Below are 104,453 nucleotides of genomic sequence, written 5' to 3' on the forward strand. Positions count from 1 at the left end.
GATTCAGGAGACTGCATGCAGCCTCGGGTTGCTTGTTCTCCAGCCATGAAGGCATGGATGTTGCTGGGTGTTTGCCGTTGTTGTTAGATGCAAAGTTGTTTGACCAATGAAAAGCTGTTTTGGAAAAGGACTGCTGTGGGGACAAGGGTTTAAGAGGGGAGCCTGTCCTCAAGATGAAAAAGGCAACCCGATGAAGTTAGGGCATCAACAGAGAAGTAGCAAGAAGGAATGAAAAGGAACAGGCTAGCGGGACGCACACCAGGATGGGAACAGGCACACTGATCGCCTCATGAAGATGGCTTCGGCCAGACTCAGCAAACAGCTCCGAGAAGCTCGTCCAGAAAGTCGCTGCAAATGGGCGCACCGGAGCTGGGAAGAAGCTCAAGCTGAGAGAAGCGGAGCCGCGCACACAACTGCCCCTCGCTGGTCAGCAGTTGCGCGTTAGGGGGAATCGGACGTCCTTAGGAACAAAGACTGTCCTGGCAACCTTACAGCTTATTCTCCTTCTTACCAATCTGACAGTTTATGAGCCTGAAATATGGGACCAAACTGAGGTCAAGGTGTGGGATTGTGCAACTAAAACCGACAAGGTTGCAGCGGGATTGCTCGGCACCCGGCGAGCAGCCTCTGAGGCCTTCAAGAGCCATGTGGGCCCACAGTCAGACACGTGCGGTTTGCCAGACAGTGAGGGAGCTGCGCGCTCCTTTACTGATCCGGCTGCTACGCCATCGGCCCCAGAAAGAGCGTGCAGCCTCATCCATGGCAGGGCTTGGAGATGGCACGGGATAAAGCCCTCAAACACTGCGTCTGACTCTGCTTTGAGCGGGAGCTTCAAGCAGAAACCTCTGCAGTCACTTCCAACCCAACTACCGTATCCTCCTCCGCATTCACCAGCTCATTGGCTAGAAGCCAATGCCTTGCAAAAGGCACAAACCGCTTTCTTTTTATGGGGAAAACCTCTTTGGAGACAAAGATCTCATCAGCTGTCTGTCTGGGAAATTGCCTGAGCTCCAAGAGTTTGCTTTTCTCAGAGATATCAGCACCTCTACAAGTAGCAGGGGGAAGCACTTCGGTCCGACCACTTCACCTAAACCTTTCCACAAATTTTGTATCTAATACATCACACTCATGTCATGGGTGCTACAAATCACCCAGGGGAGATGGCAATGATTTGGGTGTTCTGGTGTCCCACAGACCTTGCTGAAGCTATTTGAAAATCATTTAAACAGTAAGGTAGGAATTCAAATTATTTCACTTCTTGCAAACACAGAGGAGTGGCTTTTAAAATGGGGGAGAAACTACAGCACAAAGAGCTCAAGGTTGGAGATGAGAATGGTTTAATGAAAGGGAAGGGGAATGGGGAGAAGAAGAAACCAAAGAAACAATAAGGCTGCACGGAAGCACAGAGAGAAGGAAAAAGAAAAATTCTCTACTTCCCATCAACGAGCCATGTTTGGCCACGCATGTCCTGGGAAGCAGGGCCTCAAAACGCGTAGCGGTTGTTCAGGAGGACAGCCCCCTCCCCCACGAGAGCCCCCCTTTCATTGCTGAGTGTGACATCAGGTGCTCTGGAATGTCCCTTGGGTTGGGTTAGGGCAGCTGCCCTGGCGATGGCCCCTCCCCATCACTTGCCCACCCGCAGGCTGCTGGCTCCTGGGGGCTTGGAAGGAGTCCTGATGCTGTGCCAGCACTGGGCAGCAATAGGCACAACACTGCAGTGACAGCAGTGCTGTTCCAGCTACGAGTGCAGAGCACAGCACTCTGTGGGCTGCTGCAGGGAAAGGTGACTCCAGCCCAGACAGACCCAGCACAACCTCCACCCCTTAGTCCAGAACATGCGTGTCACACTCAGGTCCCACATAGATTAGAATACAGATACACTCATCACCAGTGTTCTCTGGCCATTAACGTACGGATACATCTGCACTTCTTTTCATTCCACAGGTCTTTCCCAAAAAGAATCTTCAAAACATGGAAACACGATGGTTTCAGCTTCATCTGTCAAAGTGGTCAAACAGGGCAGGCGAAGTTGGTTTCCTTGACACCAGCCCCAGCTCAGCTCACATCGCTGTTGCACTGCCAGGTTCCTTGCAAAGTTGACCCGTCGCCGCTTCTGCAGTGTCCGACTACACCACATAACTTGGATTACAGATTAATTGTCTCCCAATGCTTAATCTCCTTCGGGCACACACCTCATATCCCCATCTTTCTGCATCACCCACCAGGTACACCCTGGTCGTTGGGAGAAGACAATCCCACGAGTGGGGTTGCCTTTTCCAGGGGAAGGGGCAACGCACACCGCCTTCCCCATCCACTTCCCCACATGCACTACGGGGACTTGAGCTTCTCCCTCAGTGTGCAGGGGTTTTGTTTCGGCAGGACCAGGACGGCTGTCAAACCCCCTGTTGTTAACTAGCCAAGTGGCCTCTGCTGGATTTCTATCCCAAGGTTTCCACGTCCCAGCACCCAATGCTCGCACCATAGTTTTTAACAGTCCATTGTACCTCTCCACGTTCCCAGAGGCTTGTGGGTGATCAGGGATGTGATCCACCCACTCAGTGCCATGCCTCTTGGCCCAGGCGGTGACCAAATTGTTTCGGAAGTGACTCCCATTGTCGGCCTCAATCCTCCCTCGTGTACCATGTCGCCACAGCACTTGCCTTTCCAGGCCCAAGCTAGTGTTTTGGGCCGTGGCATGCTTTACTGGATATGTGTCCAGCCACCCAGTAGTTGCTTCTACCATGGCAAGTACGGACCGTTTGCCTTGGCGGGTTGGTGGGAGTGGTGCGATGTAGTCAATCTGCCAGGCCTCACCACACCAAAATCCAAGACATCTCCCCCTGTTCCAGGGAGACTTTACCCTCATGGCTCGTTTGATTGCAGCACAGATCTCACACTGTTGAGTAACCTCTGTGATGGCCTCAACGGTCAGGTCCACCCCAGCCCTCGATCACGAGCCCATCTGGATGTGGCATCCCTCCCTAGATGTCCTGATGTTTCATGGGCCCATCGAGCTACAAACAGCTCACCCTTACGTCCCCAGTCCAGGTCCACCTGAGCCACTTCAATTTTCAAAGCTCGAGCCACTTCTTCCTTGTTCTGACGTTCTTCAGTGGCACGATTCTTAGGCATGTGGGCATCTACATGACGTACCTTAGCAGCCAGGTGTCCTAGCCAGGCAGCACTATCTTGCCACAGGGTAGCAGCCCAGATAGGTTTACCTCTGCGCTGCCACTTGTTCTGTTTCCATTGCTGCAGCCACCCCCACAGAGCATTTGCCACCATCCAGGAGTCAGTGTACAGATACAGTGCTGGCCAATTTTCTCTTTCAGCAATTTCTAGGGCCAGTTGTAGAGCTTCACTTCTGCATACTGACTCAACTCACCTTCCCCTTCTACTGCCTTCACAACTTGTCGTGTGGGACTCCACACGGCAGCTTCCCACTTCAGACGGCCCCCTACCACACGGCAGGATCCGTCAGTGAACAACACCTACTGCTTCCTGTCTTCTGGCAACTCATTGTACGCTGGTGCTTCTTCAGCACGAGTTACCTCTTCTGTCAGCACTCCGAAATCCCTGCCCTCCGGCCAGTCCATGATCTCTTCCAGGATTCCCGGGCACTTGGGTTTCCCCATCCGAGTCTGCTGTGTAATTAACGCTACCCACATACTCCACGTAGCATCGGTTGCATGGTGTGTAGTGGGGATTTTCCCTTTGAACATCCAATGTAACACAGGTAGCCGTGGGGCCAAGAGGAGTCGTGCTTCTGTACCAACAACTTCTGAAGCGGCTCGTATCCCCTCATATGCTGTTAATATTTCCTTCTCAGTTGGGGTGTAATTGGCTTCTGATCCTTGATAGCCCCGGCTCCAGAACCCCAGAGGTGGACCTCGAGTTTCTCCTGGGGTCTTCTGCCAGAGGCTCCAGGTGAGCCCATGCTCCCCAGCTGCAGTGTAAGGCGTGTTTTGCACAGCTGGCCCAGTACGGACAGGCCCAAGGGCTTATGCACGAGCTGTTTCTTGTTTGACTTGTTCAAAGGCCTCTTGTTGCTCGGGGCCTCCCTCAAAAGCGTTCCTGTCCAAGTCACTTGATCTAGAGGACTCACAAGCTGACGATGAACAGAAATCCGATCATCGTGACTAGTGTATGCTACTTGTAAATACTTCCATCAATTCTACTGTTCTCTCAACCCTCAGGCCCCACGTTGGGTGCCAAAAAGGACTGCGGTGGTTTTTCTCGGGTGGGCAGCCGAGCTCCACCACAAGCGCTCTCTCACTCTCCGTCTCCTCAAAGAGGAAAGGGGAGAAAATACAACACAAAGAGCTCGAGGTTGGAGATGAGAATGGTTTAATGAAAGCGAGGGGGAATGAGGAGAAAAAGAAACCAAAGAAACAATAAGGCTGCGCGGAAGCACAGAGAGAAGGAAAAAGAAATATTCTCTACTTCCCATCAACGAGCCATGTTTGGCCACGCATGTCCTGGGAAGCAGGGCCTCAACAAGTTTGTTCAGCGGTTGTTCAGGAGGACAGCCCCTGAAGGGGAGGAAGGCTTTGCAGAGAGATCTTGACAAATCAGAGAGCTGGGCAATCCCCAAGCAGATGAGGTTTAGCAAGAGCGAGTGAGGCATTCCACGCCTGGCAAGGGGCAACCCTGGCGGTACGGACAGTCGGGGGGACGAGAGGCTGGAGCGCAGCCCTGCAGAGAGCGATCTGGGGGTTTGGGTCGATGGCAAGTTGAACGTGATTCAAGCACGGGCCCTGGCAGCCAGGAGGGGCAACCGCATCCTGGGCTGCCTCCAGCACAGCATCGCCAGCCGGGCGGGGGCAGGGAGTGCTGTGCTCTGCTCTGCGCTCTTTCCGCATCGCCTCGAGTCCTGTCGTGTGTGCACTTTTGGGCAGCACACTAACAGAAGGACATCAAGTTCTTGGCGAGTGTCCAAAGGAGGGCTTCGAAGTGGTGAAGGCTCTGGAGAGTAAGATGGATGAGGAGCACATGAGGTCCCTGTGTTTGTTCAGCTCTGCTCTCTGGGGACACTGACAAAACTCGAGGGAATGGCAAGGAGATGGGCCAGCGGAGGGTCTGGCTGCAGGTGAGGAAAAGATTTTTCACCAACACGGGGCTTGGCCACTGAAACTGGCCTCCCAGTGAAGTGGTCATGGCAGCAAACGTGCTGGAGTTCACAAACTGTCTGGGAAGTGCTTTCAGGCACGTGCTTTGGTTTTGGGGGGTCACCCAGAGCAATGGGCTCTGAGGTCACCCAGAGCGCTGGGCTCTGAGGTCAGCCGGCAACGGGCTCTGAGGTCAGCCGGCAACGGGCTGTGACCTCACGGGCCTCGCTGCTTATCTTGGGGCGCCGTCAGAGCCTGGCCCAGCCTGGCTCGTGCCTGGACTCCCGCTGAGCGTGTGTGCGAGGCTTGGAGTGCCGAGCAAGGATCTCTGGAGAGAATTTGTTGGAGCTGTGCTGTGGGGCCGTCGGCAGCTGCTCTCAGTGCCCGTCCCCGCAGCCAGTGCCTGCGTTTCCCCGGCCCTGCCTGGCTCAGGCAGCCGGGGCTGTGCGCGGAGTGCTCGCAGCGGTGCAGGTGAGCTGTGCGGGGACACGTGCCCCGGGGCTGGCATTGGGGTTTTGTCCTGCTGAGGGGCCGGGGCAGTGCCGCTGCCCGCTCCGGCACAGCCACTGAGCCTGGCCTCTCTCCTTCTTGCAGCACACAGCACCTGTGGCAGCGGCGCCAGCCAGGGGAAGCAGCTCCCCATCTGCAGCTCTCCCCAGCCCGCTGCAGCGAGCCGACGCCATGGCCAGTGAGGCCAAGGACGTCACCTGCCCTGTGTGCCAGGGGGCCCCCAAGGAGCCCAGCTACATCCTCCCCTGTCTGCACCACTTCTGCTTCGGGTGCATCATGCGCTGGGCCAACAGAAGCAGCACCTGCCCCCTCTGCAGGCAGCACATCACCTCCATCCGCTACTCCATCTGGGCGGAAGACGACTTCCTGGAGGTGCAGCTTGCCCCCGACGCAGAGGCCCAAGCTGACAGCCAGCAGGACGAGCAGGGGGCTGCAGAGCCGCTGCCCCAGCCTGCCGTGGGACGCCTCCTGCCCGAGGAATGGGCGGCCCTCTTCAGGGAGCACCTGGAAGTCCTCGGTCCGCTGCGCTCCTGGGTGCGACAGCAAGCCAGGGAGCTGTTCGACGCTGCCTGGTGGGACCAGGACATGCTGGAGGCCACCGTCATCGCTTGGCTGTGCCGCTGCGGGCTGGATGAGCAGGCCTTGGTGCAGGAGCTGCGGCCGTTGCTGCAGGGCCACACGCTGAGCTTTGTGCAGCGGCTCATCCCCATCATGCTGCAGACGTGCAGCGAGGAATACCTGGAGCACGTGGGCTTCCTGGAACCGCGTCCTGCCAGCCAGCTCTACAACGGCCCTGAGCTGGACCTCGAGGGCTCCCAAGACACCTGGGAGCCGGAGCTCCAGGGCTCCCAAGACACCTGGGAGCCAGAAGAGAGCCCTGAGGCCACCCCCAGCCCTGCTGCCTCCCCCCGGGACACTCCTGTCAGCATGCTGCTGTCCTCCAGCAGCCCGGAGGGTTCCGACCTCGAGGAGCTGCCCAGCACCTCCAGTGCTGCCCTGCGTGGGGGTCCTGGCCACCCGCCCACCGCACCCATCCCCGCGGAGCAAGAGGAGCCCTTCTCCGAGCCGCGACAGGCGGCAGAAGAAGATGCCGTGGTGCCGGGCTGCAGCCACGAGCCCTCTCCTCCTGGCCAGGGCAGGGACAGCTCACCTGGGGGGCCCCGGCGGAGGAGGAAGAGGAGGGCCGACAGCAACCCGGACTCTCCCCAGCCCTGCAAGAGGCCCCCGCGCCTTTAGCAGGGCACATCTGGGCTTGTCATACAAATAAAAAGTTGTCACCCTGACACAGACAGTGTCTTGGTCTTCTTCGTAGAATCACGCAATCCTACAGCCATAGAAACGCCGAGTGGCTCAGGTTGGAAGGGACCTTAAGGATCACCTAGTTGCACTCCCCCGGCCATGGCCAGGGATGCCACTGTGATGATATACGGCATAGTAATTCGTGTCAAGAAGATGGTTGATATTAATAAAGAAGGGGGGGATGGGGGAGTGTGGCCATGGGGGTCGGCAAGCCCCATGCTTGGTGGGAACATCCGACTCTTAACGATGAGGCCATCAGGAATGAAAAAGAGGTTAGAGGGGATACGGAAGGGTGATTCAGGAGACTGCATGCAGCCTCGGGTTGCTTGTTCTCCAGCCATGAAGGCATGGATGTTGCTGGGTGTTTGCCGTTGTTGTTAGATGCAAAGTTGTTTGACCAATGAAAAGCTGTTTTGGAAAAGGACTGCTGTGGGGACAAGGGTTTAAGAGGGGAGCCTGTCCTCAAGATGAAAAAGGCAACCCGATGAAGTTAGGGCATCAACAGAGAAGTAGCAAGAAGGAATGAAAAGGAACAGGCTAGCGGGACGCACACCAGGATGGGAACAGGCACACTGATCGCCTCATGAAGATGGCTTCGGCCAGACTCAGCAAACAGCTCCGAGAAGCTCGTCCAGAAAGTCGCTGCAAATGGGCGCACCGGAGCTGGGAAGAAGCTCAAGCTGAGAGAAGCGGAGCCGCGCACACAACTGCCCCTCGCTGGTCAGCAGTTGCGCGTTAGGGGGAATCGGACGTCCTTAGGAACAAAGACTGTCCTGGCAACCTTACAGCTTATTCTCCTTCTTACCAATCTGACAGTTTATGAGCCTGAAATATGGGACCAAACTGAGGTCAAGGTGTGGGATTGTGCAACTAAAACCGACAAGGTTGCAGCGGGATTGCTCGGCACCCGGCGAGCAGCCTCTGAGGCCTTCAAGAGCCATGTGGGCCCACAGTCAGACACGTGCGGTTTGCCAGACAGTGAGGGAGCTGCGCGCTCCTTTACTGATCCGGCTGCTACGCCATCGGCCCCAGAAAGAGCGTGCAGCCTCATCCATGGCAGGGCTTGGAGATGGCACGGGATAAAGCCCTCAAACACTGCGTCTGACTCTGCTTTGAGCGGGAGCTTCAAGCAGAAACCTCTGCAGTCACTTCCAACCCAACTACCGTATCCTCCTCCGCATTCACCAGCTCATTGGCTAGAAGCCAATGCCTTGCAAAAGGCACAAACCGCTTTCTTTTTATGGGGAAAACCTCTTTGGAGACAAAGATCTCATCAGCTGTCTGTCTGGGAAATTGCCTGAGCTCCAAGAGTTTGCTTTTCTCAGAGATATCAGCACCTCTACAAGTAGCAGGGGGAAGCACTTCGGTCCGACCACTTCACCTAAACCTTTCCACAAATTTTGTATCTAATACATCACACTCATGTCATGGGTGCTACAAATCACCCAGGGGAGATGGCAATGATTTGGGTGTTCTGGTGTCCCACAGACCTTGCTGAAGCTATTTGAAAATCATTTAAACAGTAAGGTAGGAATTCAAATTATTTCACTTCTTGCAAACACAGAGGAGTGGCTTTTAAAATGGGGGAGAAACTACAGCACAAAGAGCTCAAGGTTGGAGATGAGAATGGTTTAATGAAAGGGAAGGGGAATGGGGAGAAGAAGAAACCAAAGAAACAATAAGGCTGCACGGAAGCACAGAGAGAAGGAAAAAGAAAAATTCTCTACTTCCCATCAACGAGCCATGTTTGGCCACGCATGTCCTGGGAAGCAGGGCCTCAAAACGCGTAGCGGTTGTTCAGGAGGACAGCCCCCTCTCCCACGAGAGCCCCCCTTTCATTGCTGAGTGTGACTTCAGGTGCTCTGGAATGTCCCTTGGGTTGGGTTAGGGCAGCTGCCCTGGCGATGGCCCCTCCCCATCACTTGCCCACCCGCAGGCTGCTGGCTCCTGGGGGCTTGGAAGGAGTCCTGATGCTGTGCCAGCACTGGGCAGCAATAGGCACAACACTGCAGTGACAGCAGTGCTGTTCCAGCTACGAGTGCAGAGCACAGCACTCTGTGGGCTGCTGCAGGGAAAGGTGACTCCAGCCCAGACAGACCCAGCACAACCTCCACCCCTTAGTCCAGAACATGCGTGTCACACTCAGGTCCCACATAGATTAGAATACAGATACACTCATCACCAGTGTTCTCTGGCCATTAACGTACGGATACATCTGCACTTCTTTTCATTCCACAGGTCTTTCCCAAAAAGAATCTTCAAAACATGGAAACACGATGGTTTCAGCTTCATCTGTCAAAGTGGTCAAACAGGGCAGGCGAAGTTGGTTTCCTTGACACCAGCCCCAGCTCAGCTCACATCGCTGTTGCACTGCCAGGTTCCTTGCAAAGTTGACCCGTCGCCGCTTCTGCAGTGTCCGTCTACACCACATAACTTGGATTACAGATTAATTGTCTCCCAATGCTTAATCTCCTTCGGGCACACACCTCATATCCCCATCTTTCTGCATCACCCACCAGGTACACCCTGGTCGTTGGGAGAAGACAATCCCACGAGTGGGGTTGCCTTTTCCAGGGGAAGGGGCAACGCACACCGCCTTCCCCATCCACTTCCCCACATGCACTACGGGGACTTGAGCTTCTCCCTCAGTGTGCAGGGGTTTTGTTTTGGCAGGACCAGGACGGCTGTCAAACCCGGATGGGGGAGTGTGTCCATGGGGGTCGGCAAGCCCCATGCTTGGTGGGAACATCCAACTCTTAACGATGAGGCCATCAGGAATGTAAAAGGCTTTAGAGGGAATACAGAAGGTTGATTAAGGTGACACCATTCCATCTCAGGTTGCTTGTTTTCCCACTATTAAGGCATGAATGTTGCTGGGGGTTTGCTGGTTGAAACTCTTAAAATTTGCTGTTTAATATTATATGATAATCACATTATTAATGTGGTCCCAAGGGTTCACTAAGCGCGGGAAGAGGTGTCGTTGCATGCACTGGTTTTGATCATTTTTTGTTGTGGTCAGGAACGTTGTGGAGGGCAGAGCATGCACATAAGTAGAGGGAGGCGGTCAGGGCCGCCCTGTGGTCGGGACGAGATCCAGGAACCCGCGGGTGGTCAGGGAGCCTTCATCCCTACAACCCAAAAGACACTATGAAGGCGCCAAAAGGAGGAGTTTGTGAAAATACTAATTGTTATACCAAGCAGGGATGGGTCATACATATGTATAGGCATACTCAGGTTTCTTATGAATATGTAAAAGCAGTGTTACCTATATTTTAGAAAGCTCAATGGTTGAGTGTGTGTGTTGGTAGAGCGTAGGCTCCCTGTGAACCCAGCACAGTTTACTTGCCTTTTATAAACACTGCTAAATTCAGATTGAGTTGTATCTTCATTTATAACACTCAACAAGCCTGGAGAATGGTATCAAAGGTCAGCTTGTTCTCCCATTTTTGGCACCCTCACTTCAGGTGCTGGAAAACTCCGTGGCTTCAGCTTGTCACTTCTGATGCACTTCTGTGAGTTGTAACAGGTCAAACTGGTCTCTGAAATGACATTAAACCACTGGAACAAAAACATATCCAAAACTGCATTTGAATTTAACCAAATGTCTGAAAATTTGGCCTCTGTAAAGCAAGTGATATAGCAAGCCTTACTGCAGCAGTTTACTCATTAAACAGATTGGAATAACAAGTGGGGCTAATTTTTACTGACATTTCCTCTTCTTAGCTTTCAGGTGGCTCTGCAGGATTCACAGTGGGCCTGGTGCATTCACTCAAAACCCTCAAGTTTTCCAGCAGGTTGGCTGTTCCCCGAGGCTTGCATCAGATCCAGACAGGGTTTGTTGTGCACCACCTTCAGAAGGCTGAAAAAGCTTCTGTTTTTGTTAAAAGAAATGAGAGAGGCATAGAGCAGCACAACCAGCACCGACAGTGAGTGAGGGAGAAACATTTATGCTTCATCCAATGAAAGAAAGAAGGATCATGAAGTGGGAGATTTATCTTCTCCTTGTGAAGCAACTGGAAAGTGTTACCTCCTGCTCTGAGCCTAGGGTGATGTGGAAAAAGATGAGGAAATATTGAAATCATGTGTGTTTTTTTTCAGCAGGTTAAAGTTATCAAGCCTATTTCTTAGTTGTCAAGCCCCTGTTCATAAGAGCAAATTCCTAAAACCCTGCTCAGAGTAAACCTTTGGCAATGTATCAGCATGCTGGAATGGCACTGGAGCTGCCAGTGCTTGAGGCTGCTATGGAATCACTAGTTTGCTTTTCAGTTTTGAGATGAAAAATTGTATGTCTTTCAAAGTCAAATACAACAGAATTCTGTTGGCAGATTTTAACTAGAAATCTAACTATCTGATTGATGAGCAAAATCAAATAGAGTTTTCTAAGCAGTTAGTATGAAACTGCTCACATTATGTTTCATTCTGGGGTTTTGATTCATTTGTTTTTGTTAGAACCTCCTCTGGCACTTGTTTTGGGAAACAACAGATGAGGAATTCATAGAAAATGATCTAATTTGGGCCAAGAACACCCTCCAGGAGCAGGAGGTGTCCACCAGCTGTAGTGAACACTCATCTGGCCCCTTCTGGAGCACTCAAGGAGGGTAAAGAGACAAAGAGCTGGTCCTAAATAGAACATGTTTTTATGTGTAGGAAGTAAAGCATTTTCAAAGGCCATGACATAAATTTAAGAAGCCAGAGCTCATTAACTTTGATCTTGTAGCAGTGCTTATTCATTAAAATGACAGGCAGTATAATTATTTCCTGAAAGGTGAAAATAGAAGAGAATCTGTGATCTACGGTTAAGTGAGAAAAGTACGGAATAAGACAATTAGGTTGTTGCTAACCAATTGCAGGAGAGCCAAGAATGAACACGCTGAAATTAAACATGTTTTACATTATATGTGTAATACAGTTATACATGTGTCTCCTTCTCCATAAGGAAGCAAGATGCATACATAACATACACCTGGATGTAACTTCAGTATCCCGTGGTTGATGCTAGAAGATGGCTTAGGCTATATATATAGGCTATATATATATAGCTAACCGAGCTAATGTCGGTTTTGAAAATATTTTTGGACATGCTATGTAAGGGATGATCTAAATCTTCTCTGCTACCTCTAGCAGAGACCTACACCATGCGACTTCTACTTTTGACACCTGGACATTCTGACAGAAAATGAAAGGTACCTCAGAGTGCACGGCGTGGGGCCCAGGCTGCATTTATCGATCTCCCAGCACAGTGACTTGGCTGGCCTCAGTACTCCAGCTGTATTAATGCAGTAATTAGTACATGCTACACATAGAAATGCAATGGTAGGTCTGATGAACTACAACATTGCCTAACACTGTCCCAACCAGTAAGGCCCTGAAGCTGGATGCCTGAGTTTTGCCTCATTTTGTTAGTTCAGCTCTGAGTTCTTAAAAACAGTTGCTTTTGTCTTGCAGCACAAGTTTCCTGGTAGCTCTTGACGTTGACTTGTCAGTCAATCACATGTAGGCTGCGTTGGATGAGAATTCTAATTTTTTCCTGTAACTGTGCTCAATGTCTGCCATTCTGTTTAACTCAAAATTCTTGCAAACAGGTTTGTGAGCTGTCAGTAATCACTATGCAGAGAAATTTCTCCTAAAAGTCTGTTTCCCTCGGAAAGGAGTGTTTCTAGGCAGGGCGATGGCGCTCTAAGATCACAGTTCACTTTATCCAGCTGTGAACTGCCAAAGCTACGGACTGCGACCTGTATGTGCCACACCACAAATGCTGTTCCTTCCAGTCTTTGAATTATTCCATCAACTTTAAAACTCTTTCTTACACTGATAGCGTAATGATGTTTCCAGCCTTTGCTTTTTCCTCCACATTCTTCTGCAAGACCCTTTCCCCGCAGCACTTATTCTTCCATTTACCATTGTAAAAACAGAGTGACTTTTCTTTCTGTAGTCAGCAGAGGGAGCTTTGTCACTTCTGCTTTTGAGGCCGGCTCTGTGCTTGTGTGAAGAACTACAGTTCTGCTAGACTTCTGCTAGACGGCGGGGACTTCGCTCACGTGATAGAGCACCGAAGCCAGGCAAAGAACATAGGGTTTGGTGTTTTGAATGGACTTTTTCGTCATTTTTACGTTGTTTAGTTCACATAAGTTAGATTCTTTTAGTTCACAGGAGTTAGATTCTCATGCCCTACCATTTCTTTAAAAGATTCTGGCACAGTGACAGTCACATAAGAAGTTTGACAGATATTGGTAGATCAAGACCTTTCCTAGGTTTTTAATCTGTTTATAATTAGTCACAACAAATACTACTCGAAGACTGCGCTCTATCTAAACAAAGAACATTGCGTTTTGAAGCAACAGAGTCTTCAATGGGTATGGACAAAGATGTTATAATTGTAAACATGCATTTGTATCAGTTATAACATCCTATAATTATTAAGGTTGGAAAAGACCTCCAAGATCATCTGGTCCAACTGCTCCCCTACCACCAATATCACCCACGAAACCATGACCCTAAGCACGACGTCCAACCTCAGCGAGGAGTTAGAGCGGAGATTTCCATCCTCGCACGCCCACAGGACCCTCTGCATGTGAGTATGTCAGAGGGAGGAACAAGTGTGATGTCTCCAGGACATGCCATCTTCCCCGCCATGTCCCCTGTGGATCCCCTTGAAGTGTTGTAGTTCTCCAAGAAATGCCAACTAACAATATGGAGCAGCAGTCTTGATACCTTTTGGACACAGAAAACTAGGAATACACAGAATCTATGGTTCTGCAGATAACTTCAGACACCCCTCTCTCCTCATAGATGAAAAAATGAGTTTTAACGAAACTCAAAATGTAAACTACAGCTAGTAACAAAATACTACAGTTGATGGAGCTGCTAAACTTCTGTCAGAATTTCCCTTGATGGTGGATAAAAGTCATGTCTAGAAAATTTGGAAGAGGTGTACTTTGGGCCAAGTCATTGACAACTAAACATGGATCTGTGTTTAGTAGTCGTTTTACTAGGACGCACTCACATTTATTTGCAAAATGCATATATATAATGTTTCTACATATGTCCATTTGCACAGCGCACTACCTGTTCAAATACTAGTGGTGTGATGTGCTTTACTGGTGTAGTGTACCTAATACTTATGATATTCTTTTGTGTGATTTTTATCAAGCACAGAATTCCAAAAGGGTAAGTTTTCCAGTTATGCACTGTGTCTAATACTTAGATCCTTTTAGAGCACCTCTGAACTCTCAGTGAACCAGAGGCAGAAACAGCCATAAAGTCCTACAATATTCTATCAATTACTAGGTTGTGTGTTGGTTGGTAGAACACCTCCCCCCAACAAATAACAGCCCTGTTTGCCCGCCTTGTTGGCCCCGCTCCCCAGGGGCTGCCTTTGAACGGCCGGGGAGGGGACTCCCTTGCCTCTGCCCACGCCTCCTCAGCCACCCACAGGAGGGCTGACGGGTCCTGGCGCCTCCCCCGGCTGCTTGGAGCGGCCTCGATGCCGAAAAATAAAAGCCCTGCTAGCTCCGCAGCAGAAGGAGTCTGACCCGGTACTGGTCTTAAATAATGTGTAACAGCATTTTGAAGAAGTGAACGACATCGTTTTATGATCTGTTCCACTGTTTTTAGTCATTTGTTGCAGCAACGCATTTTGTAGCCTGTCAAAGCATCAGCAAATGGAGTTTTTAGAGATCATACATTGGACTAAGCAGTTGTTCTGTTTCCTGGATTACTCCAAAGCGCTTTCCGAAGATTACTTGGAGAAGTACAAGGAAAATGAAGAGGATGCCGAACATAGTCCTGGTAAGAGGGAGATCACAGAACCTAGTAAAACGAAATCCAGTTGCAGAGTGCCACTGTTCTCTTGCTTCAGGGTCAAGCATTCAACATTTTCTGTGAAGTGGAATTCTGTTTATGTAACATGAACTTAATGTTTGCAATTTGTTCTCTTAATATTCTCTCTCTGCATTGTGGTCTCCTCACAAACCAATGGAACAGCTTATACTTTAACACAGTTCAGTCAGGAGTTTGTAGAAAAGGGGTGGCATAAACGTGTATAGGACCTCATCCGTGTCATCAGACAGAACCCTGCTCTCTGATGATGGAGTGATGTGCCCAGTGCTTGAAGTTGGGAGAGAAACAAAAACTCCATCTGCTGTAGGAAACAGCAAAGAACAGAGATTATTGAGCACCACAAGGACAAAGTCTGCCAGGCAACATTTGAAGTACATAGTTTTGGAATACCAGAACATTGTAATGATAAAAAATGGAATTATAAAATACCCCTGAAAGGAGATGCTTTCTGTTAACTGTTTTTTCCAGTATCAGAAGGGGGATGTGGAAGAAAGAGGAATTGTGCTGCATTGAACAGTCCTTGAATGAAGCATATTTAAAACGTGTGCTATTTGTTATAAGCACTGACTGCAGAAAACGGACTCCACAATCAGTAAGATTGTAGAGTCCTAAAAAGAGGCTAGCCAATTGCCTCTATTTGTATTCTGAAGCCAGGTCAAAAATTTTTGTTTTGTTTTGTTTTATTTTCCATTGCATTTCAAAGTTGGTCCAAAAATTCCATACGGGTTTCTTTTGGACCTTGTTGGAACAGATTCTCAATTCCCAATTTAACGAGATTTTGGTATTTACTGTTCATTATTTCCGGGATGATTAGGGTCTCAGTGGGGGGTCAGTCAGAGGAATGCAATCATCCACAGTTCCCTGAGTGGTCCCACTGGCAATCAGCTTACACATGAACTCAGGTTGTTTTAAGAGTTAGCTGCTTTTCTGTTTCCATGACAACTCTCCCGGACCCATCATGGTCCCTCTGCCCCAGACGGCTCACACCCGTGATTTTGAGATCTCAGCCTCGGGTTGAGGTGGAACTATTAACCTTCCTACATCCTCTTTCCCTGCTCATTCAACTTCAGACAGCTCTGTTAAATACTACATGCCACACAACCTTTAACACCTTCAACAACCCTTTTAACGCTTCCTTTATCTTTCTCCAGCCTGCACTTTTCTAATGCCAACACCAAAGGCTCAGTCAGGGACCAGCTTAATTCCATACCTTTTCCTTCCAAGATGCTGAATACAGTATTTCCTTCTATTTTCCTTCTCTCCTCAAAAACAACATTAATTGCAAAATAGTGTTATAGTCGATTGATCCATAAAGTGGCCACCATTTAGTTTATATAGTGGCCACCATTGATTGCAATACTTAATGAAAGTCCTCTTGCTTTCTGTGCCCCCAGCTCTAACAATATCCTTCCAATGTGCCAATATGCACCCAAGGAGGCTTTCTTTAAAACGTCTTTGTTTTGGATATTACCCATTTCCTTGATTTCCCATTCCCTTTTATGTATTTATTACTATTCCTTATTAGTTACTGTCCCTTGTTTCAGTTTCCACGCAAACCTTTTTATTGCAGGTTTTTACTACCTTTCCCTAATGTTCCCAAATGTACCAATTCTCTGGGAATAAACTCTTCTTTCCACATACAAACTTTACTATTTCAGATTCTTAATGAGCTATGTTCCAATCATAAATCCACAGGACTTCGGGTAAACACACCTGAAGCACTCACTTCTGTCTTCTAGACAATACCACCTTTTTCACAGAATTTACATTTGAGCAGGACCAAATTTCAAGCCGAATTCCAATTTTTCTCATGCACTTTGTTAGTAAACTCTCACAAAACAAGGAATCACTCCTGTGTATCCGTCAATATGAGGGTTTAAAAGGTATTGAGGCCTAAATAAATTCACCCTCCCCTTTCTTACCAAGTTCCCAGGGCTCAAGGCCGAAACACCAAAGAAGTGACTCTCTGTTCTACCGCTTTGATAATCAGTCAGCCCCCCTCCCCTGATACTTGGGAAACTGACCAAATACCACCACAAATACAACAAAACTTCTAAACTGTTACTTAGATAATGCTTCCGCCTTCCTCCTTGTCACACTCAAAACATTTAAGAACAAAATAGGATTACAAGATGCACTGCTGGGCCCGTATATTGGACACCACCAATCAACACCTGGATAAACCAGCACAGTCTGTCATGCATTTCATTCATCTCTGGCCACTCCCCTCACAGAGAATACGGAACCACAGATCGAAACTCCGCACTCGCTCTCACAGCACAATCATGCAGTCACACAGATTTTGTATGACTTGCACTTCTCACTCATACCACAACAATATCGCTTAAAACAATAACCAAACTTGTTTGTATCCTCCCCTGCGGTGTTCCCAGCGGAGTAATTCACAACAGTACTTTGTTTTAAACACACACACTTACACAAATGCTTTCAACATGAGATACCCAGACATCCACAAATAAAACAAACAATTGTTAACACTCCAATTAGTATCCCTCCAGCAGTAGCTGCATATATTACCCAGATAACCTTGTCACAATTTTGAGAGGCCCGCTTACCCTTCTCCTGCTTCTTACACAGTCATTAGCAGGTCCATTCTGGCTCCCAGTACTGGGATGCAGTGGTAACCTCGGATTTGCTTGATCTACTCCCAAGATCACTAGTGGCCGCTCTGTTGGTCAGCAAATCCCCCTTGATTCTATCGGTCAGCAAATACTCCTTGACCACTCTATCAGTCACCAAATCTCCCTTGACTGCTCTATTGGTCAGCCTGTAGGATACCCTCCTGCCATATGGAGACTGTGCTGCACACCAGATGTGTCTGTGTGATTTATCAGCTGCCCCCGCCACGTATATGACTTACAGGCCCTTCCTATTCTATAAAACATACCATTAGTCCACGGCTTCAGGAGGTCCTTGTCTGCTCCCACAGTGAGTGGCTGAGAGTGGTGACTCCTCCGAAGAAAATACTCGGGGTGCACCTAGGGGCATCTGCTCCACAGTCAATCCTGCAGCCAAGTAGAGCATCTCCTGCCTGGCTTGCCGAACTGACTTGCAGAAAACAGACTCCACAATCAGTAAGATTGTAAAGTAGGTGTGTTTATTCAGCATGGGGCAGCACAGGGGGTAGTCACTCCAAAGTCGTACACCCCTGATGTGGCAACTTGCCTTGGTTATATGCAGTAAAGAGTTACATATGCATTAAGTTCCACAATACACCTATACATATTCATAACCTGTTGCCACTTTGTTATTAAAATTAGTTCCAATGAATCATTTCCATAAACTCCTCCCATCTGCACTTGCGCAGTGTCTCCTGGTGGTGGTTGTCAGGGGTCGTGGGGATGAAGACTGATGACTCTTCCTCGTCACCACTAGTTGACCTCTTGTCTTTGCGCAGACTCAGCTGCTCCTTAGTTCTTGCCCATCCACAGGACCAGTTTCTACTAGTTTCTTAAGATAGGCTCACACTCTTCTTAGGAGACTGACCTCGGTAAGGGGCCCAAGGCTTCTTGCTTTAGTTAATTTGCAAAATGCACCATAGTTAGCTAAGACATTAAGTAGCATCCCAATTTAATGCTGTCAGCACTCTATTGCTACTTGATAAGATTCTCCTAACTCCCTCTCTAAGCATATTGTATCTGGAAATAAGAAGGTTATGAATAAAAACATAGAGGAGGAAAAATGTTGTATGTGGCTCTCAGATCAGTCATTTCAACTGCACTTGTGGAGGTTACAGAATACCACAATCTAAACCTTCAAAGAGGGGAATTAGAAGGGTTGGCTTCTCTGCAAGAGTGACTGCATTTGATCAGACACTAGTTAAAGCACAACCAGGTAGTTTTAAAAGCACCTCTCGTACTTGGATGTGGGTTTTTTTTGTTTGTTTGTTTTTATTTTATTTTATTTTATTTTATTTTATTTTATTTTATTTTATTTTATTTTATTTTATTTATTTATTTATTTTTATTTCCATTGTGCTCTTTTGACATATGGCAAAGACAAGATTTTAACTTAATATACATTCATTTAGAAACTTCTGCAAGGACACCTGTGTTCCAACTTGATCATGAACAGGATCTGTTAAAGAAGAGTTTGCAGAGCTTGCAGGAGCCTTGTAAGTAGAAGAACATACTGCTTAAGCAGTATGCAACCATCTAGAGCTGCTTAAGTAGTAGTAAAGTCCAGAAGAAAGAGCCTGGCTGGGCACACATATCAGGCAGTTGCTCACCTTAAATTACATCCTGTGCTGCATTCATTACCAATACAACTGTTCTAAGAACCAGATAAATTGCTGAGAAATTATGACAAGAAATCCAAAGTTAGTCCCAAATTCTAAACAAAATTACAGAACAATAGGTGAGATAGAAGCATGAATGACCTGCTCACTTCCTGCCTTTCAATAAAATAAATTTATAGACATAATTTGACTTGTGGTGATAAATCAGATCCCACAGGTTTCTGTTTCCTTTCACAAGGAAACGTCCTTTATTTCTCCTTCTATATCTACAGATCACCTATTCACCATCTGAAATAATTGTAGAATTAATTGTATAAAAGAAGTAAACCATAGTACCTGCCAACACTCGTCGTATTGTTCACAGAATGCCACGGTCCCTCCAGTTCTGATTGCTTTATTCCTTTAAGATATTTCTGTTACAATTTAACATAACAATCAAGGATGGTGAAAGTGGACCCTAATTCCAATGTACATTTTTTGCTGGGCAAGTAACTGCATTTAGTTGTGGATGCCCCATCTTGACCAGGCTGGATGGAGTTCTCAGCAGCCTGGTCTGGTGGCAGGTGTCCCTGCCCCTGGCAGGGGTGTTGGAACTAGATGATCCTTAAGGTCTCAACCCGAGCCATTCTATGATTCTGTGATACTATTGGAAGTGACATATTGACACTCATCAGTTCTACCAAGAAGCACAAAAGTTGGTCTCATGGGAAAACTGTTACCCTATCCAGCATACCACGGGCAATTACACATTGCCTTACATACAGAATGAGCCATCAAAAAGCAAACATGAAGCTGGAAAACACAAAAATAGCTCTACTTTAAATTCTACACGTAAAGATTGGGATTTCTGTAAATAGTTTGTTTCTATCATGAAGAGATTCATTCTGCTTAACTTATTTGTTATCCACATATCCACACTTACATACCACACCTTTAACACCTTCAGTAACCCTTTTTAACACTTCTTTCTATCTTTAGCCAGCCTGTACTATCACCAAAGGCTCAGTTATTGGCCAACTTAATTCCATACCTTTCTCCCTCCAGGATGCTGAAACAACATATCAGTATAACATATTTCATCCCATTTTCCTTCTCTCCTCTTTCCACTCCAGATATTCCTATTTGAAGTGGCCAGCCTGACCACACTTAAAACATCTTATCAAAGCCTGTCCCTGCTAGGATTCAGGCTGCAACAAAGGCAGCCTTCCTTGCCTGCCATTCCTTCATATCTCTTCCTCTCCTTTCCATCCTGGCCCTGACTCCCCCAGAAGATTTTCTTCCTCTTTCTCCAACCCTCTGCCCCACTACCTGCAGTACTGTCAATACCATTAGTTTCGCTCTCTGCTTTTCCTTCTCTTCTCCCCTCCTGACACACCCCTTCAGGGCCACTCCCACAGGAGGGCCCCCAGTGACTGTTCGCTACATCCCCCCACCTTCTGGAGCATTTTCTGTGTATCTTGCCAGGCTTTAATCACAAAATGAACTTTCAAGAGCCCTTGGGATACCGGCTCCTCGGGACTCATCCCTGAGTGCTTTCTCATTCTGACCCCAAGTCTCTTATATGATTTCTGTGTTACACAGTATTATTATTCCAGCCAGGGTTGGCAAGTGGGTATTCCTGCCCTGCTGGTATTACCCCTGGTCCTGGAGGATGAGCTCTTTCCCGTTCTCATATAGCAGCTCTCCTCCTGATCATTCCCATTTCTTCCCCTGTTGTTTACTTATAGATAAAGTTCCCCCAAGAGTGTAAGTTAGGTCCTAGGGACTGGTCTAATAGTTTAGCTAGACTGTTGGGGTCCTCAATTAACGACTTCATCTTCTTAAAACTCCTAACCTCTCTTCTGGTAAGGAGGTGGTGGGGAGGGAGTTCACCTAAGAGGATACACAGTTAGTGTTAGTACTGTTAGTATCAGGGAAGGCAAAATTCTCAATATCTCTTCTACCTTGTTCTAATTCTTGCCAGAGCCTAGGGAACACTCCTTCTCTAGGGATAGTGTTAATTGCAGTCCCTGTCTCCCTTCCTGGAGTGATTGCTGCTGCCACCAGTGCAAAATTAGGATAAGAGGGAGCATAACTCATCTCCTTCTCCGAAAAAGGAATCTTATTGTTTACATAGAAATTTAAAGCCTGAATTTTCATGATCATGTTGTGACTACCTAATAATTAAGCAAGCAGGCAGATTAATTGGGCATGGCATTATGATATATGGAGTAATAATTCGTGTCAAGAAGATGGTTGATATTAATAAAGAAGGGGGAGATGGGGGAGTGTGGCCATGGGGGTCGGCAAGCCCCATGGTTGGTGGCAACATCAGACTCTTAAGGATGAGGCCATCAGGAATGTAAAGACTTTAGAGGGAACCAAGAAAGGTGATTCAGGAGATCCCATGCCTGTTTCAGGTTGCTTTTTCTCCCGCGTTAAGGCATGGAAGTTGCTGGGTGTTTGCTGGTTGCCAGGCAAAGTTGTTTGACCAATGAAAAGTTGTTTTGGAAAAGGACTGCTGTGGGGCGAAGGGTCTAAGAGGGGAGCCTGTCCTCAAGATGAAAAGGCAACAAGATATAATGAAGTTATATCATCAAAAAAAAAAAAGTAGAAAAAAGGAATGAATAGGGACAGGCTAGCAGAACAGAGACCGGGACAGGAACAGGCACATGGATCGCCTCATGAAGATAGGTTCAGCCAAACTCAGTAAACCGCTCAAAGAAGCTTGTATAGAAAGTTGCTGGAAATGGGCGCACCAGAGCTGGGAAGAAGCTCAAGCTGAGAGAAGTGGAGCCGCACACACAACTGCCCCTCCCTGGTAAGCAGTTGCGCATTATGGGGAATCATACGTCCTTAGGAACAAAGACTGTCCTGGCAACCTTACAGCTTATTCTCCTTATCAGACAGCTTATGAGCCTGAAATATGAGACCAAATTAAGGTCAAGGTGTGGGACTCTGCTACTAAAAATGACAAGGTTGCGGTGGGATTGTTCAGCATCTGGTGAACAGTCTCTGAGGCCTTAAAGAGCCATGTGGGGCTACAATCAGAAACGTCTGGTTTGCCAGACAGTGAGGGAGTTGTGGGCTCGTGCACCAATCCTTCTGCTACACCAGCGGCCCCCATACCACTACTGGCATCGCAGGCCTTTGCTCTTACGCTCCCTGGTGACCTGGACATGCTTTTTGATCCAGGCCCTATTGGCCTTGAAAAGGAGATGGTTCTGTTCCCTTCGATCAGGAAAGAACAGGATACATAAGGCCCAAAGGCCGAGTTGCTTAACAAGTTAAAGCAAGACATATTGCTCCCATGACTAGCCGAATTCTCCAGTGTTTGTAATCAAGAAAAGGAATGGAAAATGGAGACTGTTACATGATTTGAGAGAAATTAATGAAGTCATGGAAGATATGGGAGCAATTCAACTAGGATTACCAACTGCAACTATGCTACCCCAGTCATGGACATTAATAGTAACAGACTTAAAGGACTGTTTGTTAAACACTTGCCAGAATTCAGAAAACTTTGCCATGTTTATGTTTCAATTTATACCTTTTCTGACTGTATATATGTATAGGCATACTCGGGTTTCTTATGAATTTGTAAAGCAATGAAGCAATGTTCTATATATTTTTAAAGTTCGATGGTTGTGTGTGCATGATGATAAGAGCATAGGCTCCCCATGTACCCAGCGCTGTTTACTTGCCTTTTATAAATATTACTAAATTCAGATTGAATTGTATCTTCGTTTATAGCAATTGTAGCAATTGTGTTTCTTCCCTCACCCACTTCTGTTTCCATTTTTTTTTTTTTTCTTCCTGAGGTCATTTTCTAGTGTTAGATTCCCCACCTATGGTAAAATGTTTTTTGGGGTCCTGAGACTTTCCTCATTCACTATATGTACTTCTTTCCCATCCTGATGACTTTTCATTTCTTTCCGTTTGTTTTTTGTCTGCTTTGGCTTCCTGACTACAGCACCGAGTTGGCCTTGGGTGCCAATTCAATCGGAAAAGGTCACTGCAATCCAATAACTTATTAAAGAACAATTGAAATTAAGACATATTACCCTCACTACTAGTACCTGGAACTCACCAGTTTTTGTGATCAAAAAGAAAAGTGGGAAATGGCGACTGCTCCATGACCTACATCAGATAAACAACGTCATAGAAGACATGGGAACTCTACAGCCCAGATTGCCTTCCCCTGCTATGCTCCCTCAAAACTGGAATATACTAATTATTGACTTGAAGGATTGTTTTTTTTTACTATACCACTTCATGGTGAAGATGCTCCCAGATTTGCCTTTTTGGTCTCTAAAATCAACAGGAGTGAACCCATGGACAGTTATCATTGGACTGTACTACCCTAATGGATGAAAAATTCCCCAACTATATGCCAGACATACATTGCAGAAGCTTTGCGCCCTGTGCGAAGGCAATTCCCTCATGTGTACATTGATCACTATATGGACAACATATTGCTCTCCAGCCCATCTGAGAGCTTAGCACAAGAAGTGCTGCCTGTTCTACACCAGGAGTTTCAAAAAAGAGGATTACAAATCACACCAGAAAAAAAAATCCAGATGGAGGAGACTTGGAAATATTTAGGCTGGAAGATAAGTATTGAATATTCAGCCCCAATATGTAGCCATCACAATGGAAATCCGCACACTGAATGATGTCCAGAAGCTTATAGGAAATATAAATTGGATACGAATGCTCTGCAGCATTGATAATCAAACCTTAGCACCATTGTTTGAACTTTTGAAAGGGGACACAGACATTAATGCACCCCGAAAGATGACTAATGTGGCCAGAATGGCTTTAAGCAATGTTGAGGAAAAAATTTCAGCCCAACAATGCCAACAATGCGCAATGCCAACTATGATTTACCCATTTAACTCTATATATGCAACCAGGACCCGCAACCTTTAGAGATCATCGAGATCATTGCACAGTGGGATCCCGCCACAGCAAATCCACTGTTGTTACTAGAATGGATGTTTTTACCTTATTAACCTACTAAGACATTTGCGACCTGCATTTAAATGTTTGTGGCCGTAATTAAGAAAGGCAGAGAACGTATCATAGAGATAGCCTGAGAGGAACCAAAAAGCATTGTTATTCTGAGAGTTAAGGACTACCTTAACTGGTGCCTCCAGAATAGCCTTGAGCTACAAGCAGCCCTGTCAGGCTTTGATGGTCAACTAGATATACACCTCCCACCTTATAAAATGTTCACCTTTTATAATAATGTCCAACTCAAGGTTAAACCCTTATACAGATGGCACCCTGTCCAAGGACAAACTGTATTCACTGATGGGTCGGGGCAAATGGGAAAAGCTGTAGTTACATGGGAACAAGAAGGCCAGTGGCACCATATAATAGAGAGCATTCAAGGCTCCCCCGAAATAGTGGAATTGCATGCAATAATAATGGCATTTAAACAATGGTATCAGGTCCCAGTGAATATTGTGTCAGATTCACAATATGCAGTGGGAGTGGTACAAGAAACGGAATGATCTCAAATCAGGCACATTCAGAATGAGACGCTATTTGCAAAATTCAAGGAATTAATATTCCTTGTTGAGCAACGTACCCATCCATACTGCATAATTCATATTAGGAGTCATACCACCTTATCGTGTTTTTTTATAAAAGGGAATGCCCGAGCCAACCAGCTAGCTAACGTGGCATTGCAAGTCCCGGTACCAAATACACTATCTCAGGCTCATTTGTCACACCAATTCTTTCACCAGGCAGTGAAAGTATTATCCAGAGTATTTCCAGTATCCAGTATCATCCAGTATCCAAAGTATTTGCCATCCCTATAGCAGAGGCAAAACTTATCATTCAAACCTGCCCAGATTGTCAGCAGTAGTCAGGCCCACTGACTACCATCAATCCCAGGGGCCTCTCCTCCCTCCAGATTTGCCAAACTGACATTACTCCCATTCCCAAATTTGGAAGATTAAAATATGTTCACATACCCATAGCTACCTTTTCACATGCAATCTGGGCCACGGCAATGGCAGGTGAGACTAGCCACCACGTCGAAGCACATTTTCATACAGCCTTTGCTGCCCTTGGTATCCCAAAAGAAATAAAAATAGATAATGGCCCTGCATATGTCAGCCACTCTACAACGGCGTTTTTTCACACTTAGGCTTTCACGCACGAGACAGACATCCCACACTCACCCACAGGACAAGCCATAGTAGAATGAGTCCACTGTACAATAAAGAACCTGCTAGCAAAACAGAAACGGGGAGACTCAAGAGACGCCACAGAATAGATTAGCTAAAGTAATCTATGTTATGAATCATTTAACACTACCTTTTCAACACAAAGATATACCACCCATTATTAAGCATTTTAAGATAATGGAATCAGGACTAACGTCAGTTAAAACAGGAAAAGTGATGGTGATGATGCAAAACTTGGATACTGGGGGGTGGGAAGGTCCATACCAGCTGATAACATGGGGGCAAGGGTATGCTTGTATTTCCACAGGACAAGGATCACAATGGGTACCAGCCCATGGTGTGCAGTGTTGGTTAGGACTACTGCCCTCCTCCACCTCTGCAGTTTCGACACCGCATGGGTCTCAGTCCAGCCCAGACAAAACATTTGGGTCACCCTCACCAACATGACTGGACAGGACTACATGTGTCTCTCGATGGCCAGTGCGAACAATCCGTTCATGACCTGCTTGGTCGGGATTCCACTATCGAATAATGAGCTTACAGCTTTTGTCAACAGTACGGGAATGGGGCAGTCCTTACGGTGAGGTGGAATGCCTCTGATATGGGAAATGCCTCTAGGGAGGCAATGAACAACTGGGATGGTTGGGCTGCCAACTTACCAATAGCCCTGTTAGAGCCTCAGGAACTAGACATCTTAGGAAGTGTTAATGCACTTGCCTGCCTAAAATTCAATTATATTGAGAAAAATATCACTGCGGTCAATATAACGGCCAGTCTATCTATATACCAGAGTTAATCTGAATGGTGCAATTACACCACCCCTATTATATTGAGGTCCTCAAATGCACCCTTGGCCTTGCCAACCAGAGTATTCCTTATTTGTCAAGACTGGGCCTGGCAAAGAATTCCCTCTCAAGTTGCAGAAGGACCTTGCACCTTGGGACACTTAAACTTGTTGAGACCCAACACGTCTATGATCTTGAATATCACCAAGATCCATAGATGACCAAAACGATCAGTTAATCATTTCCAGGAAGACTGTAGGGATAATTTGGATTTTTGGGAGGCGGGCAAGATTTTTGCAGCTTCCATCCTTGCACCTGGTGCCTCTGTCTCCCGTGCCTTGGCAATGCTTAATAAGTTAGGGTGTTGGCTTGCCAAACAAAACAACACCACATCTGCTGCCTAAAGTGTTTTGCTGGCAGATACTGATTCCATTAGGCATGACACTCTGAAAAATAGAGCAGCTATTGATTTTTTGCTATTAGCCCAAGGTCATGGGTGTGAAGAATTTGAAGGTATGTGCTGTATGAATCTGAGCAACAATTCCCAGACGGTATTTCAACAGCTTACAAAACTGAATGAGTTGTCTGATAAGCTAACAACAAGCTCACTGGGACTGGAGTCATGGCTAAAAGGATTAGGAATAACTGTGTGGTTGATGGAGTTCATAAAAGGGGAGTTTATTTTGCTTATTGCATTTGTTGCAATTATAACAGTTGTACCATGCCTGTTGCACAGTTTGCAAAAAATGATTAATCGTTCGATGCGTATGACTTGGCCTGTAGAAACAAACAAACAAAAAAAAAAGGGCAATTTAAACTGGGCAATTCTGGTACCCTTTGGCATGAGCATCAGGGGTGAGGGAGTCCATGCCATGGCTTGTATGATCCCTTCATAATGAGCATCAATAACTCCAGGCAGTACAAAAAGTCCTGTTAAGGTGGCACTTGACTGTCCCAACAGGAGTGCACATCCTTTACCTATTGGTCCCTTAAAGTTCAACATTATTTTGCACACCCAAGTGTCCCACAGGGTCCAGTCCTCTACTGCGGAGACATCTAAACCTGTGCTTCCTTGGGTTTTGGCAGTGAGGGAGTCCATGGTGACGTATTCGGGAGGGCCATTAGAGCAGTGCTCTGTTGCGGTTGTGGTCCGGCTGTCATCATTACACAAGGCGGGTCCCATGAGGACAGCCTGCCCACTGCTGAGGACCGGGGCACTTGTGTCATCGCACAACCCCGCCCTGCACTCTGCCTTCTGTTTCCCTGCTGTGGATGCAGGGGTCAACCTTCTGGGTTATACTTTGAACGGCACTGGCTAGCCCAGTGCCACCCTTTTCCACACCAGCGGCAAGCAGATAGGGGAGCAGGGCTACCACAGCCTTCCCTCATGCCCTACTGGGGCCATTCAACAGCAAAATGTCCTGTAGCTTGGCAGCAAAAACGTTTTCATCCAATTTGGAGCACCACTGCAAAGGCTCTGGCTAATGCAGCAGTGTGGTGCTCCACTGATCCAACTCATTTACATGCCTCTATCATCTGCACTAATGTAGTATTAACTGGTAATGCTTGGAGTATCCTTTTACAGCCCATGTTTGCGTTTTCTATAGTTAATTTTAACATCAATGCCTCTGTTGCCTCAAGATTGTCAACCTGTTTATCTACAGCATCCCGCAATCTGTTGATAAATTGCATGTACTGTTCACTTACTTGTTGTCTAATACTCGTAAATGAGGGTTCAACTTTTCCTACTTCAGGTAATTTCAACATTGCCTGGAGAGCCAGAGACGCAGAGTGCCATAGGATGGCATCATTGAGCCTAGCCTGCAATCTCAGGTCCAGGAACGGCTCAGTCCCCATTAGTTGTGAGATCCGAGATCCCATAAGAGGGTCGCCAGGAGGTCTCTCCAGATTTTGTAAGGCGGCTGTTTCGCAGCCCTCTCTCCATTTTTGGTCCCATAGCAACTTCTGTGTTGGGGTTAGAATCATTGCGGCAATCTGGTAACAGTCTTAAGGCACCAACAATAAACCAGTCATGACATTCTCTAACAACGGTGCATGCAACCCATACGTAGTCACCATCTTTCTTAATTCTTTAATGAGATCCCATTGAAAGGTGCTATATTGATTTGGATCACTGGCACGCACTGGTACCGGGAAAACCATACCTATTGTGTTCCTGTCTCTTAATGCTTCCCAGCACACCTGCTCGCATCATTCCCGTGGATCAAAAACTTGAGCTCCCAAGGAGGCGTTGTTAAGGGGCGGTGATGTGGGAGCCGAGGGGGATCGCGGAATAGGGCTTAGTAGTGTGAGTCCACAACCCTCCTCTTGATCGTCCCCCAAATCTATTAAATTGTCCTGCTCTGGTGGCTTATCAGACTCCCATCCCAGAGCTTCTGTCAGGATCGCCCAGGCGGTGGCACTCTGTACCTTCTTTTCCACCTGCCAAGCCCTTAAAGTCTCCGTTACCAGGCGCCAGGTAGTCATAACTTCGGCGGCGGTTGTATCCCCACTTGATGCTGCCTCCCACACTTTCTCCCCAGCTTGTTCCCAAGTCTTTACATCGAATACAGATGAGGCCGTTGAGGGGACCCCTTGTTTTTGCAAAAACTTCAATAGTAGCTTTATCTTAAACAGATCATATTTTACACCCTTTTATTAATAGTTGCATTAATAATTTTACTATAGCCTCTTCTTCTGCTGAAAGATTTGCTCCCATTGTTAATGCCCAGCCACTCACTTGTCCTTCATGCGATGTCCCAGGGTTGAAGTTGCAGTCCAGTTGCGAGCTTGATTAGTTTGGCTGGGTTTCCTCCAGACATTCGTGCAGCATTGCTCTACCCCTTATCACATCGGGGTCACCATTTGAAGGGAATGACGACACAGACTCCAGGATTGTCAAGAACTGGAGAGCCTTTATTTTTCCAATGCAAGACATTATATAGCTTCTGAGCCAGCTACCTGTGCTGCACGTGGCTAGCGGGCATAGTTACAGACTTCTGATTGGTGCATTGCTTTTGATCACATGTAGCTCTCTATAGGCCCATTCAAGCCTAGCAGCTTCTCCTGATTGGTTCCCACTTCCTCCTGCTATAGCCTGGTTACCTTTAGTGCACCGCTGCATCAATCAGCTCTAGCTTATCACTGAAGGAGTCACCCATAGGAATCTGTCTCAAAAAACAGCTGAGACTGACCTTGTGGTTTGGACAAGAGCCAAGGAGCAGCTGAGTCTGTACAAAGGCAGGGGGTAAACTAGTGGTGATGAAGATGAGTTACCAGCCTTCATCCCCATGACCCCCTGACAACCACCACCAGAAGGCACTGAACAGGAGCAGATAGGAGTTTACAGAAATTACTTCTTGCAGCTAATTTAATACAAAGTGGGGATAGGTTATGAATATGTATAGGCATATTGGGAAACTTCATGCATATGTAACTTTTTACTGCATATAACCAAAGCAAGTTGCCACATGAAGGTGCGCATGCCTTTGGGAGCTATCCTGCATATGGCCGGTGCTGAAATAAACTACATAACTACTTTATAACTTAGCTGCTTTGAGTTAAGGAGTTCTTCCACGAATCACCACTCTGAGAGAAAAAGATGAATTCCTAAATACAGAGTGCAGCAGCAGAAAAGAAACACAACTTAGCAAAGAAAACAAGACATAATAGGTGTACTCAACAAGTCTGGAGAATGGTATCAAAGGTCAGCTTGTTCTCCCGTTTTTGGCACCCTCACTTCAGGTGCTGGGAAACTCTGTGGGTTCAGCTTGTCACTTCTGATGCACTTCTGTGAGTTGTAACAGGTCAAACTGGTCTCTGAAATGACATTAAACCACTGGAACAAAAACATATCCAAAACTGCATTTGAATTTAACCAAATGTCTGAAAATTTGGCCTCTGTAAAGCAAGTGATATAGCAAGCCTTACTGCAGCAGTTTACTCATTAAACAGATTGGAATAACAAGTGGGGCTAATTTTTACTGACATTTCCTCTTCTTAGCTTTCAGGTGGCTCTGCAGGATTCACAGTGGGCCTGGTGCATTCACTCAAAACCCTCAAGTTTTCCAGCAGGTTGGCTGTTCCCCGAGGCTTGCATCAGATCCAGACAGGGTTTGTTGTGCACCACCTTCAGAAGGCTGAAAAAGCTTCTGTTTTTGTTAAAAGAAATGAGAGAGGCATAGAGCAGCACAACCAGCACCGACAGTGAGTGAGGGAGAAACATTTATGCTTCATCCAATGAAAGAAAGAAGGATCATGAAGTGGGAGATTTATCTTCTCCTTGTGAAGCAACTGGAAAGTGTTACCTCCTGCTCTGAGCCTAGGGTGATGTGGAAAAAGATGAGGAAATATTGAAATCATGTGTGTTTTTTTTCAGCAGGTTAAAGTTATCAAGCCTATTTCTTAGTTGTCAAGCCCCTGTTCATAAGAGCAAATTCCTAAAACCCTGCTCAGAGTAAACCTTTGGCAATGTATCAGCATGCTGGAATGGCACTGGAGCTGCCAGTGCTTGAGGCTGCTATGGAATCACTAGTTTGCTTTTCAGTTTTGAGATGAAAAATTGTATGTCTTTCAAAGTCAAATACAACAGAATTCTGTTGGCAGATTTTAACTAGAAATCTAACTATCTGATTGATGAGCAAAATCAAATAGAGTTTTCTAAGCAGTTAGTATGAAACTGCTCACATTATGTTTCATTCTGGGGTTTTGATTCATTTGTTTTTGTTAGAACCTCCTCTGGCACTTGTTTTGGGAAACAACAGATGAGGAATTCATAGAAAATGATCTAATTTGGGCCAAGAACACCCTCCAGGAGCAGGAGGTGTCCACCAGCTGTAGTGAACACTCATCTGGCCCCTTCTGGAGCACTCAAGGAGGGTAAAGAGACAAAGAGCTGGTCCTAAATAGAACATGTTTTTATGTGTAGGAAGTAAAGCATTTTCAAAGGCCATGACATAAATTTAAGAAGCCAGAGCTCATTAACTTTGATCTTGTAGCAGTGCTTATTCATTAAAATGACAGGCAGTATAATTATTTCCTGAAAGGTGAAAATAGAAGAGAATCTGTGATCTACGGTTAAGTGAGAAAAGTACGGAATAAGACAATTAGGTTGTTGCTAACCAATTGCAGGAGAGCCAAGAATGAACACGCTGAAATTAAACATGTTTTACATTATATGTGTAATACAGTTATACATGTGTCTCCTTCTCCATAAGGAAGCAAGATGCATACATAACATACACCTGGATGTAACTTCAGTATCCCGTGGTTGATGCTAGAAGATGGCTTAGGCTATATATATAGGCTATATATATATAGCTAACCGAGCTAATGTCGGTTTTGAAAATATTTTTGGACATGCTATGTAAGGGATGATCTAAATCTTCTCTGCTACCTCTAGCAGAGACCTACACCATGCGACTTCTACTTTTGACACCTGGACATTCTGACAGAAAATGAAAGGTACCTCAGAGTGCACGGCGTGGGGCCCAGGCTGCATTTATCGATCTCCCAGCACAGTGACTTGGCTGGCCTCAGTACTCCAGCTGTATTAATGCAGTAATTAGTACATGCTACACATAGAAATGCAATGGTAGGTCTGATGAACTACAACATTGCCTAACACTGTCCCAACCAGTAAGGCCCTGAAGCTGGATGCCTGAGTTTTGCCTCATTTTGTTAGTTCAGCTCTGAGTTCTTAAAAACAGTTGCTTTTGTCTTGCAGCACAAGTTTCCTGGTAGCTCTTGACGTTGACTTGTCAGTCAATCACATGTAGGCTGCGTTGGATGAGAATTCTAATTTTTTCCTGTAACTGTGCTCAATGTCTGCCATTCTGTTTAACTCAAAATTCTTGCAAACAGGTTTGTGAGCTGTCAGTAATCACTATGCAGAGAAATTTCTCCTAAAAGTCTGTTTCCCTCGGAAAGGAGTGTTTCTAGGCAGGGCGATGGCGCTCTAAGATCACAGTTCACTTTATCCAGCTGTGAACTGCCAAAGCTACGGACTGCGACCTGTATGTGCCACACCACAAATGCTGTTCCTTCCAGTCTTTGAATTATTCCATCAACTTTAAAACTCTTTCTTACACTGATAGCGTAATGATGTTTCCAGCCTTTGCTTTTTCCTCCACATTCTTCTGCAAGACCCTTTCCCCGCAGCACTTATTCTTCCATTTACCATTGTAAAAACAGAGTGACTTTTCTTTCTGTAGTCAGCAGAGGGAGCTTTGTCACTTCTGCTTTTGAGGCCGGCTCTGTGCTTGTGTGAAGAACTACAGTTCTGCTAGACTTCTGCTAGACGGCGGGGACTTCGCTCACGTGATAGAGCACCGAAGCCAGGCAAAGAACATAGGGTTTGGTGTTTTGAATGGACTTTTTCGTCATTTTTACGTTGTTTAGTTCACATAAGTTAGATTCTTTTAGTTCACAGGAGTTAGATTCTCATGCCCTACCATTTCTTTAAAAGATTCTGGCACAGTGACAGTCACATAAGAAGTTTGACAGATATTGGTAGATCAAGACCTTTCCTAGGTTTTTAATCTGTTTATAATTAGTCACAACAAATACTACTCGAAGACTGCGCTCTATCTAAACAAAGAACATTGCGTTTTGAAGCAACAGAGTCTTCAATGGGTATGGACAAAGATGTTATAATTGTAAACATGCATTTGTATCAGTTATAACATCCTATAATTATTAAGGTTGGAAAAGACCTCCAAGATCATCTGGTCCAACTGCTCCCCTACCACCAATATCACCCATGAAACCATGACCCTAAGCACGACGTCCAACCTCAGCGAGGAGTTAGAGTGGAGATTTCCATCCTCGCACGCCCACAGGACCCTCTGCACGTGAGTGTGTCAGAGGGAGGAACAAGTGTGATGTCTCCAGGACATGCCATCTTCCCCACCATGTCCCCTGTGGATCCCCTGTCAGGCCAGGCTCTGGGGACAATGGTGACATCACATTCCGGGAGGTGGCCGGGGACAGCAGCCACAGGACCCATAAGAACCCCTGGGAAAGCAGCACTGTTTCTGCTATGAGGGGCACGTTGCTCATCTTTGTACCACTCCTAACCGCAGCAAGGATGACCAGACAATTTACTTTACCTTCTGATGGTATGTACCAATCAAAACCTGTTTCTGGTGAAATGGATTAACTCAGATACCACTGAAGTGATGTGGTTCTCCAAGAAATGCCAACTAACAATATGGAGCAGCAGTCTTGATACCTTTTGGACACAGAAAACTAGGAATACACAGAATCTATGGTTCTGCAGATAACTTCAGACACCCCTCTCTCCTCATAGATGAAAAAATGAGTTTTAATGAAACTCAAAATACAAACCACAGCTAGTAACTCAAAATACTACAGTTGATGGAGCTGCTAAACTTCTGTCAGAGTTTCCCATGATGGTGGATAAAAGTCATGTCTAGAAAATTTGGAAGAGGTGTACTTTGGGCAAAGTCATTGACAACTAAACATGGATCTGTGTTTTTGTAGAGGTAGTCATTTTACTAGGATGCGCACACATTTATTTGCAAAATGCATATGTATAATCTGTTTCTACATATGTCCAATTGCACAGTGCACTACCTGTTCAAATGCTAGTGGTGTGATGTGCTTTACTGTTGTAGTGTCAGAGAACGCTGATTTGCTCCAAAGGAACGCAACCGAACAAACCAGCCAGGAAGACTTTAAAGTGCAAGCAATGCTTATTGCATCATCTACAGCTCTTGTCATCTACATAATATTTATGATATTCTTTTGTGCGATTTTTATCAAGCACAGAATTCCAAAAGGGTAAGTTTTCCAGTCATGTACCGTGTCTGATATTTAGATCCCTTTAGAGCACCTCTGAACTCTCAGCGAACCAGAGGCAGAAACTGCAATATGGTCCTACAATATTCTGTCAATTACTAGATTGTGTGTTGGTTGGTAGAACACTTCCCCTTACAAATAACAGCCATTGACAGGACTGTATGTTTTTGGATAACAAAATTAAGTTCTACTGCAAACATCGCATTACAAAATATGCAAAAATGTGAAGAAAGCTGGGAAAGGCTGCACAGACAAATGAAAAGTAAAAGTAGAAATTATTAAAAATATATATATAAATTATGTTATTTCCAGGAGTCTGTGTACTAAGTATTTCATTATAAGATGAAATGCTCCTCTTTGTCAGTTCAAATCTTGAAAAAATTGAAGTTCAGTAATTTGTTGCCCATCTTCAGTGGTATCTGTTAAGTTTCTGCTGAATTCCTCTAATCAGAATAACATTTTTTTTGTTCTGTGTTGTAGGAATTTTTGTCGTATGTTCAGATGCTCACGTGAACAGAAACCAGCTTCGGAGGCACGGGGTGGGATAAAAGCATTAGATATGCAGAGTGACTCACACAAGACAATCTCAGAAACTGTACCCCTCATGAGTTCAGTAGTTGATATGCCATCTGTTTCTGATGAACCAAATCACAATGATAGTCCTTCATCAGAGGACTAAAATGAAAAGTAATAATCTTAGTGAAATGATATAATCTTAGTGAAAAATGAAAACAAATATATCTAATAAATTATAAAGTTACCGTGACCAATAAGCTCTCAAACTCATCTGCTGGCTTATGTGCAACTATGTTTTGAGAAATCAAGGGGAAGTTCAGGTTGGAAATTAGGAGACATTTCTTTCCAGAGAGAAATCCAGTCAGGCACTGGAACGGGTTGCCCAGGGAGGTGGTGGCATCACCATCCCTGGGGGTGTTTAAGGAAAGGCTGGACATGGTGCTTAGGGACATAGTTTAGTGGGTGATATTGATGGTAGGGGGATGGTTGGACCAGATGATCTTGGAGGTCTTTTCAAACCTTGATTCTATGATTTTATGAAATAGTGCTTGTGATTCACTAAATAGGTAGCTTGAAATCTCATGACAGAATAGAATAAGCTTTATGCTTTGACAGGAGCGGGATATAAATTTCAGTTCTGAACAGAAATGTTTGCAGGCAAGCATTAACTACTTCAGAATAAAGCACCAGGGGGTACAACTATGGCAAGCTCCACATTCAAGTTGAAAAGGAAGAGCTGAAACACTGTCACAATGACTTTCAGAAAGGAATCCAACCAATCCAACATAGGTGGCTCACACTGAGTAGAAATCTTGTGGTGAGATCTCTGAACAGTAATTATTGTCTAAACAAATATTTTCTGAGTGAAAAGTAGCAAGTGGAATTTTGAAATATATCTAGTTGCTTTTGTCTTTGGCATCCAATATAGCAAATTTCCATTTTCCTGCCATGTTACTGGTCAGCAGGAGACAGTTAACATTAGCAGCCCATTTTCAGTTATTTTTTTTCACTCTTTTTTATGGTTATTACTTTCATGTTTTCAGTGTTTTGAAACTGTATTTGATCACCTGAAATTAAAGTGTTGTCTTAAGGATGGTATTGAAGCTCACCCCACTATGTGTGTGTTGACAATATGGATGACACAACCTACAAGAAATAATAGGAAAAGAATGCAGAACAACATATGAAGATGCTATAAAGGAAACAAATAAATTTCTACAAATATATTCTATATTATATACATATATTCTACAAATTCCCAGTTAATTCACACCGTGAATACTGAGAGCAATCCTGGTCCCTTATTCTTGTTTTAGAAAAGGTTGGATGTGGTGCTTAGGGACATGGTTTAGTGTGTCACATTGGTGGTAGGGTGATGGTTGGACCAGATGATCTTGGAGGTCTTTTCCAATGTTAAGGATTGTACGATAGTATATGACAAAAACAGGAAAAAGGTTCATGGCACGGCAGCAGAGACCACCATACATAATGGAAATGCTTCAACAACGCAACCATAAAGCCAGCTAGAAAAGAGCAAGCGTTGGAAGGAGACTGGCTTTAAGAAACTCATGAGTAAAACAGGTAGCAAACAACCACCTGTGCCAGCAAGAGGACCAGTGTGCTCCAAATGGCATAGCTGGGAGCCAGGCTGGAGATACCCTACAGAGGCTGGTGTAGAAGGCCACGGGCAGGCTGGACGAGCCACCACATGCTGGCAGAGAGAGACTTTCACTGAAATCCCTCAGCATAAAGCTCTCAAAGACCCTGAGGGCTCTGTGGCGAAGGTCTCCTCACCCTGCTCACCTCTCAGGGCAAGCCCTCTGCCACCTCCCCTCCGCGGCAGCCCCGCCCGCTTCTCCCATCCCCTCCTCCCCATTCTGCAGGCGGTAGAGACGGGCTGTGGCGGCGCGGTGCCGGGTCGCCCCGCGCCCCCCGACGGCTGTCATGTTTCGCCCCGCCGGCTACTTCTCCGGCTTACCCTGCCCGTTCGACCACGCGGAGGACGGCAGCTGCCGGCGCCCGCACTGCCAGTACCTGCACGAGTCGTCGCGGCAACCAGCGGCCGAGAGGCATCCGTGTGCCGTCGCGGGACCCTCGGAGGGTGAGGATGCCGCGGGGAACAGGGGCAGGAGCAGCGGAGGTGGGGGGGGGGTCTGCGGGTCTCTGCGGGGCAGGTGGTGAGCTCCCCGGCTTGGGAATGTCCCCTTCTCCTTCAGAGGATGTAGCAGCAACTCTGCTAGACGTGGTCCAGGGTGAGCAACCCGTGGAGGGCTTGCTTACGCAGGAGGGAATAAGCAGGGTGTGCTGCCCAGAATCCGGTTTATTATGGCACTGTCATGATCCTCGGGTTTCTTTTGAGGTTTAACAGGCAATAAGACGTGTAAGTTTTCTTCTGTGGTTCTTCCATCAGGTGTTTCTGTGGGGTAGATGTCATTTGGAGATGTAGTAGAGTAATAAAGCTGAATGGGTGAGGTGCAAGGGGGAGGGTGCTAAAATGATCTCCTGTTACAAATTACAAAGCTTAGCGACGATAACAGCCCTTATTAGTGGGAAAAAATATGCTTCTGAATTGGACTTAAAAAGTGTATTACTAAAAACAAGTGGTTCTCAGGTTATTTTGAACGTCGCTGGATCTCTTCCACATCATTTGCTGTGGACTGCACTGATAGTGTACCTGTTACAGCTGCTTGACAAATCAGTAATTATCAAAGTATTTATCATCTGTTATATCTGTGGATTTTAAGTAGGTGTGACTGAGTTTCTGGCTTCATGCTAAGAGTGCCCACACCCCTGTTACAGTACAGGTTTTCACTGGGCATGTAGTGTCTTTCTGTGCATCAGGAGCTTCCTTTTCACAGTAAGTGCCTGGGTTTTCACACTTACCAATAAAGGGTAGCATGTACTAGATGTTTTATTTCTTTCTCCAAGTTTGCTGCACTTGAGCGTAAAGACCTGCAGCCTAGTAGAAGGACTTGGATAATATGATGGTTGCAATGGGCAGTCGGAGTCGGGGTTAAAACAACCTGTGGCATGGAGTCCTTCCCTTCCTGACTTCCACCTGTGCAGTGGGATGTGACTTGCTGAAGGCCGAATCTGTTGGCATCTCCTTTTTAGTGGCCAGAGTGCTTCATTAAATGGCTTCTGCAGTCTCTAGTCAGCTTGAACCCTGAAGGCTTGCTGATTCTCATTTTACTCAAAGAATAACCCTATAGCATGGATTACTGTAAAGTTTAAAGGGTGTCTTCTATAAAATGTCATAGAAATGTTACTAATGTTAGGCTATTTGTATTTCTGTTAAGAACAATTGCCACCTCAGAGTGGCCCAGACGATTTCTTTGAGGTACGTAGTAGTACTGGTTTGGGCAGGAAGGGAGTTAATTGTCTTCATAGCAGTTTGCGTGGGGCTATGTTTTGGATTTTGGGCCAAAACAACCTAGATAACACGTCAGTGTTTTAGTCGTTGCTGAGCTATGTTTGCATAGCATCAAGGCCTTTTCTGTTTCTCGCTCTGCCCCACCTGTGAGCAGGCTGGGGATGCAGAGTAATTTGGCCTGTGATGTTGTGCTCAGCAATGAAATCGGGGGGGGAAAAGAAGGAAGGGGGCTGTGTTTGGAGTTACAGTGTTTGTCTTCCCAGGTACTAGTTGTGTGGTTCATCAGGTGTGATGAAGCCCTGCATCCCTGGAAATGGTTAAGCACCTGCTGGCCAATGGAAAGCAGAGTACACATTCTTTATTTTGCTTTGCTTGTATGTGTAGTTTTTGCTTTTCCTAGGAAATTGTTGTTATTCCAGTCCATGGGTTTTCTTGGTTTTGCTCTTCCAATTCTGTTCCCTGTCCTACTGGGGGAGTGAGATGGGTTAAACCACAGCAACTGGGTGCTGAGGTTTTGTGGTACCTCTCTGTGCTTGCATGTTGTTATGTTAATGCCAAAGCTATGGATTTCTGAGTAGCCTGGAAAGAATGCTGTTCACCAGCAAAATGCAACTTTCTAGTAGGTCCCTGAAATGTTCTGTAATTACGGGTAGAATTGTTTTTGAAGAAAAGTGGTTACATATGGTTTTAAAAGTACAGTTCTATTAAATACTATTGTTAAAAACACTAGATTGATACTAGCAATTCTCTGAGACCCTGTCAGCCAGTGAAACTTTGGGAAATAACCACTACACTGTAATCAGTGAGAAGATGCAGGAGAGGATAGAGACAGTGCCTTGAGAAAATATTAGCTTACCATAACTCAGTCTCTAGTCTGTAAAAGCTGGAAAGATGGAGGTTAGTTTCTCACATGTGCAGTTGGAAAATTCAGCTTTCAAGGCCACTTAAAGTTTGTGCGTGACTGTAAATATGTCTGGCTTGAAATGTTACTGGGGACATTTGGGACAATGAGATTTGTTCATAATTAATAAAGCAGATTACGTATTTTAGCTGAGAAAAAAGAAGTAGATGGTTTGCGACTTAAGGTGATATCATTTCTTTCCTTGACATGGACTGGTGATTTGCAAAAACTTAAAAGGGCTGAAATAGCAGGAGATAAATTCAAGATTGAAACTGAAGAACTGAAAGAACTTTCTCAATACAGTCTTCCAGGTTAAATGATTAAGAATTCTATAACCCTTGAAAATAATCTTAAGATACTTTCTTGTAAGGAAGCCATTGTAGTGCTTTTTTCTAGCACTTTTATCATATGATTTTGTTTTTTTGGTACAAAAATAACATCTCTTCCTTTAATTGGGAAAAATAGAAAGTAATATTTATGAAATTATTTTCAGGGCTGTCTATCTCTTCCATAACAACAGAAGATGAAAATGCTAAGCAGCAGTCGGCTAAGCCAACAGAACTATTTCCATGTGAATATCAAGAGGGGAATTCAGAAGCGTCTCCATTTAGGAGGAAATTCAGAAAGAGGTCAAGAAGCTATTCCCCAGTGGAACCTGAAGAATCTGATGATGAATGTGATCTTGTCATTGATGAGCCACCACTTGTTAATAAAAGACCAAGAAAAAATAGGAACTATAAAAACTTGAATAGAGAAGAAGAACTGGATGCTGTAATACATGCAGAAGAATTGCATGGTAGTGTCATAGCAGATGGTCCTGGGTATACACCAGGAAAATCAGAGAAAAGAGCTGATTTGGAGAAGAGTGGCAAATGTTTAAATGAATCTGAAAAAGCAGGGAGTGTTTCTCTGAAAGCAAATACAATTTATTTGCCTGATGTAAACGCTGAAACACTGAAGATTTCTGAACAGAGAGAGAGGCATGCTTGTAACTCACAGAAACATAAATCTGCTTCTGCTGAGGCAGATGTGCGGAAGAAGATTCCGAAGCAAGAGAAAGCAGAAAACAATATATTGGTCAAAGAATTTGTTCAGAAATATACTGGTAGTGAAAAGGGTGTGGGCAGTGGAGGAGTAACAAAGTCTGTCTTGTGTACTAGTCACTCCTCTGGAAATGAAAGTACAATAAAAAGACCTGGAAAGCAAATAATACTAGATACAAAGAAAAGTTGCAGCACTGATAAAAAATTGGGGAAAAGCCCAAAGGATACGTACTCGTATCCAACTGATTTCTTAAATGTGGGCAAGGAGGCTTGCTCTGGTACAGTTTTACAGACCAAAAACATTGATAAAAGCAGTTCTGTTAAACCTGTGTGCAGAAACAAGAAAGAAGGTGAAAAAATTCTGAGTTCATCTGCTGAAGACATGGAATCCAGTGGGGAGGACACAGAGCTCTCAGAATCAGATGATCCTATAGAGGAGTGTCGGAGGATTTTTGAGGAGTTTGAAAAAGAGGCACAAAAGAAAGACAGTGATAAGCAGGTATTAGGCTTCTCTTTAAGTTCTTGCTTTTTTTTTTTTTTTTTCTTTTTTCCTGAGCATATGGAGGAGGAATGTTATCTGTATAGTCAAGTTCAAATGCTCTTTTATGTATTAATAAAGGTTAAATAGTTGAGCCTTCCGCGCTAATAGATGAACTAATGAGGAACACTTACAACTCTAGTCTTGTTTGACACTGGGTGATCTATATGTTTCCAAAAGAAGAAAATCACCCCAGTGGCTCACTTCCTTGTAGTAGACTTCGTTTTACTGTTCTAAGCAAAGTTTTAGAGGCAATTGTATGTTCAGTAGTCTCCTGCTCATCTTATAAATGAATGTGGGAACTTTGAGTACCACTACCCTGCTTTGAAGCACTGTGGCTGAGCTGTGCTGAATGTAGAGTACCTATTTAGTACTGGTGGAATTGTACTTTCCTGGTGACTTTTTTCGGCTGAATATCCTGAAACATTGGAGTGAGTGGGTCATGAGGGTATTAATGAAGTCTGGAAGTTGGTCTAAGTAGCCTGTTCTTATTTTTAATAGACTCATGAAAAAAATGTGGATGCCAGTTTATTAGAAACCGAAGATAACGTTGCTGGACAAAAGAGAAGAATTACAGACATCCCGAAATTTGATGCGAGTTTTAATCTTGTAATAAAGTGAAGTTTAACATAGCTCCACTTAATCTGAGTAGACTCATTTTGACTTCGGGTTGGCTGAGTCTTGTAATTTTAAAAGTATTTTAAACCAAAATAGAACAAATGCTTCATCATCTCTTTTTCTAAAAATGGAAGCAAATATGTGATCACCTAGAACCTGGAGTTAGTTCCTGACGCAGGTGAAGTAAGTTGCTGCCGAGGGCCGCTGAGGCTAATGAAAAGAGCCTTGAAAAATCAGTTTGTACAGGAGGCTTGTTCTGAGATTATAGATACAGCAGTGGGAAACCAGAAGTGATTTATACTTTCTCTGCTCTTAAAATGCTTTAAGTGGCAATGTTAATAGCAGCAGGTATAATTCTTTAAGCTCTTGCCCCTCAGTTCTCTTCCAGATTGGCCTTTTCATTCTGGGACAACAAGTAGAGAGAGCTCTGAATCTGATAGCAAAATTCAGTGTTAAAAGTTAACACCGTCTTGCTGTGGTTTGGAACTGCTTGACTGCTAACCCATCTCTTTCTGTGTGTATACATAACAGATACATAACAAAAATGAAATGGATCCTTCCAAAAGATCTCCTGTGCAGCAGGGTCTGAAGAATCCAAGAATCCAGACAGCACAGTTGAAAGCAAGGGAATTAATAGCTTCTATTGCTACTGATTCTGGACAGGAGAAGCCTATGTCTAAACAGTCGGCTATTCAAATCCAAAGTAAGAGATCAACTGGTATGAAAACTTGATCTTTAGTTTTGACGAACTAATTTTCATTTGCTTGCTAGCTGTCTTGGAGTACGTTCGCTTTGTGGTGATTGTCAACTGACTGATGGTGGACACTTAGCTTGGGAAATAGATGCCCTGTCCAACTACAAAGTTATTTGAAGTCCTTTAAAGTACTTCAACTGAGCTGAAGTGGTAACAGAAAAGTCTTTCAACATTTACAGTTTTGACCAAAATCCTGAAAATACATTTGTTTCGTTGTATCAATACATGAGTTAAAAGAATGAAAATGTACCGAGTTTGATTTTGGTACTGATTTCAACTGTTAGGGTTCTGAAATAATTTGTTTCTGAAACCCTTAATAATTGCATTGGAAAATTAGGTTAGAATGATGGCTTCCCTGATTTTTATTTTTTTAACTTGTTACCATTTTTTTTGTGGGTTGAGGAGGGAGAGGGGACAGGGAAGGCAGGTAATTATGTGTTTAAAAATCACTATCACTACAACATCTAAATAGCTTTTTAACTTGACTTGCGTGGTTGTTTCTATCTAAGGTCTTCAAAAATACTGGAGGATGCTTTGGATAAAACTTGTTGGCAGAAGTGAGGTCTTAATGTGTTTCCTGAAGCTCCAAGTTCTCTTCTGTTGTTTAGGTTATTTTTACCCTGCTTTATGTTAAAGAAGCAGTGAAATAACAGTATGACAGATTAATGGTAACTGTTATTTAAATTCCATCACAGTTCAGATTCAATCTGTATTTTCTCTGTGTTTCAGCTTCTTCAAATTTGCTTGAAGTTCAGCCTGTTGAAACCATCAGTGGTCAACTGCATAAACCAAGTAAAGGAAATGCTGAAATAGCAATGCCATGCAAACTGTCTGTTCGTTCAATTGAAAAGACTGCTCTCATGCTATTTGAGGTACTGTAGAGTTACAGAGCTTTGGTATATAAAAGGGAACAGAGGTAGAAAAACTGCAATTTCAGACACTATGTTAGAATGTAAACCCAATAACATGATATATCAATTAAGCTTTTAAAAAAAAACACACAACTGATCATTGTATGCATTAAATCATATTTCAAATCAAGATTACATGTATACGCTTGTGGAATGTTCTGCAGTAATGTTTGATGTGATGCATGCTGGTAGAACTTGAGTTAAATGTGTACCTGTTTGTCTTCATAGCTGCTGCTTATTTCCTATGATGTATTTTTCTTAACGAGAAACAATTTTATATATATATATATATTTAATATGATAATGTGTGAGAAATCACACAAGACTCTCCTAATATTGCATTATGCAGCATGTCTCAGTTGTTAAATATAGTGCTTTCACATGCTGTCAGTACCCCTTCTCCCAGGAATCTCTGAAAAAAGCAAGAATTTTTGCTTGCAGCAACTTCTCCAAAAGAAATTGTACCCAGATTCAAACTGCTTCAGACCAATCAGCACATCCACAAGAAAACAGGGAAATGACATGGTCAGCAAGGTGAATTCCTTGCAGTGAGGGTGTACTGAATCCTGTGGTTTTCCAAAGGTGAAAATTCTCTAAATTCTCTTGAGATTGGAGACAATGTGCAACTCCTGTAGTCTTTTAGTGCTTACTTAGAATTACTAAAGAAATAGTGATCATAGTAATGGCAGCTAATAAAAGTGCTGTTTTTCTCCATGGCTAAATCAAGTTGCTATGCAAACTGTGCATAGCAACATTTTCATGTTTGTACTAGCTTGCACTGTACAGATGTAAGCAATTCGTTGTATAAATTGCTAAGTCACCTGGAGAAGGCTCTGGGGAGACTGCCTTGTGGCCTTTCAATTCTTTATGGGGGCTTATGAGAAGAATGGAGAGAAACTGTTTACAAGGACAGGTAGTTTTAGGACAAAGGGAAATAGTTTTAAACTGAAAGAGGGTGGGTTTAGATTAGAATTAGGAAGAAATTCTTCACTCAGAGGGTGGTGAAACAGGTTGTCCAGAGGAGCTGTGGATGCCCCATCCCTGGACGTGTTCAAGGCTAGTCTGGATGGGGCTTTGGGCAGCCTGATCTAGAGATGTTCCTGCTCTACTCAGAACTTCAGACTCTAATCTTGAAATTTCTTTAAAGCAGATGTCACTGAAGATTTTCTGAGGTAAAATTAATTACAAGGTCGGTGCTTCATTTTCTTATCAAAAATGTCAAATCATATAATGGCTTGGGTTGGAGGAGATCTTAAAGATCATCTAGTTCCAACCCCTGCCATTGGGGGATTGCCTTAACCCAGGTGCAGCACCTTGCACTTGGACATGTTGAATCATACGTGGTTCGCATCAGCCCACTTCTCCAGCCTGTCCAGGTCACTTTGAATGGCATCTCTTCCTTCTTTGGTATCAACTGCACCACTCAGCTCTATAACAAACAAATGTTATGGCTTTAGTCAGTTTGGTTATTGATGTTTTTCTAGTATATTAAGTATGGATTACTTCATGCTTTATATCTCTAATATGTAAATTCTTGTTTCCTGAATAGCTTACTCCATGGCTCAGGAAAGGTAAAACTAGCTTGTTACAATAATACGCGTTGCCTTTGCTACTCATATACCAAAACTACTACTTTTCTTGGTAGCAGTATGCAAATATAAATGCCACTCTAAAGTGAGCTTTCCTAGATTACAAAAGGGAAGTACAGAAATACTACTTCTTGCTTGATACGCACCATGTATCTTTTTTAAGTGTCTGGACCTTTTCGGCTGCAACAGTGCCAGAGTTAATCTAACTTACTGTTGAATTTTTAAATGTGATGAGTTTAACTTCTGTGTTTTATTGTAAAATAAGCATTTCAGGGTTAGCAAGACCTTAGCGTTACATTGGCTATGAAAGTTTATAAATTCCATCAAAACAAACTTTTTCAGTCTAGTTCATTTTGTCCTTAGTTTATGCTATGAATGAAATACTACCTGCAATGAACACCAGATGGAAACCCTGACTGTTAAATTGTTGTTGAACTGCCAGTGCTCTCTGAAAGACTGAACTTTTTCTAACAAAAAAGAAGTTAGAAGTTGAAAAGTAGTTTTAATGTCTCACACAACTTACTTTGAGTCAAAAACTACTTTGCTTAGTTCAAGCAGGAAAAATCTCTAGCTAGTATTTCTGATGGCTGTTTCTGGTTCCTTGTGTAACTGTTGTGTAAGTTTTTGTAATGGCTTTTCAGTAATGTATGACTTTATCTAAGGATGGGCAAAAGCATGCCTGGTTTTAGTTCTTTGGACTGTTAATATTGATCAGATTACTGTGTTTTTTTTTGTTTTTTTTTTTTTTTTTTTTTTTGTTTGTTTGTTTGTTTGTTTGTTTTTTTGTTTGTTTGTTTTGTTTGTTTGTTTTTGTTTGTTTGTTTTGTTTTGTTTTATTTCTTTAGGGTTACGTTAAGAAAAAACCTTTCATTCCTGAATCAGCATCTAAAGTACGACGGGAGATAAGGCAGCGATATTTCAAACTTTTTTTTGAACATTACCTCAAAATTTGTAGCACGGTGGATGAAGCTGGTGGCAAGGTTTGTAATGTTTTACAGGTCTTTACAATTCTTCCTCTTAAGTCAGTAGGTTTTAAATTGCACAACATGTTTTGTTTGTTTGTGTTTAGGACCAATATTTCAGCCTTTTCAGGAAGCAAAAGTTAAAATGTACTGGATCTTACACTTTCCTCATGTTATCAATCAGTTGCAGTTTTCCACCAGCAAAACCAGTTTTCTTAGCACTGCTGATTATCTTTTAAAATGATGTATGTTAGTACTAGAAGGGATTTTTTTTTTTTTTTTTACATATGCATTTCTGTGTTTTTTGGTTTTTTTTTTTGTACTTCAGATTTAGGACGCTATTTGAATGTGTGTCTCTACATGCAGGTTCAGAATCTCAGATTCTAAATGGCAGTTTTTCCTGTGTTTGGGGTGGTGGTGGGGGAACCACAGCCAAAAAAAAATAAACACCGACCACATAAAGTACCCCACTAACACTCAGTCTTTCTTTTTTATACAGGCCCGGATAGAAGAGCAATCTATTTATGATCGTTGTGGCAGTAAAAACATGTACTTGAATTTTGCTGTAAAGACAGTGAAAAAACTGAGAGATCATGGTAGTTTTGCTTTCAATTAAGATTATTAAATGGGTTCCATGTACAGAATTTAGGATGGGAGAGGGATTATAAGGATAATTTAGTTTCTCTTTACTGTAGAGATTTCTGATTATTTTCTTCTTCCTTTGTAGAAGTATATCACCAAAATAAAAATTGATATTTTCATTTATAAATACCTGCATAGCACCTTAACAGGAAATCTGAAATTCAGAATTAATGCTAAAAATATCCTTTCCTGAATTCAGGGCAATCTAGTGACATCAAGACTCACAGTGGTGCTGGATCTGTAAAGGCAGACAAAGAGACAGGTAAAGAAAGGAGAATGGAGATGTTGGTTGTGCACTTTAGCATGTAAATGGGCTTATTTCAAAATGAGAATGTTGGAAGTGTGAAAATGTTGTTCTTTTTTTGGTTGAGTTTTATCTGTTAACTACTACAAGGGTTCCGATGCAATTTGCTGTTTTTTTTTAAGGTTCATTCTTTGGGGAAAAATACTGAACTTCTGTTTGAAAAGAGCATGTTTTTTGGTGTTGTTTGCATAGCCTTTCTGGGATATCTAGTAATTTACCATCTCTATTGTTTTGTGCCTTTGTTTTAAGCAATTCTTCACCTCTGATAGCTTCCAATTGCTTTGATGGATAAGCATATAATTTTTGCATGTAAAGCAAGGTGCACATCTTCCAATTTCAGTTTTAATTTATTTTGGAAGTACTGGGATATTCAAGTGCTGCTTATATTTGGTCTAATATTGTTTAAACTCTGGGTTGGTTTATTTATTTTAGGGTGTTGGTGTGTTTGTGTTTGTTTTTTTTTTTTGCTTTTTTTTTTTTTTTTTCCAGAACTCACAGGTGATGTTCTGTATGAACTTTTAAAAGATTACCTTTTAACTGAGCAACAGATGATTGAAAATAACTTCCCTCGACCAAATCCTGAAAAAAATGGTAGTGCTATATTTCATGGAGTTAGAAAAAAAGTTGTTTCAGATAGTAAGTATAAAAAAAATTGACTTTGAGTCATTGTTACACAGGAAACTAAAATATGCATGAGTACAAAATACAAAGTAGTTTCATACTTAGTTCCTGGACCTCAAATAACTTCACAAGCTTTTATAACTAAACCGTGATTCTTCATCAGCATAGCAGCTGATCTTGTACGTAAACCTGACACTGAAAGTGCTAGAGAGGAGCTTTATTTATCTTAAACTCATGGCAAGTCTTGGGAGACTCTGCTTATGTATTGATTTGCTGGTCTTGCAGTTACTGTTCATGTAACTTTCATACTTCAATGCAGTATTTTTCATCTTTTTTCAACTTGCTGACAAGCTGGTGAGGAAATACTTTTTTTTTTTTTTTTTTTTTCCAGAGTTCCAAAGAACATGCTGTAGGTGTGGTGAAGTATTTACTGTTAGTTCAGGAAAACATAGACTTAAAGAATGCAATTACCATTCTGGTAGGCTATTGGAACAAAGAGGTAAGTACTCTTTGGTATTCAGTCTTTGTGGAAGCTGTTACAAGTCATGACGTCTCATCTCAAAACTGAATAAAATCAGAGTAAACTCTCTTGCACACGGTTCAGATGAGGTACATTCTGCTGTTCTCTAAGTAACGTGTCTAGTTACTGGAGCTTGTTTTCTCTGTATATGCCATAACTTCAGGAAAGTTGATGTTGATAAAACCCCATGTGAAGAAAGGAGAAAAATACTCCTTGTGTGGCCCAGTATTGACTGCTAAATGAACCTTGTCATCTCTGCTAAGACTCCTTAAGTACTCAAAGCTATACGCACAGTGAGAACCTCACGGGGAATATTACAACTTTCTTCCATTTGTTAGCATTTTCTTTGATTTACAACCTTTTATTGAGGTACAAGTGACATAGCACCGTCTTGATGGTACTGAGCAGTACTCAGGCTTACCTCTTTCCATAGTGCAGTCTCAAGAGAAAGTGGAAAAGGAGTAAAGGTGCTGATTTTTGTTTTTCCTTGCCAGTGCCATTTGCTGCAAAACTGCTTCACTTTCAACTTCTTTTTGGCAGTTCCTGGTGGCTTGGAAAAACACTATAGCTGTTGTGAAGGAATAGTTGGGTCTCCTGGGTGCCAGATTGCAAAGGTAAGATTGATGTTATTTAATGCAGTATCTCAGATTTCCTTAACATCCTTTTGACTTGAAGCTGGGTTGTGTCTTTTTGCAAGCTACCTGGTATAAGATTTTTGGGTTTCCTTGCCTAAGGCTTAATAAATTTGTTGACACCTACTGACAGGAAATATATGTGCTCCTTAATCTATTAGAGAAACAGATTGGCAATTTGCTTAAGATAAGTTTAGCAAGCCTGCATGTAAACACTAATGGAAATTTTGCAGCTTCACGTTCATGATGGGAGAAAGGAGACATTGGATGGCTTTGTGAAGACATTAATTAAATCACCGCCTTCTGATAAAAAACATGGTGTATATGCCCTGGACTGCGACATGGTATGAACAACCTAAAAATCTGGTTCAGTTACAAGTGTACTGCTACTTACGAGGCAATTTCCTGGATATAGTAGTTTGGCCCTCATAGCCCTGAGAGGCCTGCACAACTCTGACTGGTTACTGTAAGTGAATGGACCTTCTGTGTTAAATACGCAGCGAGCAAAGCTGTTTGGATTTCTTGATGCTGTAGCTGGTTCTACGTTTTGTATAGCCATATACTATAAGGAAACACTGGTGCTCAATAAATGCTCATTAATTTTTATTTTTTTTCTTCAGTGTTATACAAGCCAAGGCCTGGAACTTACTAGAGTCACAGTGGTTGATGATAAGCTACAGGTTGTCTATGATACGTTTGTTAAACCCCATAATGAAGTTATAGACTACAATACAAGGTATGCTATTCTGTCTATACTACTTGAGGATTAGGCTCCCTAAATTGGCAGATGTAAACTTCAGATGTAAGCAGAAACCTGCATCTATTAAATGCCTATTACTAGTTACACAACTTGAAGACTTTCAGTCAGGAATGAGGCTTTCATTCTTGCAGACTTAATTAAGAAAGACATTTCTCTTTGAACAATTTGTTTGTTTTTAGACTGAAGACTCCCTACCTTCCTTCAAAAAAACAAACAACAACAACAACAACAAAACACAACACAACAACACAATAGGTTTAACCTCGCAGGACTTACTGCATTCCCTAAGAATTAAAGCAATTTCAAATTTTCAAATTTCATCTGTAAATGTCTCACTGAAAAGCAGTATAGTCATAAATCATCTAATAAACCTGTAAGAATGTTGTCCTGGTTTTAGCTAGGATAGAGTTAATTTTCCTCCTAGTAGCTGGTAGGGTGCTATACTTTGGATTAAGTTGAGAAGAGTGTTGATGACATACTGATGTTTTAATTGTTGCAGAGCAGTGCTTACACTAAGCCAATGACTTCAGCTCCTCTCTCTGTCCAGCGGGCAGGCAGGGGGTGCATCAGGACCTGGGAGGGGACAGACCCAGAACAGCTGACCCAAACTGACCAAAGGAGTATTCCATACCATATGGGGTCATATATAGGGGTAGCTAGCTGGGGTGGTGGGGCTGGCTGCTCAGGGATAGTCTGGGTGTTGGTCAGCAGGTGGTGAGTAATTGCATTGTACATTACTTCTTTGTACACAGTACTAGTAGTAGTACTATTATCATTATTATTATTATTATTTTCCTGTCTTAATAAACTGTCTTTATCACAACCCACAGGCTTCACTTTCCTGTTTCTTTCCCCCATCCCAGAGAGGGAGTGGGGAGGGTGAGTGAATGTCTGTGTGGTGCTTAGCTGCCAGCTGGGTTAAACCACAACTGTACAGTTTAATAAGATTTGGCTGTATTTAGCCCACTTGTATTTTGTCCTCCTACTGGGTCTTATTTTTGAGATCTGGAAAAAAATAAGTTTTAGACTCCTGTTAGTTCCTTGAAGTCCTGCAACTGCTCTGAGAACAAACAAGTTTTGAGTCTGCCTGTAAAAAAATATATATATAAAAAATAAAGGAGAACCAGAGTAATGTGTGCCTGCTTCCTTGGCAGCAATAACAGTTTGCTCAGAGACTTGTTTTCAGTCTGTGCCTAAAACATAGACTCAGCTTGTGAAGTTCATACATGTGAAGTTCATACATCGTGATGCTCATACAGTGAAGTTGAACAAAGCTACATGATATTAAATTGCCTCATACAGTCTAAGTGAAAAGGAGTAGAATGGAAAAAATGCCTTGTCAACTAGGGTTAACTTTAGGTGCTTGGGAAACATTTCTTACATGTCTCTGTTAATGATGTTGTTCTAAACCTGTCCTTAGTTTCTCAGGAGTAACAGAAGATAACTTGAAGAATACGAAAACAACTCTTCAGGACGTACAGGCAGTACTGCTGAACTTGTTCAGTGCAGATACAATTTTGATTGGACATAGCTTAGAAAATGATTTCTTCGTTCTCAAGGTAAAATAAGCTGTTTGAAGCAGATTTTAGGAGTTGACTACTTGTCATGTTGTTATAATTACTTTCAAAAAGAATGTTGTGTTTCAGCAGACTAATACATGAAAATGAAATATACTTGATTGTATATGACAATTGTACTGAAGATAAAATTACTTTCATAGAAGGAAGAAACATTAAGATGTGGCATGGTAAACTTTCTGAGACTTGGGCTTTCTACTCTGCTGTTTTGTGCTTCTAACTAGGTAACCATGCATCACTGTAGAAGAATGAAATCCTTATTATTGGGTTGATAGAAACCTGAAATTTATTGCTTTCTGATATTGCTGAACTTGTGACTGCAAAACTGTAGGGGGCACACTCAAGTAATACCAGTGTATTGCTCTTAGAATCTCTGTAAACAACAATGCTGCCTGTCAAGTAATCACCAGTAGCTGCCAGAAATACATGGATTATGCTATTATATATCAAAGACAACAATATTCCATGAAGAACACAACCATTTGCAAACTTTTCTCATCCTAGAGAAGAAAAGGCTTATGGGGAATCTTACCAATGTCTCTAACTAATAGAAGGGAAGGTTTCAAGAAGACAGACAGGCTTTTTCTAGTAGTGCCCAGTGACAGCATAAGAAGCAATGGGCACAAACTGGGATGGGAACACAAGGGATGCCCTAGGGGTTCTGAACATCAAGAAAAACTTCTTTACTATGTGGGTGACCAAACACTGGCATGCCCATATAGGCTGTGAAGTCACAGAATCACAGAATCACAGAATTTCTAGGTTGGAAGAGACCTCAAGATCATCGAGTCCAACCTCTGACCTAACACTAACAGTCCCCACTAAACCATATCCCTAAGCTCTACATCTAAACGTCTTTTGAAGACTTCCAGGGATGGTGACTCCACCACTTCCCTGGGCAGCCTGTTCCAATGCCTAACAACCCTTTCGGTAAAAAAGTTCTTCCTAACATCCAACCTAAAACTCCCCTGGCACAACTTAAGCCCATTCCCCCTCGTCCTGTCACCAGGCACGTAGGAGAATAGACCAACCCCCACTTCGCTACAGCCTCCTTTAAGGTATCTGTAGAGAGCGATAAGGTCGCCCCTGAGCCTCCTTTTCTCCAGGCTGAACAAGCCCAGCTCCCTCAGCCGCTCCTCGTAGGACTTGTTCTCCAGGACCTGCCTGGACATAGTTCTGGGTAAGCTGTTCTAGGTGACCCTGCTTAAACAGACTGGATGAGATGATCCCCAGAGGACCTTAACAACCTCAATTTTTCTGTGATTCTATCATTATTACTAGTGAAGGAATTAAAATTTAGTGTTAATAGAATTTCATGCAAGTGAAACCACAGAATCATGGAATGCCTTGTGTTGGAATGGACATTAAAGATCATCTAGTTCCAGCACTTCTGCCATGGGCAAGGATGCCATCCTCATATATACACAACTAACAAATGTCAATGCACAAACGTACAGCAATCACTGTACAACACTATTTTTCCACAGTTCTTGCACCACAGCTTGCTGTTCTGCAGTGATTAGAGCAACATAAGACAGATGAGATAGTATTAAGAGCTCAAGGATTAGCTTGGATGTATTATTCAGAAAGTAAATGATTTTGATCCTTCATATTATTTCTTTAATAAGTAAAAGGAGGTGCCAGACTGTAACTGGATATGTCATCATTGATGTGGCCTTTGCTTTTTTCCAGCTGATACATGACACAGTAGTGGACATATCAATATTATTTCCTCATCGGTTAGGTCCACCTAACAAAAGAGCACTTCGGAGTCTGATGGCTGACTACCTCATGAGAATTCATCAGGGTGATGGTAAGAGCATGGGTTTTTACTAAGCAATCAGTATGTTGTGTCATGAACTGGTAGACAGGAATAACCCAGGAAAATGTAAGATAAAGTAATACACTTGCTGTAATTTAAAGCTTTGTCTTGGGTATATTCGTTCCAGTACAGTAAATGCAGAGGATGTATAAGGTGATTGACTTGTCAAAGTGATCAGCACATAGAAGTGTTACAGTTGCTCTGTCTTGTCGAAGGGACATTGGAAAAAAATCCTGAAGGTAGTGTGAAGAGGCTAACCTCTATTACAGATTCAGTTGCTTAATCAAGCTGATAGAAGAACTCTTCAATTCAAATACTGTGTTTTTCAGTACTAATATTAGAGTAAACTTCTAGGCTGTAAAAGACAAATGAATAAGCCTATTCTATGCCGTGTGTATAATACTTAGGAAATGGTACATTTGACAGATGTACATTGCATTGACTATGTACAATTGTTTTGAGTCTGATCTTATATACTCAAATTCAGTTTCTTCTAATGAATGGGCAGTTGCCTGTTTGCTCTTACTTGTTCTCCAGGAGGCTTCACTGATGAAGTTCTATTCTGCTAATGTGTCTTCTTTGCCCAGGGAATAGGTAAATAGTAGCAGTGAGCAAAACTAAGAATTTTTGATAGACAGTGGAGGAGCTGGGTTTTGCAACTGAAAGCTTGTAACATCTTCTGACTTCCTTTGCACTAACAGTCTTATGCACAACACTGTGGTGAGAATGAAAGGAATGTCAAAGTTATTTGTACAGAATTTTAGATGGCTATCTCAAATAGTGAAAACTGCCATTTTCCAGACTGCTCTGTTGGAGTCTGGATTTAATCATTCTTTGATCACCAGTGAGCTAAATTTGAAATTTAACCTATAGAGCTGAATAGCTGCCATTTCTAGAAAAAATAATCCTGACACATAACTTCCCCTCCTTGTGTTTATGCTGTGTTTTTTTTTTTGTTTGTTTTGTTTTGTTTTTCTGCTGATCTGTCTCTTACAAGAGGAAAATAACTAAATTGAAATCTGAATTATTTTTTTTGTTGTTGTTATCCCAAGGATTGTTAGAAGAGCTGCCATTGCTGAGGTAGCTTGTATTACAAAATACCAAATACTTGATTTGGCTGGGAAACTATGGCTTTAATAACTGAGTTTTGCTAGACTGCTTGAAACAAAACAAAACAAAAAACTGTCTTGTACATGCTACACTTCCTTGAGTAGTTAAAATAGCATCTGAAAAGTGGAATAGTAAGTCTGGGGTGTGAAGCAGATGCAACTTTCTCTGACAAAAGATAATAGAGGGTCTGGAAAGGTCACAGGATTATGACTCCTCAGTTTGCTTCTATGGCTTTTTTAATATGTCCAGTCTTTATAGAAGCTGTACAAGTATAGAATCTTTTGCAGAGATATTTCTTGTATTTGCAGTGACATTGGTGTGTTACATGAGTGCTTTCACCAGCTTGTCTGTCACAACTGTTTAAATTATGTTTTCGTTGGGAAGGAAGCATAGCCACATACACATCCAAGGAAATACTTCACTGCTGTATGCCAATATATATCTGAATTGCAACTACCAGTCTGAAGATCTTTCCTTTTGAGTCTAGGCTGCTATATATGGAAAATGATCTAAAATCTCTGGCATTTAAGTTTTACAAGAGAAAGCTAGAAAATGGTACCTCTATTAAGTCATCTTTTGTTATGATAGCACTTAAATCCTCTGCTTCTTTGGAAAGTGGAACACTGTAATTAAATCTAAGAATTATTTTGTCCTTACTGTCAATGTATTGTATTGTTTGTTGTTCTCCCCTGCCTGAAGCATGTGGAATCAGTGCATTAATGCAGTGTTATAATGCAAAGAAGCCATACTGTTTGCTTATTGAGCCATTAGCTCAAAATAGAAAGGGGATAGGATTTTTTACCACCTTCAAATTAAAAAGCTGAACTTTATGATGTCAGGGTTTTTTTTCCTCAACTCTTTGGGTTTCTGAATCACCAGCACACATCCCAAACCTGATTAAATGACATCTTCTGTACCTTTATTAAAACTTCTACTCTTGGAATCACAGAATCATAAAATGGTTTGGGTTGGAAGAGACCTTAAAGGTCACCTAGACCAACCCCCCTGCCATAGGCAAGAATACTTCCCACTAGACCAGGTTGCTCAAAGCCCCATCCAGCCTGGCCTTGAACACTTCCAGGAATGGGGCACCCACAGCTTCCCTAGACAACCTGTTCCAGTGCCTCACCACCCCTATGGTGAAGAATTTCTTCCTTATATCTAGTATAAATGTACCCTTTTTTAGTTTAAAGCTGTTACCCCTTGGCCTGGCACCCTGATAGAGTTCTTCCCCAACTTTTTTGTAGGCCCCCTTTAGGTACCAGAAGAATCACAGAATCACAGAATTTCTAGGTTGGAAGAGACCTCAAGATCATCGAGTCCAACCTCTGACCTAACGCTAGCAGTCCCCACTAAACCATATCCCTAAGCTCTACATCTAAACGTCTTTTGAAGACTTCCAGGGATGGTGACTCCACCACTTCCCTGGGCAGCCTGTTCCAATGCCTCACAACCCTTTCAGTGAAGAAGTTCTTCCTAACATCTAACCTAAAACTCCCCTGGCTCAACTTAAGCCCATTCCCCCTCATCCTGTCACCAGGCACATGGGAGAACAGACCAACCCCCACCTCGCTACAGCCTCCCTTGAGGTACCTATAGAGAGCACTAAGGTCGCCCCTGAGCCTCCTCTTCTCCAGGCTGAACAAGCCCAGCTCCCTCAGCCTCTCCTCGTAGGACTTGTTCTCCAGGCCCCTCACCAGCTTCGTTGCCCTTCTCTGGACTCGCTCGAGCACCTCAATGTCCTTCTTGTAGCGAGGGGCCCAAAACTGAACACAGTACTCGAGGTGCGGCCTCACCAGAGCTGAGTACAGGGGGACGATCACTTCCCTAGCCCTGCTGGTCACACTGTTTCTGATACAAGCCAGGATGCTATACAGTCTCCCCAGAGCCTTCTCTTCTCCAGGATTTAATTTGCCTTTGTTTAGCCTGTTTAGGATTTAATGAGGTAAATGAGGTACACAAATTCAAATCTCTCAATTTGAAACCAATTTCTCTGTATGGAGATGGCTGAATACTATACTATAGTCTATACCTATCCTAGACTTGCTAGAGTCTAGTTTCTTCAACACGCAGCTTTGACTTTCAGTGGGGAGTGCTCAGAACTTGCATACTTAATAACATACATAATTACATACTGCTATCCTGACGGCCAATGTTTTCTTTTATATTGACTTAATGTTAGGAAGGGTATTCTGGTGCCTACATAAAGTGACAATTAATGAACATTGTGTGGATAGTTTGTTTGTGTGGCTATCACCACTTTGCAGCCAGAATGCATTGAAACCTTGCTGCTGTACTAATGTAGTTACAGGAATGGTATAAAATATATGTAGACTTGTTACTTTAAATTGTTGACTTTGAATAAACATGTTCTTAAAACGTATATCAATATATAATATAATTCCTTTAACACCATTTAGTTCAGATATTGTGGACTCTTTCAGCAGATCTTTATCTCTGAGGAGAAAATTACCACCTAGTTGTAAATCAGTTTGTCTTCAGTTGCTCTTTCAACTTCTGATTTTGCACAAGATTTGGAGAGGCTGACTGTCCAAAGACAGTTATGTTGGATGCTCTAGTTTACTAACCCAGGCTCAATTGCGTATTGAAGCTAGAGGACTAGAGGATGTGGCAGGAAATGGAATACTACCAGACAATATTGAGCTTCTAGACACAGTTATCTAGACACAGTTATCTTGAGTATAGCAAGAACTTGCACCAAAAACAGTCTGGATGCTAGGTACTCTTTCAACGTTATTCACAGTTGTTCAGCTTCTTAATAAACAAACCTACCATTATTCCTACCATTATTTTATAAAGAAATGTGTAATCTGACACTTCTAATATTTTTTATTCTCCTTTAGTTAATGGCCATAATTCAACTGAAGATGCAATTGCATGTATGGAACTGATTTTCTGGAAGATAAAGGAGGACAGAAAAAGGAGAAAATGGTGATGATTTTGACTTTGAAGGAACTGGATGGTGGGACTAAAATTCTACTTTGGTTTGACTCACTAATGACTGTAATTTGACTCAGCTTCGGTAGCAATTATTTTTCATGTGTAAAAGAATGCAGTGGGAAAAATTAATGTAAAAATCATACTTCATCTGCTTTTGATGCTTAAGATGAACATAAATGCACAAAATAGAAGTAGGATACACTGAGTGAATGCTTTTGTGTTAAATAGCATATCTGTTCTGTTAAAATAATACTTTCTGTAATCATCTATCATTAATCATTAATTAATCATTAATCATTACTATTATACATAGCTGTATATACCAATCACAGTGACTGAAAGCACTTGATTAAAGTTCTGGAGATAATTTGATTCTTTCTTGTTCAGCCTCCGGCAAATAATGCTTAAGTGCTCTAATTACTATTGTGTGATGAAAGGTTGATTTAAGATTTGTTTTTTTTTCCCTCTTTCCCTATCTGCTTCTCTCCATCTCTGTGTGCTTCCTGAGAGAGGGAAAATAAACCTAGCTACTTCAATGAACTACTATGTCAATTGACACAAAAAGGCACAATACTAGAAATTGGATCATTTATGGAGCATAATAAACTGCTCTCTTTAACAAAATAAATAATAAATAAAAAAGACCTTGGAGGAAGCTTTTCAACTGTGAAAATGCAGTGTGCTTTACTGGCTTTATTGGGGTTCCTAAAAGCACAGTTACCTCAAGAAATAAGCATGCTTATTGCTTCAACTAGAATTGGACTACACTATAAGCTGTAATTCCTTGCCTCCCTCTTAAAGCAAAATGCAGCATCTGCTACCTTCACAAAGGGATGTAAGTTCAAGATTTTAAAGTCTTGTTGCCACTTCTGTGTGAAGGAAATCAAAGACAATAAAAAGAAAATGTACAAAACTGTTTTTACAGGATCATAAAGATGAAGATATGCTTTGCATTGATTCCTGAAAAAATATTGTGTGTGTGGGGAAAATGGTCTTGACTGAGGTGTCTGTAAAATGAGTAGCATAGAGAAGATCTTGCAGTTTTCATGGACATGCTGTGCATAATAACAACAAGTAAACTGCATGACTAGATTTATATTGAAGAAAAAAAAATCAATGTGCTTGTTTTTATGCTTTTTCTCTAGGGCATGCCTCATGTTCGGTAATATACTGTGAGGTAGTAGCTCTGGTTAGAAGTGGTGTTGCTTGTTAATTGTCCTTTCTCCAATACTCAGATTGTGGTTTAAATAAAACACCTTACTACAGCTTACAGAATGGCTTTGAAGTTTTTTGTTTTGTTTTGTTTTGTTTTGTTTTGTTTTGTTTTGTTTTGTTTTGTTTTGTTTTTAAGAAGGATATACTTGCTTCTGGATCCTGGAACATCTAACTTTGAAAGTAGGTCTTTTTTGTGAAGATTGCTGTTATTATTTGGCTTTGAGTGAATCTGAGGAATTAGATGAAAGCCTACTCTACAGAATTTGTTACTCGTTGTTGGATGACTAACACAGGTTTCTCTACTAACTGTTAGCACTGACCAAGCTGATAAGTCAGATTTTATAGGCAACCTAAAGAACATCCGTTGTCTGATTTGTCCTCTTCATACCTTTTTAGTGTAGTTGACTATTGATAAAAATACTATGCACAACATGTCAAAGAATTTTAGATTATATTTTTTTTTGAAAAAGTGGCAAAGGTGAGCAATCCTCTGATCCTGGAAGTAATAAAGTTTCACCAAAACTGAAAGGTGTTGTGAATAGAAGAGCAGTTAGGCTTAAGTCATTGCTCCAGGGATTGAGTCATCTTTCTGCTGCTCTAAGCACACTTTTTCCTGTGTATGTTTATGATGAAGACTTTACTGCAAAACATGACACAGAATCTTCAAGAGCCAGAATTTTAGCTCATGTTTGTTAGAAGTGGGAGACTTGGCGTGGTCTGATTGTAACCTGCAGTTTGGAGGGACTTGCTGAAGCTTCTGCCTCCTACTGTGAGGATATCACCTATATTGTATGTTGTGCTGGTAAGGGAATATGTGAAATAGCTCTGAAATGTTATAAGGAAACATAATAGTAAATTTGCTGTATTTGAGGATTTTGATTTAGCAATCCAAACTGCTCCAGGCTGTTTGTTCCAACTGTTGTTTAATCTGAATTCCCCTGTGACCAAGCAGTGGCATTGCAGATGGTAATGGCTGATCAGTATGTGGGTTAGTATCACAGAATGGTTCAGGGAAAGACAAAATGGTGTGTTGGAAGCAGGAATGTCATGTACCAGCACAGGGAGGGAATTAACAGTAAGAGGCAAAACTTGTATTGTTGAACTAGGCCTATGTAATTTAGTTGCTTTATCTGGGCTTCTGTTTATTTTCTGCATTTCCTCCTTCTCCAGTCTTTCAGAGATCACAGAATAGCTGAGACTGGAAGGCATCTTGGGAGATTATCTAGTCTAGCCTTCTGGTCAAAGCAAGGCTGTGTCCAGTTAGGTTTTGAATATCTGCAGGGATGGAGACCACAACCTGTTTGGGCAACCTCTTCTATGGATTGACCACCCTTAATGGAATTTCCTGTATTTCCATTTGTGCCCAATACTTCTTATCCTGTCACTGGATATCACTGAGAAGAGCACATTTCCATCTTCCTAACTTCTTTCTACCAGGTACTTATGCACATTCTGATATCATGGTCAACACTATTTATTTTTTTTTTAAGCAGATGCCCAACCATTATGTTTTGGGCAGTGGAGAAGAGGCCATGTGTGACTTCAAACATAAGTTTAAAGTCAATCTGTTCACAGAGAAGTAGGAATTGAATATACCTATCATTTGAGACAAGATGCATTTTTTCTTTTTTGTTACTGAGGAGTAAGGAGTAGGAGAAGTGCAGCCTTTGAGCACAGTAGTTGGATTCAGCCTCAGGGCAATTATGCTTTACTTTTTGGCCGATCTAATGAGGGTAAAGGTTCTTGTTTGGACACTTATTCCCCCCCCCCCCACACACACACACAATGGTGTCTGGTGAAACTTTGTTATTCTAGTATGTGATGTCTGCTCTCAGATCTCTTCTTAGCTTTCCTGCCAAATATGCTGTGTACTTCTGTAGCTCTTGAGATTTCCTTGGAAGTGTTAAGGACTTGTTTTTTGTCTAACTGCACTCAGTGTTGAACAATCAGAACTGTTGCACTAAACCAAAGTGAGAGATGGGGAGAATTTCTGCAGGAGAAGTTGTATGCAAGTGTTTCTTCTATGCTTTTTTTTTTCTTTAAGGCTCCTCTGTCTCTGAATAGTTGTCTGATAATTTCAAACTATGGATAATGCTTGACTGTAAACAGTTACCTTTCCATTGTATGTCACATACTCCTCAAAACACGTCCAGCTTCACTCGTCTGAAATTCTATTCTTTCCCAAGTATATATTTGTCTTGAGTATGAGCTTATTAACAGTATGTGAGAAAATATGGGAAAACTAAGGAAATACTAGCAAAAAGCAATGTGTAGAAGAGTTGGTAACAGAGTAAGCTTGTGCAAAGAAGTAGGCAGGTGTAAATATGTAGAAGTGTATAAAGGATGTTAGGATGTGAGGTATTTGGACTAGTAACTGTTGGGAGCAGATAGTGTTATGCTCTTAACAGCAGAGAAACAAATAAAGACTTCTTAGGATACAGGGGGGACATGGGATCTGATATAATGTGTTGTGGAAGGCAGAGCATACAACCACTAATGGGTAGGCTGGAAACCTTTTTATGCCACCAACCACCATAAATCAGATTTTCCAGTCCTGGTTAACAGAGTAATATACTGAATGTGGAACGCACAGTGTGTGTTGCAAGTGGAGAAGCAAGCAATCTATTAATAGCTGTAGTTCTGTTATGTGTAGATCTAACAGAGACATTTCAAGCTGTGTATTGAGTTTACTACTTCTGTATATTTTTCAAATGACAATTTAAAAATAATCTTTAAATTTCATTAGAGCAAATCAGAAAGTTTATGTATACCACAATGTTACCACAATGTTAACTGAGGTTCTGAAGAACATTTACAAAGACATTTAAATGACCTTCAGATAAAACTACAGAGGACTTCAACACTTAAAATGCAGACAGCTTTAAGACCTGCTGGGCTGGTGAATGACTGATCTTTCCTTACATGACATTGTTTAAAATAAAAGCTTGCCACAGAAAAATGGGCTTACATCAAGTAGTAGAACAGTCGGTAGTGTCTGCTTCTCAGACGTGTGGGACAACAAGCTGTTTTGGACACATGAAAAATTCTTTACAGAAAGTGGAGAACTTCTACCAGAAGTTATTAGCTAGCATTGCCTGTCAGCCAGGGCATCTATGGAGGTCCCTTCGTGTTCATTTTGCAGACCTATAGAAACCTGGCCAGACAGCCAAATGCAATCCCCATACTTCAAAGGTGCCTTGCCAAGTAATCTTTTATGAAAAATACCTGGAATTTATGGAATTGTTCTTCTCTTCCATTTTTGAAGAGTTCTGCTGAGGTTCCCTTAGTCCAGTGAGTCTGTACAATCTCTGTAAACTCAGCTTGTAGCACTTGTAATTACAGTGCAAGCTCTGCCAATCTCAAGGCAGTGCACCTGATCTCAGTGTCATTGTTTGCTGCTGGACTCCATTTTAATGAGGCTTTTAGTGCTTTGTATATTTGAGTCAGGACTGATACATGCCAGTTACGTAACCCTGTATTCTGCTGTGGTATCCCTGCCTTGTAACCAAGCCACCTACAAAGTAAGCATCAGAAGGAAACCTTTCTATTTTGTTCTCTCTAGCCTCTTCCAGGTACAAGGGAGTGACCAGATCCACTCTAGAAAGAGCTAGAAAGTCACCGTGATCCAACGGGCAGTTACGAGCCAGTGAGTCCCTGGGGGATAAGAGGAACATTTGTGCAAAGCATGAAATTAGCAGATGTGTGAAGTTTGGATGAGATAAGTCTGCAGGATCCCAAGTGACTGACTTCATGCCAGGAGGTAATGCCAATCCTGTCTCTGTTTGTCTCACTTAAGGGCTGGAGGATCTTTCAGGCAGGCCATATACCACTGTTTTGAAGTATTTTTGTAAAGCATTTCTAAGAGGCTATACCATACAACAACCTGTGTAACAGATAAAATAAGAAAAAGTAAGTAAATCCTGCTTGTACATAATGAGTAGTAATTTATAATTATGCAGGGTAATTATCAAATGAAAATCAAATTGAAAAAGCCTCATTTGTATCCAGGCTGATGTATTACATTCTTCAGTCCTGCACTTCATGATAATTGCTATATGGCTGCTTTAGATAGCATCAAACACTTCAAAATATATGCCTGTTTTTAGAAATTAGGCAAATACTGTCAAACTGGACGCTGGAAAAGCAATATTATTCCTTATATCTTACAAGTGTATTCAGCAGAATTCTTGAACAGATTATTTCTACAACCTTACTTTTACTTTCAAATAGGAACCTTAGTATTCTTGGTGACAATACTGGATTGGCATCTGCTTGCAAATACCACTGTCACATAGAACATAACATTCTTGTTTGAATCACAATTAAAATGTATATGAAATACTGCTGTAAGTTACTGACTTTGCTATCAGTAGCTCTTGAAAAGTATCAAACATGTCTAAGATGGCAACATGTAATTCACTACAATAATTGTAATGTATACACTTCACCTACATGACTAGAAAAGAAGACTACCCTGCATATGAAACAGCAGATTTTATGACTTCAGTCTATTCCTACTCAGAGCAGTATGTACACTTCTACAGTCTGTGGAGGCAGGGGTTACTGTGTGATATACACATAGATATTTGTAGTAAAATAGTATAACTGTATTATATACAGTTAGAACTATACACGATTCTACACAGCACATCACATTTTGGGCTCCAGCAGATTGAGTTTTGGTTTTGTTTAATACATCGTTGGTGGATGTAGATTTCTTCTGTCTTAAGCAGCTTCTTCAGCGGAGCAGTCAATGCCTGCATAGGTAAACTTCTCATATAGGGTAGTGTTCACATAGGTCTGGGAAGGAAGCAAGCAAAGAGTGTGATACAAGTTGCATTACCTCAAGAATCCTAAACTGTATTGAAAATATTCATGGCCTAATTCATTCATGTGGATTCATTCTTACCTTTCTTTCTTCTAACATCCTGTTCAGTGACACCAATATCTGAGCAAATGATGGTCTTTCATATGGTTTCTCTCTCCAGCACTGTCTCATTAGGTCATACCTTTAAAAACAAACACCAACACAGGATGTTTTAGACACATAGGTTAGAGCCATTAGTTCTTGTAAATTTATTATTAATAAAATAATTTTATACATTTTATATATAATAAATTTTATATTTATTATTTTTAAAAGGACTTGTATACATATCTGGATCTATATTTTCAACATTTGGTTTCTGTCTGGAAAAAAAAATATTTTTCTATGGAATAATCAAGAACCTCAAGTGAAAGCCCAGCCATATTGCATTGAGAACAGTATATTTGGCAGGAGCGGGAAGCCTCGGAAAGGGCTCATTGCAAATAACAGTGCATGCTGGGCAGAAAGGGCCTGAAATAATTATTTCCACTTGTGCACCCTTCAATTTTTAATGTAATGTTTGTTTTTATAAAAAAAAAAAAATAGTTTATTGTAGACATTTGTTTATTTCCTATAGATTATGCTGTGTTTCGTTTTGTGTTTGCCGAGGCAGTTACTTACACTTCATCATCACAGTTGAGAGGCTTTTCCAGTCTGTACCCTTGAGGCAATTTTTCATAGAGTTCTGCACATGTCATTCCACAATATGGTGTTCCACCTAAAGCAGGGTTTAATCATTGTGATGAACACTATTTTTTTAATTAAAAAATGTAATTTCATAGCAGATAGGAAAAACAATGACTGACTCAGTAACAAGTGGATTAGTCCAACATTAGACAGTATGTTTTTGTACCAGCCCTGTAGGTGATAAAAATTTATACTGGCTTTCATTTTTCTCTTCAAACTGTGCATTATGCATTATGGAAGCAGTAACAACAAAACAGCTTTTCAACTACTCAAGAACAAAACCAAACCAATCAACCAAACAAAAAAACAACAAATCCCTCAAATTTCATTAATGTTCAAAAATTTTCTTTGACAGTACTTGGTGAAGTTTATCAAAAAGAAGTATTTACAATGTAAATGTTGACTTAAAACTGAGGGGGATGATCAAAAACTACCCATCAACATTACAGCATTTTGGATTAAGGCTACAAATAATGTGATATGCTGAATCTTACATTTAGATATGCCCTGGGTTTTACAGTGCCATGAAAATATGGTCATGATGTTTTTCTCATTTAGAATGGTATCTGAACTGAAAATGTGATGATTGTATTTCCAAGAATACTGAAGCTAAATAAGGCTCTGTAAAATCAAACAGGAAAAAAAAAAAAAAAAAAGCAGAGTGATGCAAAGCAAGGAACTGTAGGCAGACTGAATGAGTAGAGGTTGCTTGACCCAGATGAGTTTATTTGTGCAGAACAAAATCCACATACTTACCTAAGCTAACAATTTCCCATAATAGGACACCATATGACCATCTACAAGAGAGGAGTATTATTGAATGCCACCAGAATGCAACAAGATACCATATTTTAAAATGGTAGGTAATTTTGCTAATAATCAGAGAACATAAAGAAATGTGAGTCAATCTCCCTATTTTTTTTTTCTTACCAATTTTTGTGTAATTTTAGGGTTCATAGAACTGGAACGCTTGGAACGAGATCTTTAGCAAAATTAATTCCCTGTAAGTCCATCAGAGTTCTTGACTAGACTTAAGCATTCTCAGCAAAAACAGCATTCTTACTGAATTGCTTTGCTAAATATCAGTTCCAGATTCCTGACTAAAATACTGATTTTCTTTGACTCACCTGAGAATTCAGAAGAATTTTTTATTTCAAGTGAGAAATGTACCTCTATTAGTAACCCAAATCTAATTAGCTTGTGGACACTAGTTCAGACATTTCTGATGAAATAGAAGTAACTATTTTTGTTGTTGATTTCCATTTTTTCTTGCCATTTACTTACTCATACTGACATAGTTTGTGAGTTTTTTTGTGTTCAGTGCATGTCTTTATACTTGCTATCAAACTTTCCTTGATATTGAAAAAAAAAAGATTATTTTAAAAAGACCACCTTAAAACATACTTACACATCACTATTAGTGGTGTAAACGCTGTAATTCAAAGATTCAATTGCCATCCATCTCACTGGAAGCCGTCCCTGGAAATTATTTCATGAAAGTTGGTTTGTTGGTGGTTGGAATAACAATATAGAATCATAGCACGGTTCGGATTGGATTCTTTAAAGAACATATAGTTTACCCCACAACCCTGCCATAGGCTGGAACATCTCCCATTAGACCAGATTGCCCAAAGCCCCACCCAACTTGGCCTTGCACACTTGCAGGGATGGGGCATCTATAACTTATCTGGGCAACCTGTTCCAGTGCCTCACCAAAGTTACAGTGAAGAATTTCTTCCTTATATCTAATATAAACCTCCCTCCTTTAGTTTAAAATCACTACCCCTTGTCCTGCCACTGCACTCCCTGAGTCTCTCTTCATCTTTCCTGTAGGCCGTCCTTCGGAAGGCCGCAATGAGGTCTTCCTGGGGCCTTCTCTTCTCCAGGCTGAGCAGCCCCAGCTCTCTCTACCTGGCTTCACAGGAGAGGTTCTCCAGCCCCTTGATCATCTTCATGATTGTCTTCTGGACCCACTCCAACAGATACCACAATTTAATCCCCAGCAATTGTTCTACATGTTATATTTATGAAAATTGACTGTAAGCAAGCAAACTTTATTAAGTAATTAGACTTATTACTTTAGTTGTGTCGTGACTTGATTTGTATGTTTACATACTGAAGGGACAGTTCAAGCTAAAGCTAACAAAATTTATCCAACCAGCATCTCAAGACAAATTGGAAATAATCCTTGAGTAATGTCATGAGTCTCTAAGCAGTCCCATTCCCTTGATCACCCAGTGTTATTCCTAGACTGTGGTTGTCTGATGTTTATTAGACATCTTTCTCTTCTATGTCTTCCAAAGCATTAGCTCTGGAGAGCTGTTTTGTCAACTCATAGATCCTAGTGTATCTGTTATTACCGTTTTGTTAACTTTGTGCTTGTTCAATAAAATTAAACTAGATTGCCCCAGCCAGATAAACTCTGGCACAAAAATATAATTCTCACAGCTCCAGTACACATCCATCATACATCAAATGTATATTCTATGCATTTCTATATAGAATTGAACTAAATCTCATTACTGATTACAAAATTGGTTATTTTACTGCCATCCATCTTCACAGAAGTAATTGTCAATTATATATATTATAAACTTGTTATTGAGCTGATTTACAGGTAATGCATGTGTATTAATAGTTAATATAAATATTTATACATGTTAGTATATTATAAGTATTCATACATGTATATAATTGGTTCTGTAGTACCTATGAGTTTACATTTTTGTTTATATTACAATACAAAGTAAGAAACAAGAAAACAAAAATGAGAACAGACTATATGGCTTTTGAGTCTTACCATGGTCTTCTTAACATAAACTTCTTGACCTCTGGATAAACCAAAGTCAGCTATTTTTGCAACATAGTTTTCTCCAACCAAGATGTTTCTTGCTGCCAAATCTCGATGAATAAACTAAAATTAAAAAAAAAAACAAAACAAAAAAAAACAAACAAACAAAAAAAAAAAAACAGAAATCACTATGGTATCTGTGAACTTGAAATGTGTTATTTCAATGCTCCACTGAAAATTGGAAGCATTTAGAATAAAAATGAAAACCAAAACAAATGGCTTAGTATGCCATTACCTAGAACATTTTAAACTGTAGCTAAAGATGAGAGCAGTTAGTTACATCATTTGTAAGTTTGAATGCCTCCTCCTTGATTCCCTGTGACATAGTATTTGATAGCTCTGAGTGAACACACCAAAATAATGGTCACTCTGTGTGTGCTATCGAAGCTAAAATTAAAACCTTATATTGATCTCATTTAAAAGCATAGTCCCTGAAAAATGAATACTCTGCCCTTGGTGGGTAGAAAATTTAGGACTGACCTGTTTCTGGCTCAGGTAGTCCATCCCTCTGGCAACATCTGCTGCAAAATGGAGAAGTTGCTGAGAGGAAAGTGTAGATGCAGTACTGTTGGCAATGGCAAATGCTGGATCTGTCTCTAGCACTCTGCTTTTCCGAAGGAAGTCCAGTAAATTTCCATGGGGGGCATATTCAATGGCAAGGTAAAGATATCCTAATGAAAAATCAGATAGTAAGTGTATCACAAAGTAAAAGACATTCAGCAATAGTATTTGGAAACCTACAGTGATGTAAAATAACAATAAAATAAACAAATCAGATTCATGGGGAAATATCAAATGGTGTAATTCCTACGTGTGATAGAGAATTTAGAACTACTGGTGAACATCATTTCTGATGGATTAACATGGACTTGTAGCTTTAATGCCAAGTGTATTTGGCTTTTTAACCTAAGTGTTGCACAGAAAAACCTGTTCATGAGCTGGTGTTTCTATGGACAATATGAATCTATACTGTTTTTGTTGTCGTTGTTTTTAATGATTTTTTGAAGTGCATGTATTCAATAGTGTCTTACCCCGATGTTCACATGCTCCCAGAAGATTTATGATGTTGGGATGATGACCAAGTTTACAAAGGACTTCAAGTTCTCCAGCAAAGTCTCTGTGGTCATCTTTCGAGGCATACTCTGAAAATCAAATCAGTGTTCATTTATGTTTTCCTTTGAACTGAATTTAGGATTATATTGTTAATTGTGAGGACTCTGGGCTGCCTGGGGCACTACAGCTTCATTCCCAATAGAAAGAGGAAATCTCTAAGATACATTACTTGAAAAATTATATTTACTTGAAAAATATGATTTTTCATTCAAAGAGGAGAAAAAAAAAAAAAAGGAGAGAATCTAACGTTTGCAGCAGCCATCTCCAGAGAAAGAAAACATTTTAATATTACACAACTGTCACTTATTTCAAAAGTTAAAAAGTCATAGCAGATCATACTGCAGCTAGCTGCCTAAAAATCTTTCCTTTTGTGTGCTTGTGATTATTTCTGCCTGCATGCAGACCTTGGCTCATTTTTTAATGTTGATTTTATTTGAGTGTCTCCCAATTTGCCTACATAACAATCTAGTGAATCGCAAAAAATACATGCGTTCTTGCAGTATTCCATGCGTTGTAGTTCTCTCTGGAACATGACAGTCAGGCCCAATGAGTACAAAGAAAGCAAGTGACCCTTGATTTAGTGTATGTATGTACAGATGCAGAGATGTAGTTATCTGTGACTGGATGAGGTAAGCGAGATACCTAAATGCTGTGCCCCAAGGCTAGCTCAGTGCACCTGTTTCTATCAAATGCATGTTTTAATGGCTCCTCCTCTGCAAATAAATTCACATGTGAAGTTTGTACTAGTCTGTGAAGTACAAAATTCATAATCCTTAATGATGTTAGCATTTAAAGAGAAATATAGACCAACATGACAGAGCAGAAATGTAGTCTTTGCCAGAACACAAATCTTGGCCTAGTATCAGCCATTATAATGTCACTAGTAATTTTGAATATTTATTTAAACATTAGGAGGGGGCTACTAAGCACTTCTTAAGACAGAGGAACACTTGGAAAAAAAAAAAAAAAACACCAAACAAACAAACAAACAAACAAAAAAACACAAACAAAAACAGCCAAGAGAAGTCTACAGTCTCGGAGTCTGATCTTTACTACCTTTCATCCTTTTAATTGCAGCATCCATGCGTAAGCCATCCTTCTTAATTCGTGCTTTCAAGACTTGTCCAAAGTTACCTTCCCCGATCACATCTTGAAATTTGATGTCATTCCACTCAAGAACTGGATAAATGGTGGGATCTGGGCTGTTTTTGGCTTTCCTGCTCAGAGTGAGAGTACCTGAGTTAAACTGTACAGCTGGCTCTTCCCTCTGTAACAGAGTTAAGCAAATGACATTAAGTATGATTTCTTCTTTACTGAGCAATACCATGCTTACCCTCCCTAAATACATATGTGCTCACTGGTGTACGCATACACACAACCTGAACCATCTCCTGCTTACACACGAGTGAGTACATTAGCAAACTACACCTACTTTAGACACTGGCTGCATCAAGCACTTGTGCCTAGATCTACAAAATTAATCAGACTCCTAATTTATCCATAAGTACCTTTGTACTTGGCATCCTGAACAGTTTTCCAATTAGTGAACGTGAAAGAGATGGGCAAAAATCATTTGAAAAAATTGATCTCAGAACCAGTTTTAAGTCTCAGGGCAAGATTTATCTCTTTGTTTGTCTTGAGTAAATTCTGTGCTAATCAGGCTCAGTAGGAAGACTGAAGAAAGACAATGCAAGGAAAGAAAAGAGACAGGAAATGATTCTCTGCCATACTTGAGACATCTTCACTTCAGCCACACATGCCCAATAAACACTTTTTTGGGGAAAAGTTTCAAGAGAAGGAGCAGGACCTATTCTGTGTGGCCTGGGGACTCTTTTTGTGGCCTGGAGACCATTCATCTTTTTGAATGAGTCCCCTTTTTAAGAAATAACCTGTGGAGATCCAATTGGAGGAGTTCCTTGGCCCAGCTTCATTCTCCTTTGTGGGTTCCCCTTTGAAGTAAGAGATAACACTGGAAAGCTGAGTGAGGCAGAAGCTACAGCAGGATACAAGTATATGCAGAGAGGGAGCTCTACGTGATAGTACAAACTTCAGCAATTTCATCACTGCCAAAGCTATGATGTTGCCATTGACTGATCCCTGCTGTCCTCTCCCCAGGTTAAAAAGATGTGGCAGATCAGTCACTGATGCTCAAAAGCAATGGTTAAAAGTACTGCAGTTTTCAAAATGACATAACTTCACAAAAGGAAAACAAGCTCTTCTATTCTGCATGGCTTGATACTTGTCATACACAGGGACAACAAGACAGAAAAGAGAAGGATGAATTGTGTGTATCTTTTTTCAAGTCAGGTCATCTGTCTCATAGCCTATAGCTATGATTGCTTTAGCTCTGGGTCACTAGCAACAGCACTAATGTCATACATGAAGAGGAGATTGTATTTGGAAAGGCCAAAGAAAAGGAAGTGAAAAAAACAAAAACAAAACCCAACACTGCAAAAGATGGGGCAAAAATGTTTAGCCACACTGCTAGAGGAAAGCTAGAAACCCACCACCACATTTTGGAAAGCCTGAGCCATTCTGCGCTGGAAGTTGGCTCGCTTTAACTGCAGCATGATGAGAAAGGCCAGGAGAATAGTTACACAGGTCATTCCTGCAGAGCCAAGGATAGCAATAAGCAGCATTTTGCCTCCTTTGGATTCATATGGAGCTGTTGAGGAAGCACATAAAGAGTTTGTCATTTCCAGGTAATTCTGAAAAAGCCATGAACAATGCATAGCTAGACACTCCCATCTTATAAACAGTGTAAAGACATGTAGGTATATCCCCTTGTTTTACAAAAATGTCACAGACATTGTATGCTCTGATTTTCAGATTTGTGAGCACCTGCTTATTTCAGGGAGAGCAAAGCTGAGGTCACATTCAGTGATCTAATTAACTCCATTAATTTATGAGCTGTTGGGCGCTTGCTAGTGAATACACACAAATGCTGTATGTTGCCACTTCACTGATGCCATGTAGGGAACTGAGAGTCAAAAAAAAGGATATTGTGACTTTGCTCTATCTAACTGGTTTATACCATCAGCCCTGGTTTGTGCAAGTCCGGCATGCTGGAAAAACTAACCTTTAGTTTCTGGAAGAGTCTTCAGTTCAAAGGATGTGTTTGGATTGCTCAAGCCGATGTTGTTCTGAGCGTTAATCTGAACCTGGTACACAGTGTTTGGCTCGAGGCCCTTGAGATGGTATTGAGTAATGGTGGTATTCTTAATGATAATGTCGATGTGGTTGTACTCAGCCTTGCCATAAATTTTGTAGCTGATGATGATGGAGGAGATGGAGTGACCCTCGGCAGTTGTCCAAGAGATGACCGAAGATGTGTCAGTGGTGTTAGAAAACTTGATGTTGTACGGTGCAGGAGGGATTCCTGAGAACAGATATAAACACACATTAAGTGTTGGAGAGCACATCACCTCTTCTGCCTTCCCTCAGAGGCCAAACACTTTATGCAGTGTTTTTGTTGTGCTAAACAGAAGAATTTTGTTGACAAGCTTTGGTAACTGAGCACAACTGTTTTATGAACCATGTGCAGTCACCCATATTGCAGTACTCCATACTTCCAGTAGAGGTTGGAGTAGTATTCAGTGTAGCCCTGTCCTTGCAAAAAGGATATGAATGCTCTAAGCTGTTCTGCAAGGACAGCATAATTGCTTTAAAGTTAATGACCATAACCCCCATTCCCCCGTGCCGCTCGGGGGGAGGAGGTGGAAGAGGGCTGATGGGGGGAAGGTGCTTTTGGTTTCTTTTCTTTGTTTCTCACTTCTCTAGCTTGTTATTAATAGTCAATTAACCATATTACCTAGTTAAAATGGTAATATGGTTAATTATTTAACCATGGTTGTGACCATAAGGGCACTGTTCGCACTCAGGAATTCAAGCACGGGCACTGATCTTGAGCATAGCTACACTGAAACTACACTTTGCTCACAGGGATGTGTACCTTTCATTGCATCTTCTTTTTGTTCCTTATAAGCTGACTCTTCCTGTATTGACATGGCAGAACTGCAGGGTCTGAGTGTTGTTTTTTTTGGAGTTAAAAAAGAGCTTAGATTATGAAAATCTGTGTGTTCATCACTACAAGGAGAAAAAAATGCTATGTGTGTTAGAAGCACAAATCACACTGATATTAAGACGTGAATTCCCAAGCTTTTCACTTATTTTTCCTTTTTTTTTTTTTTCTTCATAAAACTCATCATCAGTTCCTGACAATTCCCAAGGTAAGAATTCCTTTGAATACAGAGATTTTCTTTATAATAATAGTAATAGCAACCATGACAGGTTGTCATCAGGAACTGAGTGTTACCAAAACAAAGGATTTATTTTAATGTAGTGATTAAGAAACAATCATTCTGACCGCTGGGGGAAAGAGGAAGAATTAAACGGAAGTGAATCAGCTACTTACTGTCACTGAAAGTCCACGCATACAGGTAGTTGCTCCATTCTCCTTGGGACCTGGTGTTCACCCGTACCCTGCACATGTATTGCTGTCTGGGCTCAAGATCTTTAATGATCAGTGTGGACATATTTCCTGGCACTTGAGTAATAACACTGCTCTCGTCACCATTGTCATTCACGCTCTTCCTTTCCACTTCAACACGAATGTCGTCCTCTGTCCTCAGCGTTAAAGGATGCCATGACAAATTCAGTGATGTTGTGCTTTTTGGAAGGAGTGTGAGACCTTCTGGTGGAGGAAGACCTTGGAGAAGCCACAGTGAGACAGGGAACAACACTTCACATCTGGTATGTAAACCAAAGCAGGGGTACCAGTTATTCCCAGCCACTTGCTCTAACTTAAAGTGACAAAGGGCATTTCTCCCCTCCCACACCCCACCCAGTTACCAGAAATTTGCTGTCTTGTTTGGTAATTCCTAGTGGAATCCTCATTTATTTTGTACGTCAGTATTCAGTTTGGGCTGTCTCCTCAAGTGAACTGAAAACTTATCTGCTTGTTCAGACATTTTAATTTTTAAAGTAAATTGATCTAATAGTAAGTGAAAGGACCAATCTGGTGTTAGAAGGAAGGACTAGCATGCAAAAGTGTTTTCTATCTCCAATTCTGCTGCTTAGTCAGGCAAATTATGCATATTTTCCTTTCCCAGATCCTTCACTTCTAAATCAGGGAGCATAATAGAACTGTCTTACATACAGGGTTGTTTTCTTCACCCCTGTTTTTTGTTTTGTTTTGTTTTGCTTTGTTTTTCCCCTTTGCCTGAGATTATTTCAAAAGGCTCTCCATATTTTTCACATCTAGCTGCTGACATTGCTCAAATGAAACTGCTCTGGCCGATCAGGGAGCAGACCACAGACATAACCCTCCGAAATGGCCCTTTTCTGAAAAGCCAAGGTGATGGATGACTTACCAAGTGCAGCTGTTGTGAAGCTAGCCTGTGGTCCGGGATGGCCTTCCCCACCTTCCCCTTGCCGACTCAGCTGAACACAGAACTGATACTCTGTTTTTGGTTCCAGATTGTCCAGTCTTTTGGTTGTGCCTTTTACTGAGATGGAGAAAGAAACAGTAAAGCTGTATACCCCATACTGAAAAATTATAAGAAAGAAAAGGGCAGGAAAATACATGTATTCCTGAATGACTAGACATGGAAGGTAAGATACTCAGGCTCTTCTTTTGTTCCCAATTCCCTAAGATAAGCTATTTGAAGCATATAATATGTGGATTTTTAACATAAGCAACATAAGCCCATAGTAACCGCTGGGTTCTGACCCAGCCCAAGGGATGTTTCCATCAATCCTTCCTTTGGGTCCGAGCAGGACTGGTTACTTCAGCAGTATGTATTTTGTGTGCAGATCTTGGGGTGCCATGGGTTAGAGTAATGATTGTTCACTTGTTTAATTTCCTGTAATGTTTCCTGTAATGTTTCCTGTACTATTTTAGACAAAGTGGTCATCTCACTCACAAGCAGGCTTCACTTTACCCATACCATTCCTAATCATTATTTACGTAAAATATTTGTTGCAGTGAAGGGCACAATAAGCATACAGGAATACAGCAGATGCTTCAGTACCTCTCCATACTTCTCACTGCTTTTGAAAAACTGGAATTTGCACAGGACTTCAACAGCTGGGCCCAGCATTGAGTACTGTTTATCTTAGGGAGGAAGGGGGGAACCTTTTGATTACTGAAAATTGAATAAACACTTCCAACCACTGTCAGTGTACCACATTCACATTAACATTATACAGTACTGTTATGCAGAGCCACGTGGCCAGTCATAAAAGATTTAGCTTTAGGTTACAGAGACTTTTGAATCTGGGTCAAGGGCAGACACCAAATTATGTTTCAGTAAGTAGGTGAAATTTGTGTTTGAGAGAATTAGAGAATCTTACCTTCTACAGACATCCAGGACTGATACCGCTTTGCTGGCTTGTACAGGAGTTTTGTTGACACAACAGGTCCATCTCCAAGATGTAACTCAGCATTGATATCAATAATGAGAAAATTATGTCCACTGTCTGTCAGCCGTGGGGCATATTGTGGCACAGGAGGAACTGAGCAAGAATGCAAGTATTAAACCAGCCTTTTAATTCCCTACATCAGTAAAACTCTGGTATCTTCCTACATCTACAGGAAAATGGGAGATGCTCTTCCAAACTCTTAAAAAGTAGACAGGGGTTTAGACCCTAAAACTCACTGTTTGTATTCTTCAAAAATTTTTTATAAAAAATTGCCTATTCTTTTAATCCTTACCATCACACTTTTATACCCCAATACAGTTAATTAGGGTGCCACTTATAAGAGGCTTATGTTTATATTCTGACTGTACATATTTATTCAGACATCTTTCTACAGCTCAGGAATGGCAAGCCCTGCCATGTTAGACTATAAATCTTCTTTTAAAAATAGAGAGGCAAAGATATTAGAAAAGATTTATGCTCTTACCTTTAACTGTAACTTGAAACGGTTTCTCTGCCATTCCTGCTACCGTCTGCACGCTGCAGACCCAGGTTCCTGTGTCACGGGGCTGGACTCGATTAATTGTAAACATAGCTTCAGAGCGATTACTGGTGACAATTAAGGAAGGCTGAAAAGAAAAAAGACATGGACCTGAAAACTGTGGGCATTACGGATTTTTTCCATTCCACTTTTCTCACAGTCTCGGAATTCATTTAGTGTTTAGTGGTGTCACTAGAGAGGCTCTATAGAAGTCAGTTCCATAGATTCACATATGCTTCAGTCCGTGAATTCTATTTCTACAGTTGAGGAAGCTCACATGGTGACTGCTGTGTTTGATCATGTATCTGATTTCATTCTATTTAAATTCTAATCCATGTATCTGATTTCAATCTGTTTAAATCAAAGGCTGTATATATATTCCTTCTTTTAGTGTTTACATAGTAAACATAACTTCAATACACAACATAGATTCAATAATTGAAAAAATATTTAAAATTATTTAAAAATAATAATTGAAAATTGAAAAATAAATAATCACTAGTATTTCAGAGACTATGATTAATTTCTACCCTATTTAGTAACATATTTTATATTTTTACCAGTTAGTCATAGAGGAAGAGCAGAATTAAAAGTAAGTTACTTATATATATTTCAAAGTATAATTTATAAATTTATCAACAAGTCAAGATTTTTTTCTCATTTTCAGGAATGTCAACATGATCTGATTTGGTTGTTCAACAGGTCCTAGTCTATGTGAGAGCCATTCATCTAAATCACTTTTTTTGTTTGTTTGTTTTTGCTAGCCCTGTAAGTCATGTGGATTCTAGCAAAGTTTTAAACTTTTTGGAACAGGAACTCAGTAAATAAAGAACAGCAAGCAATGAGCAGTGTGATAAGCAATATGATAATCTCAGAATACTGGAATTTCATGTTATGCTTATAAAGCACAGTGTGCATTAAATACAGATAAAGTCAGTATAAATATCAGAAATAACAGGAAGCAATTAATCAGCAGCCCACCCTTAGGACAGTTCCATCTTGCTTCAAAAGTTTAAATTCTTCAGATTTAGGAAGTGGCATTCCAGTAGCTATACAAAAAGGCTTGAACTCGACACCAGAATTGAGTTCCACAGGGTCTAGTAAGTTTTCTATCTGAGGTGAAAGATCTGCTGAACCTGCAGAATATATATAATATTTTAATGTCATCCTTCAAACAGAACTTTCAAAAGGCAGCATCAAACACGCTTAGGCATATAATGCACATGTACACTGGAAAGCTTAGGCAGCATACGTATCTGATCCTCCCTCATGTATGTGAGCATACCCACAGATATCCAAAGCTTACCAAAGTCAACACTGTTATAACAGAGTAAAGAGCATGTGAGAAGAAACAACCCCTCTATGCATTCTTCGTTTCCTCTTTCGTTCCCTCTCTTTCGTGTACCTTTTTATATTCTAAGCACACACACACTACTTATGGCAAAATCATGCACACAATTTGCAATGAATGTGTAGTAACTATTAGCTCTCCATTATGTCTTTTCACAAGAGCAGTTGGATCACAATGGTGTAGTTCAGCTGGTTGTGTCATGGCTTTGTTTCTTTGGCTGTTTTATTTATTTATTTATTTATTTATTTATTTATTTATTTATTTATTACTTTTTGCGTGCGTGTGTTTGAAAACTTTTAAAAGTTAACAATGAATTCGTCACTTTATTTAACAAGCAGAAATGATAGTTGCTGAGTGCATTTCATAAAATGCTGTGTGCCAGCCTTGCCTGAATCCAAATGTATTCTGAATGAAGTACATCCAGCTTTGCAAGCCTAACTCTGTCAAAGAGGCAGAGCTGCTTTAAACTCTGGGGTAGTCCTAGTGTCTCTGTCATCAATTTCAGATCATGAACCTGGTGGTGTAGGAGTGTGTGCAGCTGAGTAACAGGTATGCAATAAACCTTAAAGGTAAAACAGCACAAACCTATCCAAAAGCTGATAGTAAGATGTCCAGCTCCTTTCAGTAATTTATATTAAGGCTGATGTCAAAGCCTACAGAGTAAGGACTGTAACACTACATTTAATGAAAGCAAGTCACAAAATCCCTGAATGATTGAGGTTGGAAGGGACCTCTGGAGGTCACCTGGTCCAACCCCCCGCTCAAGTGACACCTAGAGCAGGTTGCTCAGGCCCATGTCCAGGCAGCTTTTGAAGACCTCCAGGGAGGGAGACTCCACAGCTTCTCTGGGCAACCTGTGTCAGTGCTTGGTCACCCACACAGTGAAACGTTTCCTGATGTTCAGGGGGAACCTCCTGTGTTTCATTTTGTGTCCACTGCCTCCTGTCTTGTCATTGGACACCACTGAAAAGTGCCTGGCTCCATTTTCTTTGCACCTTCCTGTCAGGTATTAACACACATTGGTAAGATAGCCCCAAGCCTTCTTTTCTCCAGGGTGAATAGTCCCAACTCCCTCAATCTTTCCTCATGGGAGAGGTGCTCCAGTCCCTTCATCAACTTCGTGGCCATTTTTGGGCTCTTCCTGATATGGTTGCTGTTGTACTGGGGGTCCCAGAACCAGACCCAGCACTCCAAGTATGGCATCACGAATGCTGAGCAGAGCTGAAGGATCACCTCCCTCAGCCTATTGGCAATCCTTTACCTGGTGTAAGCAGCAGATATAAGTCTGCTCTAAGTCAGATGTAACTGTAGCATGCTGGCCTATAAAATGCATCATATAGTGCTCAGAAACACCACACTACAATAAAGGTATACAGATACATGTGGGCCCTTGGAATGTAATTGACAGCATAAGGATACCAGCCTGAAGTGGAAATGCTACACCATCATGAAGATCTGTTTCAGTTACACTGGGGAAAAGTCATTTACTACCGTGTTACCTTGCTTTACCTTCTTTTTCACATTGCAGACCATGCCATCCAAGGGAGCAGATGCAGCCCTTAAATCTGTCGCACGTCCCTCGATTGTGACAATTACATCTGAGTTTGCAATCTGATCCATAAAAACCAGGTTTGCACTCTGCAAGTACATATGTTGCCAGTTAGTGTAAAGGTACTAGATAATGTCTTCCATAAGTTTTCAATTTCATGCATAAATTCTCTCCAGTAGAGTTTACTTCCCTCAGTTGGGTTGAGTTTGAAACTCTATGTAGCAGCACTAAGTCATCCACAGAGCATCTAGAGAGCAAATAACATGAAATATAGAGCATATTTATATCCCTGCCTGTCATTTGTAAGCTAGATGGAAATATGGAAGCTTCTTTGACATCCACTGTGGTTTCACACTTGCACTGTGGTAGTGTCAAAACTTCATCAGTGTTAACAGCACCAATGAATCATAGAACTTACACGTGCATGAAGATGTGCATCATGTCCCAAAGAGATTTCAGTCTAATAGAAATGAACAAGGCTAATTATTGCCCAGTAGTTGGATATGTGATTGACAGTGAATAGCTCAGTGTGACATGTAGAAATATGGCAGGGCTATAGCTGTTATCAGAGCTGATGTTACAACATCAATTCATTTTGCTGAAAAATTTGAATAGTTTGCAACTTTGCTTAATCTTTCTTTTGAGGATCTGAAATACTCCTCTGAGGTAATTAAATGTTATTATCCCTTTTTTTACAGAATGGAAACATTTCCCTCTCTTACTCTCCTCTGTTAGTTTCCTTCTGTGTTTCATATGTGTAGCACATTAAGGACTCTTCACACCATTCCCCATATTTTTGACTATACCTTTATCACATTCCAGTCCCATCCATCCTGTGGCACAAGAACAACCATATGGATCTGGCAGACAGAACATATAGTTTTTGCAGCCATAGTTTTCTTTGCAGCTCTCTTCACATGTTTTGCCAAATGTATTGGCTCCACAAGCTATTGAAGGGAAGAGAGTGAAAGATCCAAGAGCAGTAAGTCTGCAAGAGAGCTAATGCTTCCAATGATACAGCTTTAGACAATAGAAAACATGAATTAAAATAAAAGTTATATTTTTACCATCCAGATACTAGATCTATTAACTTCCAAAACATCGTAAGGCATTGCTGCACTAATGGTAAGTTCTGGCAGCTGAAACAAACATTGCTTTCTGCCATATAAGAACCTGTCATCAAAGCCTCTATTGCTTTGGATATTTGGGCATAGAGCTTCAGCAACAAACCCTCTTCGTAAGCCTTTATAATATTTAATTGGCAAACAATGCTTTGAAAACCAAATCTCCTTCTTAGAAGCCAGTGCATATAAAACTGCTCAAGGTTTTGCTTCTCTGCTATGACCAGTGAGTAATTAGAGTGGTTCAGGTGTCATCTATTCCAATAGTTGAGTTGTAGTATTTACAGCACTGCAATTTGGTCAGAATATTTCGGTACATATTTAGCATTGTACTCATAAGTTGCTTGGACAGATCAGTGTGCAGTGTGCTCCTGCTCCAATTACTCCAGAATCCAAACTAATTGACACAGACACAGATATGCCCAAGCAGACATATATTATTGATACGCTCCTCCAGAGACAATTCACCCTCTGACCAGGTGGCAGCTTGTTCAGGAGTAGCCTCGGAATCTGTCACAGGACTTCATTTCCCAGTGCCAGTGTATGCTTAAGATCCCGCAGTCTATCATGCATTTAACAGTCAGTCAGCAGCTTCAAGCATGCTTATTTTGGAGGAATTGGAAACATTTGTCTTAACTACAAGAGCTGCTATGCTAATTCCAGGTTCATCTCACCCAACACTGTCTTGTCTCCAGCACCAGCTGTAAATGTGATAGCTATAAAGAGTGAAACAAGGCTACTGCATTCTGCCAACTTCTATTACAGTGCACAAATTAATAAGCAATCTGTGAAGAGAATATTCGCTTACCTTTCTCACATGTTTTTCCCATAAAACCTGGAGGACAGATGCATTCCCCAGTATCTTCATGACAAATGCCATTGTTCATGCAGGAAGGGCAGTGGGAGCTACAGGAAGGGCCCCATTTCTGAGCTTCACATCCTTTTATGCAGAAATATAATGACATGTTTGTTGTCTCCTCATTCAATAACCAGTCAAACAGTAAAATAAGTGATAGTATGATCCATATGCTCCCACCCCAAAATGCTGGCCAACTGGCTTAGTATGAAGAGACACTTTTTTCATTGTGGAAGTTTTCCTTTTTCTGGAGCAGATCAACTGTGTAGTACACAGATACACCACCTACCATTTTCAGAGAAGGAACTGTGAAAGTCTTCCTTTTCTGAAATCAGAGGTAGATTTATTTCTTTATTTATTTTCAGTTTAGGAAAGTAAGTTTGGAAGTTGGCAAAGATGTTTCATGTAATCATGTTTCATGTAAAAAACATGTTTCCCTGTTCTTATAGCAGGGATTTGAGACCTACAAAAGCTCCAGGTTTCACCTGCAGCTGGATGTACCAATATTAAGCCAGCAGGTCCAACCTTGGCATCACTGGCATTGTACCAGCATTTGGCAAGTGATGATTTTTTTCTGTAGCAGTATTTTTCTTGAAAGCTCAATAGAGCAGGTTCACCTCTGCTATATCTTTACTGTCTTCACTGGGCCTGTATAAGGATCAATCAACTGATGACATGTTTCTAGAAAAAATGGACTAAGAGCAGTCAGTATATATATCAGTTTTGATGCAGGATGCCAGGATTTTCTTTCCCACTTCCTAATTTAAAAAGATACTGCTACTATGAATCCTGCCAGTGAGAGTTTTGCTACTGATTTAAAAGAAGCAAAACTTAACCTCTTAACTTCACTACAGGAGTGTGTTGCCTCATCATGCAAATGCTTAACAAATCCCTGAAAGATACAAAATTCACTGAGTTGCTTTTGAAATCAGTGTTGAGAGGACTCCACAGTTTTCAGTATTTGATTTGTAACAATGTTTTGTACATCACAGAAAGTGATCTTCATGACTTTCTCTACTGTAAAACTAGAACAGAGAAGATGGTAAAGTGGAAACTGAAATAGGCTCACTAAAACTGGAGTAATTTAGCTAATTAAATCTTGGAACAGCTCTTTTAGATTTCAGCATACATTTAATGAGTCAACATGGTATTTTTGTCTCCCAGGGGGAGTTTTGTCTCCCCCTTCTCCAAAAATGAAATTACTAAATGTGCATACTTAGGGAAAAACAAACAAGCAAACAAACAAACAAAAAAAAAAAAACAACCTTTGTTAAAATCATCAATCTATGCCTATAACAGTAACTCAGAGAAAGCCTGAACATGTGTCTAAGCAGTGGCTAAATCATTCCTTCTCTTTACTGTTAGTGTGTTCCCTACAACTGTCCCAGACTACACCCAAGGAGTTTTCCTAATAGGCAGGATGCACAAGGCTTTTGAGCAGTTCCAAGGGATGGGAGAGAATTTGTGGGCAGTATATGGGCAAGTCATCTGCTGTGCAACTTGGCACTGGAGCAGAGAACAGACCTTTTTATATTTTATTTTGTAAGCTGGTCATAGCTTCAGAATCCAAATCTGGGGCTTTACATTGATTCATTTGCAACTCCTGGATATCCTGTGGATGCTAGCAAGTAAAGTATGTTTTACTTTCAGAAACATTTTGTCCATCATATAAAATGCTTTAATAGCTATTTATTTTCACACATCAATTTTACATTTCTATTCAAGTTAATAGAATATAATTTTCTTTATATCTGATGAAATAGGGCATGGCAGCATAGGCTACCAGCCATCTCTAATGCTTAAGAAAAAATATCCACTTGCATTGTGAAGTGGTCCAGTTTTCCACTGGGAGTTGAGCTTTAATGGCTAACTATGGCAATTTTAAACAAACTGGGGTAGTTTGTGAAATTGCAATGCTGTACGCTAAGATTATTTTAGAATAGATGGAGTTTGGATATAACTTACCATAAAGAACAGAGACATTTGAAAATTTGTAATTTTTGCTCATATCCACATCATATATTCATGAGAGACCCTGTGCTGCCTTCTTTGTTCCTAATTGCTTGATATTTGAAAAGCTGAGTTGCTGAGAAAAGAACTGTCTCTCTTGGCAATAGTTAGATGAATTGAACCTAAATTTGAAGGTTGTGGGGTTTTTTTGTTTGTTTGTTTGTTTTTTCTCTCAGCTGCTTAAATCATGATCAGTTTATACTGAAGATTGTTGGGAAAAAAATTCTTATGACATAAGCTGATGGCAGCTCATGCCAAGGAAGATTCTGGGCCTTATTTGGGCACAGTGTAGATTTCAAGTCAGATTCATTACAACATTAAACAATTAATCGTTAGCACACAGTAATGGAACTTACGTCTTACAATAAGCCTTGTGTAAGCAGAAGTAAAAAGGTTTCCTCCTATATATCTGGCAGAGTAAACCCCTGCATCCTGTGGTTGAACATGAGGATAGGAGACTTCCAGCTCGCCTGGCACTTCATGCCTGGGCACGGAGTGAATGAAGGAACCTGGGGAAGGAGCACACAGATACAGAGGACAGAAGTCATTCAGCATTTACAGCCAGAGCAAGGTTGAGTTGGTCACTGAGGAAGGACAGCTGGGATGAATTAAGCAGCAGAATATATTCATGAGTTACGAATTTGCTGGCAGCTCTTTAACTGTGCTAGTTCTTGGTAGTTGGAGAGGTACAAGTGAAAAGGAAGCTGAATCTTGAGATGTAGCAGATGAATGGTGCAAACAGCTTGGAGTTAAGCAGTGCTTTACAAGAATGTTGCTAGTAGTCTTGTGGTTAAAAGCTTTTTATTCCTTGGGCTTCCTTGACGTCAGGGTGACTCCCTGTAAGAAGCCCTAATGTGGCTGGGAGTCAAACAGCAAATGCTGGGCAGGTCCTATTTAATCTCAGTAGCTCAGAGATTTACAGGAAGACAATAGTACAGCTTTATCATTTCTTCACAAACTTAATATGAAATATTAATATAAAACTTAATATAAAACTTAACTTTTTTTTTTTTTTTTTTTTTTTTTTTTTTTTTTTTTTTTTTTTCCCCACCATGGGAGCTTGTCTGTATTATTCTAGGTTTGCTGTAGCTGGTCATGCATGCTTGCTAAGTAAGGTGAAAACATTTAGTCTTCTCCCATCCCTCTGGATCACCAAGTAACAACATTTGAACATGGGTTGCTGTCAAACAGAAGCTCCATCTAGTTCACTTAGGATGCCAGGGAGTCCTCCCACCCCAATCTGTTGCAGCAAGGCTGCTGCAGCCTACTGATGCCTGTTCCAGCCGGCAATCACCAAAACATATGTGTACATGCTCACAAACACTGGCTCACAAAGGTCCCTGCCGTAATTGGACATAGACACCCAGTGTCACCATCTGCTGGCCCTACAAAGACCCTTTGTTTCCAGGCATGCATTTCCAGTTGTGAGGAGTTAGTCCTGTTGTGCTGCCTGCCTTCTGATCTGGCCTGAAGGTCACCAGCAGAATATAGACATGCACAGACATGTTAGATGTGCGCACTCATGTTGAAGAATAATTAAGACTACAGTTTAATAAGGTTGGACTAACTGTAGAGCAAGGCTGTGCCAGGCAAGTGTCCTGGCTCGCAGCATACACTGGTGCAAGTGACACCTTTTACCTGCTCTCTGCACCTTTCTCCAATGCTTGTTACTTTCCACTTTGCTTTCCCCCCATTGGCTCTGTCCCCAAACATACAGTTATTTCACTCATTCCCAGTCCCCCTTGATCATCTCATTATAAATTTGCCCTTTTTTCCTTGAGAACCATGATAATCCCCCTTCTTATCAGCTCTAGTTGAAGCTCCTCAGCGTGTGGTGTTCTTCCTCTCAGCAGCTGGAGAACTCTGGCCTTCGGTGTTGTCTCTGTTATCTGCTGCTTCTTAGGGTTTGTGCATCTGGTTATTTATTACTTCTCTTATTTCCCATCTTAGTCTTTTATGTTGAGTGGCCGTGGACCAGATAATACTACCACAAACCAAACGCTTGTATGTTCTGCATCTCCTTACATTTATTGTGGTAATGGAACCTGGTAAGGAGCCACAGACCTTTTTTCACTATGCTGAAATAATGCACAGGCTGAAGATAAGCAGGTGCTCACTGTCTGGGATCATACTACCTAGCAGTCAAACTTCAGGCAGCCTCGAAAGATTAAAATTTGTTGAGAGTCACAGTCAAAACAGCAGGAAGATAAGACCATGACAACAAGTCTGATGTTTCCTTCATCAAGGAAACAGGGCCAAAGAAGATGAATGCAAGGGATTAGTTCTGGAACTGTTTTTGTTTGCTTGCATGTCTTTTGAGTCATAATCTGCAAACAATGCTGACAGCAAAGTATTAAGAAAGCCTTATGCTAGCATTGCATTAGCAAGGGTCACTTTCTGTGGCTCATTTTCTATGATGGCCCATGTTATGTCAATGTCTTAACACAATTTTGTTTAACAGACCAGTTTTGTTCACTGGAAAACCTTTGTGAGGGCTTGCAAGGGGGAAGCATTACTTTAAATGACTGAGGCAAAAGACAGCAACAGTTAAATGTATCAGGACATGCTTTTTCTGTTCTCTGCCAGGTGCTGTATCAGGAATCCTCTGGGATGATATTTCAGCTGCAGTCTCAGGTGGAGGACTTGACCTACTGTCCAGAGTTAATTTGAGGCTTTTTGCCAAATTTCCAGTTGGAGCCCCAGCTAAAGCAGCACCAGGATGTAAACACTCCTGCACCAACATACCAGCTGGAACTTGCATGGGAAAATGCTGACAGGGGGGTCACAAAATTTCCTTGGGGACCCTGAAAGGACAAGTGATTTTTTTCTCCCAGCCTGCAGAAAGGATCTGTGAGTGTTCAGTAAGTGGGACTGAAGCTGACTGACTGCATGCAGTCTTCTGCGGTGTGCTGGCACATACTGACATCATCCTGCTCTACTTACTCCCTATCTCCTGGTAGTTCACTGTGAACTAGACTGTCAGTAGACAAAGATGGAGCAGAATGTTGTTACATGTGCTTTCCACAGCTAGAATTTGCTGACATTTAACATTCTGGTTAAATATGATTGCACTGAATTTTAGCTACCTCCATTTCTACAGGACGTACACAGCAAACTGCACATATTTCCAAGTGCTGGGCAGCAGCAATGTGCAGCTGAGCACTGAGTTAGTTACATGTGATTTAGGTGCTATGTTAGACAGAAAAGCTGGTGTCATAAATTCTACAACCTGACTATTTTTGTAGTTGGATGAAGGGAAGATAAGGTTCTGTTCACAGTTCTGCCTTTCTATCAGCAGGTTACTAGTGCTTAATTTCTTAATCTAAAAAGCGTCACAGAAGCTCAATGGCCTATGAAAGCCATTTGAAGAGGGAATGGTATGCAGTTGAGAAGCAGTAGAAATGCAAAGACAGATTCAGTAAATAAACCTTCTGAGGGAAAAAAAAAAAAAAAAAAAAAAAAAAAAAAAAAAAAAAAAAAAAAAGATATGAGGGGATAGAGAAAGAAACAAAAAAGGAATGAAAAAGGAACCAAGCAAAGGCATTGGATGTTCTGGTGGAAGAGAAATAAATCAAACAATTTCACTATTTAGATATTGGAAATAATTCCTTTAGGGAACATTAGATGCATAAGGAGTTATGCCTCAAGGAATGTGGCAGGTGGCTAAGACAACGATAGTAGGAAGAGGAGAGGTTAATTACCATTTTTGTAGATCACTGCATCTTCCTCTTTTGCTGCCATTCTGATGAAGGAAATATTCACGTGCTCTCCCTTGTTTGCTGTAACAGTTAAGGCCACTGGGTGGAATGAAGCTAAAAAACAGAACAGGACGTAAGTTTAGGATAAATAGCAGGAGTTGTTATCTCTACCTGATCTCTGGGCTGGAAGCTGGGAATGGTTTTACAGCATGACCCCCACTCAGATTCTGATGTTTAAATTGCCTTATTGCACACACTGACTATTTAGCATCAGCCATCTCTACTCTGTGCTTTTGCAAACACTAATAATAATCTAACAATAACCTGAAACATCAGAGTGCCACTAGAACCTGGAGCATTAAAATAGAAAAAAAAAAAAAAAAAAAAAAAAAAAAAGGAAAGAAAGAAAAGAAAAAGGGAGTTTGGCTGAGTAATTGGAAACACTTCCTAACTAGGAGCTCCACCTGGCTGTAAAATGCTTTCCTAAGTTTCTTCATCCCTTGAGACATTTTTCAAACAGACTGGATAAAGTACTGGAAAATGTATTGTAGGGAACAAGCAGTCGTTGGCAGACAAATAAATAGGCTGAGTGACTCAGTTCTTTACTGGTTCAGCTTTCTGGTGCAGAACAGTTGAGACAGATCAGCATACTGCAGGGGTTGGGGGAGAGGCAATAAGATAGAGTGGCCTATCTTCGTGTTTGTTCAACTGCTGTCTGTAAATGCTGAGGGTGTTAGCCTGCACTGAGAATAAACGAAGAAACTGTTTTCAGAGCCAGTGTTGTTTTTACCAAAATACTTTCATCTGAAAATGTGACTTAATTAAAATAGAGATTTTGTGGGAGGAGCTTTCTAGGTCAGTGGTATTTTACAATTTTCTAGTGGATTTTTCAACTGGAATTGCATTCAACATTAATAATTGAATTAAACTTCCAAATTTTTATTTTTTATTTTTAGTTTCCAGGGAAATAGAAATTCATTTGCCTGCTCAAAAAGGAAAAGAAAAGTACTTTTATGTGTTTGTTTATAACTCTTGATTTAAGAAAAAAAGGTTGTAGTAGATAGAGGGATTTTCACAGAATTTTTGTCTTTTAGATATCATTATCAGTAGAAGAAAGGTCAAAATCGGGTAGAGGCAGAAGAATCTCAAGAAACTGTATTTTTTGTAACCAGTGAAATGTTCGTTTTAATTTCAATATATTACTTTAAAACAAGGTAGGTGAAATTAAAGATGCTTCCTTTCTTTTAGATGGAAAGTTCCTAGGGAAAACTGAGTGGTTTTTTTTTTAGAATAAATTCACATTTTCTTATAGTTTTAGTCCTGAGATTTTATGCTGTACTGTTATTAATAGATATGTCATGTGTCAAGAAAATTCTGAGTTTTTCTGGAAGTTGCCTAATCAGCTCCTTTTCTGAGTCTTTTACATCCTTGTACTCTTCTTTGTACAGTGCCCAGGGATGTGAAGCATTGATTTTTACTAGCCCATTTTCTCTTTCTACTACCGAGGCTGTTTAGCCTTAAGTGCCTCCCATGCATGCTGCTCTTAGGTCAGCCTCTCCTGCATCTTGTTTCTGCCAGCTTGCAGAAGCTCAGTGCTACTGCCCTTCCTTCCTTGCCAGGAAGGTGCATGGGACCTCTCCAACAGAAAGACTCACCTGAGCCTCAGCTGGAAGCGACTGCTTCAGAGCTGTTCATGGTCCTGGCCTGGTTGGCTCTGTACTTGTGTAGGATCCATTTTTATTAAATTCATATTTATTTCATGGGATATTTTGTTTAAGGAACACCTACACAAGTTAGTATAAACTGCTAGGCAATTTAATCATAAAAAATCCATTTATCTTTAATTTCTCTCTCTCTTTTTTTTTTTTTTTTTCCATTTTTAGAAAGCTATCAAGGAATTACTTTGGTTCTTGCCAGTGGTTGCAGAAAACAAATCTGGAGTCCATGACTGAAATTTGGTTGCTAATAAATATAGAGGGATAGGATCAGAAAACAGGGGAAAAAATCAACTAACTTCCTGTTATATTTTACATGTAATAGAGTTGTAGATAAGCGTCAGGTAGATGCTGCTCCAAAGCTAATATGAAGCTATAATGGTGTTAATATCTCCAGAATAGTATTTTGTAAAATCTGAGGGGAAAAAAAAAAAAGTAGTATTTTTGCAATATTTATGGAAAGAATATATTAATACTTCCATTTCAGAATGGCATTTTAATTTTAAATCAAAATGATTGTGTATCATTATGTGAAATAATAATAAGTAAAATTTGAGAAAAGATTAAAACATTTCTGTCAATCCAAGCCAGCCTTTCTGCCAGAATTTTCTTTCCTTGTGAATGTTGATGTTTAAAAGTTTTATTTCTAACTGAAATGAGCCTCTGTCACATGTTTTCAGCAAGACTCTTCCTGCATGTTACCTGGCACATGCATGGTACAGCAGGAATCCATCAAGCTTCTGCCAAGTTACCAAGGCACTGGTATCTCTGCTTATGTCTTAGAGAAACAGAGAATTCTCATATAGAATAATGAAATAAGTTCTCATTAAAAACAGGTAAACAAAAACTAAGAGCAGTCCCAACTTCTGTCAGCTGCTGAATTAGATGTTATTTGTGAATAACAAATACCTGTTGAAAACCGTGAAATATTTAGGAAACAAAAATTCAAGAGCTTTCCTAAAAATGAACAGTTAGTTACAAATGATCATAAGTGTTTTAGTTGCAGTGGTTTCTGGACTAAATTTTGTGAAGAATTACTAATTGTTTTAACAAGATATTAAACTTTTGTGTTTCCATTTTCTTTTCTTTGTATGTTGTTTAGCTTAACCACAAGCCTTTTTTTCTTCACAGTATTGTTGCAATAGAAAGGAACCCATGGTCCCTGGTAGGCTCAGTTCCAAAGTATTTTTAGACTGTGAGTTGTATTTCATGATTTCACATCTTGAGTGTGCCAATTCCTTATAGAGACATAATGAACTGAGTTGCAGGATAAGTGTTGTAACGTTCTCTCACTAGTGTTTCCATTATTGTCCCTTTGCCTGCTCTGGAGAGTTTCTGTGGGAGAAACTCAAAATCATATATGTGAAAAAACATATTTATGGTGTAGAGAAATTGAACAAATTGTGTATGACTAGATGCAGGGCAAACTATGTCGTGTTCTATTCTAGGTGTGTATGCTATATACAGTATAATAGTTACTCCCCATCTACATGAAAAGCATAGTCTGATCCTTATTATTGCATGCATGAATATTACATGTGTAACCATAATGCTGAAATACTAAAATATGCAGGAAAATGGACTCCTTACTTTCAGAATGGCACATGCATAGAGTAAAATAGGAAAATGAATCTGTTATTCTTCCTATTATATAGTGAACGTCTTCACTGTATCTTCACATCTGACAACAGGTACATAATAAAGCAGGTGGCTGTTTCCCCTGCCATGAAGTCAGAGGGGCTACCCAAGTGATTGATGCTCAGTGAGTGTTTCAGTGGCTTTTTGGCCAGAGGCTGTAAAACAGTGGCTGGATTTTCAAAAGTGCTTCTCCTTCCTGTGTCTTTTGTGTCCTCAGTTGGAAACGGCACGTTTCAACTCTTCCTTAACTTTCAGTGTTGGACAACAGGCATGCTGCGTCTTTAAAAATTATTCAGACAACAACAGTAAAGGGCAAAAAGGCATGTTTTCCAATTACAGATGCTCTGCCAAACTGCATAGTCCTTCACTGACCTTTTCTTCCTCTTTCTGTGGACTTAATAGCTTTGAGAATGTCTGTCATGCCTCTTTCTCACCCATCTAGCCTGATTAGACCGTTCAACACTGAGTTTCTAGCTCAAATTTTGTTAGTCAAGCTTTTGCAAGGAAAATCTGAGGAATAGACTCAAACTCAGAAATGATTCATAGAAGCCTACCTACAGCTGACATGAATGCTGCATTATTTCTGGTTAGAACAACTTTTTGTTCTTTTGTTAGAACAAAATAAGAAGCTCTCAAAGTTTGATTAATTTCTCTGTTGCTAGCTGCACAGATAGCGACTGCAAAGAATTGATCGATTCAGAGGACACGCATCCACACATGAGGGTTGCTGTACACGGCAGCCAGAGCTGTGCTCAGCTCATCGGCATTCTGCCAGAGGGAGGGTCAACATGAAGATGTCATTCCCTCCTCCAGAGCTTTCCGTGGGCTGTTATCTTATGTCCCCCTTCCCACTGCAGCCTCCTCTGAAACGAAAGAATTAACTGCCATGCAAATGAGGTGGACACTCAGAACTTTCTTGGTGAAAGAAAACCCTTCAAGACAACACTGGGCCAGAAGAGACACAAGACAAATAAAAATGTGCTTGTCCTGCCCACCTTTCTTGGAACATTCCCATACCAAGAGAAACAAATAGACACCAGGCATAACTCAGACAAAAGAAAAATCTCTTTTTCTAAGTTTTTTTTTTTTTTTTTTTTTTTTTTTCTAGGACTGTGTAATTTTGGGAGATGATAGTTCCTCTTCTTACTTTAGAAATTAAGACAAAAAATGTCAATTGTCCTCCTCACAGCCCAGCTGCTGTGGTGTAAAGTGTTAGCAATACAGTAAATCGTGCTACAATCAGTGGAAGTTCTAAAAACTTGATTTGCTTTGGGATACTAGCCAGAATTCCTTGATTTTTTCTGTAGTTTATGGTAATCTATGTGCTTTATAATTTGTCCTATACATATTACAAGGCCATATACAGGACAGAGTGCTGGTCTTTGGGAAACCCACCTTTGCACCCCACTATCTATCTCACTGCCAAAATTATTTTTTCTATTCTTCATAGCCTTACAACCCAAACCAAATCCAAAGTGTAGCGTGCAGTGTATTTTTGTGAATAACCTTCTTAGAATCAGAGAAACTTCCCTGGAGTCCCTTTCCATTGTTGTGCTGGATTTTTTGTGCTGACAGACTGTGCAAATCGGAAGTGTTTGATGTGTTGCTGTGCCGAACTGTGGGCAGTTATTTTCCAGGCTTAGGTTTCCTACTAAGGAAAAGGACAGCAATGTATGTCTGTCTACATCCCAGACCTGTCAAGATTTGAAGTGTAACTGTGTTTAGAAATCAAGGGTCTAGAGTGTGAAAATTTCAGGGAAGGGGTTTTCATGTGCATTATTTTGTGGCATCAGTGAGCCTTTATCACCTGACTGCGTGTTCCTGGCAGTAGCCAGATGCAGGCAGAGCACCTATAGATGTCTGACTAACTTCCACGAGGAAATGACTAGCAGCTAGTATCAACCAGTTGTCTCTGCACTTCAGAAGAAAAACATGGACTTGAGCCCGGTCTATTTTTGTTGACTCCAGGCAGTCTTGGCAGCTCTGGAGCCACTTTCATGCCCACTTGTGTTAACCATGGACAACTGCTGGTGTGCACGCAGTGACATGCAAAACTCAGCTCTGATCCCCGTGCAGTACCTCCCAGCGGCATCTTCATGGTGTGTATCCTCGTCACCTCATCCTTGAGCTTGCCTTCACAGTAGTATGCTCCAATAGTCTCGCTGGCCTGTTCCCTTTTCCACACCACCGTTTTGGCTGTGGCTCTGTTTGAGTCTTCACTCACTTCCAGCGGCTCTCGGTGCTGGTTTGTCACATCCTCATGGTCTCGGTCAATTGTGATGGACTCACGGGAGCGCCACTTGGAAGTAATACAGATGAGTGATGTCTCTGAGTTGCCCACCAGAGGGAATGAGTTGATCAGTATGAGGTCCAGTGCTGCTTCCACTTTACCTAAGAAAAAAAAAAGCAAACAGCAAGTGAAGAAAATTTACTGCAGATTTTGAGTTCACAGCTAATCAAATCATCAGAGAAACTGTTTCATCCAGCATGCAGGCTTCCTCTGGTTGAGTCTTACACAGATTTATGGCAAAATAAAAAGACTGCCGATTAATTGTTCTGTTACAGCTAGTAAGAGTTTAGGATTTACTTAACATGTCAAGAACAGATAAGCTTTGTTCTTCTCAGAAGAAGAAATAAACCTGCCAGGCTTGTGTAAGTACTTCCTAAAGCTGTTTCAGAAGCCTAGGGAAAATCTTGGGCTGCAGAAGCAGATGGCTTCTTGATTAGCTGGACATGTACAAAACTGCCTCAAGTGTGGTGCTTTACCAGTGAGAGGACTGGTTATCATCAGGTCGTCAGCTTAACAGAGTTTCTGCTATGTCCTCTACATGGGTTTAATATGTATGAATTCGTATTAGGAGGATGTGTCTTTCAGCCTTAGGAATTAGTAGTATTTTGAACACTTGGAATACTTTTTCAAATATTTTGAAAAAAAAATTTTTTGCTGCCAGACTTAGTTGTTCGAATGTGGATGGCAGCAGGGGAGTAAAAGTCTCCTATAATCAACGCTTTGCAAATAATAGGTGTGTCCCTTCACCTTTGAAATCCAGGGTAAGGAGAAGGGAAACGGTAACATTTTTTCCAGCTGAAACAGGAAGAATAATTGATTTCTTTTATTTATCACATCTATTTTCCTGCTTTGGATACAAGCATGCTTTGTATTTATACAGAGAGACTCAACATTTTAGTGCCATTCGGCTTCCAAAGGTTTCTTTCGTTGGAAGGAACGGGTATAGTCTTAGATAAGGGAGGCCAAAAGGTCTCAGTGCTTACTGCAGCCTTTGCGTGTGTCCCTCCAGCTCGGGGCCAAGGGAGGAGGTCCTTCTCTGCTTGTCGTGCCAGCAGCCACTCTGGGGACCAAAGTATCTCGACAGCGCGCTGACACTCACCACACCCAGCCCTGCGACAGCCACCACCCCACGCTGTGCCAGCCCAGATAACTCGCGGTTACACAATGGAGAAATGAAACCTCCTGGAAAGGATGCAGCATGCCGTTACAGTAAACACTGCATAAAGGTAGGGGTCAGCAGAGTCAGTTCATCCTGCTGCACGTCACAAAAGTAAATCCTTGGAGTGAAGCTAAAGAGCTGTGTGATGCAAGTGAAGCCAGACTTGTGCATTCGTTTCTAGGTTATTTGTCTAAGTATGTTTCTTATCTGAGGAGCATTTGTGCTCTTAACTGTGGGTCTGACACACCAGCTGTAGGCAGATGTGCTTCAAAACTCACCAATACTGAAGGCAGAGAGCTTTATGTTAGCAGGGATTTGTCCCATGGTCTCACATGCCAGGTGGAGATATGCTTAAAATCATAAATTGCAAGGTCCCAATTTTGGCAGACTTCCATGGATCTCAGAATCAAATCTGGATCCAGACTGTGTGACTTGCTACAGTGATCTGAGTTGAGATCAGGAAGGGTGCTGCAGGTTAAATTGGAAATTTAATTAAATTGATGTTTCTGCCTAGCATCCACAGGGCACAATATACAGGTTGATGGACCCACATTTCTGGAGTCCCTCAGGAGCTGCTGTGCATGCAGGGCTCTGGTTCCATTTCTGTGCTCCCGGCATTTCTCTGTTCCTTCACTTCAAACACAAAGTGAAAGGTGACAATAACACTTTTTCTTGCCCTGTATCTCAGCCTTTTAACATGCTGAGAAGTAGTAAGAGAAATCTGAGTTGTAAGTGAAATTTGAGGACTAGCTTTTGTGTTGCCTTGGGTCCCTATGCAAGATAGAGCAAGGCATTATCAGATTCGGTGCATTTGTTGCACAGTTTTCTGTTTCTTTGGAGCGATACAAATTGTGTAAGTCAAGGTGTAGAACAACCTTAGCTCAGGCCTATCACTCATTTTTACTTGTGATTATTCTGGAGGAATCCAAATCTAGTCACAGTTAGATGAGCAGTGTTAGTGGATTGTCTAAATATAGGTGTTCTTTGGCATATTAAACCCTGCGGAGCAACTCAAACACCTGTGTGATGCTGATGTAACACAGATGGAGTCTCATGTCTTTACGGAGCAGCATTTAAAGACCTTTCTGTGTCTAATATGGAGTAATATTTATGCTTAAGTACTGAATCATTCCCCAGACATGATTTGGCAGCTAAGATTTCACAGTTGGAAAGATTTCGCAGCGTATTTACTTGAAAGCATTTCACTGGTTCAACTCAAGAGTCTAGCAGGACTGGCTTTTTGAAGTCAGCCTAAGGCCTCTGAGGTGACAGGAAGGCTATCTTTGACTCCCCCAGGAGTTCCTGTGCTCAGGTTACGGAAAAACAGAAACAAAAACAAACAAACAAAAAACAACAACAAAAAGAACAACAGAAAAGTGTAAAATCTACGTATGCTTTGTGCATAGGGTTTCCTAGAGCATGTCTTCCTGGTAATGCATCTCAGCAAGGACCCAACCATCCTTGCTGAGAAGTAATTTTCATTACCTAGGGCTGCAAAAGGTAGACAAATCCTGCTCTTGGTATTAGTGAATACTTTGAGCATGCAAGGACCAAATAAGGACAACAGGATTTGGCTCTCTGAGAAAAGTACAACAAATACAGACAGGAAACAGCCTGTCCCTGTATCAGTGACAATACTCCATGTTTCCTTGAAAAAGTCCTTTGACTCCTGCCCTGGTCCTTAAAGGACTGACCTATCAGGAAGGCAATTTGCTGTGTGTGCAAATACATCTAGAGAAGAGAGAACACTCACAGAAGCTGGTGTTGAAAATGGGAGATGCCATGCAGAGAGGATTAATTGCCTGATACCTATGACACATGTTCACTGTTGCACAGGGTTTTGTGCTTTCCTGGCACAGAGAAAATGGCATCCTCCAGAGCAGTAAGTTTTAATAATAGTGCACCCACTGAAACCCAAGTGGCAAAACATATGCAGGGAGACCTTTGCCCCTGCCTTAACTACAAGACTGTGCTCTCTCTTATAAATTAAGACTGGGCTGTACTGACTGGGGCAGCACCAGCAAGACTTTTTCCATGGCCTTTCACAGCTTCTCCGGTACATAGTCCTCTGGGGAACAGAGGGGAACAGAATAAGTGTGTATCATGCTTTTTCTGCAACCTCTATGCATTCTCATTCCCTCATCAAAATTTTCATCAAAATGCCATTTGAACAGGCACACAATCAACGTGTTTTCAGTGCTTTGTTGCACCAGCAAAACTTGACAGAAGGTTGATCAAACACCTCTGGGAAATTCCCTGGAACATATCCCAGACGCAGGTCTGCTCAAAGAGCAAGACATTCTCTAATAAAATTTGAAACATCACTTCCCTAGACCAGAACTGGTGCTAGACACTAGTTTGGGAACAAAACAATGACGCAATCTCAAGAAGAGATAATTTAATGCCATAGATGAACACATAGAGCAAGTGCTGTGAGAATAGAAAAGTGCAGAAAACTGCTCAAATATTTCTTGATTTATACTTAACATTTGTCTGGTTCCTGGGAAATCATGGAAATACTCATTACAATTTCTGCCTAACACGAGGCCTTTGAAAAGTTCCCTCTTAACTGAAAAACTGTCAGTACTGTGCAGTGGCTAATGCACCTCCACCACAGCAGTCAGCCACAGCAATCAGCTTCATCAAGGTGAACAATGACCATAATGCACTGCCCCCCAAACACATATTTAACCATCGGTCCAAATTTGCAGAGTTCATTGTGAATGCAAAGTTCTGAGTAAATGTTAGTAGAGTAGTAGTGGGAGGAAAAAAATAATTCACAGCTTTACAGCTATTGAAGATCTAATGATGTTTTCATTTTCATGATATTCATTTTAATGATATTTCCATTTGTAGAGCTTTGTTATTAATTACTTGACTATAAGATGGAAGTCCTTCCCTTTGCATCTGGAGCATAATAAAGAAAAAAGAAGAGCTGTTGTAGGAGGTGGTTGGAAACATCAATTAATTAATTAAGAGAGGAGGTGAGGAGAAAGCAGAAAGGTTTTTACCCAGTAAATTCCAGCTCTTTTTTCATCAGGTATAGTGAGAGGAAAGAAGTTTGAAAAGTTTCAACTGCTTACTTGTTTTTATTACTGTTATTGCTTGGAACGCAAATTATTACTGTTATTGCTTGGATCGCAAATTATTTCTATTAGCTACTACTTGAAAATGTGAGTATAAATCATAGAGGTACTATACTAGAATCTGTGCTTAGTGTATGTTTGGTGTTATGTTGAGAGCAAAGCAATCAGTTTCATATTTCTGTTCTAATACTAACCGCAGGGCTGAATAATTACTTTGAAACTGGTGAAAATGTGTATCACAGACTGTCAAGCCACCAACCCTGCTCTCTTTCATGTTTCCTAAAAAAAAAAAACCAACAACAAACAAACCACAACACCAAGCAGTTGAAAGTATGTGGTTTTGATTTAGAGCAAACCTAACTTGCTAAATCGCCCGTACCTCAGATTTCTCCTTGTATCTTGTTTTTTACTTATCTGTTCAGCTGTGCACTCCTTCTATTTTACTGCATAAAACCACCTAACAAACTAGAATAATATAAGTAAGCTATTTAGGAAAACAAATATCAAAAATACAAGCAATATTGCTGAAAAAAAATATAGTATTTGATTAACTCTTAGTGAACTACTGAATAAATTACATTGAAATCTATTTATTAACAAATTCATCAATTTAGAAGATTGAAATAATGCAGCTGAAATATGAAGAAGTTAACAAAATAGAGACCTGCTCCGTTACTCCTAAGAAAGAATAAATGAGTACTCCTTACTTAATATTAAAATTCGTCAGAAACTGGCCCCAAAAATTAGCTGTTTAGGAATATTTTTCATGTGGAGAATAGAATATACATTGCACCAGAATTTGGCTATTATTATTATTATTATTATTACTATTATTTGGTGTGCACTCAATATTTCTTATACAAATCTTGATTATTTTTTTGTTCATTCTCCAAAAAAGTAAGTGATTTGGGGAGCCTTTGAAATCACATATTCATTTTATGTGATTTTATGTGACTCATTTTTCTCTTGGTGTCCTGGAAGCTTCGCCTGGCATGCAAAGACAACAGCAGTTTGGGTGACTTCTAACAATGAGTCAAATTCTCCTCTGAGAACTCAGACCTCAACAGGAAGACGCTGCAGAGATTATTGTTACTCCAAACAGATTAAGGCACTCCAGCACATAGCAGTAGCAGCAGGATAAAAACATAAAATAAAATGCAGAAATGTTCCTGAAAAACAGCTCATAAAAGAGCAAATAGGTTTGCCAATGAAATAATTTCTTTTGTACCAGGTGGCCAAGAAGAGGCTCATACTTTGTGTATCTCATGGATGCTACTAGGCAGCTGTGGGACAGCTTGTAGCTCAACCAATGTGTCTTACCCTTAGAAACAGGGCATTGTTTTGGGAGGAAAGGCATTGTGAAACTAAAAAGAGGCAAAAATTAGTGACAGAACATCCTTTTGCTACTTAGTAGAAGTGGGAAAACCTGAGCACAAATGTGACAAAAGTCATAGTCTGCCAAATCTCCTAGGGCTAATACTTTCTTAAGGGCCCTTGGGTACATCTGGAGCAGCTGAAGGAAATGTGTCTACTTTCAGAAGAAAGCAAAACTGTTTTCTCTACATTCCAGTAGTTTCACAACTTACCAAAGCAATTTTTTTAAGATGAAAAGGCTAGAAAAGAAATACTGGTGCTATTTGTTTCCTGTTTCCCAATTGAGGGTGCCTAAAGACTTCTGTGTGGAGTAATCCAAAATAAAGAAAGAAGAAAAAAGCTTTCTCATGACTTCTCCTTGTGCATGGTTTTGTCTTCTGCAAGTAAAGCAGAAAACAAAATGTCAGCAGAAATTGCTTGAGCAAGCAGCTGACAACATGCTAGGTAATACTGAAAAAGGATGAAGAATGTGGGACAGCTTGGGCAGAACAGGCTAAATCCAGTGGGGTTTGCAGCCAGCCAAATATGGGTACTATCATCAGGGAAGTACTTGCAGGCAAGAGTAAGTTTGTCCATATCAAGGATGGTCCTTGTCAGTTGCTTTATGAAGTTGGTCTGTATACCATGTAGGCATGTTTTTTGGGTGCATGTGCTAAGATGAAGTGTACAAAATAACATACGCAATAATATTGCCTTCATAGGATGTATCAGAACAGATAGCATGTGTAAGGTACTGTGGGCTTTGGCTGCTGGTTGGCCATAAGCTGTTATGTTCTTGCCTGCCTAGTAGTGTGTCCTCATGTTGCTGCTTACTGACTTTTCTGAGTAAGGTTTTTGCTGTTTCTGAGTACACTTTTTGACTGTCCCTGAGCAGTGGCAGGTGTAGGATGAACAACCAGCAAATAATACGAGATAAAATTATCCTCCCTGTCAGAAGTGCAGATGGAACTGCATTGTCTTGAGAAACTTGTTAGACTGCAAAAGGGAGATTAACCAAGCCACCACATTAGACAAGGTGACACAGTGCAAAAAATAGATGAATATCAGACAAGCAAAAAACTGACCTTGAAACAGAAAGTTTAAGTACCTCACCCCTGAACAGTGAAATGTCAGATTTGTGAACCTGTCTTTCAAAAATCCCTTCAGAACTTAACAATGACCCAGTATCCCTGAGTTATAAAAGTGCCTGTATTTTCTAGTGATGAATTAGAAAACGGATTTTCATTGGATTTGTTACTTCATTTTGATATGACCCTTTACCGATGTTCTTAGTACTTGTTCTTAGATTGGGTGTCAGAAACATAGAACATTGTAGAGCATTGTAGAATACCCTGAACTGGAAGGGACCCACAAGGATCATTGAGTACCACTCCTGGCTCCACATTGGACAACCCCAAAACCAGACCCTATGTCTGAGAGCATTGTCCAAATACTTCTTGAACTCCATCAGGTTTGATGGCATGACCACTTTGCTGGGGAGCCTGTCCCAGTGCCCAACCACCCTCTGAGTGCAGACCCTTTCCCTAACCCCCAGCCTGACCCTCCCCCGTCCCACCTCCATGCTGTTCCCTCGGATCCTGTCACTGTCCCCAGAGAGCAGAGCTCAGCGCCTGCCCCTCCGCTCCCCTCATGAGGGAGCTGCAGGAGTTACCAAATCTGCACCCTAAAAAAAACAGTCTTAAACTCTCCACAGGAAAGCCTATATTTCAGACACGGTTTGGTTCATTGGCTCATTCAGTGAGTCTCCACTGAACTTGCAGTGGAACAGCATCCTATATATGATCTTCCTAGTAGCTTAGGGTAGATAATGTCTTCAGAGAACAGTCCTCCACTGCAGCTTCTTTAATCACATTTTGTTTTCATCCCTCAGGTCCCACATACATCTTACACAAATAAGACATGAAGGACTTCCAGAAGCAGGTCTTCTGGAATAGACAACCCAGAACTGGTCATGGTGGGAGCTGACACTGGACCTGTATGTCTATCCCAGAGAGCTGGTAGAAGCATCCATTTTTGATGTATTTGTTCTGTGCCCACACAACACCCTCCACGCCAGAATGACTGCTGTGGAAATCTCTGTTTAAGTGACAGGACTGGGCCAAGCAGGCTGAAGTCTACCTGACTGATACAGAGTAGGTCTCCCACACAGGTGGATCCTCCCACACTAAGGATCAGCACCACATCTCCCGTCCTAAAGCCTGCTGCTTAGCTCCAGTCAGTCTCTCTGCCTTGTATGCTCCCTCTTTTGCACCTAAAGCCTTCCAGATTAAATATATGTGGGGATCAGACAATCTCTGCAAAATGTTTCAGCTTCATATTTTTCCCCCTTAAAGTGAAATTTCAGCAAAAAAGTAATCCATCCAACCAACTTAATCATGACTAAATACCCAGACAATCAAATATGTATGTGCATAATCTGTATCTAAACCAACAGCATATGTTAACACTTGTGAATGTAGCATGATTTCATTTCTCCCTTTTAGATTTGATTCCTTTGGGTCTGATGCAATGCCTCTACACCCCTGACTGTTCCCAGCTGCTGGAATGGCCTTTGGGCACAGATGCTTGCTGAGAGCCACCCTGCCTCTCGCTGGGGATGAACCAGGCACACACCAAAAGCAATCTATAAAGCTATAAAGAAAACTGAAGACATCTGGGCCACTTTTGTAATTCCATGTAGGGTAGGTGCACAGAGCTGCTGCCTGCACAGGCTGAAGCTGTTGGTTTTGGCTCCTAGCTGCAGAGTCGGGGCAGTGAGTTAGGTCACAGCTATAATCTTTTTCTTTGCAAGCATATAGTCAGCAGTGTAGCTCAGAAAGAACAACTCTCCTTCCTCCCAAAATGTAGATATATCCATTTGTAATCACCTGTGTGGAGGTACCAGGAGTCAGCAGGTCACCAAGGTTCAACCAGTGATTCCTGAGGCAGGCCTTCAATTCTGGGTTCAGTGAAGGCTATATCTCAGCAACAATCTAAATTCTATCTAAATTTGAGGCTCATGAAAAAGACAACAGGACAATTATATAAATGTGGCCAGCAGATGCAACTGCTGGATCTCACAAATCAAATATGCTTCAGGAGCAAGAGCCCTTTTTAGATATATATTTTTTTTTTTCTGCAATTTGCATTAGTAGTTGTTTGATTGTAGAGTCATGGGGTCACATAATGGTTTGGGTTGGAAGGGACCTCAAAGGCCATCCAGTTACAACCTCCTTGGCAGGTTGTAAAGGCCATGGGCAGGGACACCTCCCACTAGACCAGGTTGCCCAAAGCCTCCTACGACCTGGCCTTGAAGATGTCTGACTTGTAGGTGTCCGAAATGTTCTGTGTCAGTCTAAATAGTTTCAAAATACTTGAGATTGAAACCTCAGGCATGGTTTGTGTCTGCTGCTAGAGTTTTCAAGAGGCTCAAAAAAACAGCATCGCAGCCACAAGAGAGACTGTGGTCAAAGTTCAGGTGCCACTGCAGTCAGATGACAGCTGATCTGAAGATGCTCATGCAGTCCTAGTCTCTATTTATGGGAAGAATGATAGTCATGCACACTGCCACGGGCATGTGTGTGAGAAAGTGTATCAGAAAGTGCACCAGAGAAAGTGTTGGTTTTCTATAGGTTAAGTTAAGGTTCATAAAGAAAAAACACATCTTGAGACAGAATTGTTAGAACTTTCCAGTCTGTAACTAGAAAATGCAATTTCTTTGTCATTTTGAAGAGCATACAGCATCATAATTGTGCTTGTGTGCATTTTTTAATGTATATTAAAAGCTGCTTCACTTTCTGAATATGTAAAGGAGTCGTGTAATAATAATATTTATAGTTGTAAGTATGTTTTTCATGATAACACCTACTGACCCCATCATGGGATATAGCACTGAATTGCACTACACTGTTAGTTCCACTGTTACCCTTTCTTTAAAGGCTAATGTAACCTTTTGAGTCTTTTACAATATATGGATCCAGAAGCAAAATCACCCAGCAAAATAAGAAATCTAGTGATTTTAGAAACCCACTGGATCTGACGTTTCTGGTAGTGCAGAGCTATAGCACCAAAGTTTCCATCTTTGAGAATGGAGACGTCTGACAATGTGTTTGTTTCCTGCCAGAAGCACTCAACAAGAAGTGCTTGAAACTGGGTTTAATTGTCACCAATTTCCACAAATCTCTTTCTCAGGGTGGCTGATTTGCCTACACAAGGCTCACACACCATAATTTCTGAGAATTATCCCCCTGTGAGAAGCTGCAAGCAGAATTCCAGACCATTTGAGGAAGCTTTTCTCTTGCAAGGGGCAAGTTGTGACACTGGGCTACTCGTTTTGGAGTAGGTGAGTCTGGAGCACTCTTCTGGTCCGTGCTCAGCAGGGGCTGTACCACAGTGTGGCCCTGGGGCTCAAATCCCCACTGCAGGGCATGCTCCAGGATCACTTTGGTTCTACAAAGCGTTGCCTGGAGCAGAACCAACCGAAAGACACACAGGTGGTGATGCACAGTTTAGTTTCAAGAATCCCTCTGGAATTAAATTCAGCCCCTTGTCAGTTTAGCTGGAGGCTAGCTGTGGCAAGCAGTGGCTCTCTGGGCACCATGACAGGGGGTGTATTGGGGTACCAAACACCAAACCTTGAGCTCTGGCTGTGAATGGAGTACTGTTATCAAAAAAAAAGAGTTAAATCAAAGGTCATTTCTTGTAGCTGGGGGCATGCTGACGGTGGAAGAGGGTGGGGTGGGCTTGGAGCCTGCCCCGCAGCAACCCACGGGCAGCAAGGAGAAGGTGAAGTGGCAGTGGGAGCAGAGCCCCTGCTGTGGGGCAATGTCAGCGCCACTTTCCTGAGCTCCGCCTGCGGTATCTGGAGGAAAGCGGGCTCGCATTGTCTTCTACTGCTCGCCCCAGGAAACATGATATCATTCCCAAACAAAAGCGGGAAAGCTGACAGATCTATTGAGATGGGTGTGACTGCGATACACACCTAACCGGCCAGCTCCTGTGGAAAGGGTTGTGATGGGCAGCCCATCAGCACCCCGCTGCCGGCACTGTCCACCCGCGCCGCTCATCCACGCAGCCGGCTGCTTGTTTCTGCCATGCCTGCAGCTTCATGGGCACTGCCTGCCCTCTGTGGCATCGTGGTGTGTGCCACCACGTAGAGCAATAGGAGGGGTGAGGAGAAAGAGCTGGGGCAATCGGTCTGTCTCTCCTTCTCCGTCCATAATGCTTAGAGCACCAGAAATTGCCTTAAAGTGACGAGCTGGAGGTGAGCTGAGGGCCACATAGCGTGCAGCTAAGCAGTCATGAAACTTAAGCCACAGAAGAGGAACTGGTAAACAATGTACAGCCTATTACAGCTCTGGCTAGATAAGAATACTTACAAACACACATTCAACAGATTGTAAACACACTTTTTTTTTTTTTTTTTTTTTCTTTCCCATGTTAATCTCTTGCTTTTTCTAGGTGCCAAAATAAATAAAAAATCAGAAACATCTCAAGCTCATTAGTTCACTTAGCTATTAATGCGCTGCTAATCATGAAGGTCTAGAAACTGTAAAGTGAGTTACCCTGCAAGGAGGACTTCTGCCTCCTCATGCTTCTTTCTGGTTTTAACCGCAACACAATCTGCTGTTTTACAGCATCTTGTATTTCTGCTGAGAGATGGACTGGAAGAACCTATGTGTGTCTCGGTGACATGTTTTGGAGTGAGTCTGAGGTTACTGTCTGAGATGTATTTCTGTTTAACAGATTATGCATGGTGTGTGAAAAGAAGCTGAAGAAACTGTACAGAAAATCAAAAAATGAGAGGTGATAGCAATACTTAAATGCTGAGCAACCGAGAGTCCCATGGGAGAAGAGCAAGTCTTCCTCATGACTATGCTTGTGATAGCTTCAGCAATGATCTCCCACTTGCCTGTTCTGAATGCTATAAACCAGATTTGCATTAGTATATTTCTGCTCTGCACCCTTCTGCAGATGTCTCTAATGACTAACTGCTGACTTGCTAAAGTAATCTCATTTGCTGATAATACTGAACCATTCTTCAGCTGTGCTTGAAGTGTTATTAATTGGCTCTATACAATGTGCATTCTTCCGCCCTTTTTGTCCACTGACTTTCATGCGGATTCCAGCTGCAGAATCCAGTCTAGAAGCTTGTACTGGAATAATACTTGTCTAAAATCTGGTACGGGAATACCTGGAAACGTCAACACTTCCTGTGGCATTGCCAGTTCACAAAGTGAGGCACAGAAAGAGTCAACATTTAGTCTGTGTCTAGAGCAGATAATCTGGGGGAATGGCACTGATAATTTCAATGTAATGAGCTTTAGGAAAAAGTTAATACCTTCAGACAGCAGAGAAAACCTGTTGCTGTGTGCATGCTCAGCACATAGAAAGAAGTAGCAGCAGCTTCTGGCCATAGCAGCATGCTCCCTGGTAGCTTGCACTTTGTCCTCCCCTCACTTGCTGTGAGAGAGCTTCACCAGGGTAAGTGGTCTCACTGAAGCAAACACAAGTAGTTAAATCAATTAAGATAACTCCTAGAGTGAGGAGCAGGGACTTGTGTTTTGCCTGTGCGTTGGAAGTGAGAACAGCATGACAGGTCGACTACAGACAGTAAAGCAAAATCTTACCTGAAATCATCAGGCTGAATCCATAGAGAACCAGATGTGCTAAAGGGTCCATGCTTTCCAGGATATATCCATGCAGTTCTTGCAGCCACTCATGGAGTATCCTTTTCCTGGGGCAGGAGTTTACCAGCGACTCTCCTCCAGCATGCTACGCTGCAGCGTGTTTACAAGTCACGGGCAAGAAACCGGCGCAGCGGAGCAGGCTGGAACAGTCTCATTGCTGTCTGAGTACAGGGAGTTTAAGTTCCTTTTTCCTGTTTCCTTTGTAGATTAGGATGGGAAAGGCAGGATCTTAAAGGCATTTTTATATCAGCAGGGCTGCAGGGCAGCGCGAGCCCCGTCCATCCAGCAATACATCAAAACGGTTATCGAGAGCTGCTGGGGGAGCAGAGGATGGCTGCTGGCCACCGTCAGCAAAACAGGAACAGCGGTGGCATCCTCCAGCCGGCAGGAGACTATGAGCAGAGCCTCCTCCTCTGAGGTACTGTAGGTGGAAAGTGTCACCCCCTTCCCTCAGCGCAGATTTGCTGGTTTCTCAGGCCCCTCTCATCTTTCCAGTTACTTTTCGACCTGTGTGGAAGCTGCTGTCTGCAAAGCGTCTCAGCACCCAGCAATAAAATTATGAAATAAACCCTGACGAAGCAACCAGTTGAATCCAGCACAGACCAACTCCAGTCACCATCCAGCCAACTACCCCATTACTTGGTGTGCTTTATTGGAAACAATTTTTCTTTACTTCTGACAATTGGAAGCAGATTGAAAACTTGTTACGATAATAAATCCTAACTAGAGTTTTTATGACTTCAGTGGAATCAAAATGCCACATCACTCGGGGGTCTCAAAACAAGAAGGAAAAAATACAAAGAAAACCACAAAAAAAATAGTAAAATTAATGAAATAAATGCAGAGGCAGCACTCATATAAATTAGTGTAATTGCAAATAAAGGGCAATCATATTTACCAGTTGACTAAATATAACCCATGACAATGCACCATTTGAAAGTCCTGTAGTTCTGCCAAGATGCTAACACCCAGAATGACTTTTACACAAGTATGGAAAAGCAAATGTTCAGCATCGTTTTAGAAAGGGGGTGCGGATTCATCCTACTTCAGTTTAATTTCCTTTGGAAGACCTTTTCCACTTCAGCTGGTGCAGATTTCACAGAGGAAGTCCTTCACACCCAAGATCTAGTGCCTTGTGGTCAGAAGGGTATCACCTACAATGATTCAGCACATTAACCCAGAACTGCTCCTTACAACGTGCCCCCAAAATAAAACAGAAACCAAACCAGGTAGGAACTTATATTGAAAATCTATTTGGAAAAACATAGAGTGAGGTCAATGCACTACTAAAATTCAATTTAAGGCTTTAAGGAGGCAAAATATAAAGTATTTCCCTGGTCTGGTTCCTCTGACACACATACATGTGTTTTGTCCATATTTGATTTTTGAGAACATTTTCTTCCTCTCTGAGACATGAAGAGGAAGTGATTATTCACACTTCAGTTGCATGTTATCCTATATAAATCTAGTGGTATAGGTCCCTCCATTATCAGAACACTTAGTATATTGCCAGACACTGAGTAGTATTACCATAGTTCCCATCTACTTATAACTTCTCCTTTCCTCAGTTTTTCTTCATTGGCTTCTGATTTGCTAAGAGGTGGGGGGTTAACCAACATTAGTAAAGACTATGCTTCTCCACTGTTATTCTGAATTTAGAGTTCTTTTCTTTTCTTTTCTTTTCTTTTCTTTTCTTTTCTTTTCTTTTCTTTTCTTTTCTTTTCTTTTCTTTTCTTTTCTTTTCTTTTCTTTTCTTTTCTTTTCCTTTCTTTTCCTTTCTTTTCCTTTCTTTTCTTTTCTTTTCTTTTCTTTTCTTTTCTTTTCTTTTCTTTTCTTTTCTTTTCTTTTCTTTTCTTTTCTTTTCTTTTCTTTTCTTTTCTTTTCTTTTCTTTTCCTTTTTCCCTTCCCTTCCCTTCCCTTCCCTTCCCTTCCCTTCCCTTCCCTTCCCTTCCCTTCCCTTCCCTTCCCTTCCCTTCCCTTCCCTTCCCTTCCCTTCCCTTCCCTTCCCTTCCCTTCCCTTCCCTTCCCTTCCCTTCCCTTCCCTTCCCTTCCCTTCCCTTCCCTTCTTCCTTAAATCTCATTGCCCAGTGCATAAAGAGGTCACTGAGAAGGAATGTGCATGTTTCCCTTTATAATGCACCTAGACGGACAGCAGTATATACGGACTGCAGATTAAACTGATTTTATAGTATGTATAAATGACTGGGTCAGCTGTGGGAGAAATTCACTATTTTTTGAATGAGTATTCAACCTTATTCAAAAAAAGCTTATGCCTACTGGTCATTTCA

General features: G+C 41.7%; 2 protein-coding genes across 5 annotated transcripts; one reads left to right on the forward strand and one right to left on the reverse strand.

Moving 5' to 3' along the window:
• Positions 1-36,129: 36,129 nt before the first annotated feature.
• Positions 36,130-57,226, forward strand: LOC311427650 (uncharacterized protein). 4 transcript variants are annotated; one of them, XM_084505156.1, is made up of 15 exons: positions 36,130-36,419; positions 39,086-40,134; positions 41,323-41,509; positions 42,275-42,417; positions 44,891-45,025; positions 45,507-45,603; positions 45,849-45,911; positions 46,443-46,589; positions 46,966-47,073; positions 47,635-47,708; positions 47,960-48,070; positions 48,347-48,462; positions 49,907-50,045; positions 51,756-51,876; positions 55,860-57,226. In XM_084505156.1, the coding sequence occupies exons 1-15, from the start codon at positions 36,263-36,265 to the stop codon at positions 55,949-55,951; spliced, it is 2,739 nt and encodes a 912-aa protein (XP_084361282.1). In that variant the 5' UTR covers positions 36,130-36,262; the 3' UTR covers positions 55,952-57,226. The 4 variants fall into 4 exon arrangements, with proteins under 4 accessions (XP_084361282.1, XP_084361284.1, XP_084361283.1 ...); XM_084505158.1 differs by having other exon boundaries at positions 46,479-46,589; XM_084505157.1 differs by having other exon boundaries at positions 41,323-41,494.
• TEK (TEK receptor tyrosine kinase) lies at positions 56,692-102,429 on the reverse strand. The gene is made up of 23 exons (XM_084505155.1): positions 102,106-102,429; positions 89,668-89,979; positions 84,239-84,349; positions 80,894-81,046; positions 78,480-78,611; positions 77,357-77,497; positions 76,511-76,639; positions 74,632-74,786; positions 73,597-73,738; positions 73,044-73,205; positions 72,062-72,196; positions 71,104-71,397; positions 69,769-70,068; positions 69,197-69,354; positions 67,746-67,956; positions 66,608-66,718; positions 66,057-66,247; positions 65,526-65,639; positions 64,134-64,204; positions 63,482-63,522; positions 62,660-62,756; positions 62,081-62,180; positions 56,692-61,971 (listed from the first exon to the last, which is right to left on the reverse strand). Exons 1-23 carry the CDS (start codon positions 102,155-102,157, stop codon positions 61,897-61,899), a joined length of 3,387 nt encoding a protein of 1,128 aa, XP_084361281.1. The 5' UTR covers positions 102,158-102,429; the 3' UTR covers positions 56,692-61,896.
• Between the last annotated feature and the right edge of the window lie 2,024 nt (positions 102,430-104,453).

Source organism: Aythya ferina (genome assembly GCF_964211825.1).
Source record: "Aythya ferina genome assembly, chromosome: Z".
In the NCBI taxonomy this organism is placed as follows: domain Eukaryota; kingdom Metazoa; phylum Chordata; class Aves; order Anseriformes; family Anatidae; genus Aythya; species Aythya ferina.

Bases quoted from the DNA above. Each gene is read 5' to 3' on its own strand.
- TEK (XM_084505155.1), bottom strand. From the start codon at position 102,157: ATGGACCCTTTAGCACATCTGGTTCTCTATGGATTCAGCCTGATGATT. The intron at 72,197-73,043 runs GTAAGATTCTCT...TCTCCATCTCAG, and splicing joins GTCCTGGATGTCTGTAGAAG to TAAAAGGCACAACCAAAAGA. The intron at 66,719-67,745 runs GTAGTAAAGATC...TTTGATTTTCAG, and splicing joins TGCAATTAAAAGGATGAAAG to AGTATGCCTCGAAAGATGAC.
- LOC311427650 (XM_084505156.1), top strand. From the start codon at position 36,263: ATGTTTCGCCCCGCCGGCTACTTCTCCGGCTTACCCTGCCCGTTCGAC. The intron at 40,135-41,322 runs GTATTAGGCTTC...TATACATAACAG, and splicing joins AGAAAGACAGTGATAAGCAG to ATACATAACAAAAATGAAAT. The intron at 42,418-44,890 runs GTACTGTAGAGT...TTATTTCTTTAG, and splicing joins CTGCTCTCATGCTATTTGAG to GGTTACGTTAAGAAAAAACC.